Genomic DNA, 144089 nt, shown 5'->3' with positions numbered 1-144089 from the left:
GGATCCGATTCTCGACATCCACCACCAGGAAGTCATTCTCGCACACGGTCAGCGTGGGACCAACGTATCGTCCATTGATCGTGTAGTAGTAAGCGATGACGGGCGACTCGGAGGATTTCCACCCATCGACCCACGACACGTTGTCTGTAACAGCGAAGTTGCTGCAAAAATTCGGAACAGCACCAGGGCTGGGTTAGTGAAACCCCGTACAACCGAACCTTCAATCGCGTGCTATCGTTTTGCAATTTCACCACTTATTTACGCTTCTGGGAGTTGTTAAAAAGAGGGGGTTCATTAAAAGAAAAACGAATTTTAAAGGGGTGGACAGACAGACGGAATAAACTATCACGAAAAAAAGCTGAATCTTTGCTGAATCTTTTGATGACAAGTGGGACGATTTATGTGCGCCAGAGATGAATGTGAAGAACGTGAGTCTTTTAAAGCCGACCGAATGAGATGTGTTTGTCAATATTTCAAATTAACTGGGCAGTAATTTAAATTGCTTACGTTGAAACATTTTATGTTGCAAGATGATTAATTGTTAGTGAAGTTGTAACTTATGTAACTAATATCAATTGTATTGTAGTTTTTCTGTAGTGTTTTCTCACTTAGTTTGTTTATTTTTGTGTAAGATAAATGGCTAAATTAATGATAATTGTTAAGCAAACACAGTCCAATTGTATTTATTATCTAGTTTATCTTAATTAAATCGTTTCCATTAGGTTCCACAGCAGCTGTTCTTATCATTCATTTTAATGTATTAAAAAGCTTGCAATAAGCTTGAAACTTATTTGATTGAATGTAGCTTATTGTAAAACCACTATTTGAATTACTATTTGCAGAAACAAATTTAAATCTAAACAAGAATCTAACCAATCCGCGCCATTCTTAGACTTCACAATCCACCATTCATCCCTAGCACAAGTTTAAGCTACCGTATGGTGCATGTAAATATAGATTTATGAGCCAGAGATGATGCTGATTAATTCCTCTCGGTAAGACATTTCATAACGTACCTGTCAGGGTGATAGGTGCGCTTTTCCACCACCAGCTCAAAGCGGCAGATCCGTGGCCAGTCGGCTCGATTACAAACCCGATCGCACGAAACAGCACGTTCCTCTGCAAAAAAATAAAAAACGAAACACCAATGGGCAATAAAGGATGAAAAATTCTTGAGACATACTCGACACAAACTCTTGAAATTAATATTTCACCTCAAACCACAACTGTGAACCATTGTGAATGTAGGGTGACCTCTTTGCACTTTCGTCTGGTTGTCGAATACGAATTGACTTGTTTTAAAAATATTGCACCCCTTTTCGAGCAGTGCCAGTTCCATTGCTAGGTTAGTTCGGCACATGTCTTTCATTTGGCATCAGTTTTCAAACACGGAAATACGATCCATTCGAATCACTCCGCAGATGAGGGTTCGCTCTTGTCCATATTACCCTAGTGAACTAATATTGAGAAGTAAAATTTGCTATAAAAATGCTGCTATAACATTATATTTATAATGGCATCTTCGTAAGAATTTAGAACAACATTTAAAACATCTCTTGGCCTCAAACATAATTTGTTACATCGTAAGGGCTTGCATATTTTTCACCTCCTGAGAAATGGCAACGGCTGATGGACTGGTTGTCCTGTGATGCTGGTGGACATAATTTCGAGCTAATTAGACATCGCTGGCGTAAATCCGGCCCACCCGTCCACGCTGTCAACGCGAAGGGCAACATTGGGCGGTAACCTTTATGGCGGGATGAATTGTCACATACAGTGCGCAATTTAACTTTACACTTTGTACTGCCACGGTTAGCTAGCTCTAATTGATTGTTGTTTCACAGCAGTCTGCCCGTTTCAAAACCATGCACACAACGTACAAAGCTTCAAGGTAGTTTTAAATGATCGTTTGGATAAATAGCACCTTAAACTGTGAACTTTAAATTGAATGACGTATTAGAAGGAACAGTGAAAGCATGCAGGTCATGTGCAAGGATATCAATGACGTACGTCCTTTACTTCAATGACAAGTCCTTATGCAGCTGCTGATGATATGTTTTTCAATGTCTATTATAGGATGCTGTTAATTGTACAGACTACAGAACTTTACAAAAACAATTGCTCTAATAAACTCAATTTCACATTATAAATAGCCAAAGATCTTTCTTTTATTGGTCTTTTAAAAATTGAGTCTTTTTAAACCCTAATGTGACCTAATCCCAATAGAGGTTCATTCTCCAATAAAAAAAAATCGATAGAAAAAACCTAACTATCTGTAATGTACAGAGTTATGAGTCTCAACAAAAGAGCATTCTGTTGTCAAATAATGAAACGGTCCTCATCCATCTTCATTTGTGATTCAAAAAGCATGTTCAATGGGTTATCGTACATGATTTCAACAACACACTCTAAAGACGTGACCTCAAACCCGTTCGAAAGGTAAAGAATATTGTTCCCTCAGCTCTTCTCTCAAAGCCTTCGCCTGGGAGCGAAAGAAACATTCATACTATTCGTTTTGATTAGTGACATAATGACGATCAAAACTTCAAACACGCTAAGTGTAACAGCGTGTTATTACTTGATCTTACTCTTACGTCTCTACTCTAAAGCATTCCTCCCTCCTGCACTGTCTAGCAAAGGTCGCAGGACAAACGATCGTACTGTTGACGCTTCCGGTTAGTGCGGACGTGCGTGAGAGTATTTGTCGTGAAGAAAAACGTGAAACTCCCCAGCAGCGATCGGCGCGCACAGCGGTTACGTCCGGATCTCTGGGCAGCTGGGGCCCTCCCAGGGTTGGTGTTTGGTTTTTGCTTCCCAGCCGACCGGGATCCGTCATTAGCGGAAAGAATAGGCCTACCGATGATACTGTGCCGGACCCGACCCACTGCAAGAGCGTTTGTGCGATCCTCCCGCCTGTCAGGGAGCGAAGCCGAGCTAGATAAATTTTCCTGACACTTATTACCATTTGCACCGTGCGTGCGTCTCGCACGCTGATTTTCCACCGGCAGCGAATGAGATTTTACCCAACCGGCGAGGACGCCGACGTAGCAGACGAAGGCGTTTTGATCGGTGGTACGGAGTAGACCCCAAAAATAGATGTCCTCCCCGGCTTGGACACACCAGCCAGTTGGTTGTGGACGCTGCAATATCTTACCACGACCTGAGTGAGTTGTTCGGAGGGGTCTTTATTCGCCGGACGGACACACCGAGCACCGGCACGGCTATATGTATTGTGTTCCCCGATTCGGATCCGGTGGATGAAGCAGTTCGCCCCAGTGTGGTGAGGACGATCCGACCTCAGCATCCATCCATCCATCTATCCATCGCGCACAGGCAAAAAGTTGACAAAGCTTAATGGTTTCCATAGGGCGGTGGTCGGCAGGAGGTCGATCGGTACCGGGCAGGAACCCAGGAATGGGGGGGAGAATCGAATTTTCACCACATTTAATGATATTTTTAAGCATTTCGAAGCAAACATAATTCGAGCAGTGTACACCACGGCACGGCAGGATACGCCACCCGTCGCGAAGAATAAATCGTGACGAAACCAGATTTTGGCTAACGGCCTTCATTTCATCTACGGATTTAAGATTTTTGATACGATTCCATCCCATGTTTTCTTCACGGTCTCTTTTTTTCCGCTACCCTAATCTGTTGAGCGTGGTTTTCTTGAAAGGATTTTGGTATCTTGCCCATATTTATTTCGCCCGTTTCAAAATGGTCCCCAAAACACCGTGAAGGTACAGGTTTCTTCCACATCGTAAATTACTCAATTGAAAAATAAGAGTATTTGCTTGTTTCACTTTCAACTGCGCCGTACGGGAATATTCTCTTTTTATGTGTAAAAAGCTACTCGGCCGTACTGAATGGTCTTGTTGCACATTCTGCTATTGGCACAACCTTGCCAAACCAGCTGCTTCACAAGGAAGGGGAGGACTAAAGCTGATGGCTTCTTGTATGGTGCGCCAGGGAAAGCAAAACCTCGTCTCGTTTTATGACCATCCCATTGCGGACATTACGCAGCCATCTCGAAGGATATTGCCATAATCTCTACCATAGACAGTGGCCGCTCAGTGCGTTGCTTTTGTCACGCCTTTTAAGATCGTCTCGGACAAGCGAGTTCATTTGCTAACATACGTAAGCTTTGAACCTTCCCGCCTAACGATGCATATTAGCTAGGTGTCTAGCAAGGAAGGAAGGTGTCAAATCTGGTTGAATTATAATATTTATGGCCGGGTCGTTTTGTGGGATATGCAGCGCACAGTCTCTGGCCGGCCCGAGAGCGTTGCGGTACTTGACGACCCTCGCGGGAAATAGCCAAAAATTCTTAGCAATTAAAAGTTTTTATTGGAAATTATTTTTAAGCTCAGCAACGGGACGTTGCATCCGACAAAAAAAAACACACACATTTGTTCACCGCTGTACGAGCAACCGATGGTCATTTGCTACCGTAATGTGATGCGATTTCATCAAGCAATGCTATAGAATAATTGAGCTGAGTGGAGATGGATATTAGTGGTACTAAAAATACGAATAGTACTAAGGGTACAATCAGCTGTGCTCTAACAGCATGTTGCGTTATTGCTTCGAAGAAATTTAAAACACCAATTGTAAATTTCTTCTATTTTTGTATATTTTGATACTCCGGAATATGTTTTTAAATTTTTATTTACAGCATTTACACCACAAAACTAGCTATAAAAAATGATGAAAGATCATGAACCATTTCTGACCTCCTGCTTGTTTTTCCAATAAGTTCCAATAATTCAATACTGAACTATCGTTTCTTGTGTCCAAATGGACTGTCAACATGAAGCGCATAGTCATGGTTTTTCAATCGATGAGACTGGATTTACCTATCCAGATGTTCCAAATTATGTAAAAGAACCTCTTGGTAGCTTTTCCATCTGGTGGAATACACCACCAGAATCGTCTATCAATAATGATAAGCCTGATGACACATTGCTGCACATTATTTGGGAAGTTAGTTACGATTGAGCACAAGAGCTTATGCAGAATGTTGGCTTCCATCCATTTTATTCCATTGCATACTGTGTTCCTCTCGTGACCTTGGAGCATTCGAGATAATTTTATTATATGATCCTTTTCACTTGGAGTTCAATTTTCCAGACCTTCAAATAAAAAAACACTAAATAAAGCGAGATAATGCAAAAATATCGAAGAGTCAAGTTGATTTTACACTTCAATATCTCGTTCTGATCTAGCATGCCATAATTCCTCCTGAAAAGTTGCAAATCCGTAGCACCATTCGCAATACTCGATTAAACACATCGCTGTATATATTACCAATACTCTCTTACACCACACTAAAGTCAACACGGATACTCACTCGGATCGATCGCGGTAAAGTGGATCACAACGGCAGCCGTTAAGAACACGCCGGCCGTAATCAAAACTCGCTGCACAATCAAAACAACCAGTCGCAATGTTTTCATCATTTCCGCCACGGCTAGAATCTGCCCCTCTCATACACACACGCGCGCGCGTTCCTGCACCACCAGAACAGCTCAGCGAACGTGTCACAATGAGGAAATCACGAAAAATTTTAAACAAAACAAAGCGGCACAAAGTTTCACACTTCCAAAACCTGCATGTCGGAACTAAAAACCAAACACGCACGATTGTTGATCGAAACAACAAGATGTTTTGTATTTTTTTGTAGGCCAAAATAAACACTGCGGCTTAAACCATTTTGCCAAAGAAAGCTGACTTCTTTTTATGCTTTTGCATTACTGGGTCACAAAAATTCACATCACAGACACCATTCGCTGAAGGTGTTCCAAACGCGACTGAAAATCCACTGACCGATCGTACCGCTACGCAAGTCACTGCATGGAAGTGCATGGAACAGGGACGATCCCACCAACCGAACAAACCGAGTCAAGCCAAGCACAGTCTTCCACCAACGGCTACACACCTTCGGCATTGCGAACCACCGCGAAAGATACGGGCCGCAAACGAGATGCGGACAAAAGGACAGAAACCAGACAAGAAACCAGAAACTGAAAGACAACAATCAAAAAACCAGTCGAATGCACGTGGCGGTGTTGCATCTCGTTGTCGGTGCAATTTTCTCCAGTGGTTTTGGTTTGGAGCGGGTCTTTCTTTCCGCGCATCTCGGATCCACAGCCCGGATGGGAAGGTTTCATTATTGCCACCAAGCGACCCTTCAACCTCGCGACCACTACACACCTTACAGCACGCTTACAAACGCACACGCTTACATCTGGCCAGTCCGATGCTGATGGTGGTGGCTGGTATGATCGACAAATGTGCAATAATGTCATTGCGTAATGCAATGTCGCGTGGTTGCATATCGTTTTTTTTTTTTGTTTACCCTCTCTATGGCGATATGTTTTGTTTGCATTTCTCCGAACACCGCTTTTAGCTAGACGCTAAAGCAAATCGCACACCATACTGTTAACTGTGCCCCGCTGTTTTCCCAAATGGCTTGCAGTTGGCCATGCCAATTTTAAATCATTTCCAGCGCACACACACATATTTAAGGTGCTAAAGCATTGTTTGATTCATTAGTGCTACCGTGGGCAAAAGATAATCAACGTTAAAAACCTGCCTGTCTGGGTGCGTCAATATTTTGTCAGCACATTGTGGCGTGATTTATTGTGACTTTTCTGTTTCGCTTTAGTATCTTGATCCCACTCTTGCTATAGTGTAAATAACAACTATAAAACTTTGTGTTGTATTTTACTACTGTTTACTGTACACCCTTCATTTTCATATCCATTGACCGCACGCTTGTGAGGTTTTGCTTTGCTCTGTGTTGATTATTGTAGCGACAAAATCAAAACAGCTGTTTCGCATAGTGCTTCCACCAGGAAGCACAACACGCTACAGACCCACTTGCACGGCGAACATTCCTGTGTCGCGTACGGTTCTGTACGCTGCATTACATTTCGAACCTTCGCGATAATCGTTCTGCTGCAACAGGTTCAGTGGTTGCCCTTTAACGTTTTATTTTTTTCACCACAGTCACAGAAATGGTACAATGTGCAAAATGGAAGGTATGAAATATCAACGTTTATTCTCGATGACAATGTGACCACGCGAGAGAAAGCGACATTGCAACGCCGGTGCATCCTCGTAACGTTGCGAATGTTACATAAGTTTGCAGTGAGTTTGCCAAAAAAAAATGGCTCCCAGCAGTTTCTGCCCGACGTGTTTATAATTAATGAGTTTAAAGGGCTTTTATTACTTTTTGCACTTTCTACTACGGTAACTTCAATGCGCCATTTTAGTCAGAGTCGTAGTTGGAAAAATATTAAAGATAAAATGCTAATTACACATACTAAATCAATACCAACACTCATGGAAATGTTTCGATCAAAAGGATTTAGAGTTATTTATCAAATAAAGATGTAAAATAAGACAATTCATCATAAATTTGCAGTAAGCTTGAGAAATACGCGAACAAACACATTGTTTGTCTATTTTGTTTATTATCACCTAAACAAACAAATGTTCCTTGTTTAAAAAATCCGAATACCGTAACCCACAGAAGAATCTTCAAGAAGTCATTAAACGAAAAAAATGATTTGAAAAAAATCTAATTATTCTTGCGCAATATTTTAAAACACTAAATGTCAAAAAGAGCAAAATGGCGTTGAACAAACGATTTCTGGCTAAAAATTTGAAATCAAAGCATAAGGTTTCAAACAAGATTGCTAAACGCTCGCAAGGATTACCTCGCCAAACGAAACGGAAATCCCTCAGAAACGGAGTGACCTATCAGCGCAGTACGTCAAAGCCTTTGACCGATAAATTTACTGGCTCCCGTAGCTGCCTTCGATTATATAACCGCTACGCTTGGCCTGTTGCGAAGACGCCATGAACCGCCAAACCCCACGCCCCACTGCTGCCATTTCCGCCCGCACCGCATCGCAACTCCCCGGTGGGAGCACGTTTTTGCACGGATTTTGCACGACCCGCACGACAGGGCACAACTGTTTAATTCTTACGCTGCGCTATTATTAAAGCGACATTTTACATTGTTCTTGTTAGCGCGAGGCCACCGGTACTAAAAATATTGCCGAAAGAAAAACCTTTGCCGTTGCGGCGTAGCCACGGTGGCGTTTGACCACGGCCGGACGAGTTCACGCAACATCATGCCGAACGGAGATGGCTGGCTGGTGCCGGTACCGTATGCATCCGTCGACTATCATCCTGTCTTATTAATATTTTTTATTAATAGCACACATCATGCACACTTTCCATTATTTATTTTTTGTTATGCTCGCCTTCCATCTAAATGTGTTAATATTGCTAGCTGCTGCTTGCTTGTTAGGAGCTTGCAAGTGACCAGCGGCGAGTAATTAGCTCCATTTGCAACATTCCCGGGCAGTATGATGAACGCCCGAAGGACGTGCTTTGATTGATGCGGCCTGATACACGTTTGTTCGTTGGTTTGATTTTCGATCCACCCAACCCCAGAACAAAAACAGTACCGATGAAATTGTGGTTTCAACGAAAAGAAAACTCGAACAGCTTTATTTTGACAGGACAACCAAAACTACAGCTGATGATTATGAAGATCAGCCACAACATAAAACACTATATCCCCTATATATATGAGAGCTCAGCTGTTTCGACTGCTAACAGGCATGGTAAGAAACGTATTAAAAATAGCACAAAATGCACAACAAGCGATCGGTATTAAGTACACACTGAACGCAACATTTATCGTCGGTGAAAACAAATCCAATACAATTTTCTCGTCCCAATCTAATTCACAGCCCCTGCCGGCGCTTATCGGTTTTTCAAGAACTGTTATATTTTTACGATGCGTATTTGAGACTCGGGTTAGCAACTGCTGGCACACTACAATGAAGGCCTGAGTGTAACCCTTTGCACTGCTCGTCCACCGACAGAGGTGGGTTTTCCGTAAAAATTCTATTCTTCGGGTCCGCATTAATTTGTCCCGATCAAAACGGAACATTTTTCAACACATGACGAAATCGAGCATCAAAGCAGTCGGGGCGGTAAGTTTTTCGGCCACTGTCAGTTATTTGCGGCTGCAATTTGATTTTCCTGACAGCACCAACATGTTGTGAACATGCTCGTTTAGGTATTGCGAATGTCATTTATTAACGTCGACAAGAACAATCCCGTAATGCCTTGAACGCGAGCAAAAGGAACCAACTGCAACACTGTTCAATTTATTGGCGATGATTGGAATGTGAATGAAGCTTTGTTTCTTGTTGAGAAGCTATACAGTTAAGTAAGTTAATATTACGTAATGTATTCAAATAATTATTCCTGTTTCATGTTTTAGTTCTAGAAATAATTTTAGTCGATGATTAGGACGACAAGTAAGTTTCCAGCAATTAAACGCCATCGCATCTTCCTAGAGCTTTAAAACTCAAATGTCATTTTTGACATCTATTAATAACAATGCATAATTTTAGTTTTGAATTGTCATCGAAATTATCATTTATTTTTGCAAAATGGTGGAAAGTTTTTAAGCTCAAGAAGCGTCACTCGAAGGAAATAGTTTATTAATTAATGTTCTTTAAACGACCTTTCATCGCTTGAAACATTGGAATGGACTAGTTTTTTCTTTACTTTTCGTACCAAATTAGTTCGACACTTCATCGACTTATGCAAGATTTTCTCATCACCACATCAATTCGAACCCTTCGGTCGGGGCACAACATTGCCCGCTTTAATGATCATTTTAGCGTCCAATCATGTTACGCGCATCGCCATACTTTAATTCAAACCAGAACCATCTAACCATATGTCTTTCATTTAAGAATTCTTAACAAGTGCAAGCGAAGGGAGAGCAAAAAAACTCTCCACACCGGTCAGACGGACAGGGCGGGCTTTGGGAGGGAAGGTTGGTTCATCATCATCAACGCCTGTCCAACGCATTCATCTTCAGCACGATCGTGTTACGTGTCGCTGTGCCCGGTGCGTTTGACACCCTCTGAAACGGCTCAAGTTCATTGTCAAAGGGGAAATCTACCCTCACACTTTTGGGCCGCGTAATGGTGGTGATACACGCTCCCAACTCAAAAGTACAGGAGTCCGCCCGACCCGACCCAACCAAACCTGGCCAAAGTAAACGCTGCAAATGTAGATGGACGAAAATAAAATGATGCCTATTTTTATGGCTTTACTACACCCACATAAGCTCGTCAGTGTATGTTTGCACGTAAATGTGTGTGTGTGAGAGTGTACATGTGTACAAGAAGATGATCTTGAGCGTGCAAATATTTGTTATCCCCAGCTTTTCACACCTTCTTCCTGCTGCCCGGTTCAATTATTTGCCAATTCCTGACCCGGTGCAAAATTAATATCCTTCTTCCGTTTCTATTTGGCCACTGTTTTGCATATTTTTACGACGGATGCTTGGGATTAGGTAGTAAGCGAAAGAGCGCAAAGCCACACTTTCTGAAATTCAATCGAGTTTTGAAAGAAACATTCAGAGGATCATCTACTACAGAGCCAAACTAATGATACCTCCGAACCCTGCAAATGACAGACAATTACCAAAGACACTAAAAATAGTTCCCGCTACCATAAAGTCCCGTCCATGGAGCATGATGTATCAATCATCGCTGGCTTAGACGGAACGGGAAGGTTTTTTCTTGAGAACAAACACAGAATTAAAGGAAACAAGACGAGAAAAACTGGCGTACCAGCGAGAGGGTACGGGAAAAACAAAACGATCACATCCAACAACAAACTCCGTACGTTTGGCTTTTGGTTTTTCCGACGCAAATCGTCAAAACCTCCGAAAAACTGCCGCCGCGTTCCAATGGCGTGAGCGAAGTCGCATGAAGTCACGCTGAACGAAAACCATCGCCCCGGCCCGCAAGGAGTCATTGGACGCGCCGTAGCGTCATGCGGCCGGCACGCGTGTGAAAGACTACTTCCAAAGTGATCTTGAACCCGGTGGTGACCACGCAAAATGGCAAAAACACACATACGCCAACGCACTAGTCGCTGCTGATGGTGATGCTGCTGCTGTCGTTGCTACGCTGCTCCCATCCGGAGGGACACATTGCTGTAGACCGATTTTCCAAGGCGAGGAAAATAAGAGGTGGTCGTTTTACATAATTCCAAGAATGTGTCAGCTTTACGACATGAAGGACGTTTGGTTTGTGTGGGGGCGAAGGCGGAAAAAAAGGAAAGCATGAGCCAACTGCTGATCGAAGCTTAACGAGAGGTCATCGCTTTGAGTGAACTTAAGCAAATCGATCATTCCAGCAGGAGGCACAAATAATCTGGGACAACAAATAACCAGCATTTTTATGTATCCTTCCGGGATGTTAACTTCATTCCGATTACCGATTACGAATTATCATAATAGTTTTAAAAAAATAAATCCCAACAAATCATTCAACAAAAACCGTGGCGCATTAACGATTTACGATCTACACGGCAGCAGCGGTAGCTAATACTAACGCGTTACACGTCATTTGTTTGTAATCGTCATGACGGCACGGTGTTCGTCTGTGTGTTGCTTTTCGACAGAAGTTGGGCACAGGTTCAGCATATGGTGGCATACTGGTTTTTATTTTTATGTCAAGCTATTAAGCGAAATTAACGAACCTAGACAGCAAGACCAACACAATCGTTACGTTTTGCTTTTCTCCTTCTACATACACACGTGCACAGGAAGCGAAATGCCAAAAGTGATCACACTCAAACCCCACCATCTGCTGCCATCCTGCTTCCTTTAAAGTTTCGCAGAAGGTTCAATCTTTTTCGCAGTACAGATTTTTTAACAAGAGACAAAAAATAGACACACACACAAACGCACGCAAACACAATCAAATCCTTCTCGACGGAGTGTTTGTTGAAATTTGTTTCGCTTTTTCGTTTGTTTTAACGGAAAATTAATTATCAAGAGACAAGAGCATCATACAGCAATGGCACTAAGCCCGCGTTGAATACCCTTTCTTCCTCCTTTCTTTGCCATTGTCAATCGTTCGGACAACTTGGCGTCGTCAGGTGTCGTTGTGGAGTGGCACTTTTTATGCAGAATTTAATCTTCTTTTTTTTTTAATTCGTAACAAATTTCTGTGAAGGTTTACTTTAAGCACGAATTTTCCAATGTTCATTTATTTATCATTTAAACTAATCTTGCAAATTTTATTTAAAATTTACATAAGAATATTTTGTGATATTCAAAGGTTAATGAAATTTTGTAATATTAAAAGGATGATTTCGACAACTTCTTATCTATCGAAGATTAGTTAAATAAATATCGTCTAAACAACAACATCAACATCACATTTAACAACTTCCACGATAGTAGATGAGAAAAATTTAAAGGACAACTACGTTCTATTTTAACAAATAGTAACACTTTTGATCTCAAAATAGAATAAACTGCGGATACGTTTAAAAAATTTGCGTTTTATGAAGAAGAAATCAACGGATGAAACACAACAACGCGAGTTGCCACCTTAGAAATTCTTCACCTTCCGGCACACCGACCTTGGAAAAGCAGGAAAAGCGCTCCCACCCGTAAAATAGCAAGTTAATAAATCTTCTCTCCGGCCATTAACAAGACGCCGAATGTAATGTTGTGTGGGTACAAAAATTCAATCCATGCCTTTCATCCCTGCTAGATGCAGGCGTGTGTGTGCGTGTTTTCCCTCCGTTTGTGTGAAGCTTGCCCCGCAAACGTCACGCCATTATCCATAAATCAAACAATTGAGTATTAATCAGTGGCCACCAAGATTGGAACGCAAGCACGGACGGTAGCGTGTTTGCGTCTTTTGCGCGTCACGCTAAGTACCTTTTAATAACAACAATCGCATCCACCAACCGCGTGCCCGCGCACCGTCGCATGGAACGGACGGCAACGCTTGACGTAGTTTGACACCTCTGATCGTGTCCATCAGATCGCGCAGAGCGCACAATTAACGTGTACGCCGAAAAAGCCGAACCGAGCGTTCGCGATCGGATAAGGACAGGACGCCGAAAGACGAGCCGTGTCAGTTTCCCTCTTTCCATCTTTTTCATCTCCGGGACGTCGTCGTGATGAGAGTGTTTTTTCCCCATCGCTTTTCTTTTCACCTCAGCTCCATAGACGGCGAGGGTGGGGAATGTAACGGCACGGAAAACGGAGCGCGCTTTAACTGATCATCCTTACGTCAATCGGGTACGCTAAGCGACAGTGACTTTCCGTCCGACAACCGGAACGCAAACAATGCTCCAATATTGAGGTGGACGTGATGGAGTTTGCATTAGAAAGGTTTTTTTTCTCTTCCGAGGAAGTTTCTTACGTCTTTTCGGTGGTGGTAAGAGTTCTAGCTTCCATCCGGTACAATATGGTACCCTAACGCATGTGTCATATGATATGAAATAGTTTGAATGAATGCAAATGACATCAAGAAATGGAAGGAAAAACGTGGTCTTGCCCTTTCCTTTGAAACACTGGGCGTCTCCATGTGTATGACCACGTGGCGTAATGTGCGCTTCATATTTCATACATTACAGTTTTGTTCTTCTTTTATAAAGAGTAAAAAATATAATATTTTCAGCAAAGACACATATACAGACACACACATAAAATGTAATTATTTAAAATTATTTATAATATTATCATTTTCCGAGATGGATATTCAAATATTCACAACAATGGAGAACTTTTAACGTAGAATGAAAGACTAATACCTTTAATAAATTCTCATAATTTACGAAAACGATGGATGGAAAATTACAGAATATAAAGTTAATCATTGTGGCTCTCGAATGTTTAAAAAATAAGTAAATCACGACCGCAGTAAATCGACCATGAAATCATCGCAAGACAAAACAACAATTTCACACCACAAAATGATACAATATTCGATTTTTTTACGCCAACAACCTTACAAAATCTTTCGTATTGCTCTCGGTACGTTGCACAAACGTACCACAATCATGACACCAGTCCCGTCCCAAAAATGGGAAACACATTTCTCACACCGCATTTGTCGTGTTACTTCATTCGGTATGCAAAAATAAACTGCATGGGTCGAATAATGAAACCAGCCCGAATGACAAGCAACAAACAAAGTTCCACAATTTCAAAACCATCCGCATACGATCATGGTTCGATCGTTGCGAAACCCCGCCCGGAATGCTGGAACAGACAGCGAACCTCGCCCAATTTCCCTACGGATGATGAAGGGCTGGTCGTCAGGATTATTGTCTTGTGCGAAATGCGAAAGCAAAGCAATACGTCCCGAACAAAACACAGCAGCAGCACAGCAGTGTGTTCCCTTGGAAAAATGGTTCGAATGTATTTTGCTAGCGCGCCCCGCTTGGATTGGCGCCAAAAGCGTGTGTTGGAAAATGAAATGCCTCCCGAACGATGATGTGCATCACGCGTACCGTCAAATGAGCAGGGCCGTACCGTTCGGGTCCGGTGCATCCCTTGTGCGGTTTTGTCTGCGGGATGGTAGGAAATGAATTTCATACAGGAATTAATAAACGTTTGCGTAAAGGATGAAAGCACACCGAATAAGTTTTTGAATTTCTTTTGATGTACTGGGGCGTTTATCTGACCACTAAATGGAAGATTGATTCCTACTTAAACATTGTATAACACAAGGTACACACTGCTGTAAATATTGTACAAAAACAAACAAAAAGGCGACTCCAAGCAACTGCCTGTCCAAAAAAAAGAAATCAAACTCTTCAACCAAAATTGAGATATCATCGGAGGTCTTTAGCGTGATTGGAGCACGAAGCGAAGATCCTCCCGTGCCGGTGTGTGACAGCGCGACCATCGCGACGCTGCACCTGTTCGTGCTCAGAATATTTCCATACTGTGCGCGTGTTTGTGCGCGGGCCACGATCGGTAACCGACCGGGGCGTCCCCATGTCTGTCCGCGTCTGTGTAGTGGTACCGGCCCGACGCACCGACGATCGCGCCGGAGCAGTTCGGCCCTTGGTTGGCCCGGCGTACGGCCCGAACCACGGTTCGGAATTTATAAAAGGACTCGCCCGGCGGCGATCCATTGCCGATTGTCTCGACCTTTCGAAACAGGTCAGTCGTCTAGCAGGAGCAAAAGCAGCAGTGGTTTTGTCTCGTCCGATTATTTTCCCGATCACGCATCACCCGTCGTGCGTCGCAGGTGGTTTCCTGTTGGTTTTGGTGTAGTTTTCTGGTGGAGTTTTTGGTGGTTTCTTGTTCACAAGAGAAGTAAACGTCCCAAACTGTGACACTAGTGTACGATGGTTGTATTGTAGCAATTTGGACGGAGTTTACTGGAAGTGTAAAAGTGGCCCTGGCATTGTGACTACGCGCATTGTGAGCGCCTCGTGTGAGACACTGTGACATTTGGTTCGCTCTGTACTAACGGTGGACCCTGATTCAGCATTGTACGAACAGGCAGGACAGAAAACGTGCGTGAAAAGTGCACCAAAGGCATGGAAAAGGATTAAATGGCGCGTCAAAACCCCGTCCAAAGCACGCAAAGGTCGCCGGAAAAGGAATTATTCGTCAAACTTCAAACACGAAAGCACCATCCTTGCGTTGTTTTCGTCTAGAAGACTCGTTCCAAGAAAAGATACCGCATGAAAGGCTCAAGCGTGCGGCGATTGGAGGTGGCAAAATAGAGTAAAAAAAAAATGGACAAGCAGCATCAAGCGGCAGTGACACCGGTCGACCGACCTCCGGCTCGCTATGAGTGATGATATTTTTAAAGTTATTTGCTTTGATGAGCAAAACAGATAGTGAACAGGTGCTTTCTATTCCTTGTGAGGCGGGAGGAGATCTTCAACACCATTGCCCTGTCGGTGTGGCCACGTACCGATGGCGTGACAGCAGCGCATGGTGAAGAGATTTCAAGAATTCGCTTAACATCCACTCCACTGCCGCACGGACCGTTTGGTGTGTGTGTCCTGGCCGCAGCCGAATGTTATGCAACGCGATCTTTGCACGAGATCAAGATGGTGCTGAAAATACGCATAAGTACTCCCGCAGCAAACGGCAAACCAAGCGACATAATTTAACATTATCTTAGCCTTCTTTTATTAAAACTTGATGCAGAAAAAAAGGAATAATTAAAATTCAGTAACTAACCAAAAACAAGCGAAAAACCCCGAATCAGTTAGACACCTTCAGTTTTACGCTTAGAAAAAGCGCCCTCCCCTGTTCATGGCCGGCAGGGGTTGAAATTTTTGCGACCTCCTGTCACTATTTTTAGCCGACCAGGTCCTTTTGTCAACGCTGGGCTAACGACAACGCTTCCCCCTCCGCTCGCCCAAAGCGAACCGATGATCCTCCTGTCGGCTCCACGATCGTCCTCTTAGGCCAGACTGCGCTCTCACGACACCCTCGCATGGCCTAACCCAGGGGCCCCCGGGGGTTGTCATTAATATACATAGATGTGTGAGTGTGTGTGTGTATGTGTGTGTGCGGGGAAGCATGCTATTTTTAGCGCATTTATTCACGCCGCAATTTATTGCGCAACGGAGCGTTTTTCCGCGTGTCTGTCTGCGAGCCCCTCGCGTGTTGTGTGTTTGCCAGTTGTGGAAATATTTGTTTGTTTCGCGATGAAAAATTGTTCTTTCATTTACTGTTTAATGTGTCCATTTCGTTTTGGTAAACGGTTTCACCTTTTTTTTTTTATTTTGTTTTAAATTCTCGCTGGCACCTTCTATATTTTTTTATAAATGACATTTTTCTTTTCGACACCCCATTTCCCGCTTTTCTCGGTGAGTGTGCGGTTTTTGGTGTGCAGAAACTTTTCACTTGAGTGCACTTGACAAGTGTTGATCGGCATCCTCCATTCTTTTGCCACTTATCCACCGATTTTGGCATGTGTCGTTTTTTTTTTTGCTTCTTTTGCACCCCAACCCCTCCGTCCTCCCCATTCCACCCGACCTCTTCCGATCACGCCCCCTTCATCACACAGACGCGGGCGTGGATCGCAACAAGATTCCATCCTGCTTAGATCAAATATTGGCTGACATTAGCAAAGCGAACCGATGAACACTGCTCGACAGCGTACCGCGTTTGCCAAGAAAGTACATCATGAAACGCAACTAACTACAAAAAGCAATACGGACACCCGGAAAGCGGGGCGGAAGCACGGGTAAAATCGCGGAGGGGAAACCCGTGGCGGTTGGCGCACATTTGGGAAGGTGCGCGGATGAGGGAACGTTTCTATTTCGGTACTGATTGATGAAACGTAAATTCCTGCCATCCGTACGGGGCGCACGGTTTGCAAAAAAAAACCCGGTGGTAACGTAACGGTTACGACGGTTTATTCGGGATTCGGTTCACCTGTTGTTATGCCTAACACCGTACACACATACAGGCGGGCGCCTTGAGTGCATCCATCATGGAGTTCGTTACCGCCTTTCCGCGCTTAAATAGACATCCTCCAATGATGTCAGCACTAGAAGGAAGCTGAAGCTGAGTTAAGAAGTACATTATTACTGTGGATATGCTTTTTTTTGCAAAAGCTGTGGAAAAGGATAAGAAGAAATCTTGGAGCTATTATGAAAATATATTTACATTGGTAATGAGACCGTTGGACCAGGCTCCATTTCACAGCTGCCATATGTTTGTTCTATCAATATCAGCAAAACTAACTACACCTTTAACAACAAAACATAAGAAATCGTTTAACCTTCTCCCGTCATCATTCCATACGTCCTCCTCGTTCCTCTTTCTTTGGGTAAAATTTATGCAGTACCAGTAGTCACCCAACACCCGGCGAAGAAAGTATAAACAAATACCTTCCACAACAGTGACTGGGGGCAAATATCGGATTATTATTATATTAACGATCGCCCCACGGGATCGGGCAGTGGTCGTTGAAAGGTGATCCTCTTATGTTGTGTGTACGCGTTATCCACAACAAGGGTGGTTGTTTTGGTGCTTGGAAACAATGCGCAAACAACGCACCAATATGAACAGGATTAAATTACTCCTCGTATGTGCTGGCGCAACAGATCTACATCAGTTGTACTAAAGATACTAAGATTTTAGTACACGTGTCTTTAGTACAGGAAAACAAATTCCAATGGCCTTGATAGTATGAAAACAATATTCGCAAGATTTCCTATCCTCTAGACCTATAGACCATCAGTTCACGCGCGGAGTTCAAGTACACGATCGTATATTTATTTATTTATTTTCAACATCAAAACTACATCCCACACCGGGCTGAGTAGATGATGGTTCACGGCAGAACAGGGCAGGAAACTGCAGCTAAACACGGGGAAGCAAGTTAAATCACCCAGCCATATAATTCCAAATGGCGATGGAAATCATTTTCTAATTGCTTCCACCGCCCCGCGCATTCGCCATTCCAGCGTACCCAGGGCGGGCGTATTTAAAACTGCCAATTTTTATGAGTTTCGCCCCGTTACGATACCGCCTGTCGTCGGGGAAGTTTTTGTGGATCTGGTCGCATATGTTTTGCCAGACGGTTTGGTGGAACACTTTCGGATAGGATGTGAACACTCAGCACATTGTAAGCTGTATAGTGGGGCGTGGAAAAGTGCATTCAAGAAGCATTGAGCAAGAGCAAATTGAATAAAAATCAAATATTTTGCCTTTCAGTTGCTGCGAGCTATTGAGTGGCTATTGGCCAGATTATTACTCCTATTTTAAATTTCGTATCAACCCATATCTGTCCATCAAAATGTTAACCCAGCACGTTAGCGTTAGCTGCACCTTTCAACTTCATTCTGCCCAGCTTACGGTGGCCTATTTTCCGGTTTCAATTTTACCCCGTTCGGCAGCCGGAATGCACCCGGAGCGCCCAGAGCCGGAGCGTAACGAGAGTGGGATTATTTTATTTTTAAAATAATTTATCTGCACCTTCTAATATTAACCGGCCGACCCTGGGATTGGGTAAAAATAATTGACCGATGGCCGTAAGGTGCACCGGGGTCCAAACAACAAAAAAAAACACTCATTTGATCGCAAAACCACCAACTAACACACATCAGCACCGCCATTTACCACGTTGCGGATGTTGCGAAATATGGTTCCGGATGGACTTTTTTTGCAAGCGAACATGCTTGGTGAGAGATTTCAAGTGGTTCACTGTTCGGCGCAAAGGATGAAAGATGGAGAGTTGCTTTCACTGACTCATTCGCGTACTGGATTGGATTAAATTTACACCGATCGACTGATCGACTCTGCCCAGACCACATGGCTGTGGGGAAGCGTGTTAAAACCGTATCACTAGTAATGCGTACGGTGGTCTCTTTCCACGCTAGACAGCCAAAACTCATTCCCCGCACGAGCATCCATCATGTTTGGTGTGCATCGATCGAATGGAAACCGACAGAGGATTGCTTCTGGTGTAGTGCTTCTGGGATGACCGTAGTCCTAGGTACGGTCGAGCGTTCTAAAAGTGGTACCTCTATTTCCCGGGGACTTGCGTTGACTCGGAAAGGCCATCTGGGGACCGCCAAACTTGTAGAGGCAGCCGGACTTTGGCAGATGGCCTACTGCGCATGTCCGACGGAAGATCCGACCTGGTCCCGCTCGAACATCTTGCAAGATAAAAGAGAGAACTGTATCTCTCGTGCTCTCTGTATTGTGATCACGATCGTACGGGTTTTCCTCGCCTGTCAGAGGCTGCCGGAGCACAGGGTTTGATTGTTCGTACAGGTTGGTTGAGATTTTTCTTCCCTTGGAAAAACTAACAACAAGTGACGTTCAGACAGAACAAAATTACTCAAAAAAAACCCTCGCTATAGCGTATCAAGAGTACGGGCAATGGATTGATTCTTTTTCATCTTGAACAACGCTTCTCTCGGAGATACTTTCTGTGCCGATCGCTGTACTCCACGGCAAGAGATCTTTAGTTGTTCACGAACGTTTCACTGGTGTGCACAGTTTCGGTCAGTGCGTTACTGTCCTTGTGTGTAACGTTTTGTGATCACTGTCTCTACCCGCCTGCGTGTAGAGCCCCATCGGCACCAACTGACCGCGACTGGTTGGCTGCTCAAGTGCACTGTTACATAACGATCGCGCAGATACATTCGGTGAGTGTGTTCCGCCTGTTCTTGGTTATGCAGATCCATGTGGAATATCCCAATGTTTGTGGGTCGCGTAACATTTGCAGTGAGTTCTTAAAGGCACTTTGAGACAGCAGATAACAAAAACTGTGTGTGTGTAATAAGCGGATTTGTGAGGATTGATTTAAACCATAATATTGTGTAAAAAATGTGCTTCAAAAAGGGGGACCAAGATCTTAAGCAATTTCCAAAAGATAAAAATGCAATGATACTGTGTTTCCCATCAATTTAGTTAATTTTGTTGAACGAAATAGCATAACGTATGCGCAGTAATTGCGCCGTCAACAAATAAATACTATCTTCTGGACGTCAACAACCATCGTCTGCGAGCCGAATGCAACTCAAGGGAACCCATGCCGTTCGAGGACATGGCTGTTGATCTCCCACGTGAAAGCCCAACCTATGATCAAAGGCGATCGAACAGATTCAGTCAATGGCAGTTTCACTTTCCCATGTGTGTGTGTGTGAGTTTTTTTTATAAACTGATTTGGCGTGTCAGACAGTTTAGTCCCAAAAATAGCTTCAGCCCTTTGAACGGCAGCTGTATCTTTATCGGTGAGCTAAATTAGTGTAGTTCGTGTAGGGACGGCCATCCTCACGAGGAGGTGTAATTTGTAGAGCAATGTTAAACTGTTCTAAATTGCAAGTCCTCATTTGCCGACCATTTGCGCGAGAAAGGAAAACCCCATTAGCACCATCGTTAATCAATTGACGCAGGGAAATGCTACCTTGGACCACATTTTCATTCAGTGCGGCACTCTATAATGGAATTCATGAGATATGCTCTCAGAGTATATTACTATTAGACAGAAGCACCACACGTATTGGAAATCCTATATTAGCAATAACCGAAGAAACCAAAAGAATTTGGTGGATTGCATGAAAATCCAACATTTTCATTCGGTTTCAAGATGTTGGGAGTTCCAGGATTACATGGACGTTTCTCGGTACAGATGCTGGCTCACTCGACCAATTTCATTGTAACCCATTAAATTTAAGATAGCATAGAAACGATCATCAATGCAGTAAAAATTGTGGTAAATCAATTATTTAAAATAATTAACACACTGGTTCAAGAGCATGCAAATGAAAATCGATACGAGCGAAAATACTGCCAGTTAAGATTCAAAATCAAGCGAAACCAACAACTGACAGCTCTCCATTCTCATTTTCGCTCCAATGCTGCTTGGGAAATGTTCGTGTGTCCAACGTTTACAATCGTACGCTAGAATACTTTTGTATTTAAGTTCAAGTTTTTTAATTACTTTGGGCCTAAAGCTACGAATTATGTTTGTTTGGGTTGGTACAAAGCAGTTTGTTGCAAGTTTGCCCCAATACTCCACATTTTTCCGTTCGTTGCAGGATAATAATTTATCCACGCAAATGTCAACTTGTTGTGTCCGTTGGGCTACCACTGTGCAACATTTGGCAGCTGGCAGCAAATTAAAAAAAAGTAATCAAAGATCCGGTCGCATCGAAAAAAAAGCAAGTTAATTTGTCGTTTATTTCCTTGCAAAGCGAACGGTTCGTACGCGGTCCGTCCTTTGTGCTTGCGATTGTTTTTCGTGTTGCGCGCGGAGTGCAGTTGTTGTTTCGTTGCAGTTTCCGTGCGCTTCTCCTCGCTGGAGCGGGGGTGCGATAGCAAATAAAAAAATCCTGGTTAGTAATAGTGGAAAAGCGGTTGTTATCTTGTAGGGTCTCAGGGATTAGTTGGTGATTTTTTTTCATTGCGAACGAGGTTAATTTTTTGCGATGCAATTCCATTGCGCTCCTGCAACAAAGCAAAATCATGCGTTTTCAGTTACTGGTGTGCATGAATGTGTGTGTGTGTCCCTGTAAAGAGTGAAGTAAAGAGCGGGCAAGTGTGATGTGGAGCATCTGCTGTAAGGACGTTTTCGCTGATAGTAAAAGCCCATACACGGTAAACATAGCTCCACCAGCTTAACTGGAAACGATTCGGTGAGAATTGTGTACATTATCATGCAGAGTCATAATGTTAAGAAATGTACAATCTTGAAGCAGACATCGTGGTTTTGGGCCAGCTCATTGCCTACCGTTTGAAACCTATAGTTTAGAGCGAGAGAGAGAGAAAGAGAAAGAGAGTGTGTGTGCGATCGCACCGCGCGCGTTTGGATGTGTGAGTGTGCGTGCGATTTTTTTCTGCTGTTCCCGTTCACGGCTGGGTTGCGAATGCGTGTTTCCTTTTTCCGATTCCCCTTCTCTCTCTCTTTTCCCGCTCCTCCCTTAACCGTGGCGCAATACACAAATCACCACGTAAGTGTTTATCGGAAAGAGCGAACGCGAAGTCTTGCCTGCCGACTCCGCAAACCAGAAGGAATGTTTCGTGAGATAATTTTCCTACGTGTATCGTTTTAGATTATTTCGTCTTTCGATCACAGTAGACGTCGTCCTTCTCGGTGTGCATAAAGTTGTCCAGATGAAAGAATCTTTGCTGCAGTAAAAAAAGTGACCTGCGAAGCTGTTACGCACCGAAGCAAGTATTGTGTCAACCCGTTTGCCCATTCAAGGTGGTCCCCGTCATCCGGGTTGGAAGGTTTTTAAGGTTATGTTTTGTTACGGCTGTACGAGTGCGTAGGAAACGGTGCCAGAGCTCTTGTGTCGCGCAATTTTTAGGGTTGGAATTTTGTTGTGTCTGTAGGGGCTTTCTAGAATCATGTTACTTGGACCCACCGTGAAGACGGATTGGGTTTGCGTTACACCGGTTGAAAGCGCCACCGGGTAGCTTGCAAACGTCAACAGTGCCACATAGTGCAGAAAAAAAAGGTTAACGAACTCCGAAAATGGTGCCCGGTGGGTCTTCGCATACACGTGTACAACGGTTGTGCTTACTCGGCATTTCACCATCGTTCAAGTTGCTTTTACCGCGAATCGTAACGTTAGTACGTACACAGCGTGTGTGTGTGCATGTGTCACAATCTGGGCCAAGCGATCTGTCTTTACCACCTTCCAGTCAGAGTTACTATCAGCTGTGACCGCTCCGATTAGATCCGCTGAACAACTGCCACCAAAAAAACAAAAAAAAAAAGCACCATCACCAACAGCGAACGATCGTGCGGATCGGGGAAAAATGGATTTATAATTTCACTTGCAACAGAAAATACCTTCCGGCAGCAGAACCAATATATTTATGTTTTCGTCTGTTTGTTTTTTTTTTTCTCCCGGTTTCCTTCATGCGCACAGAACTGCCGGTAACACAAAATAATCACCCACCATGGAGGACGGCCATAGCAAGACCGTCGATGAAGTCCTAGGTTTCTTCCGCGTCAATCCGGAGACGGGTCTCTCCGCCGACCAGGTGAAGGAATACCAGAAGAAGTATGGACCCAATGGTAAGTGTCACGCACCGTTTGGTGTTATGTTTTCTTTTCTTTTTTAGATCTGTCTCGCTGTCTCCCGGAGCACCATGAAAGTTAACGTTGTCTCACGATCAAGCCCATGCAAGAAGTAGCTTTTTATTCCGTGTTGGCATATTGCCGACTGGGAGAAAATATTGTGTGGGTATTGTCTGTTTTGTGAAAAGAAAGGGATAAACGGAGGGCCTCAAATCGCGAAGAAGTTACATCCAAGATGACGAATGCGTGCAAAACTCATGCGGCACGAGGGACTTGACGTGACACAAAGAAGCACCATGACAATGTCGATTTGCTGCGCTGGTCAATACACCGGCGTGGCCACTCGTGGCGTGAGTGGCAATATGAAGTTGTTTGGTGAAAATCAAACCACGAGTAGTTGTGTTCGTACTAGAGATGAGAATAATCACTCTTTTCAATGATTTGAATCGGAGTCAAAGAGTGGGTTTAAAGATTTGAAACCTTTACTCACTCTTTTGAGATTCATCAAAAAATATCACACTGCATTTATGTTTTTACCACTCTTTTGCGTTTATACTCACTCTTACTCTTTGTGCCGACTAGAAACTCACTCAGGAGTGAGTAAAACTGTTTTATCACTCTTTGGATTATAATCACACTGTAAGAGTGAGTAAAAGAGTATTATCACTCTTTGGATTATAATCACTCTGTAAGAGTGAGTAAAAGAGTATCATCACTCTTACAGAGTGATTATAATCCAAAGAGTGATAATACTCTTTTACTCACTCTTACAGTGTGATTATAATCCAAAGAGTGATAAAACAGTTTTACTCACTCCTGAGTGAGTTTCTAGTCGGCACAGAGAGTAAGAGTGAGTATAAACGCAAAAGAGTGGTTAAAGGAGTCATAAAAACTCTTCGTGCTGATTTATATTCATTCACTCTCTCGAAGGTTTCAAATCACTCACTCACTCTTACTCAGCGTGCACATCTCTAGTTCGTACCATTGTGCCGCTACCGCCTTTCGGTAAAAAGAAGATAACTATCCGGTATCTCGCTGTGGAAGTGATTGTTACTTTCCGGAGATAAGGTGTAGCGAGAGAAGGTCATTAAGGCGGTGGATGCCTATTAGCCTTCGGGGTGTGTTATACGTTTTTCGTTTGTAAATGTAAATGAGGGAGCTCCGTACCGATAAGCAATAGCACGACTGTGGAATTCTAACCCGCCTCCACCTGTACTGCAAATAATAACCGTGCACGCTAATGGACAATTTCATATGCTAAAGGGTTTCAGATAAGTTATGTTAACCCAGCATTTTATATAGCTCACGAATTGTAGACACCCGGCGTGGAGTAGTTAAACTGCTCGTAATTAAACGTGGAATAATTTGTAACCGTTCCGTTTTGGGTTTGATCTGGAAAAAGAACCTTGAACCGACCACCTTGAACCAAATGAACATGCAAAGGTGGTTCGGTGAACATTTGTTTCAGAAACCAAGAATATAACATCCCAATCCCTTTTCGGACCTTGGGAGCAGTTTTTACTTTATAGCTAAAACCTTTACCTCCTCCACCTGGCAATTTGGTAAACAACAGCACCATGAAATGAGTCAAAATTTCGAACCGAAACAAGATGCTGCGATTTGTTTACTCGTGGCATATTCACCTTCCCCACCCCCTGTTGTGTTGTCCTTGCTTCACGCTGACCTCAAAAAGAAGGCTCAAAGAAGGGCCCATTTATTACAATACATCACGAAAAATCAATTAACCGGCACTGATTTAAGACGGTGGAAGAGCGCTAAATATAGCATTTACGTGGCGTGGCGCGTTCACCAACACTTTTCACGAGAGCTCACTGGAGACTGGCGAAACTGGTGCTTCGTTCCGTTCGCTGGAAGAAAACACAGTATCATTTTCATTAAGCTACGGCTTGTCGTCATGAGGTTCCTATTTGCCGACCCCGCAGACAATCGAATGAAAACTGAGCCGAATTTTGGCAAAACAGTGGCCCGAAATTTTACGATCCAATGTAATTGAGTTATTCGAACGGATCCTGATCGGATCGGGAAGGTTTTTATATTGGGTGAATGGTTTACATTAAAACCATTTACTAATGCCGATAGCAACGTTAGACGGCGCTCGAGATCCGATAGCACGCTGTAAGATTAGGTTATCAGTAGCAACCCGTCTACGAAACCACCTGTTTGCCCAAGTGTGAGCAATACCGAGCGACCCAACTCAACCGTGCTGCACTATTCGTTCCGGTTGCTTTCGGTAGCGCATGCCTTTGACTTACCAACAGTTTCTTTTTCTTTCGCACCATTCGTACGAGTTTGCCGATAATCCAATTAGAGATGGTGCCATTACGGGCTGTGTTTGGCTCGTTCGTCTTTTGGTACTGCCGCTTTCCACCATTAATCAATCGTCGGTAATTAGGCAAATGGACGTATAAAGTGCCTGGTTACTCATCAGAGAAGGGAACCATTTTTCTTGGAAAGAAAATTCTCCAACTGGTCTTATTTAAAAAAAAAAAAAAGCAAATTGCAAATGTTTGTCGTGAGCCAATAGGTGTACGGTGCGATGGTAAACATCCGGTTTTGTAGTCAGTTTGACACTAACAGCAGAGAGTTCAACAAAAGCCTGAACCCACACCACTCGGTAGCATAATGTAGTGAAGTAGTGTAATATACTGGGTAATCTTATTACTCCAGAATGCATCCCAAACCCAATTTGGGTTGTGTTGGACAGGATTCTTGTCGATGTGTGTAGCATAAATTATGGGCTAAATTGCATTTGGTAGAAAATTAAATCCAACAACAGCAGGGCATGTGGGGGTCAAAGCCACGGTTGACAGCAGCGCGGCAAAAGTGTTCCTCCGCAAAAGGGTGCTCTTGATATGCAGTAGTAGTTGAGACCCAGGAGCTCCAACGCCAAAGGCAGACACAAAGGAAAAGTGCCATTGAGGATGTGGAAGTCATAACCACTTGAAAGTTTTCACCCTTTCATCGATGGGCTGGATCGGAAGGACAATGTCAAGCAGAATTGCACTCTCGTTGTAAATAGCCAAGGGCCCCAAACGGGAAGGCAAAGGTTGCGTCGTGGCTAAGCCCTTTAACCGGGTCACAGCACGTTTTTCCAACGCCTGGGCTGTGATTGATAGTAGCGCATACATGCAAAGGCGAACCCTTTTGAAGGTAGAGGCTTTTGTGTCTGGTCATTGTGATTGAAAGTGGCGAAGGAAGAAGAAGGGAGGGGGTGGAGGATACGTTTACTTGTACCACGTGTCCAGAACAATCGATTTCAACCAATTATTTGAGGGATCATTCCTTAAAAGGTCCTCTTGGTGTAACCAAAGTATGGAAGAACGTTACTTAATGTAAGGTTTATCTTGGTTGGAAATGAATAATTTACTTTTCTTACACATTTTTAGATTGCATGGGGAAAAGCGAAAATCTCACAACAAGGTGAACAAACAGGTGGACGACGTAACTAATGCTCCAAAATATAGTGCCTCACACAAACCCGAGGTTAAACCGTGAACAAAAGAAGTGGAGCGTGATGTTCTTCCAAGGGGGGATCGGGGAGATATTGGTGTGATCTATTTTCGAGATTCTTCAGCTGCCTTGACGGTTTTAGTGCACGCCTTGTGTTGCGTCGTAGTCAGTAAACGTGGGGATTAGAACGAAAGGTGCTAATCGATTGTGTACATCCACACCTTTGCTGTTTTGCGTTGGTCAAGGTGATTCGCGTTCAATATCACGAGATTCGCTAGCAAGTAGCTTAACTCTCCTCGTGTAAACAAACGACCCTGGCGGCGGGTGTAGTGTAATCGTTTTTTTTTAAGAAATGGAGATACCGCGACTCGCTCTGATACTGGTCTGTAACATCTTCAGCTTCACAACCATTTCCAATGGAGAAATGGGTTTTTTTTCGAAGAGATTCGTCACAGGGTGAGAGATTTCTCTCCCGACGAGCTCTTCTTGTTGGGAGAGCGCACTGTGTACAAGATTTGGCCACGTGCGTAAGCATTGCTCCCCCAGACGGGCGGCATGTACTCACGATCGAGCCGCTTTGACGTCTTGATCGGTGGTAGGGGTACGAACCCACTCGGGAAGGCGCCTTGTGGAGTAAACCGCGATCGTGGAGAATCGCGTTGACGTCAAAGAACGTTACTGCTCATCCCACCCTTATTCGCCGGCGATCGTGCGGTTTACACTAACACACCGGCGCACGCGAACGCCACCAATGTCGAGGATCGATTCCGCTCGCGTAGGGTGATTGCGGTAGCAACCGACCATGTCGTCTTCCTTCGCTAACGCTAATCTTCGAACAGGCGACAACAACGACTACGATGATGACGCTAAATGGCAAGGTGTTCCAGTACGTATGATGGTTTGGTTAGCGATAATCGGTGGAGGTAACGGTCGGACGGCGAACAACGTGTACGCATACAGCTGTTTTGCCCTAAAAGCCCATTTGCTCGGGGGTGGTATGAAGCACGGACGGGCCCTACCGCAGCGTACCTCTAGCCGTGCAGCTAATGCACCGTCGGGACAGTTTTTGTCATCTCAATTATTTTATGGCAAACATCATGACCCACACCGGAACACAACGGTTTCGATTAAACTCGGGAGTCTCGCTCGATGGCCAATCGACGGATGAGAAGGTTTCCCCGGTTTCTTTTTCGTTCTTCTCCTATAGCTGCGCTGGCTTGTTTCATCCACTTGCTAATCGCGTGAAATGTATACTGCATCGTCGGCATTGCCGTCGGCGCAACAACCTCCAACCGTGTGCAAGTGTGTACACATTCGAATTGAGGTCGTTTGTACGCGTGAGGTCTCATCCAGTCCCCCGGGTTATTGGTGGGTCCGTAAGCGGTTCGGTTCGGAAGTAAGTTTATGAATAATTCGCACCGTCACACACCACAACTCGACATTTGGTTAACGAGTGAGTGCTGCTTAGCAGGTGCCGCTGCGACGCACCGTGTTTTGCAGAACTACACCCGGGACTGGTTTTTCCTTCTCGGTCAAGGATCGATCGTAATGAAGTAAATCATTGGGAAATTAGACACCCGATCCAAAACGTTGATTACAGCGCTGTACGGTCTTATATGGTTACGTTTCGATTGGAACCAGGGTTTTATGCAATACTCTAAAGAACAATTTTACTTAATGCGTTTTTTCTTGTAGGTGTCTGGTATGTCTGGAATCTGAAATCCTAGTGCCATCGAAGAAGCATGCGCGCTGGAGATATAAAGTGAAGATCGATAATAAAAATCCCAACTTCAAACGATCTCTGGGTCGTCTGCTGTTGTTTTAGTACGACCGCCATTGAGACCAGAAATAGCAGACACGATGGGATTCGTTCGGATGGATGTTGATGTTGTTGCATGCGGTTCGTGGAATGGACTCGCATTCGATCGTTGATCGATTTACGAATTAAAGTTTAAAACTCTCTAGCGGGTTTGAAGGATATTTATAAATCCTCTCTCTTCCCGGAAAAAAATCCATGAGAAGCCACGCATACGGTGGTGCGTGAATTGCTTGCTTTTAACGTTTTTTTGTTCATTACAACTCTTAGCAGGAGAGATCTAGAATGGAATACGGTGTAAAGTATATGAACGTGTAATGTTAGGTTGACTGAATTACATTGCGCCAATACGATTGAGTGCAGCTTCGTTAGAAGAACCAGCACCCAAAACCACCTGCGCCTTGTGGATATTCATTGTATGGGGTTTCCACATTCCAGAAGGCGTTGTAACGAAAGGCAAAAATAAAATATCTAGCGTTGATGAAAGGATTATGACGTCATTAACTAAATTCCCAGCCCATGCGACTTGCGTGTGCCATGAGGAAAAGCAAGGGCAGGGACATGCTCACCGCGAGAAGAAAGTGTTAAAATGTGGAAAATTAATATTCCGTTCACAGTGCCCTTGAGTTTGAACATGTAAAACCTTTAACACATCGATGCGTATCGATCCATCCTACCAGAGTCTGGCAGAGAGATCTGGCAAGCGCTCTCCATGATGATGTGGATCAACGGTTTCATTAGATCAGATTGCTTTGCAAAACGATAAAAGACGATGGTTAGGTGGTTTAATATACCCTCGCCACGTCCGGGGATGCATGATTTAAAACATTTGTGTTTACCCTACTTTGGTACAAATGAGAATGATTCATCGAGGTAAGAACTGCTGGTGCAAATTGGAGAATCCCTTGAAGTCTCAACGGCGATTTAGTGAAATTATATTCAAAGGCCGCAACGGTCAGGGTTTATAATCGCGAAGAGAACGAGAATGGGAAAGAGGATTCTGTTAAACTAACCGAGCGAAGCGAATAATAGGCTGCCATAAGGGAAGGCAAACACCCTCTCACACACAATCTGAACAGCAGCAGAAGTGTATTAACAGATGTTCGATGTTTTTAAAACAAAATCACTTGACACGTGTTTTTTTTTCTTGCACGATATTGTGGCGGGAGAAACGTGGCTGAATGCGTTGCGATAGACGTTCGGATGATGTTTAGACGAGGATGAGTTAACGTATTCCTCCGGGGTTACCGGTGGTTTTGAAGGACTGCTCACTAAATAATCTCTCTGTCGATTGCAAGGACAGTTGGGCTGTGTTGGGATCCATGCATTGGATTGGACTGTGGACGGTCGCAGTGAAGAATATTAAATGATTGGCATTTCGAAGTGTGGTTGAGGCCACAGACGAGTAACATTCCGCTCACGGATAGGCGGGTGTCTGTTGTTCTAGCAGTGAGTTGACCTGTTTTATTCACGAATCTTTTGGATGAGTACATTGATCCAGATGTCGATAGAGAATCTTAGAATTCATTCAGAACTTATCTTTTCGATAATGAGTGCATGCGTTGGATACTCTTGCACACGTCATCTTGGAATCTTTCAAATGGGAACGATTTGTTGAGTAACTCTCAAAACCTTTAAGACAGATTTGGCTCTACATCCTTTAAACGTTGAAGCAGAGCAACACAGTTCTTCCGGAACTCGTTACCGCTCGCGCGGCCATGTTTCCGGACAGTGGTGCGGCACGATCAGAAAGAAACACAATAATTTAATATCATATCATCGAGAGATTGTAGTAATGCGTGCTTATTTATAAATATACAACTTTTCCGTCGTCCGTGTACGGGAGCGCTCCCTGCCGGCATTCTCTTGTGTTGTGCATTTTTCACACTCTGGATTTCCGTCTCCCCGGGCGATAGAGGCTGGATTCTTAGACTGGATGTGTGGAAACGCACAAAAAAAAAAACAAACAGTGTTCACCGTGCAGGAAGCTACGGCTACAGCTGTAGGAAGTGTAGAGAAATGCGTAAAGAAAACGGATTCTTTCACTCTTTCTCTCTCTCCCCGCGGGTAATTCGGGCAAACGAAGTTGCGAAGGAAGTTTGTTTGCCGTTGCTGCTATTGTTGGTGGTACTGTCCGAGTGTGTTGTGTATTAAAAGCGCGGGCGCCCACCTGATTGCGTACCGTCCGTCCAACCCTGCTTCCTGTCCATTTTAGCTGCTGTCGGTTGTTGGTCCCCTCAAGTGGAGATGCGTCTATTTTTGGGGCGAACTAGACGGTTGCTCCCGTGGCACATTCTTACCAGAGTTGTGTTGCCATCATTGCGATCATCGCCAGCGCAGGCAGTAGCAGTATGCGAAGAATGGTTGTTGCCTTTTTGCGTGAGGTTGAGGTTTGAGGGTTTGAGGTATTTTTCCTCCTCCCCTCGCAAAGATCGCTACTATTACTGTGTATAGAAAAAAAACAGTGTGATAGTAATACCGGTTTCTTATGTGTGAGAAGACGGCCCCCGGTATCAACTTAGGGGTGCGTAACGCGCCACGAATTTATGAAATAGTTTCACCTTTTTTCGATTTTCTCTCTTGCTTTGCGATTGTTCTGTTGGTTTGATATGCAAATAAATGTTGACGTCAAACTGCAACTTCTTGATTTGTAGATCTTCTGGATGACCTCAAGTGGGATGATGGGCAAATCTTAACCGTGCGTTGCTCCAATTAGCACGTGAACGATCGATTGATCTTCTAAAGCGTGGTGCTCTCCGAGACTCTGGGCTGCTGCGCACGACCTTCCTTTCGTCATTTGTCAGTTTGTTTTCGTCCTTCTATTAACATCTTATGTACTAATCAAATGTTTCCTTCTGCTTTTTCTCTTCCCCACAGAACTACCCGCTGAAGAAGGTACGTATCATCTACGAGTCGTGGAAGCGTTACGATAGTTGCTCGGTTTCATCATCAGCTGTGTACGCATCGCATGACGGGAATCGGCCGATAGGGTTTTCTCGTCCCATGCTAGAGAAGCGATTCTAGAACCTGGATGTTTGTGCAAGTGACTGGTATATGCTTGTGGTTTCCGTGCTACAAAGAATAGTTGCAAAATATGGTGAAACAAAACGCCAACGTCTGTACTGTCGATGGAGGAGCGGTGATGGATGGCGCGGCGCAGCAAGAATAAATAAAATCGGTACCCTTTTCTGGGTCCGGACGACGTCGTCACATTGACGTTTTGGAAACTGGTTCTAGACGTCCAGTGTAAGCGCACGTCAGCGGCGCTGGTAGAAACGTTAACCTGATAAATGAAACCACCGAGAGGCACTGAAGCGAACATTCATCAAACAAAGGCATCCCGTTGTCGTTGGTCGCCGTCCAGCAGCAGCAGCAGCAACTTCGCGGTTAACCTATCAGACTTTCGGTAGGGATGGCTCCATCGAGATGAAACGGTTTTCATAAATCTGGATATTTGTACGCGAAAGTCACACGGAACTCCCTTCCCACACAGACGTTACTGTCTTCGTTCGCTGACGTGGTGCAATTTCATTGCTTGTGTATGATTCGTTCGCCCGTTCTTTGTTCTCCCAGTTTACTCTGCACGGAACCCCGCAGCGTGCTGGACCCGAATGGTCTACTGGCGCCATAAGATAAGAAACAGATGAAGCTACCAATCTGTTCGTTTGCAGGTAGTATAACACGGTGGGTTAGCAATGTATGGAACGATTCACCAGGCGCGAGTTTAACCACAGACCAACTCATGTCGCTCTGTGTGTAAATGTTTGTGCCTGGTCGTAGTGCCCGTACATGATTCCATCATATCAGCCCGTATGACCGTTCGTATTGCTCGAGCGACTGTGCACGATGAAATGAGACAAAAAATAGGGCATGTAAATATGGGATGCAACCAACGCTACGTCTTTATCATGGTCCAACGGGTGGTGTAGAAGCTCAAGGTGATGTATGCAGTTTGAAGGATGAAAATATTTATTCGACCTACGACAGGATTCCCCCAACGGTGCACCAATCCTCATGCGCATCATCCACCTAAATCCAACCGTACATCGATATTAATGAGAAGCGATCGTGTGATGTGTATTTCCTTCGGAAGCGGAAGTAAAATTAAGGCATGAAAGAAGATTGTGCACTATAAAAAAGGAAAGCCTCAAAAGGATATGATGAAAGTAGCATCCCGCCGGGAAAATGGAGCATTATTCAACCAGGCAAATGGACACATCTCACTCGTGATATTTCTATTTATACTCTCCGGTAGTTTATCTCGTGGCACAAAAGAATCGTACCGGTATTGAAATACATCGAGAAACTATAAGACACGGATCTGTCAGAAGAGCACGCTGCAATCCCTTTGTTGATACAGCACTGTACAGTATATCAGGTGACAAATGGAAGTCCTGATGATATAAATTGCTGTTGTTTGTACCGGAAAGCCGGCACGGTTGATAATGCCGAATGCTTTTGTGCTGCTAATGCCTCGTAAAACAACACAGATTAACTGAAACCAAATGTTTGCCTGACTGGGGGTAATCAAGCTCGGTTGGTACCGGATTCATCATCAGACGGGAGAGCACGGCTTAATACGGCCTGTGACGAAAGAGATACACACCACGCCATGCTGGGAAGGCGCTATTTTTATGCGCCCCTGACAAAAATAAGTATTACGTGCTAAGTACGTACGTGCGTACGTTCTCGCCACGGTTGCGTACGTAGTTAGAGCGTCTATGCGAAGTCACGGTATGGTTGGAAAGCCGACGCACGAATCGCCTCGGATGTGTATGCTTACGGTAGGCGTTTGACCTGTCCTCATCCGATAGCATTCTTGATGCAAGCATCGTTACGCATGTGAATGAGCACCGAAGGACGAAATCTGTTATGCGTGCCATAACATATGGCGTTTTGGGCCTTGCCATGGTTCATTACACTCCAATCCAGTGGTAATAATTTTAAACAAAAGTGTCATTATGCTCTCTATTAATCTTTGCACGTGCAGCACCATTCGTGCACTGTCATGGCTTTTGGGATTCATTACGGTAGAACGGATTGGTTTATGTGCATTAATGTAAGGCACATGGAATACTTTTGACATGAAAATATAAAAAAATAACAAAAATAGGAAACGGCGACTTAAGCACCGTGCAAACATATAAGAAGAACTGCGTGCCACAAGATACATCACCACCAGCGACGGGAATTAATTGGATAGCGTAGCAAACAATGTAATTGCCGGTGGTACCGCATGCTGATGAAAACCTTACCGAGCACTTCTATCGTAACGCGCGAAGGCAACAAGCTTACGGTAGTGAGACATCCGGGTGGATACGGGCGGCACACCGGAATAAACAATTGTAAACAGTTTCAGCGATCTAATCGGAATCCCTTCTTTCTCTCCTTTTCACCATTTTTTCTACAGGAAAGACACTCTGGCAATTAGTGCTTGAACAGTTCGATGATCTTCTAGTTAAGATTCTGCTGTTGGCCGCTATCATTTCATTTGTAAGTATCTGCTCATGGAATACAGTAAAAAACCTTTAGTGAAGAAGATTTGCATTCGTACGCTCATCCATGTGTCTAAACGAGACTAGTTTTGTTTTTAGAGTTTTCCCCCTAATGAATTGCTTTTTTTCGAAAGTGACGATATGTTGTGATGCAAGGATGGCATTTTACACCGTTATTTTTGGGCTAATCCGATATTCATGAAGCATCTCCGATTCTGCACCGATGTATGACGTTCTTTTCGTATTTACCTTCCAATGTTTTTTGCCGATGTGCCAAAAATCTGTTTATGTTACTCACTTCATTTTGAACGAAACCGCAAACACTGTGCAGAGGTGTGGTTGACAGGGTTTTTTTTTTTTCTTTGGTATGTCTCGTCCAACCTTCCTCCGTGTCTCCGCTCTCCTAATCATTTCCAACAGTCTGTGACGATTGTGGCGGTGTGATATTTGAAGATGTCCAAGAGATCCAAAAATAACTATCCTTTTGGGTGACTTTTGCCGCCACCAGACTAAAAGTTCTGGCAAAACTATGTGACGCGATGTTGTTTTTGTTGACACGAACAATTTTTAATATGTGCGGGAGTTTTTCCACGGTTTCTCGTGAAAGAGCACGTAACCTTCAGATAATGTTGCTTGCGATACTCGCTATGATATGGTTTCAGTGGAGCTGAAACGATAAGAATATTGTTGCTAAAAATAATATTTTCCAGAATTGAACTTTGAACGAAAAGGCAAACTGCGATCTATTTCCACATGAAAATTCATTCGGAATTTTGTATGTTGTGCCACAGTTGGTTTGTAGAGAATTGAAGCGAACAAACGAATATCATATTTCTTCATAATTAGGATACAAAATTCGAAACTGGCAAAATATCTAACGTGATTTTTTTCCGTTTACTCCAATTCCAGGTACTAGCTCTATTTGAGGAACATGAAGGTGTTGAAGCTTTCGTTGAACCTTTCGTCATTCTGCTGATTCTGATCGCTAACGCCGTCGTCGGTGTGTGGCAGGAACGCAATGCCGAGTCTGCGATTGAAGCTCTGAAGGAGTACGAGCCCGAGATGGGCAAGGTTGTCCGTGGCGACAAGTCCGGTGTGCAGAAGATCCGCGCCAAGGAGATCGTCCCTGGTGATGTGGTCGAGGTGTCGGTCGGTGACAAGATCCCGGCTGATATCCGTCTGATCAAGATCTACTCCACCACCATCCGTATTGATCAGTCCATCCTGACTGGTGAGTCCGTGTCCGTGATCAAGCACACCGATGCCGTACCGGACCCGCGCGCTGTCAACCAGGACAAGAAGAACATTCTCTTCTCCGGTACCAACGTCGCCGCCGGCAAGGCTCGCGGTGTTGTCATCGGCACCGGTCTGAACACTGCCATCGGTAAGATCCGTACCGAGATGTCGGAGACGGAGGAAATCAAGACCCCGCTGCAGCAGAAGCTGGATGAGTTCGGTGAGCAGCTGTCGAAGGTTATCTCGCTGATTTGCGTCGCTGTCTGGGCCATCAACATTGGACACTTCAACGATCCCGCCCACGGTGGCTCCTGGATCAAGGGTGCCGTGTACTACTTCAAGATTGCCGTTGCCCTGGCCGTCGCTGCCATTCCGGAGGGTCTGCCCGCTGTCATCACCACCTGTTTGGCTCTGGGTACCCGCCGTATGGCCAAGAAGAACGCTATTGTCCGCTCGCTGCCGTCCGTAGAAACCCTGGGTTGTACCTCGGTCATCTGCTCGGATAAGACCGGTACGCTGACCACCAACCAGATGTCCGTCTCGCGTATGTTCATCTTCGATAAGGTTGAGGGCAATGACAGCAGCTTCACTGAGTTCGAAATCTCGGGCTCGACCTACGAACCAATTGGTGAGGTTACCCTCAACGGACAGCGCGTCAAGGCCGCTGATTACGAAGCCCTGCACGAACTCGGAACGATCTGTATCATGTGTAACGACTCCGCTATTGATTTCAACGAAGTGAAGAAGGTATTCGAGAAGGTCGGTGAGGCCACCGAAACCGCTCTGATCGTGCTGGCTGAGAAGCTGAACCCCTTCAACGTTGCCAAGCAGGGTCTGGATCGCCGCTCGAGCGCCATCTGCGTCCGTCAGGAAATTGAAACCAAGTGGAAGAAGGAATTCACCCTGGAGTTCTCGCGTGATCGTAAATCCATGTCGACCTACTGTACCCCACTGAAGGCCTCGAAGCTGGGAACTGGACCGAAGCTGTTCTGTAAGGGCGCTCCGGAAGGTGTCCTGGAACGTTGCACGCACGCTCGTGTTGGAACTACCAAGGTTCCGCTGACCGCTTCCCTGAAGCAGCGCATCCTGGATCTGACCCGCCAGTACGGTACTGGTCGCGATACCCTCCGTTGCTTGGCTCTGGCCACCGCTGACAGCCCGATGAAGCCGGACGACATGGACCTGAACGATTCGACCAAGTTCTACACCTATGAGGTTAACCTAACCTTCGTCGGTGTCGTCGGTATGCTGGACCCGCCGCGTAAGGAAGTCCTGGACTCGATCGCTCGCTGCCGCGCCGCCGGTATCCGTGTCATTGTCATCACTGGTGACAACAAGGCCACCGCCGAAGCTATCTGCCGTCGTATTGGTGTGTTCGGAGAGGATGAGGATACCACCGGAAAGTCGTACTCTGGTCGTGAATTCGATGATCTGTCCGTGTCGGAGCAGCGTGAAGCTTGCGCCCGTTCCCGTCTGTTCTCGCGTGTCGAGCCGGCCCACAAGTCGAAGATTGTGGAGTTCCTGCAGAGCATGAACGAAATCTCCGCTATGACTGGTGATGGTGTCAACGACGCCCCTGCCCTGAAGAAGGCCGAAATCGGTATTGCCATGGGTTCCGGTACCGCTGTCGCCAAGTCGGCCGCTGAGATGGTGCTGGCTGATGATAACTTCTCCTCCATTGTTGCCGCTGTTGAGGAAGGTCGTGCCATTTACAACAACATGAAGCAGTTCATCCGTTACCTGATCTCGTCCAACATTGGTGAGGTTGTGTCCATTTTCTTGACTGCTGCTCTGGGTCTGCCAGAAGCTCTGATCCCAGTTCAGCTGCTGTGGGTCAACTTGGTAAGTATTAATTGCAACCTTTTTAGTGTGTCTAACGAGCAGTGTTTACTAATCTTTTATCTAATTTCTTTTCGTAACCAAGGTCACTGACGGTCTGCCAGCTACTGCCCTCGGCTTCAACCCACCGGATCTGGACATCATGACCAAGCCACCGCGCAAGGCTGATGAAGGTTTGATCTCTGGCTGGTTGTTCTTCCGGTAAGTTTCCGTCGGTATACTCGATTAGATGTCCCGCGGACTATAATTCTATGTATTTTACGCTTCTTCCGCATCATAGTTACATGGCTATTGGTGGTTATGTCGGTTGCGCTACTGTTGGTGGTGCCGCTTGGTGGTTCATGTTCTCGTCGGAAGGCCCGCAGCTGTCGTACTGGCAGTTGACTCACCATCTGTCCTGCCTGGGTGGTGGCGAAGAGTTCAAGGGTATTGACTGCAAGATCTTCAACGATCCTCACCCAATGACCATGGCTCTGTCCGTGCTGGTCACCATTGAGATGTTGAACGCCATGAACAGGTAAGTGTTGGCTAGCGATGCGAGTTTAGATCGTACCGCACTCAACTGATCTTTTCATTTCAATATTACAGCTTGTCTGAGAACCAGTCCCTCGTCCAGATGCCGCCATGGTCCAACATGTGGCTGATTGCCTCCATGTGTCTGTCGTTCGCTCTCCACTTCGTCATCCTCTACGTTGACGTTCTTTCCGTAAGTTTCGAGTGCCTAACTTCGCATGTTCTCAATATGACATTCCTCAATGCCGATATCATCTCTTTGCAGACCGTTTTCCAAGTTACTCCACTGAACGGAGATGAGTGGATGACCGTCATGAAGTTCTCGCTGCCGGTCGTGCTGCTGGATGAAATCCTGAAGTTCGTCGCCAGAAGGATTTCGGACGGTGAGAGTTACATAAAAAATATGCATGGACTAGTGTTAGCGTGGGCAGTTTTCTTTGCTTACATCATATGGGGTCCATAATGGCAGTGAGATGATAACAGAACATCTGCGATTGCTACCATAACTTCTACCACTACTGCTGCGCCAGCAAGCGTTTGCTACTAGGGACAAAAGGGAAGCAAGTAGACACGATCACATACAATACATGGTAAAGCAGTTCGGTGAAAGTGTCGCCGGCAGTCGGCCGTCACAGAGGTACCCCGTCACACTTTCATAAAGCACGCATATAATATACAACAAGCAAAAAGTACACCCACATCTAACATTCATACACTCTCAATCGGAAGTACGGATAGAAGAGAAAAAAAACAAAGAAATTAGTAATACGCGGATCCACTATCCCTAATTACGTAGATCGGTTTGCTCATCATACGAAGGAAACATACGAAAAATCCTTTTACAGTAATTTTCATCAAACAATTTCCTGCACCAATGATACTTTAGAGAAGCGAAAAGGTGAACAATGATGCACGCGAACATTATACGGACTATCTTTCGCATGTGTGTGAGTATGCGTGTGGAGATAACCCATGTATGGAAGTGTAATAAGGGATAGGAAATAGCGAAACAAAAGGTTAAACAAACAATACGAGAGAGATAAGACAAAAGAATCCTTTGAACGGCATCGTCCCCGGGTGTATTGAGACGGTGTGACGGGCAGCTCTCCCTGTCCCCCTATTGTCAGTTTGATGTTTATCGCGAGTAATCGAGAGTTTTCTCCATCTGTTTTTTAATCGTTACTATAATCATTACTTAGCAAACTACTTCTATCTTTTTTATATGCTTGATGCGCACCTTTTGCGTGCGGCGCTCGGGCATATATATATTTGAACTATTTAGCGAATACCGTTTTGTGTAAAGTTTAGATAAAAAAGAAACGTTGACCGTGTAAAATCGTGCGCACCTACACAGCCGTGCGAAGATTATTTTTAATGTGTGCCTGTGCTGCGTCGGATATCGTCCGCCGTGATGGTACCGGCGATTAACGCCAACAGCGGGCATTTAGGTATAAATCGGTCGAGGCAAAACAGAAAGTCAGTGTAGGTTCATGAGCGCCTTGATGTGTACGCCGCTGGTATGCATATGTGTTAGTGTTTTGCATATCGTGCATTGAACCCGGAACTAGTTTGAACTAGCGAAAGAGGATAGTAGTTGGATATTTTTTGTGGTTGATTCATAGCTAGGGTCGTAGCTCCATTTCTACTTCATCTCTTCAAGATTGTAATCCCATTATATGTGGATCTCATACTCTCGCTAAATCCGTATTTTCCATCAGTGGAAAAAAAAAGTTCATTCGCCACATCCCCATACGCACTTCCACATCTCTTCATGAAAGTACACAAAAGCTATCAGGAAAAAGAAAGTTTCACACCAGCGGAGGATGATTTATTTTACAAAACTTACCAAACAAAGAGGAAAACAAATTAGACAGGATAAAAATTGTGTAGATATAACAGCTTTTTTTTAAACAATCTCAGCAGTATGATGGACCCCATATAAGAAATATCAACAATTGCGTACTGTTTTGTGTGTGTATGTATAAGGCTTATGGATGATGATAGCGCAGTACCGACATTTACGATCGAGCCCACATACTACAAAAGGGCGTGCAAGACGCCACCGTATGTGAGCGCATGCCTGTGTGCATAACAGCAGGAATGAGTGAGCAATAGCGCTGTTAAACAATTAATTACTATCTACTTTTAAAAGCTACCACCCACCACTTCTACTTGTTGAATTAAAACCCCACCCTCCCTGCTAGTGCCGGTGCTTCGTCCGGACCTATTTTTTTCTTTCTATCTGAATGGCATGCCATCCGGTACGTGATATCTATCTTCACAGAGGTTTTTGCCTCACCCACCACCTATTGAACATCCAACCTCTGCTCCCTTGAAACATCCCATATCAATTTTCCAAAGTTTTCTCGACATATTAACCCTAATACGGCATTAGTATAAACAGTAATTTTGTAACCTATTTTACGGCCCAAACATGTTGTTTTACACCATACAACGAAGAATGGTGCGCTTAAGAGAGTGTTTTCTTTTCTCGTGTGTTTTTGTTTCCATTTTTACTACATCCTTCAATGCGTTTTAGCTCAGAGTGTCTACGACAGTTGTGTTTACGTTACGCGTTTGATTTCATCCATTTGGCTTTAGTTTGGTTTAAGCTTTAAGAACTTAATCCCCAACTTCGCTGTTGGAGGAAAGCTTTAAATACTTTGAAAACATCATCACTACACGGGAAGAAGTGGATTGATTGCAAAGTAGCGTAATGCGTTGAGAAGAGACGCAGTTTTTCACCAACTAACCACCCAGTAGCTTCCGTCAATCCATTCAAGCGAGAGCATACACACCTGCCGGTTCAACACGGTTTTCTCCTGCATACTGAATCTAACCGAAAAATGCCTCTAGTTTTAAAAATGCCCGGCACGCCCGACAAGAATGACACGCTTCTTCAGAGATTTTCTCTATCGCAATATGCAAATACATACATATATCTCTCGCACCTCCACACAAACACACCCTCTTCTAACCCTTTCGAACTTAGGTTTTTGTGCGTGAATTACTTAACTTATTTAAAATCGGAACATACGAAACACAAACGAAAGGGTTTCTGTGTGGGTTTGTTTGGGAGTGTGTGATTAATCAGAAGGTATGATTACTACACGGTTTAGAAAGGAGAAATCTTGCATAAGTTTGAATAAGTCGATATTAAGCTTTTCGTGGGAGGGGGCACGCCAATGGAGCGAATCTGTTTTGCGAGTTATGTTTAGAAAAGTGGAACCAGAAGAAAAAAAAAATAATCAGACACAGGCAAACGATAAGAAGCAGTTTTACGAAGAAAAAGTGGAACAGAAATCAAAGTAGAAACGAATCGATTGTTTATTGATTATCGATGACAACACAGTGGCGTCGTAGGAGGGACTTACTTGTGCAGTAGTGTCTGAGTTAAGTGCGATGATGAGAACTTATCTTACTATATCCTTACTAATGCTACCTTTCGCACAAATAGCGAAAGCTTTTCTTACAACGATTCGCAGCATTGTTTTTTTTTATGTTTTTTTATGTGAAAGGAAGGATCATTCCTATTCCATTCCTGTTTCAGGGCGTTCATATGCCTCTTCTTGCGGTGGTAGTGGCTGTGCGCTTTCGGTGTGTGGGGAATAAAAACAATGAGACTAAGTAGTTGACGATGATGTGTGCCTAGAATAGGAATGAAATGATTGAGGATGTGAGGCGAGAGAGAGAGAGAGTAACAAGAAGAAGCATTGAGAGCATAGCTTTGCACCGTTATTCCATCCAGCGAATGCTAAAACACACAGGATTGCTTTAAAGAAAATTATTCGTAGATAGGATTTTCTCATCTCTCCCGTATTCCCGATCTATTCCCTCCTCACCAGTGTAGTGTCACTTTTGGTAGAGTTCCTTGCACACACGTAAAGTTGTACTGTGTGCATCCTTTTGGGGGAAGCGAAAACTTACATCGTTATGCCTGGTTAGTGCTGCTTTTTTCTGAGTTGAAAAATTCGTGCTCATTATTCTTTAGTTTCAACACACAAAATTTGCATGTCTATTTTTAACCACTTCGTCGTCGGTTCGAAGAGACGATTATTGTGCGCGTGAACGGTAGAAGTTGGGGTCGATTATTGTCGAACTCTTTTGGAAAGTTTTTTCTTGTTTTATTTATATAAGAAATCAGAAACATAAACTTCTGCCAACATTATAGGCAACAGTGGCACATTGAAGAGAAGGATGATTCATAACATCCTTTTTTCCACAATAGCTCGGTGCCACGCAAGCATCTATTGTACTTGCGTGAGGTGAATTGTTGTTTTCCACCCTTACCACAGTTAAAAAAGAAACACCCTGCAGTTGTTAGAATCATGCAAGAAGATTAAAATAAACCGGGAAGCATAAACATTAAACCATAACGCGTAAAGAACGCTGTAGGTTAGAAGGACGAAAACTCGGGATGAAGTAAGATTAAACAACCCCAACCGCCACTAAAAGGAGGATAGCAATCTAAGGGGAAAACTAGCAATTAAATTTTCCCCTCCCAAAGGCCCTTGTTCAAATCGGAACGAAAAGAAGAAAACATAACTAACTAAAGGAGGACGTGAGTGGGCGAGCTCTCTTTATGATATGTCTTCTTTCTGCAACTAGTATGAACCTCAAAAAAAGTCAAACGCTAGATAAAAAAAACGATTGGAATGATTTCAAACAGCGAAATAATTCGTTGAACAAACATCCCAAAAATCCATCAAAGGTAAAGTAAATGAAAAAAGGGAAAACGAAAGAGTGAAAAGGCAACGTTGGAGAAAGTGAAAACGATGGGAAATGGGATTTAAAAACAAATGAAAACACACCCATGCAATCTTAACAGAAAAACTGGGGGGCAAGAAACAAGTTAAACTCGTTGAAGTTGATAAAAAAGCAACTACAGTAAGAATAAAACAAAACAAATAAACAAAAAAAACAAAACAACATACCGAAAACCAGAATATTGCGACTTACACTAACACTACACTGCGAAGTGCGTTTGCGTTCTTCTTTCCTTAATTCCTTCTAGCCTACTTACTACTAACCTCACTTAACTGCGTCGCCCGATTGTGTGTGTGTGTGTGAAGCAAATCAAGCCCATACCTTGAAACTTTACACACGGTTGCGCATCCGATCATCAAGCCACGTCACTTAGAAGATTTTGAGAAATATCATCACTGCTACTACAACTATTCTCCCACTAAAAAGTTTGTATCCGCACGCGGTCCAAGCTGGTTATCAATTCCAGCCCTGCAAAAACGTTCCACTTGTCACCCCCAAAACACCGGATGCTGTCCTATCGCTATACTTTCTCTTATCGCGTGCAAGTGCGAGTGTGTGTGTGTGTGTTCGTGTTATTCTCTTCACAAGCTTTTTAGGCTAAGTGAGTTAATGGAAGCGAAAGTGATCACAAACAACAGCTACTGCTCGTCACCGTGTCATCCGGCTATGACGAACTCTACGTACCAAAAAACCGAAATAATTATGCATGGTGTATGTGTGTGTGTGATTACTACCAAAGATACGAATGTGAAGAGTGCCTGTTGCGTGAGCATCGCAGCATCTCAAACAAACGAAATGGAGGATGGATACAACACGGCATATTACGCTACTATACTCTGTACACACCCGTAAGCAGTTTCATCATCTCTCTTCATCACTCACACCAACAAACCGTACCCGCATGCACGTGAAAATGGAACGATTCTTATCAAGATCGGAAGGATAGATAGTGTTGTTGGTGATGTTTAGTCTCGCTAGTATTGAGATCGGTCACGATCAACTGTGAATATAAGTTGACTGATTTACTATTAGATTAAAACTGTACAAAGTGTTGATTTTACATAACGAAATTGGGCATATTGAATCTAAACAAACAATTGTTTTGTGCATAGAAATAGAGTAGTTAGTGATCTTTGTAGTGGTATAGTACTACCGTTTGCCAGTGAAAGTGAAAATCAATGTGATAGTGATAATTTCCGTTTCTCTTCTTCTCTGCCCTTCCTACAGTCAATCCTGATTTCCATTAGAGATTTTTCTAAACAAAAAAAACAAATCACACCAAAAGCAATCCTCCCCAAAAAAAATCGATATAATAGCGAAAATGGCGCGTGTGTGTAGTGTGTTGAACGCCACCAACCATTGCCGCCCATCATAAACCGCAGCCCGGCCATCTTCATCTACCTTTACACACGCCATCCAGAACTCCTAAAAAACCCGAAGCTTCAGCTTTTCTTTGCCGTTTAAAAAAAAGGAAAATACCACACACCCCGGATGGACAGTCGTGGTTGTGTTCTGCTCCAGGTGTTTGTCCCTTGCTCTCCAGTTTGCCCTAAACACACACACACACAGCTAAACCAAAAGGGATAGCATCAGCCTTCCAACAATGCTTCGATCCACCTGTTCAATGTTCTAACATCTTCGGAACGAGATCAAGCTAAGGATGCGTATTCGATTGTATGTGAGAAAGAGAGAGAGAGAGCAGATTAAGCCACAACAATCCGGATGAACGATGGAGATGAAAAATGCCGTGCCCCTTATACTATTATCCCTCCGTGTGAGACTCCTTACCGCTTTGCATCATCCCGATCGTTTCCTCCCGGGTGGGGGAAAGGTGACAGAAAAGAAGCAGCATTCAGCAGAAGTACTAACACACCGAGTAAAGGGTGTGGCGACTCCAACACAGCACGTGGTCCCTGGTGGAAACAAGTCCTGGTGACGTGTCTTTCCTTCCAAACCGTGCGAAACAAAGATCTCTCTTCCACCGTATTATGTTGGAAGGAACAAACACCCAACGAGCAGCAACCTGCGGCAGGCGACGTTCGTCCATTTTCTTTTTATCTCACACACCCCACCCTCGGCTCATGTTATCCTGTGATCATCATTCAGCTTTATCGTCGGCGGCCACACAACTTAAGCAAAGCTTTTGAGGAAGAAGCTACCCCCAAAAACCTTCATGCCCCACCCCACCCCCTGCAACAACCCCCCACCCACATCAGTGTGTGTTTGTGTACTTTGTGATTGCTTTATCTCTCGTGCCCCCACCAACCCCCCTCCGATTCGACGTGTCCATCTGCTGTGTGTTGTGTACGTGTCCGTGTCCCACCAAACCGCCATTCATCAACCACCTACCTACCTACCCTGCGCGATCAGCTTCAACACACATCCTACCCGCCACCATCACCCGTGTGAGTGTGCGCGCCATCGCCCTTACGCGACAAAGACAACACAGTACGTGTGTTTGTATGTATTGTGGGTAAGCAAAGAGAGTGTGGAAGGGGAACGGGGAGTGAAGTGGGGATCCTTCCCCATACCTTCTATGGTTCTTCGGAAAAGTTCCAAATTTAAGTAACATTACCAGGAAAACCACACATTTGGCCAAGCTTGTTCCCTCCTTCTCTTATCTTGTTTCTTAAATGTTAAGAGCTTCTTGTTTTTTTATGCTTTCCAAATTTTCTATTCTTACAATGCTTTCTTATTATAAATGTTTTCTTCGCTTAAACGATTTTCCCCTCAATTCAACCGTTTTTGTTAGAGCTTCCGATTCCAATTTCCACGATTCGTTGTACGACTGTTCTTCAACGAAGCAACATAACGCACACTTCTTTACATCCAACAAAATGGATACAATAACGATTGGCTTCACAGTTTATTCAAATGTCCCACCCCTCCCTTAAACAACAGCCCCTTTCCGTTTTTTTACGAGCTTTTTCTTACGTTCATTTTGTTCTTGTTATGTTTTACGAATTTGCTTCAAAATTATAAACTTTGCTTTCGTTTTCTGTTGAACTTTCGAAATTATATATTCTCCTTATCTTGTTTCATTATATTCTGTTTTCGAATTACGCTTAGCGTTGCAAATTTTGCGTTTATCTATAATGTTTCGTTCTCTTTCTTTTTTCTCTCTCTTTCTCTTCCTCTTCGTTTATAAATGATTTCCCCCCCCCCCCTTTTTGTTGATCAATCGTTGTCCAACTCCCTCCCGTTCACCGTTCTCCTTCTTCGTGCGACTTCGCCAACCATCGACCACCAACCAATGTTCTTACCTGTGATCCTGATCTTGTGCCAAAAACCGTGTGTCGTGTACCTCCGTGGAAAACCTCCGACAAAACTTCACCATCTTCCTTTTCAACAAACCGAAATTTAAAAAAAAAACAACAACAACAATAACAACAGCCAACGAAGTCATTAAGACCTGGGAGTAAGCATTAGGTTTGAGAGACGTGTTACGTGTTAAGAGATAAAAGATGAAGAAAAGCATCAGAAAGAGAAAGAGACAGATAGTAAGTGTGTAAGAAAGGAAATTTAAATAAAGAAAAAGAAAAGTTAAACAAAAAAAAAACATAACAAAGAAGAAGAGACACAGGCTGTAAAATGTGCCGTACCGAGAACGAGGAAACGAGTCCTTGGATAGTGTGAAACATGGATATAAAAAAAGCATAGCAAAAACCGTGCGAAAATACTCGTGGCAAAAGAACGACAAAAAAACCAACACAACTACGCATCCAATGTGAAGAGAAATAAAATCGTGTGTGAGTGTGTGTGTCTTATGTATTTTCTGATCTCCGATTCTGTTAACCAAATAATGGCCCCAAGAAAAAAACAAAGCAAAACGCGAAGCAATACCGACGACCCCCTTCAGTGCGCATCCTATTGTTTGCTACTCTCACGAACAACGCTAAACAACGCACAGCAACGGCAGAGAGCAACACACAAACAACCCCCTTGAAAAGCCCGTCCCCTCCCACCGGTTATGAGTGTGTGTGTGTGTGTGTCTAAAAGGAGGAAAGGTTGTTTGTAAAATAGTAATTAATATTATTAACTGCTGCGCGCGCGGGCCCAACCGTCGTCACAGGGCCCGCGCTCTCAAAGATGGTGAATGATAGGAATGGCAAATGGAGAGGTGTGTTTGAGGAGAGGAGAAACCAAACCAAACGGGGAAGAAACAGCTGTAATCCCGCCAGAGATGCAACCAAAAAAAAAAACAAAAAGAAAAGAATACGAGAGAAAGAACAGTGTTAAACGTTAATTCATGCAAATAGTTAGCAAACGTGCAATTGTTAAGTAAGACAAAAATAAACTAAACCAAAAAACCAGACCCAGATTGTGTGGTGGTGTGCGTTTTCTTTTCCATAGATTGCAGAAAATGTAGTAATCCTGCTGCTAGTGAACAATTGGTGATCAAGGAATTGCATAACTTACGGCGCTTAAAGGTCAATAACTAAGGGCGCAAGTCTGGAAAGAAAGTAAGTTTTTTTTCTCACCCGAAAGGGAGTCATTTTGGAACAGTTTATCACATCCCATCCGAAGAAGCAGGTGAATGGTGTTGAGTTGATGGATAGCGAAGGTGAAACTATATAGAACTTCTAAAGGTCCAGTACTTACATACGCCTCTGAGACATAGAGTTTGTGAGAAAGACTGACGATACCTTCTAGCAGAAGATGCTCAGTAGGGCCGCGTATGTATGTGTGGAATGACAATGGAGGAGCCGCTACAATGATAAACTCGACAAAGCTTCTGTGGGCGGGTCACGTCATGAGAATGTCACTGGACGACCTAGTCCGTAAAGTCCTTCTTTGAGGACTTTCTTTGAGCTTTTCTTTGAGCTTTGAGGACAAAGCTTAAACATATCTGATCTATATCTGATGTCTCCGTGCCGGCCTCTATTGTCGTTACAGTCAATCAACATTGTTTGACAACAGTTACTGTACACCTGTACTGTGTTGACTACATGGCGTTTGCCTAGGGTGATAAAGATTTGATTTTCTTTTACGATTGCCCTTTGGGAAATCCCCACCTGCGCGGATGCCTTAAAATAATTTCAAACGATAACAATAAAATATGCACACTATAACAGCGACACTGACTGTTTAGGTAACAATAAAACAACTGATAACAATCATCTTGAAGATCGTTCATAAGAACTCATTATCAAACATATTTTAAGCAACGTGAGCTTGAGTAATACATTAACGAGCTGTATGTTTCCCGTGTGTGGAGCAACCTTATCACAACTAATTTACTATCCAAACAACTGACCTATCTGAATTGGTTCAGTGGAGCAAAGGTATCTGCTGGAGAGGTCCGGAAATAGTTGTTGCACCTTGAGTATTTGTTTTGCATCGAATGTAGTTCCGAGTCGCTCTCAAAAGTCACTGTATCAAATTTTCCTATTTATACCATGGTACAGGCCATTCTCGAAAACAGTTCGTAAAGTTGCACCGAAGATCACACATCATCAATCGTCATGAAGCTGTGGTCAGTGGTAGTGATTGTTGTGCTGGTTAAAGTGTTTGACGTTGCGGCACTGCACAGGAATCCATTCGATGGTAAGCATCGAAATTGAAGAAAAGTAATGTTATACATTGACAAAAAACGACGATGTTTCTCCAAGTGATCAGAGGCTGTAAGCAGTACGACAAAGGTGGAGACTACGATGCAGCTCTTACATACTTCCCGACGACAAGTCTGCTCCATGTTGGCTATACAAAAAACTCCAAGTACTTTAAAATCGCCATCTTAGGTCCGAACGATGGAATCATTCGGTACGGAGACTCCTTGTTTCCGTACGATAAGTACGTGATAGAGATTGGTAAGACGATGTTGGACGTGTAGGAAATCACGTAGAAATTCCGTTTATAAATTTTGGATTGTTGTTGCTTATTTGACAGTACTCGGAGGATGGGGAAATACAAGAAGTGCTGCTCGGCACCAGTATCGTAAAGCTTCGAATGAAAACAACAATGTCCAGCTGGTAGATGCCCAAACGCCGAACTTATTATCACAGTTCGAGCCCACCATGTTCGTGCTAGAGGTGTTCCACAGCGGCACAGTGCAAGTTAGCATTGACGGACAAGATCATCCTTTCCTGTCGTTCAGCGATAGTAAACGTATACCTGCCAATTATATGGCTATCACCAAGTGGGACAAGGACGTGGTATACTTCTACGATTGTCCTTCTCTTGAGGGTGCGAACGTTTTGTACAATTCCTTGCTTTTGAACTGCACTGTTGTCTAATAACTGGCAGATCAAAGGATGTTCCATTCGTAAAGTCGGTGTTTTGTAGCGACCCCAGTCCCACACGACGAGACCGAGACAAAGTCCCTTCCGGACCGTTTTCCCCTTAGCAAGGATTGACTACATTTGAGGGCTCAATTAGTTCATAGCTCTAAATTCAAGTGAATAAAACAAATATATATTACACCTTCCAATTCGATAACAATCGTCGTGAAGCTCATCAAACCAAATAACATCAATATCCGATTATGATCGATTATCGTATGTTCAATTCCTCGTTCAATCTCTTTTAGCTGTTGTTAAACCAACTCGGCAAACATTTTGAATTGAAATTAAATGAAACACACAGCTACATCGCAAACTGCCTCGACATTCAAACAGGCAGAGACAGCTTGATTGCTCAACGACATTATTATTGGTGCTGGACATATAGAAAGCGATCATTTTACCAAAGCACATGGTTGCTTTGATTCTGAGCATCGCGTTTTACGCCGTAAGTTATGCAATGTTCTCGTGTTTTACCATCGTGCTCCGAAAGCAGTGTTTCTCAACCAGTATCGAATGAACCGCGGAACAGTACACGAACTATACAGGTAAATAAAATAGTATATATTTCTTATCATACTTTTATCGCTCACACTTTCCCTCCCTTCTCACGCGGCACGCTCGTTCCGTTGGCTCTATGAATGTATTACTACCAGTAGCGGATAAAAATAGCACTTACACAGACACACGAGGTTTACAATCTAAACAAAACGCAAACGCGGTTCTATTTCGTACAAAGTTTAATTAAAAAAAAAGCACGAACGGAAGAAGAAAACAGACGAAACATAGCACGTGTGAAATGGTTTACCTAAAGCGTACATTGCTAAACGGTTGTGTTCGATGGAATCATGCACATTAAGGGACGAAGGAAAACGAACCCTGTTTTCTCTCTTTTTGTCTTTCCGCTAAAACTAATCTGATCTGTTTGCGAACGTTGGCCAAAAAGAAAACCGAATTCAATAGTTACATTTAGTTTTGTTAGCTTGGATATTTTGTTTTTTTCTTTTTTTGCTTGCTTAATAAGTTTAGCCCACTTAGCCGGGCGCACATTATAGAGGATCAATTCCCGTTCTTGCTAAAGATTACAATTTAACACGCTAGTACAATAAATTAAGTTCCTCACATTTAGACCGTTTCATATCGAATGTTTCTTTCCCAACCTTTGGGCGTGGCGTTTTTACTTTCAAAACTTCTTTGTTTATACTTCCCTAAGTTTATTCGATCAACAATTGATTTCGTTAGTTAATTGTTTGTTTTTGTTTGTTTTACTGTTTTTCCTTTAGGCTTTAGCTATTTAGAAACTGCTTTGTTCTTGTTAAACTCTTCTAAAGCTCACCTTCATCGTAAGCACCTAACCAATAGTTATAAAATAGCGATAGAAGGTAATAATAATACTAGTACGAAATGGTATAAAACCTAATTACGATGATGCAACGCACGACATTTCGCGGCCAGGTTAATTTACAACACAACTTATGCAAAACACGCGCACACACAACATGCACTCGGGCCGGAGGAACGATGGTTTGTACAGGGTGGATTTCGGCTGTCACACTCATTAAGACCACTTAATAGCAGTAGTAGTAGTAGTAGTAGTTCCGTTTGATCTTCAACTTTAAAGATGAACGGTTATGGTATGGTGGTCGGTCGTTTCGACCGTGGACGACATGCTGTCCGGTTTGCTGTCTTCCTGTTTGCTGGCGTCCTCCAACGCACCGGCGGGTGAGGGTATGGAGGAGGGCAGTGAAATGGGACCAGCTGTGCTGAGCGTCGACGATGCCAGACTGTGAGTCTTCTTCAGGTTGGTATGCTTTGGTAGATGATGGTTACTATGGTGGTGATGGTGATGGTGGTGGTGTGGCCAGTGCGGATTGTCCAGTACCTCGTCCGGGCTGAGCGAAATATCAGCTATGATGCCACTCTCTGTGGGGGAAGGATGGGAGAAGATGAAGTGTGACGATAGCAGCCGCAATGGGATTGCGAGACCTACCCATAGAACATTGGCTCACGAGAGTCGTTGATCGCTGATGCTTCTTGTAGCCCGTCTTGAGCGGTGCTGGAGCATTCGGGTCGGTAATGCTGAGCGTTAGCCGCTTGCACGTGGTGATGCTGGTTGTGGTGGTACTGCTGGCACTGCTGCTACTACTACTGCTGCTACTGCCACTATTGCTAGCGGCGGAGGACGATCCGGACGAGCTGTTGCTGCTGTTGCCACTGACACTAACCGTCGTTGCCTCGCAGCCACTGGTTGTCGAACTCGTACCGGTGCTGACCGACGAGCTGCCCGAGGAGGATGAGCTGACGGAAATGATCGACTGAGGTCGTTTGTTGGACTTTGACTCCGGTAGCGTACCCATGAAGGAGTGGCGCAGTTTCGGTGCTAAAATATCAAGAAGATGGCATCAGAAAAGGGGAGCACGAGATGTTAAGGTATGAAAGTATTTTACCCTTGCCAAGCTGCGAGATACTGATGGACCGATCGTTGATTTGATCTTGGCTCGGACGAATGTCTAGACACGGTTTGCTGCCGATACCCATGGATGACATCTCGGCCAGCCGAATCTCCCGGTTACGCTTCGCCTGCTTCCACAGTAGCTTCGAGATCTCCTCCGTCCAGGCATTCTTCACGTCCTCGCTCATCGTCTGCAGTGTCCAGGTGTCGCCGGGTTTGCGCTTCCGGAACCAAATCTCAAACCGGTACGGCGAATCGCCAACGTGTGCCGTCAGTCCAATGTCGGACGTTTTGATACTGTTTTTGTAGATGTAGATGTCCAAGTTCTAGAAGCAAAAGCCGTTTGGTTAGTAAGCTCTTGCTGGTGTTTGAAGCGATCTTAAGCATTTACCTTCCGATCCGGGAATCTTCTCGCTTTGCTAAACAGTACCAACTCCTCGAACAGGAACACCTGCCGGAGTGACTTCTTGCCCGCCTTACCCTCCCACACGAGAAACTCGTTCTGGCGCAGTAGACGTCCCTGCTCCTTCACGTTCACGTCACAATCACGCAAGCTGTCCATCGCCAGCAGATCGTTACCGTGGCGCAGCTGGAAGCGTACCATCTCTTCCGCCTTCTGTAACATCTCCAAGTCTTCCAGTATCTCCGGATTACTGTTCGTGTGCTACGGAGCGGACAACAAAACAAACACAAAAGTGAGAACCATTTAATGCTGGAACGTCGCTTGCCCGGTGCTTGGATGCAACTTACTTGCACGTCAGCGCACGCCTTCATTAGCTGCTGCAGTAGCAGTGCGTACTTGCCCATCCGCTGCACCGGTTTCAACAGGTACGAGGCCAGATCCATCTTGTCGTTCAGCTCGATCTGTTTCGCCTTAAAGAACTGGGTACCGTTTTCGCTCATCAGCGAGTCGCTTTTCGGTTTGTTCTTGTTGTACAGCGCGTACAGATAGAACTTGGACTCGTGCCGCAAGAATGCGGTCCCGACCTTCAGCGGGTGATGTTCGCAGCTGGGAAGGGGGAAAAAAATACAAATGGAATGTACAAAAGGTGGCAGAGCGTTCGGTGTCTAAACTCCGCCGGGCCGTTAATCTCTGGGTCCTTCTCTTTGTCGCCGTTGTCTTTGGCTGAGCTGTGTTATGTCGTCCCGAGTGCATGGCGCAGATGACAAGTCGCTGCGTTCTGTAATAACAGCATTTCCCCGTGGGTTACCGAGCAGGGCTCAGGTATTACCTGGGGGAGAAGATTACTGTTGGTACAAATGTCTCGAAGGGTCAAATTGACCCATTCGTCAAGAGTGTGCAGTACGCATTTTACAGGACGCATCGCAATAGCTGAAAAAGGAACTCTTTTGCGGTGAATTATGTCCTTAACTGCTAGACATTGGTATTTACAAGTATTATATTTGATATATATTATATATATGTACAAAAACGTGTTAATTCTGAGCTGAAGATGGAAATTCATCAATCGGCTTAATAATTCTTTTAAATATTCTGCTGGTCTACGTTGTTATTCTACAAGAAGAAGGGGTCATATAAAGAACAGAGCTACTATACTCCTTTTATAAGGATATATCCAGAGCATGTTGTTAGCGAGTTAAAATGATAGATCTGCAGAATGGTGCTCTGCGTGTAGTACAACTTCAAATCCATACAGTATACAAGTAAAATTCCCGAGTCTTCATTTACAGTTCATTTGTCTCCAACCTCCCAAGGTCCCAAGGAGTCAGTCCCATGCAAAACGTTGGATATACTTGGCGTAAAATGGTCTCAAACATATCGATTTGCGTTCTGTCCCTGGGTCGTCACGCTTTTCAATGTCTCTGTAGTCTGTGCCTTTAATTCTTTCGCTCACACACACGCACGCACGCACACGCGCCACTCTAATTCCTGCAAAGTGGGTGATGTTACCTACGGTGATAAAGCATACACAGCCATATGAACCACTCACGCTTGTCCCAGTCCCAGTAGGAACCCAAAACCGAACCAATTACCTTTCCAGCTCGCTAAGAAAATGCTGCCGGTGAAACTCGCAGATACGCTCGATGTTGCCGAAGATGACGTTCCGTTGGCCGCGCAATGCCTGCGGTATGTCCTCGCGCAACAGCTCCTGCGTGTAGTTCTCGATCACGTACTGCAGCGAGCGGACGTAGTCGCGTTCTGTGCCAATCATTTCGCGCATGATCAATAGAAGCGTCCTGCAATTGGTAAAGGGAGAAGGGTTGAGGTGGATTAGCGTTCTGTGAGTCCGGAGGGGGGCGTCGACTCGTTCACGAGAGACTGTTACTTTTGCGTCTTCTGGTCAAATGGATTGTTCTCTTCGTAGTCTAGCTGCAGGTTCGAGGCATGACAGTACAGATGTGCATTCGCCTGTAGCGGGATTTGCAGATCCAGCGGTGGCTTGGAGATGCCTTCGAAGCAATCCTCGTCCAGATCGTCACTGTTGTTGCTGTATTGAAGGGAATAGAGGAAAGGAATTATTTGGGTTATTTAGGCAAAATGTTTCTGTAGGGGAAATTGACCCTCACCACACATTCTTCGGATCATCAAAACTCTGACAGGAACAGGTCCTTTCCAGCTTGCTGTTTCCTTCACAACGATCGCACCCACCAAGCCCCGAGTCGGCCATCTTGGATAGCTCCTCGTCCTCTTCCTCGTGCCGCTGGTGATGGTGGTGATGGTGGTGACTATGGTGATGATGACTTCTCTGGTGTCTAACCGTCGTTCCCTGACCCTCCCGGCTGTGGTCGTGATGTGGTTCTGCTGGGGTCTGCTCGGCGAGTGTTGGCAGTGACTGCTGTAGAGGTGGCGGCGGTGGCGGCGGACCAAACTTGCCCTTTTCCGGCGTGCTGGTAGCGGTGATCGTATCATCCGACATGCTTATATCTAAACTTATATTATCACTGGTAGTACTGTTTGTGTTGTTGCTGTGGTTCTGGTGGTTGAGGAATTGTTGGTTATGGACGCTGTGGCCGTTGGACTGCTCGTCCGCGGAACCGTCCCCATTATGTCCAGCTGAAGTGGTGCTGTGGTCGTGCGGTTCACTGTGCGCCGTCGGTACCAAACGTTTGCAGCGTTCTATCAACCGCACCGGAGCTTCAATCTTCTCCGCCAGCTTTAGCATCTCCGTGCGGATGTCATCGTCCAGCTTGAGCTGCTGCATGCCGAGCAGGGTGTGTAGCCGGGCCGCACCTTCAATCCGCTCGCGCACCCGCTCCAGCCGTTCCTGGAATTCATCCACGCAGTCCTTCAGCAGCTTGAGGTTGTCGCGCATAATTTCCAGCTCGCCGGATGCATCGCACAGATCCCGCCCCTTGCTGACATGCTTCCGGGCGGTGTAGTAGAACTGCTCGAACTGCGCCTCACAGTCCTTGGCCGTGTCGGGGCACTCCAGGGCACTCGGTTCGCTGTACGTGCGGAGCGATTGTTCACCTTCGTTGCGCATCCAGCAGATGACCTGTGGGAAGAAAAACAGAAACACGTATCAAATCCGAACCGGTCCGAGTGTGGATGAAATCGAGAGTTCGCTTCCGCTCGAGTGGACAGTTCGATCATCATCGTCGGCGTTGGGGCGATGCGGTAATTTATACGACTCCCGGACCAGCACAGTTAAAGCGGGCTAATGTTTAATTTATCAATCGGGTTTGCGCGGACAAGTTTCTAACTTCTGCTGCTGGAATTCGGAAAGGGTGGTCAAGGGGAGAAAGTAACTAAGGTGTGGTGTTTGGAGGTCATTCCACGGTAGTGTCCCTTCAAAGCAGATGCGGAAAAAAGCAGATCGTTCACAACTCGTTTGCCGGACCAGATGTCCAGATGGTGTGAGTTCACCGGAGTTCCTCATACCAACCTCATTGATCTCATCGTCCAGGGCTCGCTGGCGCGTCATCTCCCGCAGTCGCTCGCGGCGTTGTTCGGTCAGCTGCTCCAGCTTGCGTGCGGCCCGATCCACCTCACCGTAGATGCCGATCACCTCCGCCAGCCGCCCATTGATAATGTCCTGCTCGAGTTCGCCCCGGTTCGATTCGGGCCCGTGGCCGGTAATACTAGCTCCGTTAACGCTACGCACGCTACTATCTACACTAAAGGCTCTAACTAAATTTTTGGTTTGTTTAAGCGTTTGTCTGTTGTTGATAACCGTCAGCTTGTCCTGCAACCGCTGTATGGTGTTCGGCCCTTTGCGGCGCAAACTCTGCAGCTCCGAGTCCATCAACGCCCGACTAAGCGCCCGGTGCTGCGAATGGAGCTGGCGGCGTGTCGTCGCCAGCCCGGGCTGCTGCTGGTTCGCTGGCTGGCCGGACTGGTGCTGCTGTGCCTCCATGGCGCGCAGATCGCCCAGCACGGCCACCAACCGACGGCCCGTTTCAACGCACTGCTGCTGCAGCGATTCCAGCAGCTGGAAGAAATCAACCCACTCGCGCTGATTGTGCACGTAGAAGCCGCAGCACTGGATCGGAAGATTGTCCGTGCTGATAAAGTTCTTGATCGTTTCGTTGTTCAGATAGCGTACGCGCACGCTGCCCGGCCGGAGATATTCCTTCGGTTGCTTCAAACCGGCCTGCTGTTCCGCTGCATCGTACGCACCGGACACGAAGACGGCGGACAGCTTCAGGTGACCGTCGAGCAGCTGCAGCGTGCTCTCGATCGTGTCGAGAAAGGCAAGCTGTGCACTTTCGTTGACCAGCAGATGCAGTGTGTAATGGGCGGGTCTGTTTGTTGGGGAGGGAAAGAAGAAAAAAAAACAGAATCTTTAGTGCGTCGTTTGGATCCCCCGAGCTGATTCTTGCTCGCAGTGTATTTTTTCTAACCCCGGCAGAAGCGGGATGGAGAACAAATGTCCATAATCACCACGTTCAAGCTGTGATAAATGATCGAACATGGCATTCAATTATCCATTTTCTGGGAAGCTTTTTTCCTCTCGTGTGGTGTCTTTAAAAGAATCATAAAATCTTGCCTTTTTTCGGCACGAAATTGGAGCACATACTTTGCAAGGAGTAAAGAACAACAGCTTGAGGGCATGTCCACCTGCGTGGAATGGGTTCCACAGAAATTGTGGAAATTGTTTTTGATAAAAACTCGAAGGAGGAACTGAATGATAAATTAGACCAGAAAGCTAACATTATTCTCGTTGAACCGGATTTCATAATTTCGTTTCTCGGAAAAGTGAGCAACAGTTGCAATGAGTTGTGGTATGACTTTTTCCAGTAAGAAGGCTTAAATATAAGTATTTATTTGACTAAAACATCACTAATACTGTGCCACAAGTACTGCTAGAACAATTATAGAAGGGGAAATTCCTGTACAACCAGAAACAAATAACTCTATTTGATTAGCTCAATTTCCTGTTTAGTTTGTGTGAATATTAAGATTCCTCAAGCGATAATCAGGAAGCAGAAAAAAAAATATGTATTGCATACCTTCAGGCGGCTCAAGCGCTTGTCAGAAAAAGGACGATTTTGGAATATAATTTGCATATCTTTAGGCGTATTCAACAAATACATGAAACGGCCCTAATAGATAATGGAAAGAAGGACTTATGTCGTTTCTTTACTCGTCTACAAATCATATAAAAGGTTCAGTAAATCCCAAAAATCTTTGGGTTTTATTACCTTTTAAGTTAAACATATTCTTCAGAGGGATAAACACGATTCTAGTGAGCCAATACATAACATACGAAACATGGTATGTCATAATACCGAATAAGAGAGTGAGAATCACTATCGCGCGATGAAATGCCTCCGGTTACCGTATGGAAAAAGATCAGCATTTTCGCTAGAGAATTTTCGGTTGAAAAAGATTGTTATCAACAAAAAAGCTCCCAGATCCCTCTCGCAACCACGTTCGCCTTGTCAATATGTGCTACACCTCAAGACAACCGTGGCATTTGTAGTTTGTCAGGCATGATTTATGCCTCACCGTCGATTGCTTGCAGTGCGTAACGGTATGGCAACATACTGCAACTGTCTGTCCCCCTGCACGGTAAGAAGCCCTGCACGCAGCCATGATTTACGGTATCGGTGAAATCAATTTTAAGTTCACCGCAAAAGAACGGTAAAGGACGCCCATCCGCGCTGTACTATGCACCGGGTTGCATCATGTTGCCGGGGTGCATCAAGGTGCGTTCGCCGTTTGAAGCTTCTGAGCTCGTAAATCTTGCCCGCTCGGTCAGGAAATTAGTATGGCGGGTTCGTCTTCACGTGTTTTGGAACGGGGATTGTTGGATGTGGTGGTTCACCCCCCTCGGGTACTTACCTTTGGATCGGTAGGGTATTGTAGTACAGTAGCACTGTTGCAATTTCGTAACAGTTCAAGCCTGATGCGAGCGTTTTCTCCACCTCGATGTAGATGATCGGTGAGCTGGAGCGATCGTGCGTTCCTGTGGGAGAGGATAGATAAATTAGACGTTAGCATGATAGCATCCTGCAGATGAAGAGTAACAAGATGTAATATTAAATGCAACAAACATTGTTGCAATGAACATCGATCAAGCTAAGTAAGACATTTTCCATTTCCTACCAGCCAGGATCAAACATCCAGACTAATCACTTCCGAATCGCACCTGATCACGACTTTAAGGAAGCGAAACGGCCAAACCGATCCATCTCGTTACCAGGCAACGCTGTAACCGAACCCATCTCGGCCTTCTTGAGACTGGGGACGAGGAAACCATCCCGAGCCGTACACTTAATCAACCCGCAAGAATCATTCCACGGTGGTGGGACAAACCCGGGGGAAATGTAAAGCATATAAATCAATAGAAATCGCCTATCGTGTTCGTGGTTTCGATAGGCGAAGGTGGCGCATTTATGTTTGCTCGATCGCACCGGAAGGAAGGCCGACGTGAGCCGGCCCGGCCGAGACCGCAGAAAGGTGAACCACGTGAGACTTTATTTACGACACATTGCGCCACGCCAGACGGTATAAGTTCGCGTGAAAGTGATTTATATTTAACTTTATCGTCGTAGAAGTGTAAGTGTAGAAAAATAAATAACTACTTCCATACCAGCCGGACCTGGGCTGGGTGGTGGGGGGAGAGAATCCTGGAATTTCTGTCGGTTAGTTTCCGGCCCTTTTTGCACTGACATTTGCTGCCCTCCGTTAACAGCAGTGTTAGCAGAGCGTTTCGATTTTAAAATCGACCCCGAAAACCAACCAACCTTTTGCAGAAGCAGATCAAATTGCCCTTCCGAAGGGCAAGGATGAAGACACCCCCGGCCGGTCGGTGAACACCGAACACACTCATTGCGTACAGTGCGATAGGATCTTCGCCACAAAAGTGAGAGCGAAAGTGCGTAAATCTTGGACTGTCTTCTTCGCAAAACGCAAACCTCCTCCCCGCCCATCGTTCCGGCAGGCAAGTGCAAGTCCTTTCTTTTAGGGGCGCCGAAAAGCAGAATGATCGGCCGCGGTCTCTGTGACCCACCGATGGACGACGGTGTGTTGTTATCTAGATTTGTATGCTCTCCCCCTTTGAAGATGAGTGTGGAAATGGGGTTTAATGGAACTGTACAAAACCCCAACGCGATGGGGCTGTACATGCGCATGCGCTGTCCTTTCGGTTGGATGCAATCGGTAACTTTCGATCTTGCGGGTCAATTCTTTTAGGGGTTGGTCTGGTATGAATGGGGGGGCGCGAAGGTTTGGGATGATACATGAAGTTGTAAGCGGGTTGGTGAAATGTGCGTTTCGGGTGATTTGTAGCCTGTGGAATGTTCATTCAACACCAGAATGCTTGATTAATGTGGAGGATGATAATAGTGCTGTCGATTAATGTTGGTAGAAAGCAAAATATTCGTGGAGTTGGTTTATTAGCATTACTGTTTTATAGCCTGCATAGAGCAGCCGAGCATTGAGACGCTATGCTGAGGACTATTGATTGAAAAGAGAATCCAAGGTTCCCATGGTACGGTCCCTTAAGTTTAAGCCTACAAGAAGGTCGCGATTTAAATCTTGTCTATATCGCATCTCACAACAAGGACTACGAAGTTAACGTATGAGAAAATCACAACCTGGATGATATTATGTGACAGGTCTCTTCTATCGAACCGCCGGTCTTCGAAGATCAGTTTGTACTCCAAGGTCCACCCCTAAAGTGAAGAAACTCTAAATCGTGAGATACTTTATGTTCGTTGGACATGGCATATTTAAAACCGTAGATGTAACCGCAAAGTGCTCCAGAATCACCTCAAATCATTTGAAGAGATGGACTAGTTAATGATAACAAGCTTTATCGAGGATCGTCAAACCCTTCCGGAAGATCCCGAGGATCGTCCAATGTCCGGAAGATGTGACCAAAAGAAAATCTTTTGGGAAACACCACAAACGGAGGAAAAATTCCAAAAAAATTGGAGGACAAAACAATGGGATTGATGATGGTCAAGCCCACGAAAAAGCTGATCTAAATGCTTTCAGGCTTAGGTGAAATCCTGCCAACTTCAGGATCATGGCCCACCGGCAACACATCGTTCTACTTATGTTTCGAAAGACCTATCGTTATCCTTATTGCAAAAAAAAGGACACATTTATCCCTGAAATGAAAGAAAGAAAGGGAATTCCAATTCAATTCTCCTCTATGTGCGACATATCATTTCGTAACGCAGAAAGCTTCCATCGAACAGTGTTGCCCCCCTCATTCATCACCATCCATCACACGTGGTGGTGGCGGGCCGCAAACAAAACGATCCATTTGAGGCTCATTAAACTGGCAGCTGACGGGCGAATCTATCACTCCCCACATCACCAGCTACAGTGAAGGTGAAGAAAAGGCATCCACCACGCTTGAGATTGACACTTTCATTTTTCAATAATGCCCTCGGGTCACTGCAGCCAGGTTTTTACTCCAGCTGCCCAGCATAGAAAGAGGTTTTGTGGAAATAAATGCTCTGAAGCGAGAGAAGAAAGAGCATCAAACGGTATCATAAAATTTACTAAATCACACACACCGTGATGGGAGATACGTCTCTCGTGGGACAAATTTGAACTCCTCCCCCCTTCCCCCCTTTTCGGGAAGAAATTCTACACCACTACGGAAGGAGAAAGTCCAATGTAATGATGTCGAAAGTGACACATTCTACCTGAGGCAATGCGCCCGAATGGAGTAATGTCGAAGTGAGACACGAAAGAGAGATGAATCAATCCAGCAGTTTGCAGTGGTTGCCCGATGACGTGAAGACACATCCAACACCCACTGGTTTTCACGCAAAAGACAGAACAGAAAAACACGCGCCAAAAGCCAAAAGCCCTTCAACGCCAACGATCGGCTAATTGTGCGCATTTGCGCGACTCCATTAGTTAATCGGTGACGCTCAATACAGGACGGGGGCAGAACTTTGCCTTGAGGTCCTTTTGTCGTTTTCCTCGTTTGCCCAGTGAGTGTGCGCACACACACATACACAGACACGGCAGCCCACAGCCAAATGGTAATAAATTTTCGTTAACGAGCAGAAAATCACGGCAACCGGGAACGGATGAAGACATCGTTAAGTAAGGGCAGCATCGTGTGTGCATCTTACCTGTCGCACCGAAAACCGTTGTTCGTGATTTTATACTCCGGCACAAAAAAGGAAAACACAAGAGAAGAATTATTGCAAACCACGAAACTCCACGAAATGCATGTAAAGCGAATGTAAATGCGTGAAAAAAGAGTAACTACTAGCGGCGCGACTATGAGCGCTCCTGCCTGTGACAGTGGCCCGACATACACACGTCAAGCCGGCCGGCAAAAACCCCTCGTGCGAACGCCTCCGGATGGGAGTTCGACGCTTAATCGCTCGGATTACATTAATACATATAAACACTGCAACCGAGCAGCATGAAAAGCCGCCCGCCTGCGATTTTTTTGTTTCTTTCTGCGCTTTCCTTTTGTTGTTCGTTGCCGGCCTAAAAACGGCAGTGCGATGAGCGATGCACTTAACGAGATGCATTTGTCTTACCGGGAGGGATTTGCAGGCTCGTGGGTTCGTCGTCGATAAATAACACTCGCCGCACTGTGTGGGATAATCGTTTCGTCCGCCCTCTTTCGCGGCACGTATCAATTTCGATAGGGTTTGACGAATTCCTTCGGAGTTCCTTTTAACCAAAAGTCTTTGCACAGGCCCCTTCGTTCAGCCATCCTCGGGATTCGTTAGGAAGAAAGCATACATGATGCGATGATTGAATGTATGCACAATTCGGACACTCGGCCACCAGAGGAACCCTCTCTTTCAATCAAACTGCTCATTGTGCACCGCAAGAAAGCCACGAAACGATCCGCAACGAACCCGTTTCGTTACACCAATTGAGGATCGAACAGAAAATGAGAAGTTCCCCGCGCGAGCTTTCCCGGACGTTGCCGAACGCACCCACCCCTCTATCGATCATGCATCATAACCTGACAAATTGTTTCGAATCAGCAAATTCGTTGCTTTCCTAGCACGCGAAAACGGGACGGGCCTCCCTTACACTGACCTTGGAATTGTTTTTCCTTCCTCGTTCCCATATGCAAATTGAAACCACTCTTCCAATTTCGCGATCCGGTTTGTTTTGCATAAAACAAAAAGGGATGTCAGAGTGTGCCACATTCCGACCCATGGTGGTGTGAGGCGTTCTTTGGTACTAAAAAAAGGGCGAGGCTCAAAACACAGAACCCTGACAGTTGTTGGTAACGAATTAATGGTACGTAAATACGCGCCGGGAATGTAAAAATACTGATGCCCGCGGCTCCCGGGGACCGACCCCCCTCATGTGTGAACTCCCCCCCCACCGACACCGGGGGAACAAACTAGGTCGGTTGCATAAATATGAACCCAAAACATATCGGCCCCGTACACGAGGGTATTAAAATTTGATCATACCCGTGGATCGGTGCAACTGCAGCACTCTGCACATTCGTCACGTATTTCGCAGGGTACGAAGAAAAAAACAACAACACATGTCATGTTCTGGGCAGAATATGGGAACGGCTCTCCGTGCTGGTGCTCCTGTTCTTGATCGAGCGCGGAAACTTATGTAGCAAAAACCCGCTGCATCGTGTATGGTTCTAGGGTGTGTGTGTGTGTGTGTAGGGCTGTTGATGTATTTCGTGCGGTAAAAGATGTTTAGTGTCAGTCAATCATATCAAACATCGTGTACGGCACGGAACGTTAGCTAATGAGCCTTACACTGAGGAATTGTTGGGTAGAATTTGATTCAAATCAAAACATCGAAAGTTTGTTGCAAGCGTTAACATGTATAAACCATTACAAAGAGATAAAAGTGAATTAAAACTTTCCATAAATTGAGTTAACAACACGATAACGAGTATAAAGTCGTAAGATGAACTAAGAAATTAAGTAAAAAAATGCATTACGATAACAAAAACATGAAAACTTAATAAAAAAAATATCTCAAAACCGTAATAAAAATGATTGAAACAAATGAGAAAATCATAACAAAAAAATCAACTTGACAATACAAATAGAAAAAAATGAAACAACAATGAAAAGGAATAATAAACGTTGGCAGCTGCAGAAAAATATAAAAACAGGAAATATAAAATAAAACGCCTAAACAAACAAACAAAACGAACACGGAAAAAGAAATTTTCAACAGAATTTTTAATAAATTTGTGTACTGGAAAATTAGTGGCTTGACACAAAAACAAACGATCGCCTCAAACAAAATAGTTGCGTTCAATATCGACTCTTAATGACTGCTAAGAAGCTGCTCGTATTATAAGACGCGCTTCTGATCCTACCATGCGTAGATCATGACTTTCCGTGCGTGAAGATTTCGATTTTATGTCAATTGGCATTGTATACCGGGGCAATGGCAATGTTAAATTCTGCCAAATAAAGAACAACGCAAACTCAGAACGTTCAGGGGATTTGCTCCCTTATAAGGAATAAAAGTTCCACTGATGATGCTTTTTCGGCTGTCAACTTAAAAATGTCTAAGCGCAATGATTAATATACATGTGTCAAAAGAGTAATGGCGTAAATTTATTGCATTTATTGGAATAATTTTGGAATAATATTTAAAACATTCAACCACTTAAACTCCAATAAAATAACAATCGAAACAAAACCAATCACTCAGAATGGTAGCAGATAAAATATTTTTTTTATTAGCAATTTAAAGACGTCGAAAGAGCATGGAAACATTTCCTTCTTCATCAAACTCTTCCAACACATCCACTTAATATGAATATTGCCCTTTGGCTGATCGCTCGAAAGGATCAGTAACATTTACAGCAAAACAATATCGACCTATCGTCCATCTGTTTTTGAGGTAGTACAATACATCAACCGAACCACCAAATTGGATGCATTACTTCTTCCTCTGCAATACAATGATTCATAAACGGCCTTCATAAGCGAGGGATTAGCGCGGTCCCGACAACAAAAAGAGGTTTTTTTTCTTCTCGTGATTGTGCAACATGTATGCAACAACTGCACGCGTCACCCTCCCGCGCGTACCAGTGCGCGGATATGATGGATAGAAAATGTATAAATATGATCATTGGATCTGATGGCATCCATGGCGATTAGTATAATGCCACAAACAGCAACCGCATCCAAGCGCCCGGTTCCATGGGCAGAAACACCGGCCCACTCCACAGCCACAGACGTACCTAATATCTCGCTTGGTCGGTTGGTTTCCACGGCTGCCACGGCTGGTGGTGCGGCTCATATGCGCCGCTCAACACTGGAAGCTAGACAAGATCGCTTGAAACTACTGCCGTACAGCGGGATGGTGAAGAAACAAAAAAAAAATACAGCATTCATGCCCGGAAAGCGTTTGGGGCTCCGCGCCATGTAAAAGGAAGGAGCGAAAACCGCACGATCCTCGGGAATACCGATCGATGAAAGCCAAGAGGCCAAGACCATCGGGGGGAAAGAAAAGGGGGAAAGGAACAACAATAGCAATAAGCGGTGCAGCATAAATATTAGTCATTTGTTTCCGCCGCAGCATGCGCGGAAAGCGCCACCCGTGGGGTGGGAAAGGGGACGATTTTCGCTGCTGTAAAAGGGAAGGGCAAGCAGGGATCATGCAGTGTGTGTGTATGCTTATGCTCGTTCCAAAGTTGGATCTCCAAGCGAAGATATTCGCCCTCCATGGTACGCCAGGGCCAGGAATTATGTGGCACTCATGCCTCCATTCACGGAACGAAACAGCTGCTGCGAAGACGGCTTGTTTTTAGCGGTGCGGCGGTTGCCATTGCTTGGTTTGGGGCGGGTGAGTTTTATGTTCATGTTGCATGTCCACTGCGGGGTCCATCCGCCCGCACCATCCCCACCACCCACCTTGCCTCGCCCGGAAAGCGATATAGATTTTAGGAGTTGTTGTCATTTGTTTCTACCAGCTATTGAACACGAAAACCGGCTTTTGTGTCTTGGCGAGGTTTTGACCAAAACAGGGCACCGTCTCAACGCGAGGAGTAGCCCTTTTTCTGTGGGGACAGTTTTGCGTTGGGGGGAGGGAAGAAAGTGTTTCGGTCGGGATCGGTTATGATGCGCCGTGTGCGCGATGATTGATGTTCGGCCGATCGCTATCGATCGAACGGTACATGTGTTCGATCTAATCTGCGCACCAAAAGCGCCTCCCTGCTTAAGCAAGCAACACCGACGAGCGGACAGATAGCCGAAAACCGTGTCCAAGCGCATACGGGAAGGGTGTGAAACTTTCATGCACAGACTGGGCTCCTCTTTGCAGGGAGAAAGTAATTAGTAATAGCTTGAAGCGTAAAACAAAAATGACGGCCGTGATGTATGTCTCCAACACAGGTAGAGGGGTTTCTAGTACAACTGGCAATAGGAAGAGTCGTTTCTGGATTACGTTCAAGTTGTATTAGAATGTACCAGCCTTCAAATATTTAACTACAAATCTTTTTACCGTGTCGAGTCGAGATGGTTCTGAGAAGAATCCGCTTCATTTGGAGATGCAGAAAGGCTGAATTATGTTAGATCTCCCTCGGGATTTGCTGTTTCAACTCCAATGGAATCCAGAAGTAGTCCCGACTTTATCAGTTAAACTCGAAAATCCTTTGGGTAGTAATTATTAAGCAAGCAAAACTGTGATATTGCACGGTTATTTGAGAAACATTTTCAAAGTTAAAAATACCGAATTCTTGCTGAAGAATCTGTAAACTTCACATCACACATTTGTTTACAAAATTACAGAGGAATGTCCAGAGCGTAGATCAAGCTTAGATCAGAAACTAAACTACTGTTCTAAGTGGAAACTTCCGGTTATTCAACATTAAATTACCAAACAAAATAGGGATGCCTTTGAATATCTTCAGATATACGCTAATGGATTCTCAGGTCCCAATGAGCCACAGTACAGTCGACTGAGAAAGCTCGCCGAAATGGACTCTCCAAGTGTGGTGGAGAATACGAAAACTGAACCCAAACGAAACAAACACAACCCACGGGACGTAACACGTATTGCAGAGCGCTTGGTTTGAAATATTAGTCCCAAGGTTAGGATATGTCAAACCACTAATTTATATCGACAGCAAAGCGGTTGTGGCCGGACGACACCGTCATCGGGGACTTTCCCTTTCGAACGCACAGTCCATGATGTCTTCCACAGATTCTTACCCTGCAAAACTGCAAAAAAAAAGCCCCCGACAATGCGCCCCGAGAAGGTTGACGGGTATTGTGTCCTACACTCTGGGGTCGTCGGGAGTCGTCGGCCTCATATTTCACCAGGATCACTCTAATCCCGGATCGTGCGGTTAGCACGGATTGGCACCATTCACCCGGACAAGAGCCGCGGAAGCTCAAAGGCCACTAACGGGTGACCCTTATCGGGGATGACAATCGGGCTGTTGGTGATTGACCGTACCGCACGTCGCAGGTTCAGGAAGTCGTGTCTTCCGACGGTTCGCAAATACAAAAAAAAAGAGCCAGCTAACGGTCTCGCCGAACCCTCACACGCACGCACGATCCTTTTCGGTTGCTGATTTTCACCCGACATTGGCAAACGATCGATCGGTAAAGACAGACCCCAACCCCGATCGTCATCCATCCGATGTATCCGAGATGTATGATGTTCGAAACCGCAATCGAGCAACTTGCTCACCGTACGATTCCCGCCAACGGAACGATCGTTTTGTGCGATCTTCTACACGTTCCTTCGGCAATTGCTGCCGTGCCGGAGCTACCTACAACGCCCCAGTGCGATGGAAAGGAAAAGTGTTTTTCATTTCCCTTCCCGATACGAGCTCAGCGTACATGCCGCCCTGTAGCCGTGGGACGGAGGGCATACGTGTGACAATCGATGTGGGAAATCATCTGGCTGTTTGGGCTGTGAAGGGGATTTCGGACAGCGTGTGCACGTACCTGGTATTGAAATTCCTGATGTCAATAGTTTCTCCGGTAGCTCGCGGATCGATCGGGGGGCAACGATCTCGTGCGGTAGATGAGGTGCTGAAAGGAGGTGAGCAGAACGAGATGGAATGCGTTTAGTTGTGATGATGATGAGTGTCATTAGTACCAATAGATATTTTTAGTAATAACTTGAAACTAAAAGGTCGTGAAATTGGTGGCGAATTTTATTTTGCAGAGCCGGAGTCAGGGTCAATGGAGTCTCAATTTCAAGAACTTATACCAGAATGTTTGATTTCATTCATTTCTTTCATCTTTCTTCAGTGTTTCCTTTAGATATAGCTATTTTTTTGTATTGTAGTTTCTATAGCTTTTGAAAAACAAAGAGAAGCTATTTCTGAATCAAATTTCATAGAATTTCTTATAAAAATACATTGTTACCCAACAAGATGTTTCTGATATCGATACGTGCTTTATGGTTCCAGTGCAACTCTGCCACAATTCCACAACGACAATGAAAAGATAAGAAATTGTTGAAAAAAAAACGTAACCACGTAATGAAACTGTTTACACTTGAAATTGGCAAACTTCCAAAACAAAAGTAAACAAAAACTTATTATCATGGTCGGCTCTCGTTTGCACCAACAGCACCACCCTACTTGCTTGTATTCAAACACTAGAAACGCCAGCGTCTCGGGTGCTTTGCATCTTACCTTACTTCCGGCCCCGAGCTCGACCAACTGGCCTTCTTATCTACTATCTCTCCATTGACTTAACCCAGATAAGAAAATTACGCAAAAATCGTGTATCAACTGTTTTCCCTCCACCATTAGTAGCTGCGAATCGTGCCGCGATGATAGCTTCCCTGCAAGGGAAATTGTCGGCTGGTCAACGTCACACGCGCACCACAAACTGTCGGTGCTCTTTTTGAAAGTCAGTTCGGTAGGTGGGCGAGGATGGTGTTCCTAGAATGGACGAACGAGTTCTTTCTTCTGGACGCATCGGTGGAAGTGCTTGCGAAAAAAGGGGGTCGCACCAAGGTACACGATTTTCTTATTTCATCCCAATTTTCCGACGCACCTTCGGGCCACTCACGACCACGAGATCGCTTGTTCGACCCGAAGGTTGATTCTGTCCGAATGAATATCGTACAGGACCTGAAAACATCTTCCTCACTGGGGTGGTTATGAAATGCTTGTCCCGACCCGGTTCCTCAGGTTTCCCAGTGACCTCTTTTGATAAGCAACATTCGTTCCAAATTATGGAATTATGATGGCGGAAGGTTCGTTCGTTTCCTCGGAGGGTTCGGTTTCGGTGCGCGAAATGATCACGGAAAGTGCACTGACCCACACTGGCACAGGTCACGCTGCCGGAACCTGTTATGTTTGGACAGCCGTCACAGCCGAAGAACACAACTTTGAAGATGGTCCACAGTGTCTCCATGTCTAATCGACCCCAAAACTATCGCTCCACTCAGCAGGTGACCCTGAGTTAGGGCTCTCGATCAGCACCGATCATCTTTTTCACCATCGTTTTCGGTGAAGCGGGATAGATTACATTCATTCATTAGGGGCGGCATTTGAGGCTTCAATCCAAGGCGGAGTCTCTGTGTTGGCAATATGTAAATAAGCCCCTTTTTCGTGCGGTGGATAATTTGGTGGCCAACGCTCCCCACACAAACACACACACGCGCGCGCGCGCGATTTGTGCATCTTCGGAACCTTGGGTGGGCCCTTCAAAACCCCGAGCCCGATTCAAGGGTACGACCCGGAGGAAAAGAAAAGCCCAATTTACACCATTCTTTCGATGTTTGAATCGTGGCTTTCATCTGTGCGATGGAGGAAGGAAGGGTTCCTTGTCTTTTTTGTTGTTGTTGTTGAAGCGGGTTTGAAATTTGTCTAAAACGGCACCGAAATTTTGAAGGTTTGTAAGGTGTGTGACGGCATCCGTATCGTGCTGGCCCTGTTGATGCACGGCGTGGCGGCGAAGATGCCACGTATGTATGTAGGTCAGTCGGTCGGTGATTTATGAGTGACATTGATGAACTTATGCCCCAGAGTGCGTAGGGAATTTTGGCCCGATGCAGCGCAATACACGACGCCAACTTTGATGAAGGGAAATATTTTTTTAACACAAATAATTATCAAATAAAAGTATTTGCTTTCTTCGGGTGAATCCATGGGAAGCAATTTGAGCACAATTTCCCATTAATCAGTGTTTGACTACTCTGGAGAGAGGGGTTTTATTAGATTTAGGTGGAGTATTAAGTTTTTTCTAATCATCAGTGATCATTTTGATTTTCAAAGACGATCTTCAACAAATATGTGCGTGAGAATTTTAGGAATTAAGGTAACAGTATTTCATAAAAACTTGAGATCCAATTGATATCAGATATTATTTACAAAATTTAACAGCATTTCACGTAGTCTTTAACGTTTAATTTCTCACGGAAAAAATTACATTTAATTATTTCGAGTAGTTTTTCGGTTAAAATACCCCAAAAATGGCCATTATTTCTTTTGCTTCTAAGCTGCTTCTAAGTAGAGCACATTCTTCACTTTTGATTATTAACAACTTCCCGCATGCTTAAGCAATCATTAATAATGCAGCAAATCAAATAAATTTGCTCACAAGATCACATCGACAAGATCAGTTGTCATCACTTGAAGACACCCATCAACTGAATGTGGAGCCTAATAGACTTCTTCCGCGGCTAACGGCCAATTCCACAAGTCATACCGCATCATTACCGAGTAGCAATTTTCACATCTCTTACAGGCGCAATCCCATGTCAAACATGCATAAGCCAATGTGCAACTGTCAATAACTCGCCAATAAAACCTCACGATCAATCATGATCCGCTGAGCGCCCTTCCGCACATGCCGTTGCTGCCCAGATTCCGTGACGCGGTCGAATGATGGAAGTTTCGCACCCGCACTTTGGTAACGTGCAGCGGAAATGTAAATCTTTCCTCTTTCGGACACGGAATGTAATGTATACGAGCGCGTCTACCGATAGCCGCGCCACACGCTGACCGCCGACTTCGAGGCCATGTTTTGTCTGTCAGAGGCATGTCGAGACCCCGTACTGCACCGGACATCAAAGCGCATCACATTGCACAATTGCACACAAGATTCGCTTTCGTTTCGGTCGGGCCGATCTGACCCGCGGGTGAAGGAATTGATCGATCGAAGAATGTTTTCCTTTTGGGCTCCGTAAGTCACATCTTGCATCTCTGCAAGATGAATGTGTTTACGATCGTCATCGATCGGTGCATTGCGATTGCGCGCGTGTGTGTCGATCGATGATCGATGATGGTGCGGTTTCCGTACCGACCCGGGTCCGTTTGTTTCGTGACGATCGTGGCACAGATGTCATCCCACAAACGAATCCCGTACGGACCTGCAATCTGTCAAGCTCGGATCTTGCGTTTTGATGGTTCGTTTGAAAGTCGACCGTTTCTGATCCGATCGTCACCAGGCTTTGCCCCCTGTGTTTGTGTGTGTACGAATAGGAAGTGGTGGTGTAATTTAATTACCCACCATCTTCCGGCAGCAAATGTCCGCCTTGCTTTCGAATTGTCGATTTATAATCCGGCCCAGTACACCACAATCGTGACCGTTCGCTGGGATTGGCGCGATATCATCAGATTGTTTGGTGTTGTTAAGCGAAAAAGCAAAGAAAATGTGGAAAAATCGCTCCGTTTGCGGTGGGGGGAAAAAATAGAAGGAGATAAAGTCACAGCAATGCCATGTACACACACGGTGCGATGCGATCGGTTCCGTTTGCGTTTCGTTCGTGCGTTTCGGCTTAAGGTTGTGCGACCCATTAAAATTAGTCGTATCAAAAGAAATTCGCTTCCTTTCGTGCGCTTGCAAAACAACTGCACAAACGAACGACCCGCTTTGCCTCGCTCAGTGGACGTGTTTTCCGGGAGTTGTTGGTACAGTTCTTACACATGGGAAAAGCGAAAAAAAAAACACACTCACAGAAACATTTTCTTTCCCAGTTAATTTTATCTCCACTCTGCTCACCGGGACCACTACCTTTCAGCGGCCTTATTAGCACCGATGAAAGACATTCCATTCCATTATGCTGTGCGTGTGCGCGCGCGAGCAGGACGGAGCATCGCTTCATAATTCCATAATTTGCAACAAACGCGTTGACAATTGTGATTCGGCAACGGGACAACCATTCGCGCGGTTTTTACTCATTCATTCCTTTTCGCACTGCATTTAAGTAGTTCGCTTTAAATGACGGTCATTATGTCACCTCTCGTGTACAGGGGTTGACACACTCAACACGTGTACAAACCCCCTTTCGGTTGCGCCGGCCCAAACGGCTCATCCGCATGGCGAAGGGTCACAGAAAAACACGATGTTTGCGAGGCAGATGTTTAATGTAGCTGCGTATGCTAATTGCGACACGGTTTTCGAAGTGCGTCTAGACAAACTTGTTATGCGTTTGCAACACGCGAAACTGCTGTCACTGCGTGTTTGGCGCATTTGTCATCATTATCTATGCTGCAGGGATAAGGCACGCGGCGACGGTTGGCTGAAGAGGCAGGGAAACGCTAATCCCCATGAAGTACTCCAATTTGCTTGTGCGCCAGCGGTTGCAAATCGATGTACAGCAAGAGTTCGAGATTGAAATGGACGTGTCGGTATAAAAGACATCTTAGTTGAACGAAACTCTTGATATCTTGGGCTTATAAAATAGCGATCAAGCAATAAATTGAATCGAAATCTCAAAATAAATCACAAGATGATGAAAAATTCAACAAATTGTACTCTTTGTTAAACATGCCCATAGCACAGGGTCATATAAACATTCTAATCTCCGCCGCAAGTATGGACAATCATTAAAATGACTTGCTCCAAACCCATCTCTCCTTGCATTTCCTTTCCTTATCCTCTGGATCTCGATCCAAACTCGAAAATCGATTTTTCCAACCGTTCCTCGCCTGACCGGTCGTTTAAGTCTTTCGTTCGATGCAATCACACTGCGGTGCGTTTCGGGGCTGCATTCGCGCGATCGAGGCGGCTGCGATCGTTTTAACTCACTTCTGTGTTCGTTCTTTCGCCGTAAATGATCGTAGCTAGCATTTAGAAGGACGGTCGGCTAGCTAAACGAACGAAGCAATTAATAATCACCACTAAACAGCACACCTTTCTTTGGCGGAGCTTATTAAACATTGACCCGCGTAAAAAAACACACACATACACAAGCACACCGGAACATTGGCGGTGTTTCTCGCTTGATTGTACGCATACCGAGGCTTCTGGGGAGAAGTGGTTCGATTTAGTTTTCTATATGCATGCTAGCTATAACCATTCTGATGGGGCCAGGGATCGGTATCAGGATAGGAAGCAAACTATTTAAACCGCAATTGTGTGGCGCTTGCCGACAGTCAACGCATCCCGTTACACAATCCGAACGCAACGAGCGTCATTCTTCGTCCAAATAACTGGGTCAATGGGAAAAATGGCTGCATCATTGGCACATAATCAAGCAGGGGTAGCGTTTAATACTTGCACCTGGAAGTGTCCTGGATGTAGGGGGAATTGGAAAAAGAGCAGTTTTTTTTTTTGGAAATTAGGAGAATATCATTTGATTACTCAAATTTCTTTGCAAGAGTTTATAAATCTTTAAGATTTTCTTATAAAAATTGAGGAAATAGATCTAATTTTATGTAATTTTCCAGCCATTATGTACATTCTTATCGCCAAATCAATCGGGAAGTATATAATAAGCTTGTCCATATTGTTAGATAACCTCAAAAAGACGCTAATTGCATAACACATCCTCCCGACTTACCTGTTTCGCACTTCTTTTGCTCGTCACTGCTCTCCTCGTCACTGTCGATGTGTGGAAAGGAACCGCCTAGACAGAATAGTGGCATCCCTGCCGCTGCGGCTGCCGCAGCCACCGAACCAACTTCGATGGCTGTTGATTGCTGATTATCTCCTTCTTGGCCACCACCGCCCTCATCCCCGCCGGTGTCACAGATGGTTACGCTTAGACCATCATTACACTGATTGCTGCCAATCTGCGGTGCATTTTCACTTTTGCCACCGATGGCGTGCTGACCGTTTTGATTGCCGCCGGTCGCCCCCGGCACTGGCCTGCTGCCGGCAACCGTTGACAGGTTCGCACCGGAAACGACGGTCGCCAGCGGTTGTCGCTTCAGCTGCGTGTACTTGCTGTTGATTAGCAGCTTGTTGTTTTTGGTGATCAGTTCGCGACGCTTCAGCAGCCCGAGCTTGGGTGTGCCCGGTGCGCTGCCGGTGTGTTGCTGCTGCCCGCCGATTCGGCCAGTTTCGCACACCTCACCACCGTTCTCGTCCGGATCGTGGAGTGTGTGGTGCGGTTCGGTGACGGCAGCCGGAAGCGTCGAACCACCGTCCGCGGTGGGAAAGGATAGGTCTTCCAGCGGGACGCGGCTGATCGCCCGCTCGATGCCGACCAGAAGGTTTTGCAACAGGGCGGGCAGATCTTCCGTCAGCATCTCCACAGCTAGAGGGGTGATCGGATCGCGGATGGGATCCAACCGACGGTACACGATCGACGGATGATGGGTTGCGTTGGTGGCAACGTTTGGCGCTGTTGTTGCTCCTGCTGCTGCTGCTGCTGAGGATGTGGATGTGCCACGCCAAACGGCATAGAGCTCGGGTTTGGTTGTGTCCGGCTCGGGTCGAATGCAAAGGTACGTATCCTGCGATCGGACCAACGATTCATCAAGAGCCCCAAGATGGAGCACTAGGACTCCCGCGACAGCCAGTGGCCAACCGTCACACCAGCTCAGATCCTGAAAGGGAGAAGAAAAACAACAAAAATTAACTTCAATTCCACGAACAGAATTATGTTAACGATAGTTAAGTATAATTTGTTTCAAAGCATTGATAATCCAAGAATATTCGGACTATATGTCTGAGTGTCTAACGAATATTTATTACCGATTATTGTAGCAATTCATCCAATAGCCTCAACCATTACTTAAAACTAGTTTAAGATCTTAGAATCCGCTTTTTAAGAATCTCCAAATCATTTGTCTATCTCAATCCTCTAAATATCTATGATGTAGGACATTATCGATTCAGCTTTTTAATGACTTTCTTCAGCTAAATATTTTGACTTCGAATTTATGAAAGTAACTCCTCCGTTTGAAATTTACCCAAAGCAGGTCTGTTGCTTGCATTTGAGGAGCATTGAAAGAGTTGTTGGCCTCGAGTAAACACTTTTATGACTTATGAGTTCATATGCTCCAGAAATCGGAAGATATTGTAGGGTGCCGGAATTATCCTTCTGTTTGACGCTCTCGTGTTTGCCCAGAAGTGAAAGACATGGAATACCTCACATCTTCACTCCGTGATTTGCAGTTCAAACAAATCGTCTACAAATTAACAACCAACTTTTAATGCATGGTTAACTTAAAGGGTAATTAATTTGCTATTTAAAGTTGCAATTTTTGTGTGCTTCAACATGCCTTCAATACCAATCACTCGGTAAGCTTCAACGGCTACTAATAAAATCCAATGTCAAGCCATAAACATTACGCTCATAGTTACACATGTTCTACTCAAATTGCACCGCATCGCTCCATTTATTTTTATCACACGCGTAAAGTGGTCGGTATGTGACCGTGTTAAAATTAGCCCCACTCAAGGTAATCATGCTGCACATCGGGTAGTGAGTTCCGCCCTCCGTAATTTCCCCCCATCCTACCTATTAACACCGCGACACACAAAACGACACCATTTCCCTGGGTTCCGTGTGGTTTTGTCGAAATGTTTATTTGATAACCCACCTGGCCGGCGCTATGCGCCACACCACCAGGCCAAGCGACCAAAAAAAAAAAAGAAGCGGAAAATAGCCAGGAAAGTAACTGGAGTTATGACCCACACCGGGAACGGTAATAAATATCAAATCGAGTAGCTAAACATGTGCTTGTACGTGCCAACGGACATGCCTTTTTACATGCCGCGCACCGATTCCGGTGCAGGCACACACGGGCCCGTGCAATGCGCGAAAAGAAATTGTCCAATTAATTTCCATTCGCGTTCGGATTCGTGATCCGATTACACGCACTTAAGGGAGGAAATCCGGATTGAGGGCGGGCGGCTGGGCACGGAAAAAGGCCAAAGTGGTCGCCGGTGGTCCGCTGGGTTTATCGCTATCATTTTTCGTTGCTTTTTCCTGGCTGTTTGGTGCTTTGCTTTCCTTCCGTTCTGCCTGCTAGCGGCCAATCTCGCGGCGTTGGTCCGAAGGGCATAAAGGGCCCACCGGCCAGCTCGATTAAACGCCGAGCATGAACAAATTGTTTGCCGATTGCCGTGCCGTTTCGGTGGGGTTGGTTTTGTTTTGCTTTTAGGTTTTTGTTTTGATAGATTATCAAAAAATACGAGAAACGTGTGTACGTGCCGATTTATTGTGTTTGTGTCTGTACATTGCTACGGGGACGGGATTTATTTCGCAAGATCGTAAGATTAATTTCGCGATCGTTCGCGATGGTGTTTACCCATTTTCAGGCGGGCAAAAATCGTAAAAAAGGAAGATGTTTCGATGTAAAATTCAATGAAGAATAAATTTGCCGAGTCCCTCTCCAAAGATTCCTGGAAGGGACTTTTGCCGATCTTCAAGCCAGCAAAAGCAAAATGCACAGATTATGGCGTGCACCTGCAAACCTTCACGCCCCGTTCGCTACCAATCGGAAGAAAACGCGACCGACCATCGAACGATCGTGTCCGAAAGTTTTATCCAAAACGCATCAAAGCTTCGCGTCCGACAAAAGGGTGCTGGGTAACGTTTTTCCCCGCGATCTTCGACCAATTCCCACCTCTCCCTTCCTCCCTTTCACCATCCACGACCCGGTCAGTGCTTCATTCTGTGGATCGATTTTCATCCGTAAGGAGGGTAATTTTTATTAATATAATTAAGATGTAGATGCGATGCCGAAGATAGTTTATGGCTGGGGAAAAGATCGAAAAACGGTATCCCTTTCTCCGCGCGCGAATGTGGACGCGCGAACTTTTCATCCGCCTTCTTTGCATCACAGCCCACCTTGCCGGGGTCGTATTGGTGTCCGCTTCACTTCAACCATTTCGGTTCGACACTGAAAATTAGCCTTAAAAGCTTCATCGGTTGCGGTTGGAAATTCGGAGGCACGAACGATCGAGACGCGGGGTTTTATTTTAGTTTGCTGTACCATTTTTTCGCCCCGGTGTGCGCGCGGTCGAAAATTGGGGTGGATGCCCACCATTAATCATCGATACGCGGTGTGATTTATTGGTTGTAATTGCTCAATTAAGTCGCGGCGTCATCGGGTTTCGAATCGGTCGGGTCATCGGTCGGGGGCCTTGCCGTTTCCAATGATATATACACGCGGTGTTGAGTGCTTTCGGGGTCGATCGATCCACGTGCGACATTCGCGCCATGCTGAGCCAAATGGGTGCATCGGGTGCAATGCGGTGCATGTTGGTGGGTGCTCTGAGATCAATTCGCTGATGTAGCGCGATACAGTCATCGGGATTTGAGCGTGAACGACCCAATGATCCGGAGTCGGTACGGTGTCGCGTTTGAAAAATGGAACCCACCCCCGGGGGCGGGGGAACCGGACTATTTCCTGGGACGCACGCTGGAAGCGAGGGCGAGCTCCTGCTGAGCATTACCGGGCTCTTGTAACTCAGGGCGCCATTTTCCGGCTGAATGGGGGCTCTCGAGAGCTCCAATTAATCAACCATGCCAAACACCCGAAAGGCTCGACTGACGAGCTGTCCCGAAGTGAGTGACTGGTTGCGCTGACGCCCGGGAAACATAAGCCGCAAACGCGATCCCACCTCCTTTTTTTTTCTCCTTCCCATTCATGCTTCTCGACGGCGTCATTCGTTGCGAGATCGTCGTGGATGATAAGATTACAAAACGAATTCAATTAATCAGTCCTATCAGCTTTTGTGTGGAGAAAAACAGATGCGAGAGCTGTGTGTGCGCGATCTTGTTACGGTGATTAGGGGAAAAACGCGCCCCGGAAACCGACAGATTCCCGTGTCGGACTGTCGGTCGTCGGTTGCGGGGCCGATCTTTTAACGCTCAGCTATCCATTAATCAAGTACCGAACGGTCAATTTTTCTATTTCGCTGTCGAGGTTTTGTATGAAAAGTGAGAGTTCATCGTTGCGCAGGGAAGATGCAATCGGCGTTTTTCGGATTCATTTCTATGTTGTTAATGTTGCCAAAGGTTAGCACACTAAATGAGTGTATTGAAGCGGATAAATTACAAGCGAAGTAACAAACAGTGAATGTTTTAAAATGAAATTTCATACAACAAATTGACTTATTACAAAGCCTTCCGTAACAAATGCGTTACAAAGCCATTTAATGTAATGGGAATGTGATTAATAAGTAATTTATTCCGCTCAAGCAAAGTCTTCATCCACAATATTTGGCAAATACGTACAGCCCACTCATGAGCAATTTCCGCGGCTCATCAAAAAATCATTTATTCACTTGAACAACCATCCAGCCGCCACGGTACTCGCGGTGGTCAATCCTCACTCCGGAAGATGTCATACCAGCACCGTACGTGTGTGCTCTCCCTTGCAAGCGAACCGCCAGGTAAAACGCTTCCAAATGGCAGAGCCAATTGGGTTTCGTTTAATTTATGATCCTTAGCAATTATCGTAATTACTAATTTCAATTTTCGCTCGTCGAGTGCAGGCCGTGAAGAGGAGCCGTATCTGCACGTCAACGTTTCGCGTCAACACGCGAAGATACGCGCGCGGCTCGTGCCGGTACGGATGACCGACCGGGGGGATACCGTACGCGGCACAAAACAAAACCGGCAAAGCACCACGGCCTGGCGTCGACACGCCAACGACTAATCAGTTCCCGGTCGGGCTTAAACTCTTTGACTTTAAGCTGAAAAAAACGGGCTACGGAAACTCCTTCGGCATCGGCACGGGAATTGGTGCCATTTTTTTACGTGTGTGGCTGTGTGGATGCTTCGGTGCTGGGCTTTTCCCTACCCTCCGACGCTTCCCTTTTGCTAGCCACGTGAGTGATGAGGGGCGTCCTCTAAAGGGGGCGTGCAGAATGATGATAAAGTATAAAATAATACACGGAAGAAAGCGTTGGTGGCGTGTGATGCGGGAGTGTTTGAGCGAAATTAGCTATCGCCGGACCGATCACCACCAGTCGATCCGGATAGGATAGGAGGCGCAACTGTGCAAGGGAAGGCATTCCTGCGGTGGAAATTTTGCACAACCCAGCGATACGGTTGCGGAGATGAGGTTAAACGACTAACGGAAATGGGTACGATCGGTTTTGAAGGAGTTGAATGAGACGTCACGAGAGGTACGATTAGTGCGTCACATCAGGCTCGGAGGGTTTTTCGCGAACCATAGTGTGCTCTCGACATACATTTTTCTTTTCTCTGCCTTTGCAGGGGGATTATCCCGCCGAGTGGATGGACAGGTCGATGTTGCCGGAGATTTTATTCTTCACATTGCCAAAGGTGCCTGTTGCGCAACGGAAGGCGGAACATTTTCACAACACATCACAAAGGTCGAAGTACTGGTAGCGGTGTACCGATACCGATGAGTTACGTGAATTTTTTTTTTGCAGGACACTGTTATCGCATCTAAGTCGGAACGGTTGCGTAAGGAAAATATCGGCGCAATTAAGGCTTTATTGTCAAGTGTAAACGGGCGGCTGTTTGGTGATCGATCGGTGAAAGATTGTTTCATTCGTCCGCACGCATTCTGCACGTTCCGCGAGGGCTTGAGAAACTGCAATTAAACATCAGCCCATCTTTCAGCGAGTAATTACCATTATGATAGGATACCATTTTGGTGAGTTTGCGCAAAAAGCGATAGAGAAAGGCGAAAAAGATCCAATCAATAGGCGATGTGGGAAATTTCAAATAGGGTTATATTCCGGCATGGTTTACTTCAAGAATATTACCTACATTGGGTTTTGAAGTTTAGTATTTGTTTCACCATATTCAGAACCTTGTTTTACTCTGTTTCTGAAAACATGATATTTTGTATGTTGCTCTCTTAACTGTTTTTTTTATATGTAAGAGAATTTTCCTTATTTCATGTCGAATTTATTTCTGTTTTTAATGTTATAAAAATTACGTTCTATTTTCTCATTTGTTTCTTACTTGGTTTACTGCTTTTCATATTTTTGTACTATTTTTATACCATTTTCTGCATTTATTTTCCTACTTCAAGTTTAATTTGTAATAGTTACAAGTTAATTCTGTCTCTTCTACTTTTGTTCTATTTCTATACTTATGTGTTATAAATATTTCATTTTGCTACTTCCTGTGCACACTGTAGTATTGTATAACATACATTTAAAACATATTTTTTGTATAAATTTAGCATTCAAAAGTGAATATTATGTGTCCCAATCACGAAAGTATTTTGAAGCATTGTTTTCATCCACCTTAAATGCGTCATTCGGCGTCATAACCATCCAATAAACTCGCCCAGCAACCTTATCAAAGAGTCTAGCGCGGCAAGAAGCATGCAAATCAACCTCCGCGTTGCGAACGGCGTCAACAGAAGAATAAATCGTTCACCGCCACATTAACAACATCGGCCCGCATGCACTAGCAGTCTGTTTTGTACACACAAACAAAGCCCTTCCGATCGGTATGTGTCGGAACTTTTCCTTTCAACTATTAGCCGGAGCTCCCGCTACGAAACGGTCCGCGGCTTGCCATGGCACGTAATGCACCGTCAACAGGCAGCACAACCAGCACGCCACCATTCCGTCATCACATCATCCCGGGGATCGACATTGTATAACAAGTACGTCTGCTCCAGACACGCCATTGTGCAACATCTGGATCACGAGCGAGGACGAAGGAGAATCTCCCGCTTTCCTTCGCCCGATATTCTCCGACCTTCTAAAACGACGTGAACATGTTGTGTGCACCGTTTGCAACGGTCTTCCGCGTCCAACCGTCACCGGTTCCGTCTGCGCTCTGCATCGCTACACTACAGGCTCCGGGTCTTGGGTCACTTCACACACACACACTAGACGAGCTACTTTGTTGCTCCGGTTACCGAGGGCGTATGTTTGCTTCGGCACTTTTCGCGATTAACGTCGCGAACGGGGGCACACTAGGGTCGCAAGATAAGTTAATTTCTGCTTCCAATGGTTTCTGTTTCGAAGGTTTTCAGGGGCGTATAGCGGTAGGGCATGAGGGGGTGGATGTACAATTTTTATTTGCCATTTACAACAACAAAATCGGCTCGTGAGAGGCACCCCGGTAGGCTTGTGACTGGCAATTGGAGATCAAGTGTTAAGTCGCCGGTAATCAATCGTTGGCAGCGTTTGCGGGGCGCGCTGAAAAGGCCAAGGATTGGCTTTGTAGCAGGCTCCCGGGAAAGCCGAACCTTGGTTCCCATAATTATTTCGCGGCGAAAAAGCATTTAACATTTAATGAAACATTTAACTGAACAAACCAGATGTGGAATATAAAGAAATGCGGAAATTGTACATGTTTATGTCTTAAATACATGTATCAACTCGATAAGCACAGTGATAAGAGCAAACTTAAGCTAGTGATTCTTATCACACCACAATTAACATACATTGTTACAGTGGTTCACATACTCCAATAAACCATGCCGTCCCATGCAATCAACCAACTGTTTAAGGATTTAAAATTTCCCGCCCTCCCCTATTATTCGTCCCAACAATTGCAAAACGATCAGGGATGCATCCCTCTTCAGGGTACATTATCGGGGTTTAAGTGATGCAACAGTTGCAAAGTACGAAGGGGAATCGTATCGGCTTAGAAATCAATTACCCGTGCGAGGGGTTTTCGGTTTGCACCACGACCGGGACCCCGCCAGGAGAAAGTGAGAACAAATTCGAAGAAATTAAATCAAAGCACGTGGACCGTGTGCCGGTCGGTTCATTACGGAGGGATGACATAATGGGAACATATTGCGTAAAGATTTACGCAATTGATCGAAACGCAAAGATTTGGGCTTTCTGATTGAATGAGCTCGCTTGAATGGTTTTATTATATCTGGGAGAAATTTCGTTAGACGTTTAATTCTATAAAATCTATAAAATTTATGAAACATTCAGAGAACAAAGAAGAAACATTTAAATGTTTTAGGTTTATCTTTCTGGATTAATTTTTCAGCACAACATAATGTTTCCACATAGTGTATCCATACGTTCTTCGTAAATATAAATATACTACTACAAACAGATCATCCAGCAGACAATAATAAATACGGACAAGATATAAAATGTCTGCACATTTCACCATCAAAACACTTCCCAACATCAAACAAATGTTTCGAAAGTGCTGCCTGCCGTCTGCCGCGCGCTTGTCGTTTCACAACAAAATGCTGCTCGTGCTGTCTCGCGCACCGTGCCGGAAATCCAATTTCGACGGATGCACCGGAAATGAGCAGCGATGAAAAAGGAACCCGACGATAGCGAATGTAGCGAGTGAATCAATATTTTGCCAGGTCGGGTCGACCGCTTCGCACATGGCACCCGGCGGCCCCGGAGGACCAGGCGGAAGCTGCGCTCCTCACACATAATGTTTGGTGAATTAGTTCTGCGACGGGGATTTTTATTGCCCATCAGGTCAGTTCATTTCCGCTGCGGGTAGTGCTGAATGTATGGCGGTACGGTGGTAGGGTGTTTTGTTGCAAATGTTCTCTCCCTCCATGTTTGGTTCCACCCGGAAGATGATGCGGAATAGTTCTGGATGCGCACGTGTCCCAAGTGTGCGTTTTGTTGCTCCTTTTCGGTAATTGGTTATTAACGCACCACAAAAAAAGGTGTAAACAGAAAAATGTGTTTTATTACTTCGCACTGTGACAAGCGACATCAGCCACAGATAATGTTGCTGTGGCAAGATCATTAGGGTAAAAAATGGCCACTCAATCATCCCTCGATGCATAACGAGCATTAAAGTCCGTGTAAGGTATTAAAATAAAATGCACGAAACCGCCCTATGGCAACAGTGTTTCGCTTTTCATCAGTGCTAAAACTTGGCTGAAGTAAAATCCCACTCGAAACACATAATTGATTCGCATCGAAACTCGTACACGAAGCAAATCCAGCGGAACGGTAATCCCTTCTCGGTGAGAGTATCCTGTTCGTTTAACGATATGCTTATTCTTGTCTCGTATAACAAACTTCGGCAGACATTGGCATTGCAAACGTCATAACACGTGCCATCCGCCGGGCGGTTGATTAAACGGCTCGACTCTTTCTTTCCACCATCTGTCCAGCCCTATGCATGTCCATCCGACCGGATGTGTGCGGAGTGCGTTGAGAGCATTGGCTCGCAAGCTTGTTAAGTCTCCGGGCGTAAGTAATTCGGAAACGTGTCCATTCGGACGTTGGACGGATTTTGTGTTTGCCAGGCACGCAGCGGGTACGCTCGGGAACGGAAATCGCCCAAACCGAACAGCCAACCCGGGCACACACTGTCAAAACAAAGTCATACACCATTAGGCTTGAGTAGCTATGCCCGTGGTGGATGTGATATGCATTGACGGTTGACACCGCGGGTTGGGTGTTTTTCCTTCGTTTCGGGTTTTTTTTTTGCTGCCCGTTGACAAGCAGATGCTGTTTGCTGCAGTTGTGGCGGCGATGCAACGGCACGTTCTGTGGCGCCAGGTTGGCAGAGAGCGAGTGGCGTAGCGTTCCCGGGTGTTGTTTGGTCCCTTCAAGTGGTCAGCTTGTTTGGGTTGGATTGCAAGCGATGTGAAAGTGAAATTGTCTTAGAGTGGCGATGTGTGTTTGTCCAGCCCTAGAGCAAATAAAGGCTGCGGCACTTTCGTTCTTGGCAGAAACATAAAGGGACTTTTTGGTGGTTTGGTTTAATTGAATTTTTTCTTCAAGGATATTGCAGAAAAGATCCATTTTACTTGTGATGAAACTCAATAAGAACATTATCCAGGGATCCCTGGAGCATCAAACCTTCGCAGCATAAGGAGCAAGTAAATATCAGATGATAGAGGGTACAGTGCATAACTTAAGATTAAAATTATGATATTTTTTCAAGAGCAGAACTTGTTTCCAGCAGGATATCGTTGCGAAATGTCGTCGTCGTTCGTCCGGATTTTTATCAGTATTGCTAAAAAAGCATCAGTTTTGCTAGCGAAAAACAATAATTCATACCAACTATTGACTACTTTGGGGCTTATTTACAAAAGCGATGCTTACTTCGGTAGATTATCCACAAATTTTTCACTTTTTTATTAGTAAAAACAAGCGATTGTATAGTTGTGTTACTCACTGTACCCGGGGTAGGATAATGGAGGAAAAGTTTTATTGTGTATTAACTTTATAAGTGAATTATAAACATTACATAAACTTTGTTTATATAGTACGTATACAAAAATGCTCTATTTTTCATGACATTTTAAATGTCAAAAATTCAATTCACCTTCCTTCGAAAAGAAATGAGATGAAACTTACAAAAAAGAGGCAAAAAGCTGATGCACATCTGAATCCTTTCCCCCAAAATAATAAGGAATAAACAATAACTATAATTAAGCTTAAGAAAAATGGTTTAAACCACACAATGGAACGTAGAGATAAAAATAATCACCTTATCTCCGGACCACCGTACTAGGTCAGGCTCCCAACAAATGCACCTTCTTCGCGTCGAGCGAAGCAATACGAGTGGCTCTGCTCAGGTGCGCAAGGGAAATTATCGACAAAAACAAAATTCGTTGCTGCGTTTCACTTTTCGTTGCTTCACTGCACCACTTTTACACGAATTCCCTAATTACACGCTTAATTACTGCAGTGCTCGATGCAATTTCGTCGAGCTGCCCACGATTATGACGAACCGCCTTCAAGACGTATCCTTTATCTTATCAGCACACACAAAACCTCCCCCCCCACCCCTCCTCCTTCCCTTTTCCACTGGCAATCCACTCTCACTCTTCCCATGCACGTACGTCCGGTACGTCGACGCGAAAAATTGGTTAAACTCACTTGCACATCATCCTTTCACTTTCACTGCCACCAGCACCAGCAGAAGGCACAATTGTGCACCAAATTTTTCCAGCAAACACGCCCGTGCTGTGCGATCGCGAGGTTGCCGAAAATTCGATCGCCCCAACTTCGACCCAAACCCTTCAATTTCCGCGCGTATGTACGGTTGGTGATCGTTATGTGATTTTTATGCTGCACTAAATTTAACGCTGGCCCTTTGCGGGATGGTCGTCCAGGTCGAAACTACAGCCAAAAAATGCACTTTTCCGTTCGATCATTAATCATTTGGCGCAAACGAATATGAGCACGTTCGCCGGCGTATTGCTTTCGCACGACGAGCACACAACCGACAAAAACCGTCCTAACCGCACCGTGGCTTACCGCAAACTCTCGAGAAAGAATCTGAAACCCCGGCAAGCAGGCAGGCCGGCAACCGTTCCCTATCCGCGTGGCTGGAAAAATGTTTCATATGTTTCAGTGTCGCTGGGTTTTTTTTTTCTTTTGCTCTCTGCGTTTTATTTTCGTTCTCGCTGCACACAGAAACACACATATGTGCGCAGGAAAGGGATGAGGGTTCTAGCGCTGTGCGACAGAGACACCCGTCGACCAAACCGTATCGCACACGCGTCCTTTATTTATTTTGATTATTCCCCCGTGTTTGCGTCCCTCTGACCTTCTCCGGCTGAGCGTACCCAGTGCACAGCCTTCCAGGCAGAAAAGGGAAATTGCCGCCGGCGCAATTAAAACGCACCGATGCGCCAGGGCATCTCCGGTACGATTCCGGTATGCGAAGGAGTGGCGTTTTTCCCCGGGCTGCGTTTGAGTGATTCGTTGTGACAAAGTAAACGTTTCCCTTTTTGTTTGCCTCCGGATGCTACTCGCTCAACTCCGCAACGTTACCGATCGCTGCTCCCTTGCCCTTGACTTTCGTACCATCGTCACGGACTCACACGCTCCTTCTGCTGCACCGTCCTTTCCCGATCCGGGATGTACGTTTTGCCAATGCGTATAGGTACACGGAGCGCGCCTGAGTCCCCTTGGCTCATTTCCACCGGTCGGCCAACGGTGCGCGGTGGAAGGTATTTATAGCCTTCCAGTCGTTGCCCAGGTCCCCGTGTGCGTCACCGTGCATACTAATGGCAGGCGCTGGAAGTGCACGCACTAGCGGTTGCATACGAAACCTGCACAGAATGCACAGCGTGAAGCGCAAGAACCGATGCACGGCACTGGTTCGGTTGGACCGATCGGTCCAGTGCGATATCGGTCTTCCTCGAGGACTTCCCAACCGTCGCACAGGAAATGATATTTTTGTCTTTAATATGTCTCTTCGTAATGCCGTACCGTGTCATGGCGGGTTGTAGGAGTTACCGGCGCGAAGGATTTCCTTTCGTCTCGCTGGGAACCCATCTCACCATCACTGTGGGATCATTTCTTGGAAGTTACCTTCCCTACGCTAGCGGGTTCCGACGATACGCCGGTCAAGATAAGACCGCAAGACACTCGGATTTACCACCCCGACACCGGCGGAGGGATAGATGATCGGTTGTAGATAAAGCAAACAACAGCAGGGGAAAAAAACGGATGAGCTGTTGTCGATTCATTTCGAGAGGGAAAGTCGTTACAGGCTGGATATGGTTTTGTTTTATTCTGCTGACAGTGGCTTAATTCGTCACTTGCTGTGATGAGTTTGGGTACGTGGAAGGGGAAACCATGGAATAGGGCGATTTAGCCCGGGAGGATTAATGGTTGATGTCGGGTTGATGGATGTACGGATGGGAAATTAATCAACTGTGCCCGATGAGATTTTCGTCATGTGCATTTTGGTTGAGTGCGACAAGTTATGAGCCGATAGAGTCATTGCTGGGAAAGGCTACACGGTGGAAAGACGAATTACTTGGAGCTACAAGTCAAACAACCACAAAAAATTGGGGTTTTTTTGCTTAACTTAAACCAAGAGAACGTTTCATAAAGCTTCTTTTGATGGACTTAAAAACTTATATCCATTTAGTCACAAGTTCAAGCGCCTGAGATGGTTTCATAATATTTAATATTTATATGTAATACTTACATGAATATCTCGGTTTAAAATAAAAACACTCATGCAGCACATATCGTCACCCTCTCATCATCGTTCGCATTCAAAAGATTTCAATTAACCCCTCGGTGAAGCATCGGTTCATAATTTATTATCATCCGATAACAGGTCTTATTTCCACCTTTGCTTTGGCGTTCCTCACGCTATCCACGAGCAAATCCCATCATCCACCGCGGTGAGAAGCCCAAACACCACCATTACCGCGCGTAATGCATGTCAAAGAAGCTCGTCGATGATGCACCGGGTCCACCTGGACGACCCGATCGCAGCAGCGATCATCTAGCGCCGGTAGGTAGCGCGATAATCGGGCTAGGTGTTTTATTTCCACGAAACCAAGCGCGGTGTCTGTGCCGTAAAGGGGCAAACCAAGCCAAGCCAGGTCGGCATCTTCGTGCCGTGGCCGTGAAACGGTATGTTCACGCGTGCGCACAATTTCAATTTCACAATTTATGGTACGATAACATAACATTAAACGGAAGAATTAACCGAATGCACCGTTTCCGTTGGCTCACGGGATGCGGACGGATAAAAGGAGAAGCTTGCACCAAACAAGCTCGAACAGCCACAGCAAAAAAAAACACGTTCTTCGGGCAGGAGTTTTATTGCACAGCCGGGTGAACCGCCGCCATGGACCGTAACCGGCGCGAAGGAAAAGGTTAATAATTCAATTAATAATCATAATTAAAATAATCAATTTTAATGAATTATTGTTGTAAATTAAGGCTTACAAGCGTTCGCAAATCGCGGGCTATATAATGCTGGTACTGTGCGTGTACGCTAAGCTGGAGATTTGCATGCCACGTTAAACGAGGGAACAAGAAATTAGCTTCGCTTGCAGAATTCATTAAGCAACAGCATTAAAACAAAACAATCAGCCGGCGGAAGTTTAGTCTCGCTCGCCGCCATTAATCAGATGTCATGTAAACAAAACAAAGCATAGCGGTCTTGTGTGTTTGTATATCAAGTTGATAGTTTCCGTTGGCCATTTGATTGAACGCGGGAAGAGAATTGAATTAAAAACAATATTTCGAACCATATTTCACGCACAAATCGGATTACTTTCGTACCACAAAACACCGAACCATCACTAATCGAACAAGAGCTTCTGGTTCGGGTGCTCTTAACCTTCACATATGTTCGGCTAATCAAGCGTGACAATCATGCTATACAGAGTTTGATAATGCGTATGGGTTGTTTGTTTTATGTACTGGCTCAAACTGGCCAAAACTTCCCGCGGAACGCACAAGTGCCTTTTACATTGGCTGATTGGTGGGTTGGAAGAATTTTTTTCCCAACCATTCACTCACCCTACTCCCTGGCTCCCTGGCCATTGTGTCACCGTAGTCTGGCTTTTTCCTCTCCGTAATCAATTCCAATACACCCTCCCGAAATGCCAAACACAAAACGTGGAACCAGCCACATCTGTTTCGATTTTTGACGCTTCACCACACACGGCCACAGATTTCCCGGATTTTGATATTTCCACACCACAACGGTCGGCCGCACTCAACTGTTGATACGGCCCACCGAAAAGCCAAAACCCACCAGAATATGGCGATGTATGTCAGGCGGCACGAAATGCGGTCGTTTGCAAAAAAAGTGCTCAAAATAAACAGAAAAAGCGCATATGGAACGAACGAACGGGATGGCCTCGAAGATTTTGCACATAATGCGGCCCCCTGGAGGAGGGACGCTACCTTCGCTCGAAAAAGTAGCTCAAAGTCAATGTTAATGAGGGGCTTCGGGCGACCAAGTTTCGCTCGTTGCGGCGAAACTCATAATTCCGGTGCGTTTGCCGCTGCTATCGTTCTGCATCGTGCAACTCCACCGTGGACGGATGAGGACGAGCGATAAGCAGAGAAACTTGGTCGAAAAATGTACCACGAAGTCAGCGGAAAGTCATAGAACCATACTCGCACTGCGCGCCGAAAGGGGCAATTAGTTGCGGCAAATAATTTTTCCAAAAATAAATAAACATTCCCGATGATTTGATGACATATCCCTGGGGTCGCATACTGCGCTGTTGAGTTGGACCGTTTCCCCCGTGCATCGTTGGGCGTCCATTCAGCGTGTGGTGCAAACGGGGCATGTCTTTCCTTACGGAAAGGAAATGGTGAAATCATTTTCATACAACACATCTCCGTTCGTCGTAACATTAATGATTTATGCAATTGAAATTCTCCGCAAAAAAGAGCAATTTCAGAAGTACAAAAGATATTTGCGAAAGCAAAAAAAAACCAAACACCACACAATTGAGCACGAGAGCACATAAACTGGGTGCGCGCACCAGGACCAAAACATAAAATCAATACAGCCAAAAAATCAGACTTTTATGCTATGCCAAAAAATCGATAACTGTGTGACAGTTTTGGAGGAGTGCCATGCCAATAACGAGAGAGAGAAAAAAAAACATGCTACACGCTTTTTCCCCGTTCGTTCCGTCTGTCAACATAAAAGAGCATAAAGATCGTTAAAATCCACAGCACCAAAGACACCCATATCCGATCATCCGAATGCGATGAAGTGAAAGATACTAACTGTCAAATAAAACAGACAGGTGTGGTAAAGTTTTTGCTTGGTTGTGATTTTATTACGGTGAAAATATATGTGCGTTTTTTTAATGGAAATTAATCACCTTCCCCCTACATGGGTGCCGGGGACAATCCATTACCGGATATGGCTTGCTGTAAAAAAAAAAACAACCTTTAAACTTGTACATAAATTGGTTTTGAAAGCGGCGAAATTATGTTTCCACAAAACTATACCTTGTTTTGATGCGATTCCGATAATTCATTAAATAATAAAATATTCCCAACGCTGCCGTTTGGGGGCGGTAAAGCATCGTTTGGTTGATTTTTGCACATGTAGATCGTTCCGGTTGCGATAAAGCACAGCCAGCAAGGGGCAACCCGGCAGGGTGCAAAGTGAACGAACGAATTTAACCGGCAGTCAATTTTACGGGTGACCAATTAAACTACCTTTTTGTGACATGAGCTTTTAGGCAGAAAAAAAACCTCGTACGACATAATGTAAATTCAACGATCAATCCTTGGACCACCCAGTAGCAAAACCAGCAGCAGCAGCAGCAGGCTGTGGAATTGAAATTGGCAGCCGGTTATGATGCTTTTGCTGATGTTGTTTTGCTTTCTGCCTTATCGCACCTGGAAAACCGGTGCCGTAAAAATTGCGATTAAATGTTTATGACAGTCATATTTTCTCGTCAAAAAGGCTCAATTTTGATATCAATCGAAGCTGCCGTATCATTAATTACGGTGAAATGTGACTGATGAAGCGTGGCAACGGGGGTGGGAGGAGGTCCAACGTGGTTGGAAAATGAGTATAAGACACGCATGGACCAGCAGAACAGCTTCTCTCATCCCATAATCAGGTCACATCCGATGAAACAAATTCTTTACATACCGAGAGCCGATGTGATCTCAGTTTGTTGATATCGGACATTAGATACAAACCAAAACCGTGTCATCAATTACGCATAAGCTTCGGTCAAAATCAGCGTTTCATCTTGCCCTGTTGGGCCTTTTAAAAACACATCGAAACGGGAACTCGGGAGACCCGACACAACAAACCCATTCCGATCTGGAAGAACCTGTTCCAACTTCGTTCGTTTGGAGAGAAGCCAAACCTTAAAGTGTATGTTATCAAGCCCAGTTAACAAGATAGCTGTCAGGGAGATAGCAATCTACCAACCGTCCAACCAACCAGGACAGGACAGTCGAATGAAAATGATGTCTTCATAGTTCATGGCTACCAGCGCGAAGAAAGCTACACGGCGGAAACATTGAAGGGCTCTAGTCGCTCTAGTAAGGAACCAGTCTACACTGGAGCTAGACAACAAACAGATCCGAATCGGGTGGTTTCCAGCACGCGCGAAAGAGGGAATCAAAAGAACAACAGTCAAATTGGTGGCAATGGAACATGTTCACAGCAAGAGCCCGATGACGTCTGTAACTTCTGATCGTAGCATAAGTTCGGGAGGAATATGCCAAACTATATTTGGTCAACTTCACTCCACGTCACCAGTGGGGTAGGTTGGTCTCCAGATAAAAACCCGAAAACCAAATTCCATCGTCAGCTAGGCTAGGCTGGTTTTTGGAATAAATCATAAATTATGTGCCTGGTAGCAGGCTAAGGCTGGATCGTACTTCAAACCCGGGATTTTTAAAGGTACCAAAGGTTTACCGAAAAGTGTCATTAGGTGACAGTTGACACCCTGTTTTCTGTGCTGGCGCCAGGTTGGGACGGTTGTAAGTCATGGTTGTAAATGTTTACTGTTTGTTTTGTACCATAGGTCAACTACATTATCATTAATAGTTGTAGTTCTTGACAGCACTGAAGAAGGTATTAAGGTTTTTGGGTAAACTCTCGTTAGGACTGAAGCATGTATCAATAGCTTCAATGATTGACAGGCAGCAGAGTAAGGAGTTTTGTCATTTGTTTTCCTTTTTCCCAATTCTTGATGGATGAAAAGTCATAGAAATGAATGAAAATTAGATGCTCTAATCTAGAAATATCATCGAAATATATAAAACCATAAAACAGTTCCAATTGCAAAATAAAGTCACTGTCGGATAGCAAAACTAATGAAAGCATAAGGAAGGTAAAATGATCAATCAAATATAATAGCAAAATTGACCAAAACGTAATGAACATTCAAGACAAAAATAATTGCTTCAAAAACATCCGCCATTCTGGCAATTCCTAAAGAAAGTCTTATCGAAATACGCAACCAAACTTCCAGCACATAACAAAACGTTACGCGTGTCTTATGAATCTTTCCATCCTCGATGCGAACCGCGGAACACCGATGTGTCCGATTCATCCAACAACAAAGTTGGCAAATAAATCATCCCTTTCAATGTGACATTGAATGTGCATCCAATTTATAGATTTCTTTGGCATCGGATGCATACGTGCGTAAGCGCTTGAATGGTTGGATCCTCTCCATTCCGCTCCGTTGCACTAAGAATTCGAGGCTTCTTCGTAACATTGCGCGGTTGCCGGTTGCAATCGGAAAGCGGTTCGCTTCGCTCATCGCCATCTAATCCCACGAAACGTTCGTCCGTTTGCATACACACCGGACCCACGTATCTTTGGAGCGCGCGGAAAACCCACAGCCAACGGTCGCGACACAATCAAGCGATAAATCCAATCACCACAATAAACATTTCGTCACTCTTTAAATCACGCCGTTTGTGGTCACACATTGAATGTGGTCGCCGGCAGGCAGGTACCTCTCTCCCAGCAAACCAGCATAATGCGCGCAACGCGACTCCAACGGTCGTTTGGTGGGCATTGTGGCTGTGTATCGGTTACCGTAGCAGCCTCGTGGACATGGTCAAGTGTCCAGCCTTCCGGCTTCCGTGGCGTTGCGGGGGAGCGCATTCGCACCGACGTAACCGGTTGTGGTTAATAAACTCCCGGATCGAATCAAATTTTCATACAATCGGACCAAAACAAATGAAAAGCCAATCAATTTTGTGCAGCTCGTTGGCGAAAGGAGCACCCGGCTAGCGTAAGCGTGTACACGCTCTGAGGAATTGACTAAGAGTCCGGAATGGCTTTGGGTCAGAATTCCATTGCGCCCGGCTCTGCCAGCGATGGTGTTTGATGCCGAATGGTGAAAAGATCGATCGATGTACGGTGGATCAATGCATGGTCGAGAGTTTGATGTTTGCATACGCGGGAGGCGATGTGCTAAGCCAAGCGTTGTTGCCCATGAGCACCATCGATCGTGTGTAGCATTTACCATCCATTAGCCAAAACTTTCCTGATCAACTTTACACACGCGACGCGAAAACCGGATGGCGTTTGTGCATGCGCGAAAAAGAATTATGCTTTTCGAACCGAAGTAAAACGTTAAATCTTTGTCCACTGATGCTACTGAACCATTCGAGGTGTCTTTCCGTAGTGAAAGACGAATGGTTGACGATCTTTGTTAAGAAGCAATCGTTTCTCAAGTATCTTGTGTAAAATTATATGTTATCTTATACTACCAGTGGCTTAATGAAATGACCAACGATCGAACTGAGTGGAGGTTAAATTAAATAATAAGTTCAAAAAGCACTTTCCAAAAATTCGTTAAAAAACAAATTAATAAAACAAAAACCATCGATCTTCCAAAGCGGAAGATAGGTGGATACGTTTAACTGCATACCTTCGACCGTCTACACACACATGTCATTTGAGCCACCAGTGAGCCGAACATGATTTCTTTCGTCTTTTTTTTTGCTGCGTGTGAACCGGTCAATTCAATCGATTCGATTGGTTTCAATGCCAATGTTGGAATAAATTAGCGTGCTTTTCCCTATCGTATGGCGCTTGTTCCGTGCGATTATTTTTTTGTTAGTTTGTTTTGTAATTTACTTAAAGGACCATGTTTTTGTTTGGGGCTGTGTATGGAGGGGGTTTTTGTTGTTGTCGCGCTACGTAATGTGACATTTGCGAGGGAAATGTTTAGCGACCGTGGTTTTGCATATATGTTAACGCTTTCGCTGGGTTTTTTTTCTCATGCAAGCATGGCTCTTAGGGAGAAAAGGGGTGACCGGTTTGGCCGGTGAAACATTGATGATGTATTCGATGAAAGTGAGATGTATTTATTTATTTGTTGTTGATTTGATAGCCAAATGATAAAAAATCACTATTAAATATTCAACAAAATTAGATATTTCCACTATAAAAATAGGAAAGCACATAACATTTTAGAAAGATACCAACCAAACATTAATAGCTTATTAGATTCAACACCTTCTACAAATTGGCGACAAAAAAAAGACAGACCATGACCATGCTGCCACATTAAAGCCACACTTTAGCAACACAATGCAATCTTATCCCCTCGACAGCATGCTAATTCATGTTTCTCGTCTAGCTATCAGGTGCTATTTTCACACCATTTAATCTCATCCTTTAACGGCCTTGATTGGGCTTTAAAAGCATACATGTTTAGCGAAACATTCTCCTCTGCAAACTATCGTTAGTTCAGTGCATCAATTGACACTTGGCCAACTTGGAGCTTAGGATCTTAGCGACATAAGTGACTTGTGACTGTCGATAGGAAAACATTGTGCACTTTTCTAACGATTCGCAAATAGAATAAGCGTAACCGTAAGAATCGGTTATTTAAAAAAAAAAACATTTATAACAGTACTACCTTTACTATAAAATAAAATAATTTTGTTGAGATATACAATCAATCGGAAAGCTCGTTACCTTTATGATTATTGAATATATTGTTAGATATATTTTAAAAGGAAAGTTTCTCCTTTTGAAAGTCTGTACAATACACAATTTGACGTTTTAACAGGCCTTCATCATGAACAAATGGAATTCAAAACTGATGAATGATGATACTTCCACTCAGTACTGGTTTATATGTTTAATAATTTTATGTTTCCAGTAAAATTACTGGATTTTCTTGAAATATTTGGTTTTAATAAAAATTGGTGAAAAACCCGAAACAATATTCCAGCAAATAACAAATTTGCAAACCAAAGACTTAATAACATTACCATTTATACATTTTTAAAGTTTCTTTTACTTATTTGGTTTCTTCTATTAAATTGATTTGCATAAAATAAGCTTAAAACCATACCATTATCGTTCGATTTCTGGATCCACCCAGCCAGTAGGACATCTTTCTCCTTGGCGGAAGAAAACACAACCAACACGACATCGCACTAATGAAAAATTAATTCACCTTAATTGCATTTTAATTAAAGCTCTCCATCATCCACTCCGCGCATCGGTACGGTCGCGGCTCGTGTGTCAGTGTGTAACCTACATTCCGCGGCGGAGATGAATCAGAGCGCCGTTTGCAAACTGTAACTCGTACGAAATTACCGCACCTGCACAGATGACAAACCCTAACCGGGGATCCCTTTGATGATGAGCCGATGAGACCGTGCTACCCCTGCCTGCCGCAAGCCAACTGTGTGCTAAAACAGGTGCTATCGAGGATGCACCATTAGCTCCGTTGGATGCAACGTAGGTGAACGAAAACCTGTCTGACCGGCAACCTAGAACGGTTGTTCGGTTGAACGCAGCGAACGTGTATGGGCTGACCTAATCGGAACTGAACCTGAGTCGATTCAAGTGGCTTAATAGATCTTAATTAGATTACGCTACGAGAAACCAAACCAAACCAGTTGTGATGCAATTGTTAGCGTTTTTATGTGCATTTCCGTTACAGTTGCACCAACCAGGCAGCAATCAAGTTCTCGATCATCTTGGAGATCTGGGTGGAAGCTGTGCCATCGCTGATGCATGGTGTCAACCCGATGCCATCTAATCTTCAGGATCATCATCATTAAAGGCATCTTTGAGGAGAAGCATTTTAGCAGTGGAACTGCGCTACGATTCGATACCTACGGCTAAGCCGCGCATACATACACTCAAGCTCATAATGTTTTCCTATCGCCTCATAACGTCTCTATAAACAAGTTTAGCACCGTTCATCAGCTTTGTTAAATTAATAGTCCCTACTATGAAATTTAACTGCCTGTGTGTGGGCCGGTCAATTCGGACTGGCCAGGCTGAAACACGGTTGTACAAATTTCCTTCTTTATCCACACACGCATAAATGAATTTTCGATCACACCGGCACAAGCACGGCCGGCAAACTGTACACGGCGGTGGGCCTGAATTATGGATTCCACTTTTATGGTGTCGTAAAGTGTATGCAAATCATGCTGTAATAGGCTCAAACTAGCCACCGACAACACCGCCAATGTCGATCGATCACGGTCCGTGCGGGGTCGTACCCGTATAGCGGGCGAGGTTAACAAATTTGATGACTTAGGGAATTGGTTTTGAAATTTTCCGTAATTTATTACAAACTTCCAAGTATCACCATCACCGTGCGCGGATGACAGTGACAACTTGCACCTCGTGGTCGATCGAAATGCACGAGACTGCAATTTGATCCATTTCGGCCAAGTAAATGTGTGTGTTGATCGAGAGGCAAAATAAATTTTATGTGTTAGCCTGGCCAAAGGAAGTATCACACACTGACTGATCTATAAATATGAGATCAATTTCATATGATTGCAATAGATAGGGAACGTTGAAAGTGCTGTTATCGAACAGTAATAGCAGCTGGGAGCTAAATTTACATACTTTTTGGGGCAACTTTGCTGTGAAGCTATATTTATTTTTATTGCTTTAACATACTCTATATCACAATTTACAATCCAATTTATTGATTTAAAGATATTTACATGTTCGGGGCTGAGTGGTTGTTTACATTCAATCGCATAATCTGCGTAGATCGAGGACACGGTGGAAAATAGCACAGCTATTACGCCACCCAAGATCCCAACATACACAGCAGTAAATATGCATCGTCGGTGACTAAGTGCCAGAATGATGGCGGCAAAAGCAATAAGCCATACGCGAAAACGTGATCACACGTCAAGGAGGTCCACCGTAGTGCCCACCATAAAGGGTGCATGGGGCAATCGATTTAAGGTTTTTAATAAGCCCGCAGGATAATTGTCAATAAATAATTAAAAATTCAGCCTGTCCCAGCCACCGGGTGAGTGCGTTTACGACCCACCACACACATCCGCGAGTTCCTCTGCCTGTCAGCAATGTTGCTGGGGAGAGTTGCCCCGGACGCATACGTATGCATCCAGTTGTTCCATCTAACCAGCGGATCTCCGTGGCGGGAATGTACGGGGGGCACTTTTCGATTGAACAGGGTCTGGAGCACTCCCCATAATCCAACGTGACTAGCGAAAGTAGAAGCTATTTGCCAAGTCGGTGGACAGTTGTCGGTTCCCGTGTTCTCTCGGGACTACCCAAGTCCAGACACCGCTAGATGGCGTTGCGGTAGGCGGTACCTGTACATTTTGAAGAATGATTAATTTGTACCCTGATGCCAATTTGCTAAGCACTGGGGAAGGTTTGTGTGCCAGATGGAGAGGCGGAATGTTGAACTGTTAGGATCGGCATCTAGACAGGGGAAACTTATTCAATGTTACGCGGTAGACTAATTTCAATTTCGAAGTACAAGTAATCGAGAAATGTGGCTGTTGCCCGGTTTAACTTCCGCGTAACGATTGTTAATTGCGAGCAGTAGTGTTTTGAGTTGCGTTCGATTAGACAGGATCCAAGGTTTCATATTTATAGATTTTGTACAACTCTACAATAATGGAAGACCTTTCTCTGCTTAGTTGCGTCTACAACTGTTGTTGGTCTGAGATGATACCCCACTTTACAGTGAGTTATTATTGGTTACTTCATTCAGCATTCAGTGTTACGTTTGAGGCACAATTCATTCAAGAATTAAACCCACAACGCTATTGGTTTTGATCGCGAATTGCCAATCCTATCTCGTATAATCCACAGCAACTTGTCCTGAAGAATTACTAGTTGTAATCTCGATCGTTACAAATTTCGATATCCTCACTTCATGCTCACGTTGTCCCTGGAACACGGGCATTACCCATTTAACAGCATATAGCAACCTAACACACCTGAGATGTTCGAAGAACTCTACTAAAAGTGAGAGCTAATCGATAAAACAATTATCTTTCCCAGCTCATCAAACCACACCGAACGGATAGTTGCTTGAAAGTGATCGTGTACGAAACGAACACGGGAAACATGAAAAATGTCGCTTCGGTTTAAAAACATTGTCCAACATTTTCTAGCGTAAAAAACCCATTGACAAGTCTACGGCATTGGAATGTGGACTGGAACGGTTGGGGTTACACGGCACAGTCAGCTACAATTTTGCAAACGAATGATGAATCCAACGGCTGTTCGTGGCTTGTTGCGCATGTCGGCGCATGAAATCCTTTCTCATCCTTGCAAATGGAAACCCCGTGAAACCAAACCGGAGCGTCAGGAGAGAAAACAAGGTGCTGAAAGCTACAAGTGATAAAAATCTATGCCATAGTCCGTTCCGGCCAGACATGTTCCCGTTTGTGCATTCTGAGGAACTGCTGACACGCTGGCAGACGGTGGAAATGCGCGAAAGCGTTGCTCAAACGCTCGTCGACAAGGGAGTAAATGCTTCATTATCCGAGCGAGACATGTTTTGCTTTTGGTCGATGTCTCGAAGGGAACCCTGGGGAACACATTCGCACCCGGTGCGAAGGAGGTTTGGTTAGACACCCTGTTCGTGGATGTCCATTTTTTGTTATCGAATATTGTTTGTGGATTGTAACGTGTTTTAATAAAATAAAAGGGAGATAAAGTTTGATAAAGCATCATTTAAACACCAGCATTGATGAACCTCGCCGCCATTTGCATACACTTTCAGTCAATTCCAATGCTCACGTAACCATCGCGTTTGGTCACTATCCTGCATCATGCATGGTGTTCCCGATCGATTGACCATTACCTCACCGTAATCATAACTGCTTCCCTTCTGCGGTTGTGCTATTCCAAAATGTAACCAAACACTTCTTTTCCGTGCCTGTAGGGCATTGGGCCATGGATAATTAATTGAATTAACCGTTGATCAATTTCGCCCCGTACTGTATCATTGTTCAAGGCAGTGGGGCTTCAAGCAGTTGCAATGCATTTTCCCTCGCAACACCCGGCAGGAAGACGGAATAACCAACGCAGAAACGAAAGAAAAGCTTTCCTACACGGCACGTAACTGGCTGGTGCCGGCGTTTGCGCGCTGGAAGATTACCGAGATTTCGTGGCCAGCTCGAGGCCACAGTCTCGCATCCGCGGTTACGGCTCCGTTTGGAGCCCCAACCGTTTGGCATCGTTTTATCGATCGATCCGTACGGGGCCGAAGCGGGCTGCACACTCCAAGCGTTTTCCTGTTCCACGAACCGAAACAACAACCTCGGCTCGTTTATTATTAATGAATCGATCGGTACACTCTTTATCGGCCAATTTCTCCAATTTAGCGTCTAGCGCGTCTGTCGTACCACCGTCGTAACGCGGCGTTTAACGCGCTTTTCCTCCCCCGTAGCGGGCCACGGGGCCGCATCCATCGTTGGCATCGTGCCGGCTTAAAACGAGAGTGTTTGAATGGTCACAGGTAGCGCGGATGGATTGCGCATCCGGACGTTGACCAGACAACGAAATCCGTTGGGAATTTAAGCAAGACTGTTTCGTTTCTCTGGGTTCGGGAAAAAATGGCCCTCGTTCCGGGGGTGGAAAAATATGGCCACGGTTCAAAACACCCATGGGAGAGTAAATGACCGAATGCCCATTAATATTGACGTATACTTCAAATGGCATAAGAAGCTTCATCTAATATGCATTGACAAAGTTGTCGTAAGTTTGCATAACTATTGAGAAAAAATGGGTCTTGAAATTAAAGTTCATTACATGGTACTGATGTTTTATGTTACTTTTATCTAATACGAACATACTATTTACAGTTTGGCGTTATAATTGTAAGCAGAAATAAGCCACGCTGAATGCACTCGCTTCAAGAGCGCCTAATGAAATCCAATTGATTTTCAATTTCCTAACCTAAAAATTAGTCTACTTTTGTTATATCTCCGGGACTTCGACATGCTTGGGTCTTGGTTTGCTTTCCTTTTCCATGATAAATATCACCACAAAAAAAATGATCCGCTTGCCTTTCAAAACATGTCGTTATTGATGGCACTCTCGCTTTCAACAATACTATCTCGCACTGCAGCTGATGGATCTTGCTAATCAGTTATGTCTCGACCGACATCTTAGAAATCACACCGTTCCCAGTCCGTAATGTTCCGATGGTGGTACATTTTTTTTTCCTCTCCTGTACAACTCTTCTTCAAACGACTGTGTCTTTACCGAGCAGCAAGCCCTCCGCTAGACACTAACGATGCGATCAATGATAGCGCAAAAGGCTCCCAACATCCCCTTCCCAGCTCCATCCCGGTGGTTTGTTTCGTCGATGCCGTTTTCATTTTCCCCTTCGGTAATGTGAGCTGCTCCAATCGGGGGGAAATAAAAGAAAAGCAAAAGAGTCTGCACCGCACCGGCAAGAGCCCAATTTCACTCTCGTTTACTGAAATCAAAGCATCGATTGCCACCCCATGCTATGGGTGTCCCGGTGTCTTACGGTTACGGGTACGGGACTCGTTGTAATACAAATGTCACTCATTCGCGTTCGCCAATGAAAGCAAAGACGGGGCCCTAGGGATGCTCCCGGGGAGGAGGTTTTCGCCGCGAAAGTCTTCACGCTGCGGGGGAAAGATCGTAAGGCGTGTAGGGCTAATGTTTTAATTAAACGCAAACCCGGCCGCATTTGATGAACCAAAGCCGGTGTGGAACCGTTCGATCGACGCTCGATCGACGGGTACCGTGCTGCGCCGTGAGCCCGTGCCGTTCCAACAGGGGTCTCGTGGGGTCTCCCGGAGGTTGAGTGTTAATGGCGGTTCGGAGATTCAATCAACAAGTTTGCCGCGAACCTATCCGGTAGGTGTTGCATCCAAAATGGAGGAATTGTTTAGAGGAAACACGGGAAAATGACTTATTGATTTACGATCACGATCGTTTTGCACGTCGTTTGCAAACGGAATGATGAAATGCCACTGATACACAGCAGATTGTGTATTGTTGCCGTTGGTTCCCCGCGATGGTTCAAAAGTGAAAAAGATTTCAATCAAACCTTCTTTACAAGGCTAAAAAAAATAAAAAAGGTTCAATGAAGAATCTTTAAATTCAAGTATTGGAAGCATGAATTTTTGGTTTTTTTAATCGAAAAGAACGAAAATAGACAAATCTGAAGAAATATTCGATGAATCCGAAATCGTTACAGAAGAGGATTCGTAATCGAGAAGTGTCATACCTGTAACGATAAGAAAAACAACATAATAAAATTAGTTATTGTGCAATATGAATAATGAGGAATCAATATAGAGTTATAAAGAAAAATATTCAATGCAATGAATAATCATCTAATCTAATGAACAAAACGGTAACAATAACACAAATTAAGTTCTCCTAAAAAATGGAATATTCTATAAAATCTAATTCTATTAATTTGGTGGGACAAAACAAACATTATATGATGTGAGCTGTGTGTTGAAAATCGTATTAAAATAATTATATTTTTATTCCTATTTGAGTTTGAAGGAGGAGCATAAGCACACAATAATAATCTTCAATTTAAACAATCATTTAACTTATAGCACAAGTCCAATTTACTCTTGTAGCATAATTTCCTCCCCACAATATACGAACGCGTAATTTTGCCCGCACCGCGACGTTACGCCGCAAACTGAGGTTTGCTGCTAAGCGGTGTTTTATGTATGCACGATCACCCAAAAGATAAACCTACTATTTTTTTTTTTTTTGCATAGCCAAGTTCCTCTTTGCATTTTCCCGGCACGACCGAGGACGGTCGGCCAAAAACCATTTACCGTACACACCGCGGCTCGATGGCCGCCCAGTAATCGATCGCACCAAAACGGCGCATCAAAGCCCACCACGGATCCACGGTCGTTCGGTTTCGGTTCGCGGACCAAAAGCCGTGCAAAAGATTCCCCTAAACACCGTGCGGTTTTTGCGTTTTTCATCCACCGTTCGCTTTTATCTTTGCAGTGCCCTGGTGTACGATTGCGGTGCAGCGATCGTAAGGCGCTAGTTCTGGTAGGCGCTTGCGCTAATAAATGGCTTGCGAAAAATTTGTTTAACGCCAAACGGCACACTTCTCATCTTCTCGCTCGCGACCCACTGGGTGGCTGGGTCCCGTTTGTGCCTGGTATTGCATATGTATCTGCCGATATTTTCTGTCAACTTGTCAAACTTCAGTCAGTCAAGATTTTCGCAGGTAAATATTGACTCGAGGCACGAGCGAGCACTACTTTGCGAAGCCGGGCTGCCGGAAGTTTACCCGTGCCCGTGGATGCCGCGATAGCGGATGGAAGGAAATCAACCCGACAAACGTGACTCGGGAATCGAAGACGGTGCTGCTCGTTGCGAAGGGAAAATGGGCGACCGTTTGAAGGCGAGCATGTCATCGAAATGGTTGTTGTCGCCCGGCCCGGTGTGTTGGTTGCGGAAAGAGATAATTTTTCCGAATTGGCATCCAATTAATCATCATCAGACTGGACCCGATGGAGTCCTGACGGTTAGGTCAGAACAAGCGGAAACGTCTCACTTTTTGCATTGCAAAGCTGCGATGGCAATGGTGGAAATTAGTCTTCACTTGCTGTTGGGACGTTTTCAAGCGAAAAGCCGCATTGTGGTCGCGATGTGGTAGGAAGTGTTATGCAACAGGGCTCCGCACACCAAACGACCGGTTCATTTGCTGTTTGCTGTAGCTTTGTGTACCACAGAAACCTTTTTTCTTTATCCGACCTTACTGGCCGGAGCGAGATTGGAGCACCCAAGCCAAGAAGCTGCTGCTTTTGGCCTCGGCATTATCATCATTGCCGGGTGTGCGAGTGTCAGTATAAATCATTGCCAACATTTGCGACCTCGACATTTACGTGCATTAAGGTGGCAACGGGAATCGCACCAGGTTCGCACCTCGTGTACCGGCGGTCAGGCAATGTGGTGTCTTGATCTTCACGGCAGGTCCAATATCCAGAGGCTTCCTGTAGGTTTTTGATAAGCTTTGAGGACCTCTTGCCGATAGCGTGTCGTGGTGTTGTGTTTTTATAACTTCTTGCACGAACCGGTGAGCTGTGCTATGGAGGAAAAAAGGAAGGTATACAGTAGCTGCCAGATGAACCCTAGCGCGGCATTGAGCCTGTTATAAATTATCCCAAAGGTGGCGCATGTCCGGTCGAATCATTATTTATGAGCTACGAGTGTGTTAAGTCGGTCATGCATGAAAATGTATAAACTAGAAGTAATGTCGGATTACTACAGCATATGATGGTAACTTTGATGTATAAAAAAGGACTTTAAAATGCTTGAATAATTTAAAAGATATCTCTGTGTAAAGTCAACAAACAGTCTAAAAGGAATACAATTTTTTATTGAATTCAAAGGCTGATCTTTCAAATATGAAATCATCACCTTTCTATACAGAGACTCCATTGCAAAACGATTGGTCTGAGTGAATAATAGAATTAAACTAAAAGCCGCCTAAACACTGCACGTCTACATTCGAACGTCTCTGCCGTTTGAAAAACCACCACACACCGATTGGCCTTGGGAGGGCTTTAGGGCTGGGGACGAGAGATTAAAATTAACAGCAAGGCCCTTTTAAAAACCCGTGCCCGGATTATGCCCATATTCTTTTCAAGATCGATTTTTCACCACGATGACATCATGTGGCGCACGGTATAGCGTCTGAGCGTCTGAAGGTCGTCTGCGCACACAGACAACCCGGCGGGAGTTGCAACATCCACAATGTACGTATTGGGAATTGAGATTATGCATGGACTAATTACCAGCGTCTTTCCACACATTTGGCGTACCAACGGGCCTAGAACCTACGAGTTTCTTCAAGTTGCCGCTCAACCCTTTAACGGTCGCGCTCGCCCACGGCTTCAAGAGTGCCTTATGCGAGTGCATTCTTTGCAACACTCTTGAGTCGTTTTTTTTTCTTCGAACGATGTGGGCGCATTTTCTAGGTTAATGTTACCGCGATCGTAATCGTGTGATCCGTTAGGCGGTGGTTTGCGTTTGCAGACTTCCATTCCATGCACGATCAATGGCAAGGAGGTTGCAAGTCTGGCTTGTCGCCGGCTGTCGCGCGATTGGCATCGTATCCAGTGCAACGGGGTTTTTTTGTTGTTGCTTCAAGACAACCGTGATTTGCTGTTTTCGCTTTCTATCGTGCCTAACCGAAGGGAAAACAATCGATGTTCTTGTTGAATTGCGCTGCACAGTGCTGCTTCATCTCTCTTCCAGCAATTAGGATGGACATTTGCTTGGGGAACATGTTCGCACCACAGCTGTTTTGCTTCCAACGTTTGTTTGCATGAACGTTTAGGACAGATCTAGCTCTGGAAGTAGTTCGCTAAGGTCAGTGACCGTCAGTGGACCGGAGCAAGCGCGCAATAGGTAACAGCTTCTAGCGTTTTTATTTTTTGTTGCAAAAAATACAAAGGCCACCTTCATCGTGCAGAAGGCATTGATCATCGTTACCGATCGCGGCACCCTGCGGGATGCTGCGATCGTGCCAAGTCCCGGGAGTCACTAACGCTAAATGCTTTAATTACAGTGGGGCGTACCCGGGCGGCAGTGGCGGCATGATCTTTCGATCGATCTGCGAGTTTTTTTTATAGCCGCCAACCACAGATACGCCCGTCATTGCACTGTCCTTCTCCGAGTAACGCTCTCTCCCGCTACCATTTCTTTCACATCGCACAGAAGAGTATAGAAAAAAAACCACATCGAGACGATACAAACCGTCAGCCGACTATTATGGGTGTGCGCTTATTCGCCATAAAACTTATGATAAATCCGCCCGAATGCATGAATGACTGCGAGCATAAACAAATGTGCGAGATGCGCGGTGGCGGCCTCCTTGCTTGAGCGCAACACGGTCGAAAGGAAGCACAAAAACTGCACAACCTACAGCTTCATTCAGATCGAAATTACGTCAGAAGGTGTACGGGAGTTAACTATTTTGCCGCCTGATCTGAGCGTGAAATTACATGCTTTATACCTTGGGGATGTGACTTTTTTTCCCCCATCTTGGTTGCGTTAAAAGGAAGCCGTTCGGGGGACTGGGGACACATGCGTGAGCTTTAATGGCGCGTATCACCACGGCTTTGCTTTCATCAATTATGCTTTTTTGCATCCGCCAGGAGCTCCCAGGCAAGTAGTGTTGTTGCAAATTTGTCTTGTATTTTATAAAAGAAAAGGCAAACATGAAGGATGTTGGCGAAAATTAATGTCGAAGCATCCATGCGCGTAAAGTTTTTTTTGTGAATTCCAAAGTTGTTTTTGTAGGGATTTGTGTGATTGTGTTAATACATTGTAATTAAAAGATTAAAGTTGGATATTTTAGTCCAAACATTACAGTATTATTATAAACAAACTCTCAGGTTTGTTGTATTGTTATAGAGATCTAAATTCCACCAGATATGATGAATTGCGCATGGAAGACACAATTTCAGGCAAGACTTAAAGAAACTAATTCAAGGTTTGATGCTTTATTTAAATTCTTCTTGAACTATTTAATGCCTCAAATGACTTTTTTATAAATAAAATGAGCCCAACGATTATAAAATAAAGAACTCAAATAAAATCAATAAGAATATAAATAAGCACTCAAATAAAATGTTAATCCGACGTGAACTAATAGTATATTGAAAATGCCAGAAGATGTGAATGTGAATGTGATCACATTTGTTTAGATTTTTGGGCGACGAATACTTCAAGATTTGGTTAGCAGTGGAGGTCAAGAAGTTGGAGCAGATAAGATGAGAATGGATTGCCATTCCATCACAGGAAAATAATAATAATTGGATTTTTAGTACTCGCATGATTGAACAACCCTAAAAATCATGTTGTAATTTTCTGATCATAAAATAATTTAATATCTTGACACTTACAAAAAATTGACCAAACTCCTTAATTCATGGCATGACATACCTGCAAATAAACATAAAACATAAAAAAGGGCGTTATTATTTATGCAGAACAGTCGCAAAATCTGTAACACAAACAGAAGAAAGTATTTCTTGAGAAATGCAATCACCAATAAAGTATGCCTCCGTTTAGCTCCAAGCGACAAACGATAAATACGTTATTTTCTCAGATTATCGCACCATCGGTCCCTTTTAAATCCACCATCCCGGAGGATGGAATGCAACTTTTGCGCAGAGTATTTACACGTGCAATAACACACGGATGCACAGCACGTTCGGTGCATCCACTGGCCACTCGCACGGTGGAACGATATGTCCGTTCGCATCTCGTCGTTTGTACGCTGTGGCAAAAATGTATTTCCCAACTTCAAATCTCAATTATCCGGAACCCGTTATCTGCCGTGCAAACACACGAAAACTGACTGCCCGGGCTGCCGAGCGATGTCCCGAAATCGTGTGCGACCTGCCGGTGTGAAGAATCTCACAACGGTATCGCTGGCCATGCCGGCACAAGTGTCGGGAGTTGTTCGGAACGGGCGAATGAATGAATTTATCATTTCCCCCTCGAGCGGCTGGGCCGGTGACCCGGTCGAAAAGAGCAGGGCACTTAAACGTGCGAAAGGCTGTAAGGTATGTTAATTTGTTGTTCTTCCCCAGCACAACATCACACGGAAGGGCCTCACGTCGGAGACGCAAACGTCCAGAACCCGCTGTGCGAGAAATTCTTTCCCGCGGGAGAGCTTTTTCCTGCACGTGGAGAGACCCAAAGGTTTCGTTTTGCTTTCGAAGATCCATGAGGCTTGGGGTTTTGCTAAGCATGCGAAATAAATCACCTTCACCCGAAACCGGGCAGTGCAGCACAAGCCGAGGAAATAAATCTGGAAATGAACCGGTGACCGGTACACCGGCGGTCAAGTCGCAGCAACCTTGCCGCTTTTGGCTCACACCGTTCGATTAAAATTCTTGGTCCCGTTGGAGGGTGGCCCATTTTAGTTTTTTTTTACGGGCTATGGCCGTTGAGGGGAATTTTTTAATATCCGAAACTCGATTATCTGATGAAAAGTTTCAGCGAGACAGGTAAGAAAAAGGCTGGCTGATCTTAGTTGAGGGTACTTGTGGGGTGTTTACTAGCCGAAAACCCCCAGCAGCGACATCAAAGTGAGGTATTAAAAATCACAATTATTCATAATCATGCGAAAGTGGCTCAGTTTTGTGTTTCATTTTCGGAATTCTATGTGGACGTGCATTCGGTTCGTGCTTTAGCCTTTTGTGCTCTACCAGTCACTGTCATGATTGCGGCAGTATCGCGCTGGTTGACATTTTAATTAATTCCGTAGAAAACGTAAGACTTGCTTTATTACAAACACAGTAATTTGGGTTATCTTGGAATAAAATCTATAACATTTAACAAACAATGTGGAAGACGAACTAGAGCGCTGCAATTGGGGTTTATTGGTAGTCAAATAAATCATTCTAAATTGTTTCTGAATTAGACTAGTACGAAAAATGTTACTCACGGGACATGGTGTATGAGAAATATTTAAATAAGTTATATTTTTATTTCAGTTGTTCATTGTGTTTAGCTCTAAGCGCTTAAAATTTTAATTAAACGCATATGTAGTTTGAGCAATAAAATGAGTGACCCAAACAAGTCGTATCCAGCCGAAGTTCAGTATGCATCAGGGAGCGTCATCACTGCTTTGTGACCACTGCCTTTGTGGGGGACAGCCAAACACGCTGATTGATCGTCGTACATTAGACATCTGCCAACCCGAGGCTTGCATTTGTAGCTGGGAAAGTTGACAGCAAGTTCAAAACCCGGGTTCAACCAAATGCGGGTTCCACAATCCGTCGGATGAATATCAGTTACAATTGAGTGTGAAATTTGTTTGTGCCCAGCCTTAACGACCTCCGCCGCCGTTCGGGGTTCGGTTTAATGCTGGACGCGACGCGGTCTGACTTTCGACCCGATAGTACCCGTGCACTGTAGTGTATATTGGTTTGTGCATGGAAAGCGGAGCAAAACAATACATACCGCACTCATTAAACGACCCACAACATGGAGTTTGCTGTAGCTGCACTGAAACCCTTCCGATTCAGCGGAATGTAGATCCGTGCTGTGTGTGGAATGGCGTCCCAATCCGGTGATCGGTCTTAACCAAAAAAAAACATTCAAGGCAAGCAAAAAGGGTTTCGGACTGGATCCACTTCGTTACATCAATCTGACAAAATAGCAGCAGAAGAAATGAAATAAACCTCCCCAAAAAAACTGCGCACATTCGTATGCATCGGAAGTTGACCCGCGCGTTTTTCGTGGGGTGCCAACGGTCACGGTATGTTTCTTATTACACGCTTCCACCCGGTTTCGCTCTCAATTATGACTTAACTCAATTGAGTAATTGATGTAACGCGAACGTACGACTTGCAGTCTATTAATCTTGTAGCCAAACCAGTTCCCAACCCTGGCCTCTAGGTGCCTGCGGGAGCTGCGTGTGGACTTCACGTTGGGTTTTTTTATTCTCTCAATGAGCACTTTTTTCTACTGTTGTGTTTTTTTTGTTGGTAGATCTTGAATGCACCTAATCTAGATGAAAATGAAAGTCAGCGGAGATGGGCACTGGACTAAGGAGTATGACGGTAACGATACAATCGTACTGAGGGCAGGAAGCTGATTACTGGAGCATTATGTAAAGTAAACAATTGTCTGCACACCCTTCCAACAATCGTACAGGTATTACAATGGATTAATTTGAAATTAATTGTAAAGTAAAAGTGATTGTTTTACAACAAAATGGCAATAAAAGATGTTTTAGTTAATGTGATGTTTTGGAGTAAAGAATTTGTGGTATTTTACTCGTTTGTATATTGATATTGCTTTTTTTTTGTCATAGTACTTTTCTTTTAGAATAAATCCTTGCAATAATAAATAATAATTATAATATCCTTCATTTCCAATATAGATCACATTTCACAGCCTACAAAATGTTGGAAGATAAGGTTAAGGAGGTTCTTGGAGTTTTAGACCAAGAAAACAAATAAAAAATGCATAACTTCAGGCGCGAGATACTCATGTGCAGCAGTGATCACCACCAAGGCTAATGATACACTAAATTTGAACATACTTTCTTCCTTAGTTCAGTGTGCAAAGGCTTAACACGAATAAAGTTTGCCATTTTAGTAACATATCTGCTAATATTCGTCTGAGCGCCACCGAGCAAACAACAAAGCACAAACCCAAATAAGCACCTTCGTTGTTTATTTCGGCTAACCTAGTGCATAAATACAAGAGTTTTTGACCGTGACTACGGTACGATTAGCATTACCCGGCTGATAAGTAGCAATACATGATCAAGTTGCGCTATTTATGAGCTAAACCCCTGAATGCGCTGAAATCGATCGTTATGAAAGAGACCCCGAAGACGGGAAACGGTTGCACTAAGCAAACAACTCATAAAACCGTCCCATACCGCACACAGCCCAGCGCCCGAAGAGAATCAAGATGTCGATGCGGTGTACGTATTAGAAGTCGCGCAGGAGATAAAATGCGCCGGGGTGGAAAAGTCCAACGTTCCGGTAATGTTACTCCGTTGCCGGGTACTTATCGGAGCGGATACGACCTCGAGGGCTACCGGTGATGTCGATGCACCGCAGAGGGAGTTGAATAAACATAAATGAAATTTAATATTTTATTCCATTCTTCGGATCACGGCCCGCGGTGCAAAGGATCCTGGGCGATCTTGACTCTTGCCCGGAATGGGGTGTGTGAAGGGGAGATTGGGGGGAATTTCCCCTACCGTACGGGAGATGTGTATACTGCTTTTTTTTCTAGTGTGTACTCGGTGCGGCTTCTGCTGCTGTTCTCCTTTACATGTTTGTTCGTTCATGCGATACTATTGCGAGATCGGGAAAAAGGAAAGACCCTAACGAGATAGCGATTAGTGAAAGTTTGTGCCCTCCAGCCACCGCACACCAAAACGGCGAACCCCCATCCACCCCCATCGCGGTTGCTTCTTCCGCCGACGCGGAATTACCTCAGCCGGTGTGCCGAAGCTTCCTCCCCGAGCGTGTGTTGTCATAACTTTTCTTTTCGTTTGAACTTATGCAGCCACCAAAGGTGGGAGCGTTTTTCCTTCCGTTTTTCTTCTCCTGCGGTTTTTTTTTTGGGATCGGAAGGGAACTGTGGGAACGGTGGGCAGGATGGGGTACAAACGGGCTATTACGAGCACTGTTATTATGTGGCGGGTTCGCGAGCCAGTCATCGCGATGCTATATTGCGCGATACACCATCAGAACACGCGCGAAGAAAACACGAATGTAAAAATGAAAAAAAGGAAGAAAGACGCGATGAATAGCAAAAAAAACAGGGAGAAGTTTGGGAGGGTGGAAATGTGTACCATGCGAAACAAATCGATGGATCCCAAAGAAAGAAGAAGGGAAAAAAAACAAGAGTCAGTTCGATTATATTTTCCACCATGCACCAGGGTAGGAAACGGATCGATCGTTTGATCGCGCATTTTGATCCAGTTTTTATTTTTCTACGCTCGGACTTTGGTCGTAAAGGGCTACGCGAGGGGCGCTAACTCTCTAGTCAAGGATCTTACCGATCAGATCAGCTTACCGCACACGCTGTGCGGTAAAATGTGACCTCGTTCTCATCGACGCAATTTGGCGAACCACACTCCCTGTATTTTTTTTTTATTGTTCTCCCTTCCACTGTGGTGAAGTTTGGCCGAAAGCGAAATTTCCTTTCAACCGATCAGTTTCAAACGGTTTTGCCAAAAACGTTAATTGACGCGCATTTTTTTGAGCGCCAAAGGGTTTTGAAGCGCTGGGGGTTTTTGCTTGATTGCCGATTGGATTGCCATCACAAAAGCGCAGAAAAGGAAACGGGGTAAGGGGCGAGATGGGCCAGACAAAAGCCCCGGGTAGGTTACAGGAAACCCTACTGACCGATCGTGTAGGGAAGATGACTCTGGCGAATACTTTGCAAGAGGTTTGAAGGTGTCGGCGCCTAGCCGATTTTGCAGAAATCGAAAGTGATCGAAACTTAATCGAGGTCCGAGTATGCGCCCTGTGGTACTCTCGGCCGAATGCAGTAAGAGATCCCGACTTCCATCAATCCCGGGGGTTGTTTTTTACCAAATTGACCTTAATGGTTTCGTTTTTTTTTACCGGCAGGAAAGGTGAAAAGATCGAACGGAAACTAATTTAATTTAGACTTTTATCGAGAGTCTAATTAACGGAAGATGCTGCCGGTTTGATGGAAGTGAACATTCCATGGCGGCACCCACCGGTGATGAGATTTCCTTCCCCGGGTGTTAGATCAGTGTGACCGTTTCGTTGTTGCCCTTACGTCCGGTTGGAATGTTATACTGCATTTAGCAAATACGCGATCGTAAGGTTTTGTCTGTCCTTAGTTAGAGTGTTGCTGAGGGAGTTTTGCAAATTAAAGAACTGCGCGGAAGAAAAACGTGTTGGAAGTCCGAAACGTGTTGGTCCGCAAAGCCGCGGCTGATTTTTTGTTGACGTGAAAGTCAAGATGTGGTGTGCTGGTTTGGTCGAGATTAGATTGAACTTTTTGATTGATTAATTCCGGACTGCGGGCTACAAACAACATCGGGGAACAAAGCGGTTCGGTAAATCGCGATAGTTCCGGTTGACAGTGTTTCCTTCACTAATGGAGACGTCATTTTATCTAATTGATAAAATAAATGAGACTAATTTATGTTATCTTCAATCTGTTTTACCGTTTTTTTGTGTGTTTTCTACTACGTAATTTCTTTGTCGGAAATTCCACAGATCGTAGATCGCAGGATAGAGATCGCAGGGTTTGTGTGTTAATTTTCTAATGTCTTTTTAATTTATAATATGTCTACATTTCTTGTTAGCAGTTTCCTGTGATAAAGGAGTTTCCTATTTCTTTTAATTTACTAAAGTACTTTGACATTCGTCAGAGAAATAAATTTGGAGTAGCTTATTAAACACATTACTTTGCTTATCTCTGCAACACGATGCAAAAATGAAAGCAAATTTTGTTCTTTAATTGAGCAGAATAGCTCCATTCGAATGCAAATGGCATTCCTTAGCCATGGACTTGGTATCGCGATCTTTGTTCTACTTCCACACACCGGTGAAGATCAAATTAAAACGTCACTCAATAGCAACGTGACAAATACCACCGATCACAATTGGACAGAACCAATTAATTTATCCTTCCGTTCGCGGCACTTGCGTTCGCTGCAAGTTACTGATCTCCGGCACCACGGTGGTACTCACCATAAGGACCACGCTGGTCGCCTGGTTGCATACAGTGCACCGTGTGTCACCGAGCCCTTTGTTGATCTGGCGTGACCGATTGTGCGCGTAAATGCAAACCAACCCGATGCAAACTATAATTGATCCGTGTTTCCTCACCAGTGCTGGCAGAAGACAAACGGGACACAAAGCGCCGGGGTACGCTTCGTCTTGCTGCCATCAATTGAGTTTTTCAAACGGTGCCGGCCAACAAAGACGGATTATGAAATTGCGTAAAGTAGAGTTTTAGCGTTAGATGCCACGTGCCTGGTGTGAGTGTGTTTACTGGGACTTATAATGCAACATGAGGTGAAGGTTGCTCGGGACAGAGAAAGAAAGAGAGAGAGGGAGTTGTCCGACAAGTTTAGCATAAAACAAAGCATCGACACAGTGTGCCATTTGAAGGCGAACTAGATACAGCTCTGTTTGACGGGCGAACCCGTGGACGATTGATCTGAAATTAAAATCCATCTATTTGCGTCGCTACCATTGCTGTTGGAAAGATACGCAAAATAAAACCGTTTGATTCGTTACATACGGGTTGTGTTGGTATGAATTGTTGTGGGTGCAGCATACAGAGAGGACTAGTAGCAAGAACACATGCACTGTGCACATGCATGGATCGATTCATTTTCCTAAACCAAATATTTTTCCTGATTTGCGGTAACGATAAACATGATCTGGTTTGTGGAGTGACATGTGCAAACGAAACCAGTTCATGGAGCATAATAGGCGTATTTGTCGATTTTGAAGCCTGTTCACGAAGAATAATTTAATTAGAAGTTAGTTAATCGTAGATTTTTATACCATCTTCGCTTGACAATTGACAAGAATTTAACTACCTTCAATATTTCTTATTTACGCAAATATTAATCCAGCACTATCTCAACGATCTTAGCACTTAATATCTGAATCTTAATCCTTATTCCCTACATTCATTATCGAAAGATCTGGATCTTCAATCAATACAAAGAGCTGAATTCATTCTTATTCTTCCTTGGCGATCAAAGTTAGCACAAGATCCTCCGTCATCTTCGACACAAAGTCACACAAGGTTTGAATATACATCCATATTCAACACGAAGGTCAAATTACTTAAAAGGCAACCTGAAGTTGAATCAATACATGAATAGTTGCTTCATTTGTATCAACTATATACTGTAAGTTTGTAAAATTATTTATTACTGACATACGATGTCATTTACAGGCAACAGTAGAAATTCATTATTTTGCAGACAAACTCAAGATTACGAAGAAAATGTTCAAGCTGATAGTTTACCGAATTTCAAACATTAATATTTTGTGGATGTAAAAATTGATTTGAGTTCGTGAATTATTACAACAACAGTGATTTGTGTCATTCCTTCTAAACCACACACTGGGGAGTTCTTGGGTCATTCCTAACATTCGAAATGATCAAGTGCTGAATGGGAATGATGAAACATATTTGGAACACCGCAATGCATACAAAACTGCAGACCACAGACACGAAACGGAATAGCAATCGTAATCGTAAAAATACGCAGTCGGAACTCGCTTGATCCTGTCATGCTACACACGTCTCTTTCAAAAGGATGTCTTGTGCATGTTTATATTACGAACACGACTAGGCGGCTTCCAGAGCGGCGTACGAATTTTCCTACCGTCTTCAACAGTCCGAACCGCATAAAATGCCAGCCAAAGCTCTGGGGTTGCACTCGCACACACGATTTCGTTTCCGTGTGTTCTTTTCTTGGCATGTGCCAATAAGTTGCTGCGTTGATAGACATGAAACTGTTGAACCGTTCGAATGCAAACAACTCTGACGAAAAAAAGGGGAAGCTAACTAAAGTCGGAAGTTCCATCAGGCAGACGGATGCAATGCAATTGCAATGTTATGGTACGATGTGTGTATGTTTTATGTATATATATATATGCTTCTGCATACACACTGCGTAGAGTATCTCTCAGGGGGCATCTGGAGCGGATTTGGCATATTGGTTCGAGGTTTGCCGTGTCGCGTAGGTCAGTTGCTTCCATCCTTCAGGGTCCGGCCGTTGAGTGATTTTCTCTTAATTGAAAAGCTTTTAGGTGAAAGTAGGCACGGAACGTACCAGTACGCGCGCTTCAATTCCCAATGCTAACAATGTGGCCGGCCATATTTGGGCCGACCGATCGGTAGCTGGCGCCTCTGTTTGTCAAACGGTGGTCCCTTTTCAGTGAGCGAAAGTGATTTGACAGTGACAAAATTTTGCACCGATCTGGATACTTGGATGAGGTTTCGGGTTCCGATCCTGGTGGTTAGGATGTACGGAAATGGATGTGGAAGTGATTGTGTAACGATTGCAGTTGTGCAATAAATTCGTTTAGGTAATCTGTTTCTAAGAGGAGTGTGTTATTACAACATAAATGTGAGAGTATATTTCAGATAAAAAAAACAATTATTTCTACGGCCTTTACAGATTTACTTTAATGTTGTGATCCGCGATTTAAGTATTCAACTAGCGTATGTTGAAAAACTTTTTGAAAATTAATTATTCAGTAGAATTTTCAATAGTTGGAAGATTGAACATTTCTCGAATGAACGCTTCTACTACGTAGTCTTAGGAGAATTCAAGTTCATCTGTCAGTCATCAGAGTTCATGGGTGAACTCTTTCCAGTACTTCTCATTAAAATAAATTGTACAGCAAAGCACTTTAGATGTTACACCGATTTCGAAAAAAACTTCTTCACTTTTATCACACGAAACAAGATTGTAAGTTTCTTCACACAACTAAGATACTATCGGTTTCGATCCGTCTTATCCCGCAAGCACACTCATTAGCTGACAGTCGGACAAGGCAACCACCAGCGTAAAGCCTGCCAATTCGCACCCGACATTCGCCACCTTCTCGCTGAAACTACCCCCGTTTCCCCGTTTCGGTTGCGTTCGTCCAACCCGTTACGATTCCATTAATCGATCACTCCCTGTCACAGCTGTGCAGTGCACCGGCGATGCACTTTACACCGGTTAACGATGCATGCACCATCGTACCATCGTTTCATTTTTGTTGCAAAGGGGGCGATCGTGGGGGGGGGGGGTATTATACGTGTAAAACTGTCACACCAGGCTGCCATAAATTGGCCGCAAGGAATGCGAAATGTGTTGGCCAGATATCCAGTTCAACCAGCCTCGTAGCGCACTTGGTGGCAGTGGTATCAATAACAGACTCACTTCTGATACACTGCCGTTTGGCCGCGGCGAGACACTTCCAGTGGCGCAAAGCTTGTGGAATGCATGGATACTTTCGCGCCACGTTTGTAATGAAGCTGCAACATACTGTAAATGCCTGTTGCACTGAATGTTTGCAGTTCCATAGTGTACTGGGCAGATTGGAGGAGTGACACGGTATGGAACACAATCAATATAACTATCAATCATTTATTGTTTAAATTAAATTTACCAACCATAAAAATTCAATTTAACCTATTTGAATAAAAGGTTCATCTGTCTCAGGTTATGGACATTAATTTTTGGATAATATTATTCTGACCCCGAATGTATTCCAGGGTTCAAACCAACTTTGATGTCAGCTAGCGTCATAAAAATCCGTGTCACGCTTCCAGAACATATCAGCACCCAATTAAGCTAATTTCCAAAACATCATAAAAATTCCGTTTGTTTTGAATTCCCTTTCCACCCACAAGTAACACGCATGTGACTTAGGCATCTCCAACGTGCTCCGGAAACCAGTGAAGTCTGTCTAGTCCATCATGCGCAATGTAAATTATCGCTTGCATTCTGATTCACTGGGTGCACCCAATTTTTCACTGCGTGTTCCCATTCACCCCAAAAGGGAAATTCAGCTGCTTCTGGGTTTCAAACAAGCTCTACGATCATTAACATACGGGTCAAAAATAAACAAAAAAATTGTCTCAAATATCTTCAGCGTCTTAGTTTGCGAGCGGCAACGAACGTGCCAAGGGATGTGGGAGCAGATGTGCAGCTGGAAAGTCACACTCCAATAACACAGACACACACACACTCTTCCACGCCGTTTGATTACGTTTTGCTGTTATGTTGTTCTTTCCACCGTCGATTATGTTTGCACCGGGAGTCTTTGAGACTCATAAAAACGGGGGGATGCTTTGAAAAGTCCAAAGCAAACGAATTAGGTCACCAAGGCTGCCGTTTCTTTGTATGAACGTCCGGGGTGGAATGGATTGCGTGCGAGAATTTTTAAGATTATCTTTTCTATTTGTTTACATCCGGTATGTTAGGTAAAAATTTGTAACAAAACTTTATCGAAAAATTGGTAATAAATTTTCAAGAACCTCACTACAACAATATTCTATGATATTAAGGTGAATTTGTGATGCTTAAATTAATTGTACATTTAAGAAATTTTGCTGTTTTCTTCTTCTATCTTATCTTCAATTACCTTCCTTTCTTCTTATATCAACCTTATCCTCAACCATGTTGTATCGAATACCTTACTCCTTACTAGCCATGTACGTGCACGTGCTACAAGTTAGCAACACTAATGCATGTCACTTTTACTTTACGTTCCGAACAGCACCAACCCCTTTTTAATGCTGCATTGCTCTTCCTGCAGTTCTACCATGTATGCCCGAACGCACAAGGAAAACCTCGCTGACAAATACGCAGCGAATGTTTACCGTACATGCTTGCTAAAGATTGCCGATCGCCGCCGTTTGAACTACGGACGCTCGTTGTTTTCGGGAGCCACAGCACATCTGTTTACGATGTATGGTCCCCCGTGGGGATACACAAACAGACACACACAGAGTGAGCAAAATTTAAATGAATAATTGAATGTGATAAAATCGCTACATGATTTTCGATTAGAATCGTTTACTTTCATTTGTTCGTACCGAAAACCGACGTAATTGATGCTGGTAAAACCATTAACCTCACGTAGCCCTTCGCATGGGGCCAGTACTGAAGCAAAACAGCGTGGAGGGACTTTTTTTCCAATGCAAACTCCAACAACGCACAGGCAGTAGTTGGTGCTGACCAAAAAAGGGTTTTTCACAAGGTAGAGAATTTCCTCCCGAGCGAAACGCATACGCGTGTGTGCGCGGGGCAAACATTTTTCACTCCTATGCGAAAAAAGGGAAAAGCTCTCGCAGCTGAACCGGATGGCATCAGGGGCATAACCGCAAACGTAACCGATACACAACCGGGCGCTATAACGCTTCACTCGTGGCAGTCGTCGTGATCTTGAATTTTACTTTCCAAACCAAAACCCCCCCGACGCGGTAACACATCTTCCCATCGAAAGGGAAAACGAAACCGCCCGCACGCGCTTCGGGAAGGAACTTTCCGTCAGCGGCGTACTCACTTTCCTTCTGGTCTCGGGTGAAACGACGCGTTTTCGCGATGGTAACCATGGTGGCCTTCTATGGCTTCTTCCGCGGTAGTTCACTCCGGGCTGTGCAATCTGCCAGCGGTCCTTCTTCCCACTGCTGGGAAGGATCTCACCGATAGGGTGGGCTGCGGTCACGTCCACAACCGCGAGGGTGACAGGCGCGTTAAATCAATTTCATGTTCTGCATTCACGATACAAGGAGCTAATCGCTGTTCGCGGCAACTCGCCAGGGACTCGTACGAGGGTGGCACATAACAGGGTTTGGGGAACGATCCATAAACTGCCGGCGGTGTTCGAGATCGGTTAACTGCACGGGATGCTACTGCAAGACGATCACCGATCAATGGAATTCTTGCCTGAAAGCTAATGACTCAACTAATTGCTCCCGAGTGTAGCGCGTCAAAGTTAGGCTAGAAAATTACGCCGTCGTGATGGCCGCACGTGAAGGCTAATAGAAAATGTGTGGGAGGAAAGATGTTACCTCTGATAGGTGAACTAACTTAACCTATAATCGATCTTAGTACAGCGTGAACATGGTATGATGTTAAATTTTTAATAACTATCGCTTTAGTTTTCCACGCATTAACCAATTGAATTTATTTTGTTTTAAAAACCTCGTCCAATTAAAATTATTATTCTGGTAGTTCTAATGTTATATAATGAAACCTTGCAATTGTGAATCATTTTATAAAACATGTGTTAAATGCTTAAAGTATTGCAGTAATAAATTTATATAAATTGTGTTATTAAACTAAATTTCAAAACCGAACTTCAAATATATTTATTTTTTATAGTTTTAATCTTCAAACTTTACCAAATCAACCGAGCTATGTCTTTCTTTAACACATATTTTTAAGTTTTGCTGTAATATTTAACGTAAAAATATTGCTCAAAAACTTATTTTATTTACTTTGAAATTTATTACACTTAAATTTATATGAAAATAAAGCTGCATTGCTACAATGTTGCTGCAGGGCCCTACGATTTTCCTAGCATTAATGAACAACTGAGCACGTACCATCGTGCACCTCGATTCCCGTATGTTTTATTGCAAAGGTTTTTAGCCGAACTGTTCGCCATCATACATTTTACCAATCGTCCTCAAGTGCACCGCCGTCGGCCGATCAGCTGTATTCGCTGCACCGCCAGCCGTATGCCTGCCTTTTAGAGAAGTGTTTACTATTAGCATTTATTTTTTAATGAAGCTTAAGAATGTCGCCACGTTTGGTGCGCTTCGCGGTGTGGTTTCCCCCCATCGCGATCGTCGGCTCTTCACGATCGCGCAAAAACGAAATTGGTGATCGGTTGCGGGTGTCCGGTTTCCGTTCCACCACCATCCCCGGCGGCTTTCGGTCAGCCGAATCGATGGATGATGTGCGTGCGAATTGCGATTGGTGACGCGTTCGGGGGAGGGTGCGCTAAGTGGATGAAGGTAGCAAAAGCGGTGCAAATCTGCAAATCCATCCCTTCGGTTGTAGCCCGCATCCACCGGCAGGTGCATTATGTTGACGCTGGGATGCGAAATTCTTCTCGATCGTTGAAATTTTTCTGATTCAATTTTGTCCCGCATCGGCGACCCGTAATGCGACGAGCGTAGATACAGGAGAAGAGGTCGATGAAGCAAAAATAATAAAAAAAACGTATGCTTAAAACTTGCTGAAGTAGCTTTCGCTTTCAATTTACCAGACATTGAATGCGTTTCCCCGGCGTCCCTTTTTCTCGATAGTTAGTTAGCCCGATTAGGTTTGGGAACCACATTTTGCGCCATCGTGATCGTGACACTCGCGGGTGAACACTGCTTCACCCGGTGCCCGGTAAGTACTCAGCCCTGTAATCTATTTCTGCGAGTGTCCGCGTGTATTTATGAAACGTGCGGTTCCAATCATATCTCGTCAAGATTATCTCGATCGCCGGAGTGAAGGGTTACGCGTACCAGCCGTGGGCGCGGGCGGAAGGATACGCGGAGTCCGAAATCAACAACTGTCCGCGGTTGAGTCCCGCGACGACGATCGGTCTGTGCCCGCACACTCGTATGGTCAGGGCGACATTGCGCGCTTAAAGAGCAGATAATTGCTTAATCTACAACAGATCTCATGCCATGTTTGTGATCCACGGTTGGCAGTGGATTGCGCCCGTACGGAGATCGGGTTTTTTGTTGTTGTTGCTGTGTTGCGTGTTACTAGGCTGGATGCCGGGCGGCAATATGTGTGGGGGAGCTTATGTGGTTGCTGGTGACGCTATTTGGAACAGTTGTCTCCAGCACCGTATTCAAGTAAGGGGGAGAATATGTAATGGTACTTGGCGAGGTTTGAACGTTCGCTGACATCACTTAAGCTTGCACTTGAGAGCACCGACGGCGGGCATACCTTTGCCGTGGGCCCGCCGAAACCAAAACCGAGCTAAATAATTGACCGTAGCGAAGCGAAAGAAATGCGTCCTTTAAGCATAATCGCTCGCCACTTACACCCGGTACACTGGTCGGTTAAATGGAAGAAAATTTGTGGCATATTTTAAGGCCACCGGTTTCCCCTCTCTCTCTACCCATTGTGCAGCCAAGTATTCGGTGAGCAAGGTTCGCAGGTGCCGTCATCGGTTGAATGCACCGAGAACCGGTATGCGATGACAGTGATTGGTGCGGTAAAATCAATTTTTGAGGAATAATGCATCAGGAAGATGCATGTGAAATCACTGCTGAAAAGCGTAAGTGAAATTTAAAGACCCTGTCGTGGACATGGAAAATAGACAACGAAAGGGAAGGAACAGCGTTCTCACGATCCATTACATGAGTCGTTTAAAAAGTCGTGTCGTTGTCAAATAAAGTACCAGAAATATGAAGGTATTCGAGCCAGCAAGTATTTGGAAATGTCCAAATTGTCACAAATAATTTTAATTATTGATAATGGTTCACATTTCATAATCTCTTGCATATAATCTTACCGACCATTTAACGCGAGCAAAAAATTAAAAATTATCAAGGCCTCATCACGTTTTAGTACGTATGGGAAAACTAAAAATCACACAGTCGACAAAATGCCATCAATATTCGCATGAAAGGCACATCGGGTTCAAATTTTACATACCACAGCTTGGACGAGCTAAGAGAGTTTGTGTACATTGTTTCATTGTTACTAACGTCGTTAGATCTTTTGTGTAAAAAATTCTGTTTTTTGAGATCTTTTGTGTAAAAACTTTTAACAACTCGTACTTCATGTGGAACGTTCAAAATGCATCACTCGCATATTTGCAGTTTGTAACTAGAACACTCATCGAATTTCCCTTTATTTATTCTTGCTGCCAATAGCGCCCTCTACCGTGAAAGCAGTTGAACTTTCCATATGTCAAAGTAACAGTCATTTTACGAAATGAAGCGAATGTCCTTTTATTAATTTTAATATAATAACTGTATTTTTATATGCTTTCAAACAACAATTTTTTTTTTATCAAATAAAAAAATTATCCATTTAATTATAAAATTGAAAAATAAACAAACATTGATCTGGCTAAAGTTTTTCGTTTGATCATCGACGATATGCGATCCTTTGCAGTGATAATAATTAATCACCTGTCGTCACTAAATGGACTTCCTTCGCAAAGTACTACCATCAATTGCACCAACTGTCAATGGCACTACTGACCAAGATTGGAGTGCCAGTGCCGAGTGCCGAACGCTACCGTAGTAAAGCAACGGAAACGCATATCTTCACTCACGATCAATATGATTTATTAATGCTCGATGGTCCGATCGATCTCGCCCGGCGTTCTGCCTGTCCGACAGTGGCAGGTGATATGTGAGTGTGAGTGTGCGTGTGAATGTAACTGACTGAGTGTGGGCTAGTCGGATTTGTCGCGAAGTGTCGAGGAAAGAGAAAATCAGCTGTCCACAAATGGTGAACCATAAACAGAACCGGACGACGGATGCAGTCGCACAGTCGTCGACAGGCTGGCATGCAGCGGTGTATGAGAAGTGAAAACCCTGCGAAAGCAACCAGTCTGTTGTGGTTGTACCCGACGGAAATACAAGCCGTTTGGAAGGCACCCACACACGGCGATTTTTCGTTGGTCAGTTTTTCGTACAAACAGTTTTCCCGTCAATCCACAGTCGACAAGGTGCCCAGGGTGCCCAGTTAGCGGGATGGAAATTGTCAATTCCCAACAAACGAGACACGACAGCGGGGGTGTGCTGCGTCAACGCTAACTGCACCCGCACGCTCATACCAAATATGAAAATTAATGATTTAATGCAACCGATAGTGAGGCGACACCGTACGTACGGAAAGCTTTGGGCGCGAGACCGTTCCGCAAAACCTGCGTAAAACGTTTGCAGAGGAATGATATCGATTGAGGTACGCGAGACGCCGCGTGCTGTCCATTTTGCGCCCGAAGATTGTGCAGATGGAAAAGCAAGGAGAAAAAAATGTTAGAAATTGATTTGATACCAATAAATTAATAAAAATATCACCCCCAAGGTAAGATGGCATGGGTGTCTGCCCGATACGTTGTATGTGAAGGAGGAACATGTTTCTGCTGCTACGTACAAATCAACTCCCAGTTGCACAATGGTAAAGGGTTACCCTGGGATGACTTGAACTCGAACGTAAGCGACGAACCTGCGTTAGGAACCGAGGTGCTTCGCGAATTGTGCGAATGGTTGTCAGTTTATTGGCACGAGTCTGTGTTAGGGGATGTTTGCGATTACATCGATTGCAAGCTGTCTTTAGACGGACAGGAATTAAACAGTCCACCAATTAATTATCGCACCGGGTAAGAGGTATTTTTCACATTCTTAAAGCGACTCGCTGTTGATCGAGACAACATGGTCCCAGTTTTACAGCCTCCGAATGCGAAAATGGGCCCAATGTGCATGCTTTGTTTTATGACCAGCGTCATTTATCTAGCACTTCTAAAAGCCTCGAATTAACACCAGCTCATTATAGTACGACTCTTTTTTGTTGCGTTTCCCAACGCGACGCAGAAAACGAAGACAGATGAAGCTCCGTTTCGTCCCATGTCGCTTGGTTCCGTTTGCACGATGCTAATTTATGCTTTTTCTTTCCATCAATAAAATATGCCTGGCTGTTTTTGCCCACTTACAGACAACTTCATTCCGTAGCGGTGTGAAATGTTAAATATGCTAAATTACAAACCAATGCTCATCGATACAATTTTTCATTCTGATCGAATCGCACAACTGCTTTCACTTTCCTGGCACGTTTTTCTTTCTTCTTCAACCCGCTGTTGTTTTTACCATGCAGGGAGTGATTTGTTTTTCTGCGGAAAAAAGTCACTGAATAGGGTGCAAGAAAAACATATGAACATCCATCCATTATCGTGTATTCGTCCGGTGAACACTTGTCACCCATTTCAGCGCACGGTTTGGAATGGGTGCGTTTTTAATTAAGTTATGTTAATCGATCTCCGCACGCAATGTGATGGTTTGCTGGTGCGACGTGGTTGACTCGGTGTGCGCTTTACATCAAATTTATCTACTGCAACGCAATGTGAATGAGTGGCACAAAAGCATACCGGGAACTGCGCTTTGGAAACCTTAGTAAGTGTCCCGCGTGATACTTGCTCTAACGTCACCCAGCTGGCTGGCCATAATTTAAGGGAACTGGAGCTTTTTGGAGCGACTCCACGAGCAGTTCATTAGCAACAGAAGCCCGACTGGTGTGCATTAGATTATGTTGATTTGCTATGGTGACAACAGCGGCCCGTACGTTTGCCGGTAAGCTCTTCCTTATTTGTTTGCGAGCGCAAGTGGCGTAGTAGGGAACGGAGCGAACCGTAAATGCAACGTACCGTCACCTACTTTATCTGGTTTTGATTACTTCTGGCATTTTAATCTCGATTTAGGTGGACAGACATGATTTCTTTTGTTGCATGTTTTTTTATTGCTTTTTCTCTTTTTGTTTTTTGCACAGAGATTTGAAAATTTGCAGAATTCCAAACCTATCTTCAATTTATTTTTATCGACCTTTTGTTTTTATTACATTAATAGGTTAACATTTTAAGTGAATTCTTAAAAAATGAGAGAAAGTTATAATAAATGACATACAACATTAAACAAGCTATCGTCAAATTGAATTCTTTATTCTCTTTGCATATACTATACGCCTCGAAGAAATTACTCCATTAATCTCTTTCGACACCGTAAACAGATACCGGATGCTTTAAAAATGTTAACCTTTTTTCCAGTCAATATTTTTTGGTTTTCATAAGTATATGATGGACATGCACCAATCAGTGTGCAATAAAAATTAATGCTCCAATTTTATTCAACCATTTATGGAATGTTTCAGCTGGTACGAAAAGCTGGTTTTGCAAAAAGGTGTTGTTAAATGTAATATTCCTTTTCACTTCGCATCCTCACGGGACATTATTTTCACGCAGCAGTTTTCATGGATGTTTACCAAAAATGAGTCCGAAACGCCGTGGAGCTTAATTGATCCACACCAGAGCTAAATATCGACACTTTCGGTAATTTATTCATGGTACAAGTGGCATGGACAGTGAGAGAAGCTGCTGGATTTGTGTAATTAAATTTATCAAGTTTTAGTTTACCAATTTATATTTTCTGATAAGGTGTTTATTTTTGATATAAAACTAAGTTAGATAATTGTTATAACATTTATGCGTTAAGATATTTTAAATATTTTTGTCCATCATATGCGAGCATTTTCCCCAATGTTTGCCGATAGTGTACTGATAATTGTTTAGCACCTAGTCACGCACCATGTTTAAGGAAATTGGCGTCAAGCCAACGTTCCCAATTGCCTTCCGAAACCGTATTAAGTGATCAATTGTAGGTTACAGTGGCATGAGTGCAGTGTTGCAGCGCCCGTGTAAAGAAAGATGTTTCACCCGATTTGCATCCAAAACGTCGGATAATTAGTGAGAGGTGTGCGCACAAATTACAGATCAACTTTACCGCCAAAAAAATACATAAAAACTTCGGACACCATTGCAACTCATGGTTACCGTATGAGTTTGGTAATGATGATGACGTTGTGGAATATATGACAACCTGCAGACATTGGCGGCTTGGTTGGATGTCCCTTTCGACTTGTCCAACTTTCATTTTCAACATCAACATTGTTCCTCTGCCAGTGTGAGAATCCATTTCTCGGGTTCCATTTTTTGTTGTTGTTGGCAAGGCCAATCGTTTTGTCTAGAGTGTCCTTGCGAAATTGACCCGAATTTTTCAATTCTATAAAAAAATTGAAACGATAGTCGAACAAACGATCATGTGCTAATTTTGCGTAACCTATTATCAGATCAACAGTGTGGTCAACGTGTTTTGAAAGTACTGTCTCCTGTGTCTGGTTGTTAATTCTTGTAGGAGCATGCAAAAAAAACACCAACTCCCTCGCAGAAGCCAGTTTGACCGTCGGAGAATTTCTAACGTCACCCAGAAATTGAAAAGCAGCACCCAAATCACAGCCTTCTGTCGTAGCGCGGCAAGCAAACTAGGTGGCTTGTGACGATAATGATTGTCTTTTCTTTGGCTCATGTTTTGGGCTCCCTTCTGTCTGCTGTCTACACCGTGGCGTATTGTGTCCTCATCGATATCGCGCTAATAGTGAAACATTTCGGACTATGATTCTCCATTCCCAGGTGGTTGGCAAAGTTTTGGCAGCTTCAAAACTTTATGCGGGTATTACACACCGGGGCGGTTCCAGTGATAGACCGAGAGTGCCGTGCGGTAGCCAATGTAAATGGGTCATTGGGTACATGGTGGCGTACGAAATTTGGCGGTAGAAGAAAAAAAATATTACACAACGCACTGAGCAAGAAGTGAAAGAAGGATTGGAATTCGGTGCTAAATCTAGGTTTCGTGGTAAGCGCAATGTTGCAATGCAAGCCCTGGGAATGAGCCCAATAGCTACCATTAGCGGTGTCGGAACATGCGTCATTTGTTTAACTATAGTTTGGCATCTGAACACCTGGGAGTTGACAAGCACTGTTGGCTTAATCGATTGATTGATTTCGTACCATACAAAGATCGTAGTGTTGCAATGCGGATTTCATCGTCAGTTTTGCAAATAAAATCACAGTGTTTGGACAGTGAAAAGAACAAAAGAATGTTCTGACATCCATAGTGTTTGATAGATGTCTTAGGGTTAGAAGCCTCTATAGACAAAAAGCCAAACAATCACTCAACTTTAAAACTGTAGCGCGATAAATTTGTGTCACATTACACAAACTTAATAAAACGTTACTCTTTTTAGCGGCTCAGCAGAGAGTCTCTAGCAGGTTCCAGGTTTAATCTTCCGGAATATTTTAAGCATGCTCTTCGGCTACTGATCCATAACCTGTACCATACGGATAAACACTCCACAGCGGCAGCTAATATTCCAATCGCAAAGTAAGCATAAATGGTCGGATTTAATTTCCCCAAGCACTTTATGGCAAGTGCGTGCCTAACAGAGCTCATTTTTCAGCGACTTTAATTGTAGGTTATAATTGTGCTGCAAGGAATCGGCTGCTGTAATGGCAGTATCTGCACATACAGCAGCACCGAGTAACGATCATAATTTTATGATTTTTAATTTGCACCGTTTTAACGTGTCGTGGCACGGCACTTGCGCCTGTCCAAACTGGCTACGCTTCCCGTTTGATAGGAGTTTCATGATCTGTGATGCCATACTGCAATTGATAATTTGTTCGCTTGGCAGCTCACTCTTCCTACCAATCCATGTACGTACCGTTTATTGAAATCTATTTCTTCGTGTTAAATTGTAAAGAGTACGGCTAATTCTGGTGACAGCGTACAGCGGACAGAGCTAAGTCCGGTTGGTATTTTCAACCTGATTACGCATGCGCCGCTAATAAATTATTACGTTTGCCTTCCGAAGAGGGGGCCCTGTACTATAGCGCGAGTCCCGGCTCCTTCCCAGTCTGGTCTACCTGGAAGTCGCAATTTCAGACGACGCACGGTGGTGGCACGGTGCCAAAGTAATGTTGTGACTTTTTGATTGAATTAAATTACAGTGCAAATAAATAACACGTTCACGACGGCCCTCCGGGAGATCGGGAATTCAGACCATCGGATAGACTTCCTTGTACGAGCATCGGCACCAGGACGCACAAAAGGGGGTACACAGCAAATCTAATATGCACCGGCAGCGTATGATCCGGGAAGCGTGTGATATGATATTTGCCCGCGCGATCGCGAAAACCTTGCGCGTGCATATGGGCATATAGGTAAAATTGTACCACACAGCCAGCTCACCTCCTGCCGGGCGGCGTAATTGTTTATGCTCGCGGACTGCGCACAACACCGAAATCAACACAGTGTTTTGCTTTAGTTTTTCTTTTCCTTTATATGCGTTTAATTTTTGTCAGCTCGACGTATCGGGGTGTTATTTCCAGTAACGCTCCCCGCTTTCGACCGTTGTAAGCTGAACTTTTTCTAATGAAAATTTATTGACTTTTTGCCATGGTAGAGTGCTGGGCCACGATGTAAGCGGGCCTCCTGCACATGGACGAACCGTAGCTATTTCCGGCACGGGCTTTCATCCACCGGTCGGCGTGATAGCGGCGTGTCGGGAAAGATGTGTGTGTCAAAACATTGTGTAATGGTTGCCGTGAACGATCGCACCACCTCCATTTGGCATGACGTCAAATGCGGCGCGAAGAGGGGCAGGGGTGTGTGTGGAGGGGAGGCGTGTATACTTGCTTCGGAACTAATCAAAATATCGTTCCGAACGTAAGAATTTGCTCCGATCGCGATGAAGGGTGATTTGCGAATGATGGATTTGAATCCGGGGCTGCTATTTTCTTGGCTTTCTTTGACCGACCCCGATTTACTGGAACGGTGGTGAACGGTTTGACATTTGTGATTTGACTAGGCATGGCGCGCGCTGGTTAGCAAATCGCGTGCGCGCGTTCGGTTAAAGGGAGCCACATAATTTGCAATATCGAAATATCGAAACGGGGCAAAATCATACGTAAATATCGCACAATCATCGATCGGGCGAATAGGAGGGTTTTAGACATTTTAAAGGATCACCTTTCGATTTTGGATGAAACCGCGATTAAAGTGGGTTCTATTCGAGTGGAAATCATTCCCTTTTACACAAAGGAACAAAATAAAAGGAATAAATAATATAAATATTCTTCAAATTCGTTTATTGATTGACATTGTTATTTTAAATATTTGAAATTATAAAGGCTACAATTAGATTCAAAAAGGCTATTAGTAGCGAGATATGAAAAAGTTTATATTTTACAAACATCAGTTTTATGCATAATCTTATGAACGGTCACTTACCGCAGAATTAAGAAGATGTTGCTTCGTTATAAGTTTTTTAGATGAGATATGATTTATCACACTTGAGCGATATGTAAGGATACTACGATTTTAGTAATTGTATTGAAAAGAGAACGTTGACAGATACTTTAAGACGTATTGTTTTAGGAACGAAGTGTCTTGATCTTAGGTAATGATATGAATGAATAAACAAAACAGCAAAAGTTTAGGAACACAAAAATTGTAATTTGAAATACTCCAAAGATAATTCTATCTTTCTCATACCAATGGGACATAAAAAAAATTAATTAAAGTTCCACTACAAGTGTCTTTTTCAGTGTCAATAAGATAAAAATTGTGCTTGTTTGATTTTCTCAAATCGACTGCAGATGGTTCAATCAAACAAATGCCATCCGTACCTGCTATGTCTTAAACAAGGTGTACAAGTACCCACGTAACAGGCGACACAAACCACAACAGAAAACAGCTGCAACAGACGGAAGATAGCCGTTGTTGACTTGTATTTAAAAACTTTACATACAAACAATCCACTCTTATATCGACTGACCGGTTATAAAACCGACCGACTGCAAAACTGTCAAGACAACGTGTGTAAATATTTGCCGCACTATATCTGGACTGCGAAAGGCTGCGGTAAATCGAAATTGTCACACCGCAGCAAGTACCCTGGCTTTCCTTGCCGTACACGTGGGCCATATACCCTTTGACGGTGGTGAGGCATCATGGTGGAGGATTAATAGTAGTAGATCTTGCTCGCCTACAGCACACAAGTGCCACAATGCCACTAGTTTTGCCTCTTAACAAAAGCATCGTAAAGTGACGGGGGCTATGTTCATCATCCTCCAAACTGACGCAGGCCGTATTGATTTATCCGGCTGTTGTCTTTTTTTTTTGTACGTATCGAGCTTTGGTTTCATTCTCAAAGAGGCGGTTTTCTGCTTCTCAGTACCAACGCACTGCCGGCGGTAAGGAAATGTCATAGAAACGTGTCTTGTTGACGCCTCGTGAATAACAACTGCATCTCGAAAAAGGTGGCGAAAGATAAAATCAAGCAGTGTAGGTGCTTGAGACGAGTACTTCAGTATCTCCGCACCGAAACGAATGAAACCCACTATCGAGCGGTTTCGTGTGAATAAAGGATTATACATTGCGTATTAGGAACGCACTTGGTGCGGAACTTACGCAATAATGAGCAGGAAGGCGAATAAAAGAACTCTTTTAATAAAGATCTCCAATAGAAAATTGAGATTCTTTTGTGTACACGTATGCTTCAAATGAAGTGTATTAGTTACCTTTGCAGAGAAGTAGTTGGAATTGATACTCTTTCTTATTACGTCATAGTTATTTACCTGTAAAGAGAAATAAAATAACGAAAACGACATTAATAAGACCACTCGCTACTCAACTTCAACATAAATTCATATTCCACAAATAGAACACAAAATGTCTAAGGAAGAAGAACGATCGTATATCACACACTAGATAGTACAATTATGAATCGGACAGGTTGTTGGTGTCTGTATCAAATACAGCAACACATTGACCTGAATTCCATGCGCAATGCTTATTGCATCATGATCACCAGTAGGCACAAATTGAAGCAAATGATCCAACATTCGAAGGAACAGAATTACACACAGATGAAAACAACCACCATACACCCATATGGTCCGCATAACAATGTGAGCGCACAGCATGTTTATCAAAACCCAAGTGCAGACGAAGGCTTCAGGCGCATCCTACGCAAAAATGTGCAACCTGAGCTGCCGGGCTCTATAACTCTATCGCCCCACTGTACTTGTGCGCCCTACGTACCTGGTACTCTGTCAGTGCAAGGAGTATACATTTGATTCGATGCTGGGTTCATCACCCACCGAAACGGAAACGGAGGCCAACCGGAGTTCTACGGTGAAATCCCAACCCAACAACCCCATATCTGTTTCCTTTTATTCACCACCAACATATACACACGCAATGTTTGCTGGATTGTTTCTATGCGTGGGCGAGCCAGTTCCAATAAATGGGGCAGGTTTTTTGTCCGTTTCATTTCTTCACCTTCCCAAGGCAAACTGCACGGTGCCCGAACGGTGCCCAACCAGAGGTTCGATTAGATGCAGGAGCATCGAGTTAATGGTTCTGCTACTAGGGTTTTTTTTTCGTGTGAAGTGCTTTATGGATATGACATTCCAGCAGGTTTCCATTCTCTGTTCCATTCGTATGGTAGCTTTGAAAATTCAATTATAACAGCTGCAAGTGTGTTGCACCTTTGACAGCGGGGATGTTGTGGTTCTGGTTCATGCAGGTTGGAAGGTTGAATGCAGCTGGTTGTCTAAATTACTGCTGGTACGAGAAGTTGTATTTGAACAAATTTGGATTATGATTTTGAGCTTAAACTGTGACTCTGAATGTAGTTGATCTAGAACGGTAGAGCATTTTCGGCATTTAGTAGAGTTTTTAAAGTAATTGCTTGATAAAATTCAAAAAGTCTGAAATCTTAAGTTGTTTTTGATATATATAGTATAATATAATGAAACTCGTTAAAACCCTAGCCGAATTAAAAGGTGAAAGATTAGCTTAAGCCATTCGTATTAAATTACTTTCATAACCTTCAAAGTAGATCGTGCAAGTTGAGACACCTATTTCTGAGAACTGATGTTGATCCGTCCGAAACCCAAACTCCGATTTAGTCCACCGGAAATTCTGCATCTTGTCTGTGCGTTCATTGCATAATTCTCTCCGGATATTACTACCCTCCACACCCCATGTCTCCCAACCTCCTTCAATCCACCGTACACAACAAATCTCGAACTATCACCCGACGACCGAAAAGTCATTTGTTCCAACATGTTCACGGACACCGGGACGGAGGCGGGCAAGATGATTGTTTACATGTGCCGTTCATTGCTACGGTGCTATTCTTACGCATGAAGACACACGCGCGGACACAACAACAAAAAAAAACTCGTCCCACGCAACTGTTACTGCGATCTTGGAAATTGAGCGACTACGTGCTTCGGTGCATCGCTCACCTCCGAGAAATGGATGACCGAGTTCTGTTACCATTAAACGAACGATCGTACCGTCCCTTTCCTGCTTCGCACCAACCGCCGGGACGTGTGTGAGGGAACAAATTCAATCAAATGCTCATAAAATACCTACCCTGAATAGGGGCTACCCGTTGTTTGGGGCTCACGGACTTTAAAATGGATGACAAATTAAACGGACGTTCATAAAAATCTCGAATGCTCATTTCATACAAAAAAAAAAACAAGCACCGCTAGGAATGATGTGCCGTTGCATCTAACCTGCAGTAGCAACACAGAAGGCCCCGTTCTGCCCTTATCCAATGCATGTAACATTGATTGAGGGGCATGGGCGTATACGGGGTCGGGAACAAATTAGGTCACTAGTGCGTTGACAGATAAAATTTGTAAATTTACGATCGAATCATTCGTAGGAGTATTCAATTTTCGGTGCGACTTGGGATGAATATAAGAACTACCTTAAGCGAGACCTATATAGGACAGTTATTGGCGGCACCAAACATGAAACAGTTTGATTTTAAAGCTATTAAAATCAATCATCGGAAAGACCACAACGACCATTTGAAATACATTACTGTCTCCTTTGTTTAGATAAAATTAAAATCCGTGTTGGAGCCAACCAAGTCATGGCTCATAAAAAAACACAATTGAATACAATCAACACGACGGGCTTGCTCTTTTCCAATTAATTATATTCCTCCGTTGCTATGCCCTAATATCGTTCACATTTCATCGTCAGTAGCTTCACGAACGCCTGGTAATGTGCCGCTTAATAATTGTTTGATGAAAAGGCAGCATGTAACCCAATACCAGCGACATTCAATTAACGAATTATGCTGCAAATTTATGATAATCTTCTTACGAAGACCACCCCGCCGTGCATTGTAAATGACGCTCTGTGGAACTTCTCATGGAACACAGACCGGCATTCATTTCTGCCCGTTCTGCATTGTGGCTGTGACATGCGGTCACTCATCATCCATTCTGCCCAACTACCAGGTTGGCGGTCGCTTCCTAGTCCATCGGATTCGCAGTGAAAACTGCCGCCCCTAACCGGTATGTAACGGTGCTGAATAACCATATTGTGCACTCGGTGCAGTAAAACTGCACCAACCGTGTGCGTTTCCTGGATGCGAATTGAACGCAATGGGATGGAAAACGACTCCCCGCTCGGTTACCTGTCGCACCGCCAGAGCACGATCGGTTCGCGCGAAGGTGGCGCTAATTTATTTACAGATCTACGGTGCGATAAGTTTTAATTTGTTGCCTGCCGCAGGAGCCGGGGTAATCGAGCCCGCCACAACTGCCCGTGTTGCGGTGATAATCATTTCTTTTTAATAAATGGTTGAATGAAAAATGTTCCAATGGCGGGAAGATGGCCCACGCGATCTGGCGGGAGGGATGGAGAGGCCAGTGCGGTGAGGAGGTTGTGGTTCGAAGCCGCCAAAGGGTGGGAATGTTTCTAATTTAGATTTACGATAAGCCTAAGGTGGTGCGGCGTAATCGTGTGTATGTGTGCTTTTGTGGGGGCGTCTATTTGTGAAAGCGTAGGCAATGTGAATTAGTGGAAAATATTCTTACCCAAGGAAAATGTATTCGCGAGTGACCTAGGATGATGAGTAATTTTGTATCGAGTGCTAAATGACTGTGTGTTATATGTTTTATATATAAGCCAACTTTAATTGTCTTTAATCTTTATCTTTTACCTTTAATAAAATTTTATCACTTAAACACAATAAGAACAAGAGCAAATTTAAGTACAATAGGCATAGGTTTGTTAAACAACTTCTTAAAACTTCAGTCAGAACTATAAAACACTGAAATTAAGAAATTTGTGATAAATTACTTAGATTTAAAGGAAACCAGACAACTGATCCATGAACTCCATTTATCTATGTTTCATCGAATGATCGTTTGATTATCGTGAAAAGATCATTCACCTAGAAAACGCTTGAAATTTCCACGCCCAGGCACAATCTCTCCCTCAGCATAATGTTTATTTATGAGGGTTTATTTATTTACTTTGCGTTGCGTTCCATTAAGAGGAAACTCGGGTTCGACGAGAACACGACGACACTGACCGATGGTTTGACGATGTGCGACAGTAATCTGAAACTGTAGCAACCTTGAACCGATTTCAGCTCAGCATCGAATGCATCTCCGGGTGTTCGGGATTGGCCACGGTGGCAGATTGATGGATGGATGGGCATTCTGCGCTGGGCTACATCAAACCCACCTCACTGGTAGATAAAGTGTGAAAGGTTTAGCGTGAAGGTGTACCGGTGGACCTTCAAGAGCTTGTGCGATAGAAGCAGAGCTGCACGAACCTGAGCGTTGGTCCAGTGGGAAAAAGCAACAAGGTTGGAGAGACTTTGGTTGGGGAAACTGGACCCACCAAGAAATACTACCGGACGCACCGGTTCAGGGGATCTATATCACTTTCTATCGCTTTGTGTGGTAACGATCTTTTGATGGTTTCACTTTCAATTGGATGGTTTCATTTTGATTCCGGGAGCTTAGACACCGTGAGATAGGAGATCTGGAGCAATGCATTTTAATCACCAGCAATGCTTTGCTGCAGTGTGAATTTCAAACCGATTGCATACAATTGATTAAGAAATATTTATTTGTTTGATGGTAAAAATGTTTCAAGTCATACCAAAAGCAACATTTGCTCTTTAGTAACTTCCGTTAAGTGTACACCAACCAGTTAGACATATTTTGTCACTGTGTAATTCCACACCGTTCTTGATCTCATCAACATTTTGCCGATTGTCCTAAAATTATCCGCAAATAGCAGAGCGTTTTGTGTGTTACCAGGTTGAGTTTGCGTTCCCCAGCATTAAGGTCACCGGCTTGGTAAACACGCGTACGCGAAGCAACGCGACCTATGTTGCGCCTGCTCGTACGAAAAACGTACCGCGCCAAATTGCGAATCTGATGACTTCATTACAGCTCTTCGTCATCAGGCCAAGGCTGAAGATGCGACCGAAAAGAAGCGAACTGATGATAGTATAGCGTTTTGCTGTCGTTGACCGTGATCATCTTGCCATTTTCCACGAACGCCAACGGAAGCTGATTACGGTTGACCCGATTCCATGCCTCCACGACATTGCCAATTTTTGGACCGATTTTTACCCGACTTTGTGGAACCGAAGATTGGATACACCGCACCTTGCTACGGGCCAATAGCACGCTACGAATGCTAGAATAAATCAACCTATGATCTGGAACGCCTGCCCCGTAACCGATCACTACCAGCAGCGTGGGTGAGTTTCGTCGGGCATCAATGGTTATACGCACGTCTCGCCTTGACACTAATAGACGACCAATTTTCAACGACACATAATTTTCCACACCATCCCGGCAAAAGCAGTTACCGGATCGGATCACTCGATCGAGCGAGAATTGTTCGCGAACAACAAACCATCTCCATACAATGGTTCTACCGATCAGTTAACGTTGGGGTTACACTTCTTGTTTATAGTTTTTTCCCCTATAGGAAGACGTGATAGTATGTGTGATACAATTATGGTAAAGATATTTTTTGCCGGTCGGTTCGTTTGTTCTCCTCGGTACAGCGCCACACCCAACAGCAGAAGCGCACGCACATACAGCACATATCGGGCGCATCGTCGCGCTTGACTAGTTTGACTGCTACCCTTTGGAAAAATACGCATATTTCACTCGCCATCGTTTCGATATTGCTTTTTTGCCCTAGCTTTTTGTTTGTGCTCTAGTTCTTACGACAAAAAAACTGCTTCCCGTCAATCTGACTCTGCCCCCACAGTCGATGACATTAAAGTCACCACTGCGCTTTTGACCATACCTTCACAGTTGCACATCACATTCACTACCTAAAGGTTGTGACTTCAAACTTACACAGTTCGTTAGGGCTCGTTGAATCCAACCGCTAACACTTCCCGGGGTTCGTCGCCTGCCATACCATAGCGAGGCATTGAACTCTTTCTGCATTCAATTTCAACCGTTCCACCACACACATCGGCACATTTCAGTACCGCGCGCTCAATAACGGTGTGTGTTTGTAATGAAATGCGTTTGCACTCACGAGTGACATGCTGGGGCGGCACGGACTTACTTCCTCCTCGTGCGATGCATTTCACCTACCGGGTTGGGGTAATCAAATAAAACATTAAGGAAAAAAACAACTCCAACCCACACCCCATCACACTGGATCGGTCGTGGTGGTCAATGTATCATGTACCCTCTAATTTGATAATCGAGTTGAATTATAGCAATTTTTGGCAGTGAAAATTAAAAACTCCTCCGGCAATGCGAACTCCGCGGCCACTGCCACTAACTCCGTTTCCGAAATCCTCCAAGTAAATCACCCCTCGTCACTCTATCCGCGTGCTATCCTGGCCTGATCCGAGGGTATCCGGATCCGGATTTGGGGAGGCTACTTTTTCTCTCTACTCTCCTTTTTTTTTGGGGTGGTGTATGTGTGCCCGCCTGGAAGGAAGCGGAGTTTGCATTAGCGTAGCTAATGATGATGGACCCGGCGCGGATCCGCGGAAAGTTTTCGTGTTGCATGTGTAGTGGAACATGCGTTTTTTTTTCTTCCTCCCATACCCCATTTTCTTGCCTCCCATACCCTTCTCTCCACTGCCCCCCTTCTCACCCCTTCCTTGCGCAACAACGCGTGTTGCTAAAGCTAGGCTTTTCTCGACATTTTTGAAGTAATCTTCGCCGCGAGAGAAAATGAGTGGAGAAAATACCGGCGGATGGCCGGTAGCGATGGCTAACGTGTGGTGGGATCAAACTACACAACCAAAAAAAAAAAAAACGCTCACACATTGTGGAAGCAACTTACTTTCGGTTTCATCTAATCGACTATCACCACACCGGCTAGCCTTTGAGTGATTACGGATTATTATTGCCTCTTGCTTCTTGCTCGCGGATTCACTCGCCCATTGTGTTTTTGGAGGAAGCATTCCATCGAAAGGAAAAGTTCCTTTTTGGTGTTCATGGATTTTTATCTTCTTTCCATTTTCGGGGGAAAACGCAAACCTTCAAACCCACGTTCGGTTTGATTCGGCACGCACCACAGTCTGGACATGTCACATCAGCGTCAGGTGACATTGGCATTGGTGTGTGCAAGCGGTGTGCCGCGATTAAAACGAAATCGAAACGTTTCATTAAAACCTAATTTTCTACGCCGACGGCCTCACAGGTACGGCCGGGTGGGAGATGATTAAAAGCCAGGCGGTTTGCGTGGCAAGGGGGTGACTATTTCGTGTCATTCACCTTGAACCTTTGCTGTTGTTGAGCGTGAAAAAATTAATATGAATCGTTCGGGGCAAGAAATATATTAAAATCCTTTTGCAGCATTTGATCTTGAGTTTAAACAAACAGAAAATTTAAAACAAAGTTTTTATTTTTTTTCCTAAACTAAAAATTTATAAAAAAATGATCGATATTTCAATGCCTGATAAATGAGATGCAGCTGCAGCTCCATAAAGTGATGGATCAACTTTTGAATTACTAGTTCGGGAAAAATAAATCGAAATCCTTGAGAAATTTAACAATAAACCAAGTAATTCAACGCTAACAGCTAGCAATTAATGTAATTATCCTTGTTATTTTCATGGGACATTCTTTGACGACCTATTTCTCGTTCGTTTTGTATATTCAAAGATATTTATTTCATCAAGCATTAATAACAATTCACAACCTACAATTTAACAATAAAAATATACCACTCGACAATGTATACGCAATCTCTGAAGCATTCAGTGCGTTGTGCTGGTGTATTAAGCAACCAAGGCCACCGAACGCAATTTACGCACGCATCAAAGTAATTCTCCATATTTGTCGACAGGAGTTTAAATGAAGTTTGATTCAGCCCATTTTCCGTCTGCCAGCCGCCAGTCGTGAAACGCTATCAGAATGACCCAGCGTAGCAAAGATGTATATCGTAATGATCGTAGTTCGATTAAAGTTCGACACCCTTTTGGTGGAAAAGGTAACCTCACCCTAGAAGGCATGTCGAGCCGGACGGCTAATGAGTCTGAGGTGCGAATGGATTGCGTTAAAGCGCAATCAATACACGGTGCGTTGAGTGGTATCGCAGAGCTGCTCGAGCTGTGGTGCCTGCAGACGTGCACTATTTCGTACCGGTTTCTACAGACGAATCGTGCGCCTGTCGCGAACAAAACTGCATACGCGTGGACAGCAATGAAATGCACAATTTCGTGAACGATCCTGTGACTTGGAAAGTTCAAGGGCTTTCGATCGATTTAATTGTTGCACCGGCTCGCAATGCATTTGGGACGGATGCATCGTCATGCATATCAAAAACCGTAACGTTAAGAAGGGCGGAAAGAAATCGAGCTAAATGTAATCGTGATTATGATCGCATGATAACTATTTTGCACCTTCAACGATAAATGCGCATCGATTGAGGCGTTCCCTCTGTTTTTTTTTTGTTGCTCTCTATCTGTAATTCCGAGAGCAAAAAATCCTTCTTCACAAACCTCATCACTTCATTTTTTTGCAGTATTTTACTTTCTGCAACACACTGAGTTGGCTAGGGCAAACTTCATAAGCAATAATTTAAAACATTGCAAAAAAATGAATGGAAAAAGCAACACCTCCCATAAACCCATCAGCAGCACACCCACCGGGAGCTAGAAAATTATTGCCAAAGATATAATTTCAACCAACGCTCGTCGAATTTGCGTTTCCTCTTTGCTGCGCGGCTGCGGTGATACGATGCGTCACAAATGTGTTAGACAACTTTCGATTGTTTCCCCCGGACAGCTTCATCAACCGTTCATGGAAAGGATTTCAAGAGTCAAGAAAAGAAAATGAAGTTTCGATTGGACAACCGGACCCAGCTGTATATTAGGTATGACCAACAAGATCAGAAATAATCAGTAGTAAACATTGTCCAGAAAAGATTTGTACAAATAAAATTAAATAAATAGCATATTATACAGCAAAAACCGAACCGCTAGAGTTTGGTGGAAAAGGGATGTAATGTGCAACACAAAACCATCTCAGGAGTTGAAGCTTTAAAACAAATTCAAAGTACAGGCGCGAAGCCTCGTCCAATTCTCCGGCCACCGAAAAAAGCCAATGTTTAAAACCTTGAACCTTGAAACCAGCCTAAATGAATGGGCGTGTTTCGGTAAAATTATCGCTAACAGCGAAAGTAATTTTACTTTCATTCGGAAATTCCCCCCCGTAGACTTGTTCGGGTGAATCGGGTTGAATGTTTCGGTCATGAGTGTGCTGCTGTTTCGTATCATTCATTCACAATGTTTCTAAATGTTGTGTAATAATACCATAGCGCGATTTTTTAATGACATTGCCTTAGAACAAAAAGAATTTAATAATTGACAATTTGCATTTTTGTTAGATTATTTTTTTATATCATTAGTTTATTAACAAAATTTTTAGATAAATTAAAAGTCAAGCACAAATAAAAACGAATTGTACGAATGCATGGCAAATAAATTACACATTCTATAGCATAACCATGAAGTCTCTTGTTCTTTTTAGAATCAAATAATAAAATAATGAAAGAAAGATATAAAAACGACGTTCTAAGACGTTTACTTATGCAGAAACATAATTGTAAAACTGATCAATACATTTAACCAAACAGTGACCGACCGAAAGAAAAACAAAATAAAAAAATGCGTTAAAAATCAGATGCCACATGAAATCTAAAAATAGACTTAAAATAAAAGATTATCTTTAATCTATAAGTTATTAATAAAATATAATCGATCATGCCTGACAGCGCACTCAACTACATAACAAAAAGAAAACATAACATAAATGGTAACACATTTTCACCGAATTCATTCGACGTCCAAGCTCTTATCCGCCACTGGATAAGTGAAAGCAAAAGTGAATAAAACTTAATTATCAAATGATTGAAAATTTTAATTCAATCAATTTGAATTCATTGCTAACACACAATACAAAAAAACTAACCCCCCTTATTCGCATAATGAGATAAATGAAAACAAACTTTCAACCTTTGCCAAAATAATTCATCAAACCAAGCCGGAGACATTAATCAAACCGCGGCAGAAGACGCGGCAACGAACCGAAACAAGTTCACTTTCGTTTCCTGCGCAATGCGGCCAACATTGGTCGAGGTACGAACATGAGCACCGAATGGCCCTTGAACAACGCGCCCGAAACGCCAACAAAGCGACGTGTTTATTCTAATCAGCTCTAAACAGTGATTAATCAAATCTGCCCAATGCGCGTAGAATGCGAATATTTTTGGAGGCTGACTGACGAAATTTCTCTATTAAAACATCATTAATCACGCGGGCGCTAGACGTTGCGCAGTTGCGCAGACGAGTTTGCAATTCCTAGCTTCTTCCCGCCACGCTTGCTGGACCCTTTCGTCCGGTTCGCAATGCTGCGGATCGATTCGAGAAGCAATTAAAGAATCAATTCCCTTGGAGCAGAGCAGTGTACAAATAGCTTCCATCGCGGTTCGCAGACCGGAGGTTTCCGGGATTTAGGATCTCGCGAGCTTCGAGAAAATTGGCTCCTTGCGCCACTTTCACACTTTCCAATTTGGGGGGACTTCATTCGTAGAAGCCAAGCCCCTACAGCGATGTGCCGAAAATTCATTGACTGTTTTATTCCGCACGCCCGTACATCGACGAGGAGAGCCGTTTCGATTCGCACAGTCCGATTAGCGCAGAGACAGCATCAGCTCTGGCGGACCCTCCGGTTTCGCCCCTGAGATTTTTGCTCTGCGAGCACTGCGTGATCCGCTGGCTTCCTGCACACGCTCGCACCCAATGGCAGCGGGCGATTGCAGATTCGTATCGCTTTCATCGTGGCGCACAAATTCCGCGGATTATTTGTTGCGATCGGTGGCTGATAGCGGAAGCACGACAATTATCAGCATACAATCGGACGAGGGTGAACGGCGTTGCTACGGGCTGAACTGGACGATGAATGCTACTGAATTGTTTTCGGAAGTGGCTACGGTCGAAACCAACATGACGTCCAAACAGATGCATGTCTTGGCGCAGCTGGAGTTCTTTGAAATGAAGTTCAACATTAGCTTCGTGGGTTCCCATTGAGCTCTTTGGAATCAATCAATAAGCGCAATTTAAGCTCTTTAAAACGTCATTAACAGTTCATTATAAATAATTAATCATACAAAGCAGTACAAACGGCTTCGTCATGAAGCTTAATGAAGCAAATACAATTGCATTTAAAGTAATAGTTACTTACAGTAATATGTGATTCATATTAAATAGTATCAACCAGGTTCAACTCAGCGGCACTCACCTGCAAAAATAAAGGGAGAGAAAGAAAATTTCCAGTTAGGATAAGTTGTTTACGAATATTTACTACTAAACATGCGCATTAACGGCCACACTTTACGGTAGATAGTGATCAGCGGTCCCGATCCGCCCATATCATTGGGGCGTCGTCCCATAAATTATTTCCCACTTGAATTCCGTGTCCGTTGCAGTTGCTGATTCCTCGTTTGCCGCTCGCTCACCATGCGGGCAGGGAAGTTATCAGGCCGTGCCTACTGGAAGTTATCAGCCTGTCGCCGTACAAAACGGAGCATATTTATATCCGCCCTAATTATGGTTGCCATCGATCCATCACACAAAACGCACACACACGTAAGGGCAATCAGGCTAAACCAGGAGGGACAGGCACACACATGGCCGGTGCACACAGCGATCAACGAGCGAGAGTGCGCGCGCTCACCTACAACCGGAGCAAAACAGTCTGCAGTGACATTATGAGCACGAAGCACGATTAGTGTGCCAACCGGAGACATATCTGGCGCAATCTTCACGTTTATCATCCCTATCCCGTACCGGTCTCCACTAATTTGCATCTAATCAACTGGCCGCGGAGTGTGCGTGACGCGAACCGGGACAGGGTGGGACCACGGCTAACCGGGTGTAAAACCGTTTCCTGACGCAGTGGCCAATCGTTACCATCGGTTCGGGTGGGCATGGGAAAATACGGCTCTCGGCGAAGGAGTTATGCGGCGATTCGGACTAGTTTTCAGTGTTTCTGGTGATTGCAAAAGATTGCTTATCGTGAACCATCGTGCTTCATCACGCAAAATTTCACGCGATTTTACTTTCACACACGAAACGCACATGCGCTGGCAAAGATTTACGTCATAAGCACAAGAGATCAAGCGTTGACTAGCGGGACGCAGACGGTGAATGAAAGAAATCTTGATGAGCTTGTGTAAAAACAGGAAGAAATAAACGTAAACCCGCATTAGCAACCAATAACCAGACGAAAGTGGGTAACCAAAAAGTGTACTAAAAATACCAAAATAGAAAAAAATCAATAAAATAAAATAAAGCATAGTAAATTAAAAAAAAAATACTATACATTAAATAGCATAAAGCAGCAAAAAAATTAAAACAATGATTCAATAACTAAACAAAACATGAGACTAAAACCGAAAGAATAAAATACCATTAACAGAAACAACTATAAAATACCACCCCAGGGTTATTTTTAGTTTACATTAAAAAAAAACCCTGGGATTTTCTTATTGTCAGGCTATAACGAAAATTATTGACCAAAAGCCCACAGGTCAAACAGTACAATGCAAACCAATAAGTGATACGATTTTTACTGGTGCCAAGCTTTATCCTCTGACCTTTTTGACCATTCCGTTTTCATCATTAAGTTTGCAGCCCATTTTTCCACTACTACAAACCTCCACCCGAGAACGTATCAACCGTGAGTCAAACGTGCGAGTGCCGTGAGAAACGATTCTGCCAGCGCAGCACTCGAGGGCACTGTTTGGTAATATCGTTTTGCGATATGCTGTTATGCTTTTGCCCATATTTCATCCTCCACCGGTAACAAATGTCCAAACGGTTTGGACGGGAATGATGGGACCACCCGATCGACACACTGCTCCTCACCGGGCCCATGATCGTAAGCAACCATCGGAGCTCATCACCATATTCATAAACGAAACCATACAAACCACAGTTGCGAAAAAGCAAATGATTGCCCATTTTCGATTGCGATTTGTTATCACAAAGCAGAGATGAGTCGAAAAGAAGTCACCAGAGTGTTACCTATCTGCGGTAACATCTCTTTCGCGCATTGGAACTGGATTGGCCTGATAGAGAGATATGTAATTCCAAAGCCCGGTGGCTCCATTAGCGTTTATGGAGAGTCGCGATTGGGACGCACTTCGACAAATCTTAATAGTGGCTATATTTCTTCGGCGGTAGCACAGAAGCAAAAAAAACTCTCCAAACATACATGTTCACACTCTTGCCAGGCCTCTACCAGTGAGGAGGGTGGGCGCACGGTGCAGAAGAAGGCAGGAAAGCATGTTTTGCTATGTTTCGCACGCTTCATCCTTCAGATCAGCTGATGCGCGGTGTATCGCCGGCACACCGCGGTCGTGCGATCGCCATCGTTTTCATATGCAAATTAGTTATGGTTTTTGCGATTTTTCTCCATGCCCTTCCGCTCGCATCGCTTTTTCTTCATCCCGACCAATACTTGGGACAGGAAGTCGGTTTTGCATAAACATTTCAAAGCTATAAACGGACGCCAGAAGAAGCCATTTCACGGCTACCAAGCGCGGTTTGCTTCATTCGGTCGGGAACGTGTCAAACGATTGCGCGCAGCCTATGACATTCAAACGCACGTACGGTAGCAGCGCGATACGCGGATATGAAGCCCGTACCCATCTCGAATGGAAATCCATCCATCGCCGTGCAGTGCCCATCAACGTCTAAGTAGCGAAAAGAGCGAAGGTAAAAAAAAAAAAAACACTCCCTCCAAACTCAATCACACGAAAACCGAAGCGTCTAGGTACCGATCTTGTGATCTCGAAAACGCATTCAGGTGTCGCTTGGGGCACATTTTGTAACATCCCCTCAAACGCGAATGGTAAGCCGCCGGTAAGTGGCTGGAAAGTGGTGATTTTGCATACGATTTTCGCACCAACCATTTCGCGCGTCAATTGATAGCGAGACACGGCGGGTACCATCGAAAAACGAGACGTAATCGTAATCGAGCATCTCGTTCCATCAATGAGGGGTGTTTTTTTTCATTGTTTGTGTGCCAGCAAACATCACTTTCGATACGCACCGCGTAACAGGGAGGTGCAGTTCAGTTCCTCAAAACAGGTAGCGAAACGAAGTCAATGGTGGATGGTTTGCAAACTGATTTGAAGATATGTTTGAAAGCCATCAAAATTGTGCTTGGATACGATCGATGTGAAGGGGATCCGAAGTATGACAAGAACTAATTATACTCGTCGAAACAGGGCGAAGATGTCTAGAGGGTCATCAACCCATGCTTTAAATTCATGCTGTTCCTTCATCTTGAGTTTTGCAATGTATAAATGTATTGTTCAATAAAATCAAACATGATATCATTAAAGCTACCAGCATCCTTTCCAATCGAACACCGAGCAGACAGGACATTGAAATTCCACAATTACCTCTTTTGAGAAAGATTGACATCACTCTTCTTGTTGGTAAGCGCTGGAATTTATAAAGTTCCATTTTATTGAAGTTATTGCTATCTGATATTTGCCAACAATTTCGCCACCACTTACACCATCGTGCCGAAGCAGCCTTTTGTCCCCGTTCTTTTCTACCCCGAACACATCACAAACATTCTTTCGTACATAAAGAACACACATCGATTCATCTGTCGAAGGGAATTATTATTATAACCGGCTAGCACTCCGCACACAAAAAGAGGCAATGAAAGGATAGCATCTCATGTATCATGATGTAGCAAATTTAGCATTTTCTCTCATTCAATTCACCGTACGGCAGTTTGAACCGCCAACGGAACATGTGCGGTGTCTGAGAAGAGAATCTGCCAAATCTTCTCAAACCTCCTCCAACTACCCCAAAGAATCCTGTTTTGCATACCAGCACACGTGCGTCACTCTTAGCCACGGCCCCGTCAAACCGATTGCCATAAACAGAGATTAAGCGATCATTCATCTTTCAATATTTTGTTCGCCCTGCACGCCAGACATGTGGTTTTTATCAATGGAAGACAGAGTGGATGGTCGGAAGATGCAGGAATGAGAGAGGGAAATGGATGGAAACGGTGGAAAGCGATGGGTACTTTTACTCTGCTCGGTGGGATAATTATCATATGTTTGCTTTTACGTTAGCTGCTCCAGGTAGATCTGCTAGGCAAAACTTCAACCGCACAACTTTGTGCCCATCGATTCGCTACGTCTAGAATACGATCTCTATTCCGCGACTCGGGCTCGAAAGAGATCGGGCTGCAGAAAGGAACGTTAAAAAAAAAATCTTCTTACCATCGCCAATGCTCACGCGATCAGTCAACGACACCAACTGTGCGGCGTTGATGCCTTAATCGCTTACCCATCGGGCCGGTGCCTGTGTCCTGTCTGGTGTGTCCGTTGTTTTGCGACAGTGATCGAACGATGGTTGGATGGTGGAAAATTGGCCACCAAGGAGAAAATCGTTTCGCGTACGGAGCTGCTCCAACTTCGCAAAAAAAAAACAAACCCCACCACAAAACGGGATGTGATTTGTTCGGGCAGGCGGTACCTCTGTTCGTGTAATTTATTCATATTTTCAAACACTACAGGGCTTCAGCCAACCATAGTCAGCGTGTGCAAACGGTGGGAAATGTTGTGACGTTCCGTGAGAACCTTCCCGATATTTGCCTGAAGATCGTAGGAAGATCAATGCACGCGTTCTGCCCAGAACATGACCCATCCGGCGGTCGCATCTTGAATGGAAGAACAGTTTGGAAGATGGCTCACAAAGCATGCCGTTTTGGACGAGATAACAAACCAATGCAACGTTTCCGCTGGTTTGGCGATTGGTGATGTGCGACGGTCATGATGTAAAGCAAATTGACATTGGCCCCCAAGCGCCTTTCGAATTGGTACGCTACGGTTCAAAAGGTGTACCAATATTCTTAGAATATGCTTCAATCTTACTCCTTGCTTGGCAAATGCAAACAGAGTGAAACTGAGTCAGCCCATCTTGCGGTGAGTGCAAGATGTCGGCAATCATTGTGAGGCGATTGTTTGAAGGATTGCAGCTACGTTGATAATATGCCATCTGCGTCTCAGATTGATAGTCTGTGTCACTGATTACGGCAATTAAGCTTATGCTCGTCGGGAACAGTATAGAATACATGCTAGTAAAGATAATAGGACAGTTTCTAGGAATTTTACTGATTGCATGCTGGAATATACTTCACAGTTCACAAGATGTCTATTTCTGCAATTGGACGCTCTCGAATCGGCTTGAATTCTCAGCTTCGAGAAAAACAATTAACATTCGGCTTTAATTTTATAATCCACTCGTAAAGTGATCGAAGAAAGCTATCCACAGGAAATAAAGTACATGTATAAAAATATCGTAAATATGTTAAAACCTACACATAACCCGATACGAGTGCAAGAACTCAATGACACAACCTCCAGCCGGATAAAAAATGCGCACGAAGATCGCTGATGCAATTCGCTATAATTCTGTACCGAAAGAAGTCGCGCAATAATTGAGCCCAACGTGAAACCTGGTTTTAGAGCAACCCCCCATCGTGGTGGCACCGTCTGCGAAAGAACACCACGCATAGCATACGGTGCACTACCCCAAAAGGTGCAGCAGCTACGTTTCGCTACACCACATCACGACGACATATTGTGTACGTCTGCAACCCGCACCGCGCATGTAAATCCTTCAATGAATCATAACGCGGCAGGAATCATCTCAACCCCCCGGGACTGGGAGCGACTTGTGCGAAAGTTCAACGCCACGGGTCAAGCGGATGAGGTAACGAACGGCATTCGAAGAACGCTGCTCTAAGGGATGCGCTTTCTTGCGCTACGATTTGATTGTTTTAGTGAACGGTTCCGGCGCAGGGAAAGGGTTTTTACTGCACCCACAGATCTGCCCTTTTGGAACCGAAATACAACCAACCACTTGTAATTGTTCTTCTCCTTTACTGCGTACCCTTTTTCGGGCCAACCAACCC

The 144089-nt window shown here is 44.4% G+C and overlaps 4 protein-coding genes across 5 annotated transcripts in view; 2 read left to right on the top strand and 2 right to left on the bottom strand.

Annotated features, from left to right (window-relative positions):
• LOC128712204 (uncharacterized) overlaps positions 1 to 5459 on the bottom strand; it is a 7420-nt gene extending 1961 nt beyond the window's left edge. Inside the window, exons 1-3 of the mRNA XM_053807100.1 lie at positions 5351 to 5459; positions 1017 to 1119; positions 1 to 161 (exon numbers count right to left, since the gene is read on the bottom strand). The exon at positions 1 to 161 is cut by the window's left edge and continues 73 nt beyond it. Coding sequence (XP_053663075.1) covers positions 1 to 161; positions 1017 to 1119; positions 5351 to 5459 — 373 coding nt within the window. The remainder of the gene's footprint in view (positions 162 to 1016; positions 1120 to 5350) is intronic.
• A 17807-nt stretch (positions 5460 to 23266) lies between these two features.
• Positions 23267 to 45968, top strand: LOC128714913 (calcium-transporting ATPase sarcoplasmic/endoplasmic reticulum type). 2 transcript variants are annotated; one of them, XM_053809794.1, is made up of 9 exons: positions 23267 to 23384; positions 31552 to 31569; positions 34085 to 34167; positions 35079 to 37247; positions 37330 to 37445; positions 37525 to 37761; positions 37833 to 37950; positions 38023 to 38140; positions 45918 to 45968. In XM_053809794.1, the coding sequence occupies exons 1-9, from the start codon at positions 23267 to 23269 to the stop codon at positions 45944 to 45946; spliced, it is 3006 nt and encodes a 1001-aa protein (XP_053665769.1). In that variant the 3' UTR covers positions 45947 to 45968. The 2 variants fall into 2 exon arrangements, with proteins under 2 accessions (XP_053665769.1, XP_053665768.1); XM_053809793.1 differs by lacking the exon at positions 45918 to 45968 and having other exon boundaries at positions 38023 to 38274.
• A 2021-nt stretch (positions 45969 to 47989) lies between these two features.
• On the top strand, positions 47990 to 48760 carry LOC128714791 (uncharacterized). Its single transcript, XM_053809671.1, has 3 exons — positions 47990 to 48071; positions 48137 to 48334; positions 48414 to 48760. The coding sequence occupies exons 1-3, from the start codon at positions 47990 to 47992 to the stop codon at positions 48758 to 48760; spliced, it is 627 nt and encodes a 208-aa protein (XP_053665646.1).
• Positions 48761 to 50420: 1660 nt separating this feature from the next.
• LOC128716158 (uncharacterized) lies at positions 50421 to 73069 on the bottom strand. Its single transcript, XM_053811079.1, has 12 exons — positions 72364 to 73069; positions 66561 to 66647; positions 57508 to 57631; positions 55106 to 55964; positions 53787 to 54715; positions 53546 to 53707; positions 53253 to 53456; positions 52008 to 52266; positions 51649 to 51921; positions 51253 to 51583; positions 50796 to 51185; positions 50421 to 50728 (listed from the first exon to the last, which is right to left on the bottom strand). Exons 1-12 carry the CDS (start codon positions 73052 to 73054, stop codon positions 50421 to 50423), a joined length of 4617 nt encoding a protein of 1538 aa, XP_053667054.1. The 5' UTR covers positions 73055 to 73069.
• Between the last annotated feature and the right edge of the window lie 71020 nt (positions 73070 to 144089).

The sequence above is a fragment of the Anopheles marshallii genome, chromosome 3 (assembly GCF_943734725.1).
Source record: "Anopheles marshallii chromosome 3, idAnoMarsDA_429_01, whole genome shotgun sequence".
NCBI lineage: Eukaryota > Metazoa > Arthropoda > Insecta > Diptera > Culicidae > Anopheles > Anopheles marshallii.
Note: the sequence above shows the minus strand (reverse complement) of the source record. Positions and strands in the feature narration are given on the sequence as shown.

Bases quoted from the DNA above. Each gene is read 5' to 3' on its own strand.
- LOC128714913 (XM_053809793.1), top strand. From the start codon at position 23,267: ATGGAGGACGGCCATAGCAAGACCGTCGATGAAGTCCTAGGTTTCTTC. The intron at 37,248-37,329 runs GTAAGTATTAAT...TTCGTAACCAAG, and splicing joins AGCTGCTGTGGGTCAACTTG to GTCACTGACGGTCTGCCAGC. The intron at 37,951-38,022 runs GTAAGTTTCGAG...ATCTCTTTGCAG, and splicing joins TCTACGTTGACGTTCTTTCC to ACCGTTTTCCAAGTTACTCC.
- LOC128714791 (XM_053809671.1), top strand. From the start codon at position 47,990: ATGAAGCTGTGGTCAGTGGTAGTGATTGTTGTGCTGGTTAAAGTGTTT. The intron at 48,072-48,136 runs GTAAGCATCGAA...TGTTTCTCCAAG, and splicing joins GCACAGGAATCCATTCGATG to TGATCAGAGGCTGTAAGCAG. The intron at 48,335-48,413 runs GTAAGACGATGT...CTTATTTGACAG, and splicing joins TAAGTACGTGATAGAGATTG to TACTCGGAGGATGGGGAAAT.
- LOC128716158 (XM_053811079.1), bottom strand. From the start codon at position 73,054: ATGCTGACGGAAGATCTGCCCGCCCTGTTGCAAAACCTTCTGGTCGGC. The intron at 55,965-57,507 runs GTAAGTACCCGA...CCCAACAAACAG, and splicing joins AATACCCTACCGATCCAAAG to ACCCGCCCATTACACACTGC. The intron at 53,457-53,545 runs GTAACAGTCTCT...TACCAATTGCAG, and splicing joins TTTGACCAGAAGACGCAAAA to GACGCTTCTATTGATCATGC.